The 141636-nt window shown below is 36.3% G+C and overlaps 15 protein-coding genes, 2 long non-coding RNA genes, 1 other non-coding gene and 1 pseudogene across 20 annotated transcripts; 8 read left to right on the top strand and 11 right to left on the bottom strand.

Moving 5' to 3' along the window:
- Positions 1–3385: 3385 nt before the first annotated feature.
- Positions 3386–6757, top strand: LOC130715846 (uncharacterized). Of its 2 annotated transcripts, none has more exons than XM_057565977.1 (7): positions 3386–3699; positions 3834–3959; positions 4384–4739; positions 5050–5794; positions 5974–6070; positions 6158–6212; positions 6352–6756. In XM_057565977.1, the coding sequence occupies exons 1-7, from the start codon at positions 3522–3524 to the stop codon at positions 6412–6414; spliced, it is 1620 nt and encodes a 539-aa protein (XP_057421960.1). In that variant the 5' UTR covers positions 3386–3521; the 3' UTR covers positions 6415–6756. The 2 variants fall into 2 exon arrangements, with proteins under 2 accessions (XP_057421960.1, XP_057421961.1); XM_057565978.1 differs by having other exon boundaries at positions 3565–3699; positions 3839–3959; positions 6352–6757.
- A 289-nt stretch (positions 6758–7046) lies between these two features.
- LOC130714162 (putative AC transposase) lies at positions 7047–10516 on the bottom strand. Its single transcript, XM_057564055.1, has 5 exons — positions 10250–10516; positions 10052–10140; positions 9714–9932; positions 8539–9410; positions 7047–8216 (listed from the first exon to the last, which is right to left on the bottom strand). Exons 2-5 carry the CDS (start codon positions 10113–10115, stop codon positions 7290–7292), a joined length of 2082 nt encoding a protein of 693 aa, XP_057420038.1. The 5' UTR covers positions 10116–10140; positions 10250–10516; the 3' UTR covers positions 7047–7289.
- A 4666-nt stretch (positions 10517–15182) lies between these two features.
- On the bottom strand, positions 15183–17770 carry LOC130709856 (uncharacterized). The gene is made up of 4 exons (XM_057558982.1): positions 17356–17770; positions 17090–17211; positions 15917–16078; positions 15183–15582 (listed from the first exon to the last, which is right to left on the bottom strand). The coding sequence occupies exons 1-4, from the start codon at positions 17575–17577 to the stop codon at positions 15489–15491; spliced, it is 600 nt and encodes a 199-aa protein (XP_057414965.1). The 5' UTR covers positions 17578–17770; the 3' UTR covers positions 15183–15488.
- A 1672-nt stretch (positions 17771–19442) lies between these two features.
- LOC130715589 (single-stranded DNA-binding protein, mitochondrial) lies at positions 19443–22616 on the bottom strand. The gene is made up of 4 exons (XM_057565708.1): positions 22331–22616; positions 22003–22229; positions 21790–21890; positions 19443–19814 (listed from the first exon to the last, which is right to left on the bottom strand). Exons 1-4 carry the CDS (start codon positions 22550–22552, stop codon positions 19732–19734), a joined length of 633 nt encoding a protein of 210 aa, XP_057421691.1. The 5' UTR covers positions 22553–22616; the 3' UTR covers positions 19443–19731.
- A 1173-nt stretch (positions 22617–23789) lies between these two features.
- Positions 23790–25272, top strand: LOC130711171 (peptidyl-prolyl cis-trans isomerase CYP26-2, chloroplastic). The gene is made up of 2 exons (XM_057560673.1): positions 23790–24849; positions 25138–25272. Exons 1-2 carry the CDS (start codon positions 23963–23965, stop codon positions 25238–25240), a joined length of 990 nt encoding a protein of 329 aa, XP_057416656.1. The 5' UTR covers positions 23790–23962; the 3' UTR covers positions 25241–25272.
- Positions 25273–25371: 99 nt separating this feature from the next.
- Positions 25372–29814, bottom strand: LOC130711170 (uncharacterized). The gene is made up of 8 exons (XM_057560672.1): positions 29538–29814; positions 29044–29260; positions 28284–28407; positions 27870–28198; positions 26878–27738; positions 26547–26682; positions 26153–26352; positions 25372–25691 (listed from the first exon to the last, which is right to left on the bottom strand). Exons 1-8 carry the CDS (start codon positions 29630–29632, stop codon positions 25590–25592), a joined length of 2064 nt encoding a protein of 687 aa, XP_057416655.1. The 5' UTR covers positions 29633–29814; the 3' UTR covers positions 25372–25589.
- Positions 29815–54151: 24337 nt separating this feature from the next.
- On the top strand, positions 54152–55163 carry LOC130714387 (early nodulin-like protein 6). Its single transcript, XM_057564289.1, has 2 exons — positions 54152–54350; positions 54817–55163. The coding sequence occupies exons 1-2, from the start codon at positions 54152–54154 to the stop codon at positions 55161–55163; spliced, it is 546 nt and encodes a 181-aa protein (XP_057420272.1).
- Positions 55164–56409: 1246 nt separating this feature from the next.
- Positions 56410–62454, bottom strand: LOC130713128 (DEAD-box ATP-dependent RNA helicase 27-like; annotated as a pseudogene).
- Positions 62455–69867: 7413 nt separating this feature from the next.
- LOC130714547 (kinesin-like protein KIN-8A) lies at positions 69868–74029 on the top strand. Its single transcript, XM_057564454.1, has 7 exons — positions 69868–70806; positions 71510–71783; positions 72002–72052; positions 72148–72240; positions 72344–72709; positions 72822–73487; positions 73636–74029. The coding sequence occupies exons 1-7, from the start codon at positions 70181–70183 to the stop codon at positions 73666–73668; spliced, it is 2109 nt and encodes a 702-aa protein (XP_057420437.1). The 5' UTR covers positions 69868–70180; the 3' UTR covers positions 73669–74029.
- A 1594-nt stretch (positions 74030–75623) lies between these two features.
- On the top strand, positions 75624–77641 carry LOC130710533 (uncharacterized). Its single transcript, XR_009010392.1, has 2 exons — positions 75624–75936; positions 76197–77641. It is a non-coding gene; the product is annotated as an uncharacterized LOC130710533 (long non-coding RNA).
- Positions 77642–78647: 1006 nt separating this feature from the next.
- On the bottom strand, positions 78648–80212 carry LOC130710531 (protein MIZU-KUSSEI 1). Its single transcript, XM_057559836.1, has 2 exons — positions 80062–80212; positions 78648–79969 (listed from the first exon to the last, which is right to left on the bottom strand). Exon 2 carries the CDS (start codon positions 79965–79967, stop codon positions 79128–79130), a length of 840 nt encoding a protein of 279 aa, XP_057415819.1. The 5' UTR covers positions 79968–79969; positions 80062–80212; the 3' UTR covers positions 78648–79127.
- An 805-nt stretch (positions 80213–81017) lies between these two features.
- LOC130710532 (protein Dr1 homolog) lies at positions 81018–85052 on the bottom strand. Of its 2 annotated transcripts, none has more exons than XM_057559837.1 (6): positions 84895–85052; positions 84726–84788; positions 83893–83982; positions 83239–83333; positions 82328–82396; positions 81018–81518 (listed from the first exon to the last, which is right to left on the bottom strand). In XM_057559837.1, the coding sequence occupies exons 2-6, from the start codon at positions 84778–84780 to the stop codon at positions 81357–81359; spliced, it is 471 nt and encodes a 156-aa protein (XP_057415820.1). In that variant the 5' UTR covers positions 84781–84788; positions 84895–85052; the 3' UTR covers positions 81018–81356. The 2 variants fall into 2 exon arrangements, with proteins under 2 accessions (XP_057415820.1, XP_057415821.1); XM_057559838.1 differs by having other exon boundaries at positions 81018–81515.
- Positions 85053–87676: 2624 nt separating this feature from the next.
- Positions 87677–88088, bottom strand: LOC130713127 (uncharacterized). The gene is made up of 2 exons (XM_057562926.1): positions 87962–88088; positions 87677–87855 (listed from the first exon to the last, which is right to left on the bottom strand). The coding sequence occupies exons 1-2, from the start codon at positions 88086–88088 to the stop codon at positions 87677–87679; spliced, it is 306 nt and encodes a 101-aa protein (XP_057418909.1).
- A 1236-nt stretch (positions 88089–89324) lies between these two features.
- On the bottom strand, positions 89325–90546 carry LOC130713126 (glutathione S-transferase T2-like). Its single transcript, XM_057562925.1, has 2 exons — positions 90527–90546; positions 89325–90222 (listed from the first exon to the last, which is right to left on the bottom strand). Exons 1-2 carry the CDS (start codon positions 90544–90546, stop codon positions 89325–89327), a joined length of 918 nt encoding a protein of 305 aa, XP_057418908.1.
- Positions 90547–96268: 5722 nt separating this feature from the next.
- On the top strand, positions 96269–107165 carry LOC130710927 (G patch domain-containing protein TGH). The gene is made up of 16 exons (XM_057560318.1): positions 96269–96592; positions 97137–97227; positions 97317–97411; positions 98229–98332; positions 99204–99265; positions 99337–99411; positions 99689–99840; positions 101657–101732; positions 101817–101903; positions 102017–102094; positions 102741–102885; positions 103078–103567; positions 104117–104401; positions 104483–104611; positions 104730–104948; positions 105883–107165. Exons 1-16 carry the CDS (start codon positions 96458–96460, stop codon positions 106681–106683), a joined length of 3024 nt encoding a protein of 1007 aa, XP_057416301.1. The 5' UTR covers positions 96269–96457; the 3' UTR covers positions 106684–107165.
- A 10824-nt stretch (positions 107166–117989) lies between these two features.
- On the top strand, positions 117990–124299 carry LOC130710354 (putative phospholipid-transporting ATPase 9). Its single transcript, XM_057559575.1, has 11 exons — positions 117990–118913; positions 119389–120725; positions 120835–120945; positions 121331–121607; positions 121755–121843; positions 121929–122037; positions 122117–122326; positions 122521–122646; positions 122772–122870; positions 122999–123190; positions 123314–124299. The coding sequence occupies exons 1-11, from the start codon at positions 118521–118523 to the stop codon at positions 123983–123985; spliced, it is 3615 nt and encodes a 1204-aa protein (XP_057415558.1). The 5' UTR covers positions 117990–118520; the 3' UTR covers positions 123986–124299.
- A 2214-nt stretch (positions 124300–126513) lies between these two features.
- Positions 126514–127746, top strand: LOC130715688 (uncharacterized). Its single transcript, XR_009011739.1, has 3 exons — positions 126514–126754; positions 126856–126948; positions 127030–127746. It is a non-coding gene; the product is annotated as an uncharacterized LOC130715688 (long non-coding RNA).
- Positions 127747–127880: 134 nt separating this feature from the next.
- Positions 127881–128789, bottom strand: LOC130715687 (probable calcium-binding protein CML15). Its single transcript, XM_057565806.1, has one exon. It carries the CDS (start codon positions 128768–128770, stop codon positions 128030–128032), a length of 741 nt encoding a protein of 246 aa, XP_057421789.1. The 5' UTR covers positions 128771–128789; the 3' UTR covers positions 127881–128029.
- Positions 128790–132664: 3875 nt separating this feature from the next.
- Positions 132665–132771, bottom strand: LOC130716313 (small nucleolar RNA R71). The gene has a single exon (XR_009011932.1). It is a non-coding gene; the product is annotated as a small nucleolar RNA R71 (small nucleolar RNA).
- Positions 132772–141636: the final 8865 nt, after the last annotated feature.

Genomic DNA, 141636 nt, shown 5'->3' with positions numbered 1-141636 from the left:
ATTTTTCTATTGATCTTAAGAGCAATGTTCAATCAAATTTTATTGAATCTTTTAAAAAAAATCATAATATCGTTTTTTTTTTACTTTAAACAACTCAATTCATGTTTTGCTTCAAATCATCGATTTAAAAAAAAATTCTTAGATGGTCATCCTTATCTTTTTTTCATTGATTTTTTTTTATAAAATGCAAATAAGCCCTAGAAAACTAAAAAAATCGAAAATCAAGTGAGTTGGTGTAGTGGTTCAGCACTTCATCCTTTAAGCAAATAGTTGGGAGTTCGAATCCCAACTCTTGTGAATAGAGAAATCTCCTTGACCAGCCCTCTACCGCTTAGTGCGCTGACCGCAGGACAAGAGATTAGTTTCACGGCTGTTGGCTGTGGGGATACCTTGGTGAAGACAAAAACAAAAACTGAGAGTTAGCGTCAAATCACAACGGAACATCTAATGTGGGGCTCAAGATGATGAAGCTCGACCAAGCCATAACCCCGAACCTGAATCTCAGAAAGCCAAAGACAAAGCGTTTGAGTACAAACCAGAAGCACTATGCTTCCACATCCAACATTCAGTAAATTGAGAATATGTTTTTGGGATGATAGCATCCAACTTCTCCTTAAATTGAAACAAGATATCTATATACAAAAATTGCAAGTTTCAAGTCCCTTGAAGTGCAACGTCCTTCAATTACAACTTATAGAGTCTGAGATGTTAATGCAGGGCACGATAGTTGCAAGGAGGCCAAGCCCACTCCAATCAGTATACCAGACTGAAGAAATACCATCTCCCAATTTATATAGAAACCTATTTAGTAATTTTTTGCCAAAGGAGTAAAGCGCCCACAACAGTTTAAACATGAAGAATGGAGTTGTGAGACAAAAGTTTATGTTGCAACACTTGAACCCAAAGCTTAGGAGAACTTTGGAGGAGCTCCCACAGCACCTCCCCTACTAGTATCGTATTTCATTTCACATCATCTTTAACACTGAGCCCTCCCTTGCTTTTAAGGAGAAACAAAGTATCCCAATGCATCAAATGTCAGCTTCTTCCCTCCGGCCTAGAAGATCAAATAAAATCACGAGTTATCCGATTAATAAAATGAGTTACATTCTTAGGAGCCACACTGCATGCATGCATGGTATACACCGAAATAGCTGAATTACTGATTTGGCTAGACAAACTCTACCAGCAATATTGAGTAAATTGGACTTCCAAGAAGATAAGTGGTGGACTGAGCGGGACCTGCCAATGATAGGACCCACCCATAGTTAGAGCTTGGCGTGACTATGAGATGGCTTGGCGAGGCTTTCCAAGGGAGACCATATGCATGTTTAGCTAGGATATGACAATTTACCTCTTGTTAGAACTCTTGGGCCGAGGATTTATGAGGCCCAAGAGCCCAATTAGGCTAGCATTATTGTTTAGCCCAATTGCAATTTAAGCTTTTCATGAATTGGAATCAAGAAATAAGGAGAATAAAACAAACCCTAAAAACCTTGAGGGAGAGAATAATGAATTGTGAAAGAAATATAAATAAACACATACGTGAGAACTACACGGAAAGCTCAGGGGAGACATGTTTGAGGGTGCGACAGGCACAAGTGTGACGAGAGCTTGAGCGGCGAGCACATGTGTGAGGAGGGCTTGAGCGGCGAGCACAGATCCAACGAGAGCTTGAGCAACAACGTCTAGGTTATGTTTGAGAGATTGAGAGGAAAATTGAGGCCAATGAAGCTGTGCAAATTGATTTGGGTGATGGGGTGCAAATTCGGGGAAGAGAAGTTGAGGGAAATGGGAAGAGATTTTTGAAAATGAGAAGTGAATTGGAGAGCGGTGAATACACCGCGTTGTGCGTTCTGTGAAACTTTTTATAAATAAAATTTAGCGGCGGTTATAACCGCTGACACGAAGAAAACAACCGCCGCTAAGTCACAATTTACAATCCTAGTTAATAACACTAGTGGCGGCTGCCCCAACCGCCGCAAATAAACCGCCGCTAAATCCCGAATTTCTGGTAGTGGTATACACCGAAATAGCTGCAATTACTGATTTGGCTAGACAAACTCTACCAGCAATATTGAGTAAATTGGACTTCCAAGAAGATAAGTGGTGGACTGAGCGGGACCTACCAATGATAGGACCCACCCATAGTTAGAGCTTGGTGTGACTATGGGATGGCTTGGCGAGGCTTTCCAAGGGAGACCATATGCATCTTTAGCTAGGATATGGCAATTTATCTCTTGTTAGAACTCTTGGGCCGAGGATTTATGAGGCCCAAGAGCCCAATTAGGCTAGCATTATTGTTTAGACCACCCCACTATAAAAAGGGAGGTCACTCATGGTAAAAGGGATTTATTTACTATTACACATTATTATTATTTCTCCTTTCTAGGTCTACTAGGATTTTGGATTAAGGTCTATATTCCATGTCCTTCCTAGATCTAGAACATGTGGCATAGAATTTGATCCATTAAGAACTGAAACCTCTCAGCGTGACCCTACCTCCATTAAGCAGAAATCCAAGATATTTCCCAAATCCCTCACAAAAGAAACGGGGCAAACACTGACAAGCTTCATATGATCAACAACTGAAACTTCCTTAGAGCACAAAGCCTTAGATCTAGAAATATTAACGACATGACCATAAGCATTCCCAAACTCAACAAAAATAATAACGATAAGGTCTCACTTTTGTAATAGTTTTAAAATACCACAAAGTGGAAAGCTAGAAAAACCATTAAACTAGAGAATTAGTAAAAAATGACTTATAAATAAGAAGATGTAATTTCTATGCATCAATAATGTAAAGAGTTTTACAATAGATATCCAATCAAATCTCTCAATTTTAATTTAAAATATTTTTAAACTCAAATTTGCTTTTGAATTCTAATTGGATGATTGTGTTAATTATCATTAAAATTTGATATTTTCAAAACAAAATCATTAAACTTTGATAAGAATACTAATTATTACTATTTTTAATTTCTTTATAAAAATATAAAACGACATTTTAATTACTTTTTAAGGGTTCCCCTAATATGCACCACTTTTAGAGTAATACAATTTTACACCACTTACTTTGAGCGGTTATAGCAGGTCAGCACATTATTATTTTTTTAAAAAAGTATCATTAAAAATTTGTTTAAAAAAAGATGTGTTAACCTATTATAGCGGGTTAAAAAAAGTGGTGTAAAATTACACCACTGTAAAAGTGTGCATATTAGGTGTCACCACCATTTGTATATAATTTTTTATTTATTTGCTTCATCGGAAAGTTGTATATAATTTTTTGAATGGGAAATAAATATATTCGATAATAAAAATCCTGATTCCCGCCTGAACGAGGAGAATATAACGGCCAGAAACAGAACGTTGTTACAACGCAACTCTTGAAACTGAAATTCTTTCCACACCCAGACCATATAAAACCGAAACCTCCCTATAATATCGAATCCCGTATCTTCCGGTAACTGAAAACACACGCTAACACGCGCACTGCGTGCAACTCGTTTTCCTCTCCGCTCATGATTCCACCGCCACTTCCGCTCTCCGATAAATTCTCCGCCGAACGCCACGTGTCACCTGGGAGCAACAATTTCTCCTCGGATTCTTCTCCATGCTTTCGTCACGGCAGTTCCAGTTCCCCTCGCCGAGGGTTTGGTTTGTCGCCGCCGCCGCCGATTCCTCTCCAGGCTCGCATTGGTAAGTAAGCATTGATTAATTCGTCGTTTATTTGTAGTAAATTGTAATCACGCGTGATTCATCATTCATGAATACATATATTCTAGATTCATGGATTAATTTTCACGCATCTTCAATTTCATTTCACATGTTAGAGAAGAGTGAAGAGGAAGAGGTTATGCAGTCATCAAGTTCAACGCCATTGAAAGCAAAAACTACCAAAGCTGAGAGACGAGCCTTGCAGGAAGCGCAACGAGCTGCTAAAACTGCTTCCAAAGGAGGTAATTGTTTCAGATTCCTGTATTTGTTCATTGATTAGATTTGTATTTGTTTAACTAATTATAAATTCTAGTGTTATAGTGGTTCTTTTATTCGAATCTCAAATTCTGTACATAGCATGGTAGAATTAGAATGATCATTGCATCATTTCAGTTAGTTTTATCAAGTTTAAGATTGAATCAACCTTGCATCTTTTTTTCTCCTTTTGTTTTGTTTTGCTTAAACTTGTTGATGGAATTCAATAAAATTGTTGTTTGCCTTATGCCCTAAATTTGGCCTTGAAAGAGACTATATGGAATTTGGGGTTTCTGTGAATGGTTCTTAATGTGTTCTATAATTCAGTTTCCGTATTCAGGACTCGGCTGCGCTTCATATAGCTCTTGTAGTTTGTAAATATGCTTTCTGATTTTTTTGTTCTGTATCCAGCTGGGGGAAGTAAAGAAATTGCTGAACCTGGGAATTCCCCAAGTAAAAGCACAAAGCAGTCTTCACAAAAGAAAGATGTTCCTCCCTCTCCATCTTCAGTGGCTGCTGACAAAAAGGCAGGAGAACGTCCTTTTGGGAAAGATAGGAAAAAGGATGCTGCTCCTCCTCCTCGGATGCAATTCGATGACAAAAATAGAGTGGAAAAGGCTAAAAGGAATGCACTAGTCAATCCAATCCAATCTAGAAACAGGGTTGAATTGTTTCTGCATTTGCCTCAATATGAACGCACCACTCAGCTTTTGAACCTTGAATCAAAGTTTTTCCACCTTGATTCAGTGCATCCTACTGTGTTCCAGGTACTATTATTTCATAGCTATGCATTTCTGTCTCTTAATATCCTCATTCCATACTGAATCTCCAATCCTTTTGACGTTAATCTTGGTGTTTCTCAATATTATCACACTATTTTGATGCCTGAATATACTGTCACTACTCAGTAGCATACATGAGTCAATGTTTACAGATTTGACATGGAATTGTTATTTGAACTTTGAACAGCATAGGGATTAGAGAGTTCTACTATTTAATTGGGAATTGTATGCATGAAAATAAACTAAGAAAAATAAGCAATTCAGATTTGGCACTCATTAGCATGTTTAATTTCAGGTTGGACTGCGTTATTTGACAGGAGATATAGTAGGGGGTAATGCTCGTTGTATTGCAATGCTAAGAGCATTTCAAGATGCCATTAAAGACTACAGCACACCGCAAGATAAAACCCTTATCAGGGATTTAACTTCAAAAATCAATAGTTACATATCATTTTTTACTGAATGTAGACCACTTTCTATGAGCATGGGAAATGCAATTAGGTTTCTTAAGAGCCGGATTATCAATTTGCCTTTAAATGGTTCTGAGTCTGAGGCAAAAGCAGCTCTGTGTTCTGATATAGACCGGTTCATTAATGAAAAAGTCATTTTTGCTGATAAGGTGATTGTTGGACATGCTTTGAAAAAGGTTATGGATGGGGATGTTATTCTCACATATGGATTTTCATGTGTTGTTGAGATGATTCTTTTACAAGCCTATGATCTTGGAAAACAGTTCCGCGTTGTGGTGGTAGACTCACGGCCAAAGCTTGAAGGTCAGGCCTTACTTCATAGGCTGGTGGCTAAGGGACTGAGTTGCACATACACTCACATAAATGCTGTTTCCTATATCATGCATGAGGTCACACGAGTTTTTCTTGGGGCTTCTGCAGTTTTGTCTAATGGAACTGTATATTCTCGGGTTGGGACTTCTTGTATTGCAATGGTGGCTCATGCATTTCATGTTCCTGTATTGATCTGTTGCGAAGCGTATAAATTTCATGAAAGGGTGCAACTAGATTCAATATGTTCGAATGAACTAGGTAATTTTGTTATATCAGCTTGTTAGTGTCACATTTTAAGTTTTTAACTTAATGTATCAAGAAGGGACACTGGGATGACATTTATCAGTAACAAAGTATCGTTCTGCCAAAAACGGAGCATCTTCCTTTCAGTTCTATTGGCTTCTAGCTCTTCTAAGCATGTTCTGAATTTCTTGCAGGTGACCCAGAAACTATTGCTAGGGTTCCAGGACGATTGGATGTCAATTATCTTGACCGTTGGACAAGTAAAGACAATTTGAGCATTTTGAATTTGATGTAAGGTTAACATATCTTTTGAGTCAACACCTTATCCTCCTATGAAAAGAAGAAAAGGTTAGCATTAATTTTAATTTTCACTGACAGGTATGATGCTACTCCTTCAGATTATATCTCTGCGATTGTTACGGATTATGGCATGGTAAGCTGATTATTGTACACTGAAACGTAGATTAATCATAAATTTTTTTTTTGTTGAAAAGTGTGTTCCTAGCTTTGCACTTTGCTTAACTATCAGTTTTGCTATCTTTTATTTACTCTTCCTGCGGGTGTTGTTGCAGCTTCCTCCTACAAGCGTGTCTGTAATAGTACATGAATATCGCCGAGAGCACTTGTTGATGTAGAAATTTTGTGTAGTCAGCCAGTGACACTAACATCCCTGCAATCTATTCAGATAAATGGAAGATCTATATATACTTGAATTATACTAGTTTGCAACACGAAGATTTTTTAGGCTTTCCTCCTAGTGATTTAGGAGATGTATTTACTTTCAGTAGTTCGAATGTAATTATTTATTATCTGTACACTTTAAGTCGTCTGCAAGTTTAGGGTTTATTCCATTAAGTTACCAGCACAGTACTAACATTTGCTGTAGAATAAGTGATTAAGTGAATAACAGGTATTGATTGGATCAATGTATTGGTATATATACGATTCTGTTTCATGATTAAGATTTTCAAAACCGCTTTTGGTCTCACTAAAAATACTCCTATTAATTTCTACTAGAGTCACATCGAACTTCTCTCCCAGAACTCACCATGAAAACAAACATACTGAGTTGAGATAATCAGCATTAGTTTTAATGAAAAAAGATAACACTTGCCTCTTCAATTGTCTGCATAAATAATAATAATAATAATATCTTTTGATGATAGAGCGCTCAATGATTTGGGTGCATTCATGAAAAAAGTACCATGTTTGTATACTGCTTGACCCTATTAATGCATACATTATATAACATGTAGAGAAGGGTAGAGAATGGGGATCTTTCTAATTTTTTTCATTTGATTTTTCTCTGGTTTAGTAATTTCCAGAATTGAGAACTGTACAATATTACATAATATTAATACAACAAAGTTTCTAGACAAAACACCAAGTTACCTTTTCTAAGTTTGAGATAAGTGGAGATTAGTCAACGTGAAGATATAATCTAACAATGTCAATAATGTTGCTTCCTAAATTAAGTACTTTAACCCTTTAGAGCTGCCATCTTCTACCATTATTTTTGCTTCTTCTCAACAGAACTCACAGGGCTATTATCTGTTGAAGCTGCAGCCGCTGCTAGTTCCATCAACCTCTCATAATCTATCTCAGTCGACTTAAACTTAAACTTGATGCCAACCTCAATCCATGACTTGATACAAAGAATAGCTTGCGTGGTATCAAGCGGCATACAGAACCGTTGCTTGTCAATTGCATCACCCTTGCCACAGAAAATTTCTTCAGGCACAACTGAAGTTGCCTGCACAGCCAAGAAATCTCTAGCCATCATAGATAGTCTAGGGTAGCGTGTGCTGTTAACCTTCCACCACTCTAGAACATCTGTTGGTATAGCCATAGGAGCCGGAGCCTCTGAGAGGTACTGTGTAAGCTCATCTGTGGTGGAGCTCATACTCGTTCTTCGTTTCTTCCGAGCTATTTCCTCAGCAAACGAAACGCTTCCTCCATCTTCAATTTCTTGAGCATTGTATCCAGAACTCATGGATGAGAAATGGCTGGTAGAATAATTTCTCATGAAATGAGTTCTTGCTTCGTCCAGAAAACTTTCAGAATTTAAACTATCAGGGATCAGTTCTGCCTTTAATCGAGGATCTAGAATTGCTGTCATGTACGTAAATATGTTGCAAACCTGATTAATATAATTCCTGGCCTTCTTAGCCATTTCTTCTGCAGCACTTTTTAGCCATTCCGGGCTATGACGTGATTCTCTGCAGGAAGCAATTGTTTCTGAGATGTGATCCATGAAGAAAAGGACAAGCCCAACTGTTGGGACCTTACTCGTGCAGATGTCGTTTGTGGTCTTGTGGAATGGTTCAAGAAACTGATGCATGATGTTACCTAAACTTTTGTCAGAAGAGCCCAGCAGCATCTTACTCCCCAGCGTATCCTCATATTTACGAATAACAGCATCCATTGATTTACCTGCCTGCATCATAAAAATATAGACCTTGTTTTACAATGTTCCATTGTTTCTAATTTTCAAATGTATGCATGATGCATCACAAGATGCGTTATTATAATGATTCAATTCACAAGCCGAATTCATTAGCAAACAAAGAAAATTCTTTCTTTTTGTAATTTGAGCAAATATGAAAATTTTCAGGCATGAAAAGCCATTTTCAAATCCAAGTTCTATCTCATAAAACATCGATCCTGCAGTGCGATTGTGTGTGTGTGACCAGGAATTTTTTTGGATGGTTCTTATGCTCACTGATTAAAGCAGTTGTTAAAAGTAATGATAATGATACCTTGCGAAAAAGATCAAGCATCTGGTAGTTTCCACTCCACCTTGGTGAAACATCAAGAGGAAATTTCCAGGTACCTTCCTGATAAGCTGTAGATAATTGAATGAAATCCTCAGAGATCACTGATGAGGAATTTAACTCTATTGCAAATTCACGGATCTTTGAAATTACTTGTTTAGTGGATCTTAACCCATCATCTATTATCTGGTCCAAAGTTCGGGCAGCGCAGGGAATATAACAGAATGGCCCAATTTTCTGATCATCCAAGTCCTCCTTCAACGTATGACAGGCAAGTATGGCACTTGAACTATTATCATGAGTACAGGACAGGACTCTGTTTTCAATATTGTAAAATTTAAGAACTTTTACAAGGCAACGATAGATCTCTGCACCGCCACATGGATAAGGTATGCGACAGATATCAAGAAGCAACTTTTGGAAGGACCAGTTTTCGTCGATCCACTGACATGTTATGCTCATATAGAAGATCTGTTCAAAGGAAGTCCAGAAATCAAGTGTGATGGAGAGCTTGGTAGAAACCTGTTCTAACAATGCTCTTACATCTTCTCTCATGCTTCTGAAAACTTCATCAAGTACAGTTCTGTATTTGTCACTTGGCCAGAGTTGTATAGATGGATTAAGAAACTTGTAGGAGTTCACAAGCCACTTCTCTTCCAGGGTTGAGGGAGGGAGAGAAGCTAAAACAAGCCACCTAACGATTAACCAATTTAGATGGTCATAATCCACCTGGTTTGGTTTTCCTTGAGGCTGAGACTTCTTGATTGTAACAGTGCTCCGGGATGCCGAATTGCTGACAGCATCCCCTGACTTATCATAGCCTGGATGGCGATTAGCAAGGTGCCTCCCCAAATTTCCTTCATGAAGGAACAAACTTTAGTGGATGTACAAGAAAATACAATTACTAGGGAAAAATCTTTATAACCAAACTTGTTATTACATACATTGTGAAATTGATCTTGCTTCAAATATATACTGAAACATGGTGAAATGCCAAAAGCTTGATATCATTAAATAACAAAGTCTCATAAGCATGTTTGAGGTTTCATAGCAATGGTTATGACTTATGATAAACACAAGTGACACCATGACACACAGTCAAACACAGCCTATTGAATAAGAAAGGCATCAACGGGTGATAATCGATAACAGAAAGTAACCTGTGGCGGTCGCAATCGAATAGCTCTGTCCACAAAACTTGCATCTCCTAGTCTTGCCATCAGCAGCAGTCTCAAAGAACTTCAAGTAAACTGATGTCATTGTCTTCTTCCTTGGCTTGAGTGAAGTGACAGGAACTTGCTTTTCTGAACAACCCAAACCAATATTGACAGGATCCATGTTTGAAATGAGTGCCAGGTCCATCATGGATTTATGATCATCTACTCAAAGTAGTGTGAAAAAAATATAATTCAGTGACATAAAAAAATTGCATGCTTCAAGCTAATCCAATTTAATGTGACAAACAAAATGGTGAAAACCAGGTCTATTCTATTCTAACCTTTGTAAGTTGTTCTGAAATTGTTATTGTTATTGTTGTTAATAACACCACCACCCCAGTCCATGTAATCTACAGCAACTGTGACCTGCCTGAACAGTGAGGGAAAGGAAAAACACAAGATGAGAATATGCATAGCATAGCATAGATAGGTGTTTGAATTATGATGAAGAGATTGAATTGAAAGTGAATTGTGCATACCAGAGGGAGAGGGAGAGTTCATGAAATCAAATTGAATTTTGGCGCAGAGAGAGAGAGAGCTGATGGGAGGATCGGCGTGGAGGAGTGGATCGGAGCCGAGAGAGAGAGAGAGAAGGGATTGAGTTTGTTAGAGCCGCGTCGCTCGCTCGCTGCAGATCTCTATGACTCTATCTGTCAGTTTCGCTGTTTAGCCAAACACGGCTTAGCGTGATAGAAAAGAGAAGAAAGGAACAATTGAGTTGAGTTGAGTTGAGTTGAGTACAGTGGCTCCTGTTATGTATGAGTTGAGTTTTAGCCACTCATTCATTGAATGGTATTGGTATGTAACTCACTCGCTCACTCAACACCAGCCAGCTAAGAGCAACTCCAACCCCAAAATTTTTATTTGGTTTCTTAACACGCTATTCACCATTATTCCTGTGGGTCTGTACTGTCACATCAGACTTAAGAAACTCCTAAGAAACTGAAGCAGATTTTGCTCCAACCCTGGTTTCTTAATTTACTATTTGAAGGGTCTCACCAGTGTCCCACCATACAACATAAATTAATAATATTTATTTTTATTCAATTTAGATTTAACATTTAATACTAAATCAATACTTCAACTTAAAAATAATTTAATTAAAATTAATACGAATTTAATTTTACTCAATATTTAAAACAATTAAATTTAAATATCGGCATGTTAACTTGAAAGTAAATTAAAAAGTACATTGTGTTCTTTATAGCAAAAACAATTTTATTGAATGATAGAAATAAAGATGAAAGAAAATACATGACAATGAAAAATAAACAACAATACATTTGAAATGAAATACATAATAACACTTGAAGGTTAATTTTCATTATTCTCATTTTCGGGAAGCTGCCAAATATGCTCCACCAAGTCTGCTTGAAGTTGGTGATGAATTGACCTATCAATTTGATGTGCTCTTATTTCCAAGATATTTCTAAAAGCGGGAATATGACCACTTACTACTTCAGCATCCAATATGTCATTATTGACCTGATCATAAACAAAATTACCTCGGTACGTGTTGCGCTCATCTTCAACAATCATGTTGTGCAATATGATGCAAGCATACATTATTGACTTCATCTCATTCGGATGCCAAAAGCGTGATGGACCATGAACTATTGCAAACCGAGATTGGAGAACGCCGAATGCACGTTCAACGTCCTTTCTTGGAGAACGCCGAATGCACGTTGAAAGATTTTTTTACCACTCTACGTTCGAATCTCTCAAGACTCAATTGTAGTATAGTAAAGGGTTTTGTCGTATCCACTGGGAGGTGTAATACTTATGTCGTTCAATAGCTAACAAACTCAAATGATGGTTAACAGAGATATTAGGGGTTTGTTTAAGAACATGAAAATATAAATAAAGCAGATAAAGTAGTTGGATTCACCAAGGTAGATAGTTTTGCTGGGATTAGAGTTTCGTTGTTTGACCTCTATGTATTCTATTGATTCACATACAAATATCGTTCTATGCAATTGATTCCTCCCACCATTTCTTATCTTACTACCCAGTCCCCCGGCGTAGAAGATTATCAACTCAACTATATTAACCTTCAATCCCTTGATCGATTAACAATAGTGAGTAGCATTAAGCATGGATGTTTGAATAGACTAATGATCTAACCCTATCCCTATACCTTAGAATCATTAGATGATTTTACCTATTTCAGATTTAAATAGTTAGTTCCCACCATCCTATTAAATCTAAATTCATGTTCTAGGTGATCAATCCAAAACAAGCATGAAACACAAGGTAAAAATCATTGAATCATGGAAAAGAAACATATGATTAACTCTAGTTCAGACTCAAGATCATGTGAGTTCCCTACACAAGTTTGAATCAATCAAAATACCCAAGGGGATCAACCTAAGATATAGCATGAAGCAAAAGAGAAAACCATTGATTCTTTAGCATAGAAACAAGAAATTTGCATGAAAGGAAATCAAATAGATTACATGAGCATCAAATGACTAGTTCTAATCCCAACAAATGAGAAATTAGCTATCCACTTCCATGGATAGCTTTACAATGATAAAAGAGAAGAAGAGCGATGAAAAACCGACTGACGGTTCATCGGCGATGAAATCAGCTCCAAAGCTTTCTCTCTAGTCTCCTAGGTCACCCTTGATGATCTCCTTTGAGTTCTCCCTTTCCCCAAGTGATGGGTTTGTGTATTTATCTCTGATTTTCGTGAACTCCCTATTTCTGTGCTGAACTTAGAGTTTTATAACATTGCATATCTGTTACAGGGTGCTTAGCACTCCACTTTTGGTGCTTAGCGCCCTGTTTCTTCATGCTAAAGGATTCTCCACCGCCAGATGATGCTTAGCATTCAATTTTAAACGCTTAGCACTATGTTACTTCATGCTGAAGGAGTCTCCATTGCCAGATGATGCTTAGCACCCTTTGGCTGATGCTTAGCACCTTTGGACCAAAAAACTTGAAAACCCTCATTACCTCACCAAATCTTGCATATTTCTTTGGATATTCATCCCTACAACAAAACCCAAAGATTCATCATGATTTAGACTATATTTAAAGCATAATACTAGTAAAATCTAAATATTTACAAACATATGAAAATGGGGATATTTGAATGATAATTCACATGTTTAGAATAAATAAGTGTCAATTATAATATGATAATTTAAGTAAATTTGGCACTTATCATACATCTGCGGATGTGGGTTTTGTTGTTGGAACATCGACATAGGTTGGCTTTGCGGGCGAATCATCTGCGAATGTTGGTTTTGTTGTTGGAACACCATCATAGGTTGGCTTTGCGGGTGAATCATCTGCGGAGGTTGATTTTGTGGCGGAAACATAGGCGAAGGTTGCAAACCTTCACTTGTAGGAGGTGTTTCATTGTCAAGCAGTGGATAATATTGCTCATAAGGATTAGACATTTTGAGAAATGGTCTACTGCACTATATATAACGTAAAGAAGCTGGGAATTGAAAAAACAGTCAGAAAACCGGTCAAACCGGTCAATTTAAAAAAATTCAAAAAAAAAGCCCAAACGGGCAGAAAACCGGCTCCAGCCGGTCTCGACCGGTCCATAATGGTGGGATGACCGGCTCAGCCGGTCACCCACTATAAATACATTTTTTCCTCCCATTCTTCACAAACCTTCTAACCCTAGCTGCACCTCACCCTTCTCCTTCCTCCTAACCCTCAAGCTCTCTCCTTCACCTTCTTCTTCCTCAAGCTCTCTCCCTTCCACGCCTCCAACCCTAGCCGCAACCCCCATTCCACGCCTCCAAAGCCCCAACAAACACCCACCACCGCAACAAACACCCACCACCGCAACAAACAACCTCCACCGCCAACAAACACCCACCATCGGCCACGATCCAGCATCCACCGCCACCAAAACCCACCTCACAGCCATCGAAACCCACCTCACCACCACCAAACACCCACCACCGCAACTAAAACCTACCCCAGCCGCCACCAAAGCTTCAATCAAGACCCAGATTGCCCCTCAAGCTTCTGGATCAGACATGCAAGGTGCTTGATCGGTGGTCCAAGCTATAATTTTTGCTGCTCACTTTGCTCCCTCTCCTTTATTTTTTTTTTTCATGTAAATATCAGGATCATGAGTGTAAAGTTTTAATATTTATTGTAAAGTAATAATTTTTATTTTAAAGTTTGAATTTTGTTCTAATCAAATTGTTGTTTTGGTGTTCTGTTGTTCATCTTCTTCCATCTTCCTTCAATCTGTTTTTTTCCCTCTGAAATCTGAAGCAATCTGTTGAAGCAAGTGAAATAAAATATCATTTTTTAATCTAAGAAACCAAAAAGCAGAGTTCCTTGTGGAAGGAACTCTGCACTGTTGCTAAGATATCAAAAGTGTCAACTAGGCATGCTCCAATGCTGCAAAAAATAAGATACGGTTTCTTAGCAACTCCAGCTGGGTTAAGAAACCAGCGTTGGAGTTGCTCTAAGCTTTCTTCACTTCATCTAAGCCCAAAGGCACATAATCAAACTCAACTTAAAAAAACAATCAAATTGCAAGTGCCATTGGGTTGGAGTAAACGACTCACGAATTTGCTTATCTCTTCAAATATCAATTATAAATTATGCAATGGATTGTAGTTTTTGGGGCTAAAGTAAAAAAAATGTTAAAATCTTAATACAATTAGGTTGGTTTGGATTCATCGGTTTTTCAATCCCTAAATCCGATATTCAAACCGAAGGTGATCAGATACATAAAAAAAATAATGAACCGAACTAATGATTCAATCCAACCCACCATAATGTATTCGGTTTGATCGGATTTGCGGATCGGACCGTACTCACTTACACCCCTAGTTTACCTATTAAGGTTCTCTTTGCTAATTGTAAGTTGCTTTCTTCTTCTATTTGTAAGACCATAATGGCTCCATCGAAGCTGGGATTGATCATTTACTCTCACATGACGGTCAATCATCAACATATTTAAAAGGCAAAAGATGTTAGAAATATAATATAGAAAATTATATATATATATATATATATATATATATATATATATATATATATATATCCTTAGTTTTGAGTTAGTTGCTTTTCCGTAAAAAAATGAGTTTTGTGTGAATGATCTAAAAGGCAAAAGATCTCTTATTGCTTTTTGGATTTTGAGTAAATGATCTATCAACTTATTTAAAAGGCAAAAGTTCCCTTATTGTCTTTTGGATTTTGAGGAAATGATCTAAAATTCAATCCTTATTTTCCTATTTTAATAAAAAGTTAAATTTAAGCACAAGACAAATGAACATTTGCATTGTCCTTACTTCATCCTGATGGACTTTTGTGTGAAAAAAACATGTTATAAATATTCATCTAACTTTAAACTTATAGGATACTTACTTGAAGAGAAAACATTAGTGAGTATCATCACGACATCAACAAAGACAAGGAAAATGACAATAGAGAAAACATAAAATGTTATCTTCACTATTCAAATATGTAAGCAGGTAAATGCCCGTTACCACGAGATCCTTAATTTATACAATCAGAACAAATGTACAAATTAACAGCAAAGTTATACCATGTAAACTGCACTCTTCCTTTGTATCTATCTATGGCAGGCGAGAATTAATAAACTATTGGGAGCAAAATAATGAGATCAAATCTCCAACTGTTTCTTGGGACCACTTTAATCAAAAGAAAAAGATTTCTAAACTATATGGACTTAGTCAGCTTCAAGAGGGGCTTGAGGTGTTGACCCTCCTTTCACCTTCTCCTTGACCTCCTTAATCTACAAATAATTGCAGCTGGATCAGGGCAAATTCGGTACTTCACTTTTTGTGGAAGGGTATCAGAAACTCTGCAATGCATCAACATTAAGAAACTTTAGATGGGTACCCTTTTGATGAAAAAAATAACCAAATGTACATGTGTGAACACTTAGTGCATGTTTGAAACTTCTTCTACAACAGGTTCTAAAAGTTAAAATCAATTTTTGGGAGAAGATTTTGTGAGTAGCTTCTGAGTGTTAGAATTGATTCAGAAGAAAAATAAGTTAATCCAATCATCCTATAAACTACACATGGAAATTACAGTGAGCAGGTGAATTGTAACATGTTTTTGGGTGGTGTTCAGGTAATTTACCTAACACATTGACAAGTAGTAATGTTCATATAGATTTTCAAGAAACTTACTGTAATCTACAAATGTGAATCTGTGAAAAGTCCATTTCTGTTGAACTATCTAGGACACCAACTCCAGAAACCATGGAGCTGACTGGGGACACTGGAGGCTGCTTGATGGCAAGAACTCTGCAGTTGAAGTAGCTAGCTATACTCTTATGCTCCATTGCCAACCTATGAAACATGAACAAAAACAATGCTTTGACTTGTGAGATTAAGTAGTAGTGTAACACTAGAACTACAAAGTAACAAAGGAAAAAAAATTCAAAGTGCATAAAATTCAATGCGTTAGGTATATGATTAAGACACAAAATTAGATGTGTTTGAGGTTGAATGGTTCTGTTACTGTTTGATTGACATCAAGTATCTTATCCACATGTACCTTATCATTGTTCTTGCTTTAAAAGACTCTGTTAAGGGTTTAAGCCTAACTTATGAGATGAATAATTCTACACAGCTATGCCTTCTTAATTATTTATCGTTATACGATTTGATTTCTGTTGAACTCAATGTTAATTCACGTTTGAGTCAACATGATAAAATTTTACTTTTTCAATGATGCGTTGAGATGTGTGTTTTTTCCTATGTGTTTCACACAAACGGAGAATTGAACACGCACTATGATTTTTGTGTTCAAAAAATCGAATCTCAAGTTTTCAATGTAATACTTCATTACTAAGTTTTAGATAAATATAGCATGGCTACAAGAAAATATTTTCAATTATGAACAAAGTCCATTGAAAAGTGGAGCCCAAACCCTTTGGCATTTTTCATCACCATTAAGTAAGCACGTGTAAGTGGCAAGGTTTGCAGTGACCAATTTCTGATTCTCACCGGCAACAGCATGCTCCTTTTTCATGATAAAGGAGCAGAATAAAAATCAGGTAATTAATTAAGGTCCCACAAACCCTTGTTGCAACATGTAGAGTGATTCTAGGAGAAATAAAAAAGCAGGGTGCCTCCACAACCAGAACCAGAATCAGAATCCTATTTTTCCCCTTTTGATCAGAACCCTATCTTTTTCCTTTCTCCAAAACCAAATCCAATTTACCTTCAATTTCAAGTTTCATTCAAACAACTTTCAATTGAATCACAATCCACCCCACTAAAAATTAACAAATAGTAAATCTAATTTCATGAAAATGAGTTCAAATTTGGTGAAAAAATTGGTATTGGACAACTTACTTGTAAATAAAACTATGATCATGGAGTCCAACTACAAGCATTGAAGGTTTAATCTCTTTAACCATAGCCACAACCTTCATTCCTTCTCTGTCCTCTTCAGCAACAACAATCTCAACCTTTGTCTGTAACACAATCCTATATAAGATTATAGCACATCCCCATTAATTTGAACAGGCATCATTCATAATTGAAACACAATAACAATAAGATATCAATTCAGAATTCAGAAAGAAAAAAGAAATTGAGACATGTATTTGTATATATACATTGGAGAAGTTGTTGCAGATTTCTTGGAAGGAAAGTGCTAATTGGAATCCTTTGAGGCGAAGAAGACGAGCTTTGTTTTTGGTTTTGGTTCTTGTTAAAGGGTAGACATGGATCAAGGTGATTATATCACCATAGCGAATGATATTGTGAAGTGCCCACAATAATGCAGTTCTAGCTGCATCAACATCTTCCACCACCACTGCTATGTTCCTAACATCCATTCTCTCTCTTACTCTCTCTTTCTCACTCTTCTCTGGCTTTGATTTATATCATCAACTCTGAGAACATGGTTTGTGTTGTTCTGCACAGCCTGTAGCCTTTTACTATTCAACTTTCTAGTTGACTCTGCATTAAATAGCCATAATAAATCACAAAGGCAAAAAGAAAAAATGTGGTTGCCAAATTAATTGGACTATGGTCAATTTCACAAGTTGGAAGTTTATGTCCATAAGATAAGATGGAAAGAACTTTAATTTGCTTGAATTTTATTCTTAGGATGGTCATTTAGTAGTAAGTGTCATTATGAAAAGGGTATAATTAGGGGTCCACCTTTTAGGATTGCTAATTAATGTTTTATTAAGTATAGAGAGACCATGAATAAATAGTATTGAAGAAGTAAATGAGATATTAAGGAGCCAAACAATGATTTTAATCTAAATAAGAACATGAATTATTTTTTAATCTATATGTAATAATCTTAAATGAGACTAAATAGGAAGAAGAGATGCCACTTTAAAAGACAAATAGTATTTAAGATAAAATGTTATGGTTATAAAGTATAATTTTTTTTGGGTACAGGTTATAAAGTATAATTATGATAAAAATATATGTGGATGATTAATTTTTAATAATTAAAATTAAATGTATATATGTTATTTTTTAAAGGAATAAATAATGAAATTAAATAACTTTAAATTACATCATATATTAATTACATTCATTACTTTTCTCTTAATTCACTTTTTTTTTCACTCTCAATATTACATCCATTAAGTGTTTACTGAATATTAATTTTAATTGGAGTGGAATGAGGTAGGTCTTACTAAATAATTAGTGCTCTTAATTAGTACTATGTCATATCAAGCATGCGCTGATCATGAAAATATAAAATACAAAGGATGATGTATGCGACTCGGCACATGTATTGAGAAAGCTTGTCTCATCTAGGTGTTTCATCCATCATCCATGAATCACCATTATTATTTTTATTACTAGTTTAGTTTGTGATGACATCTAAAATATTACTGTGTGGAGGTTAGAGATATGGGTGTACAGTAGAGAGTTGGCAAAACTATAATGTTATAAAAAAATTAAAATCAAATGTTAAATTTGCAACAAATCCTAAAACATTATTAAATTTACAGAAATGATACTTATTGATAATTTACGAATATTTTTTAGACGAAATACACGAAAACACTTATCATGATCTAATTTTTTGACAAATGTCATAATGAATGGTCACTAGTTACGAAGTTTTTCAATGGAATTGACATGTAAATTTTTCTTACTATTCGTCTAACAATCCTCCGGAATGAATTTGTAGCATTACTCTTAAATTTTAAAAATATTTATAAAAAATACACTTTAATAGACATGTTCAATGAAGGAATTGGCATTCCTACCACTCGTTCCTATTTATCCACAGTTCATCTAAGCAAAGAATAAAGATGAGACTTGAAGGTCTATCAAAATCAAGCATAGATTATCTTATACTCCAGTAATATCAAGCAAAGATGAGACTTGAAGGCTATCAAAATCAAGCATAGATTTGTTTATGTAGTTAATATCTACAAATGTATAGTGAAATTTATTATTTCAAAATTATTTTTTTCTGGATTGTAGTTAACTATTCTTAATATTTAATGAATATATTGTGATCACAGATGATGTTTTATCCAGAGATACACATCCTGCTCATTCCACAAGTTAAGGATGTGAAGTACTAACAAAGAAGTAGCTTGTATCGAGATGCCATAGCCTATAACTTTCAAGACTAGCGGGTATATACTTGGGGCAAAATGATAGCATAAAATATAGGTTTTGTCTACTGAAAACTAAGTTATCCGGTTTTTAACATGATCCATCAGAGAATTAGATCGTCACTTTGACTTAAAGAGCATAAAATAATTATTCCTCCAATTTAAAGCTGAACGGAAACACTCACTATCACCAAGTTTACATAATCAGGAAGGTGGAGTAATACATACCCTGAATAATTTCACAGAGCAAGACAATATCACTCCAACCTAGAGTTTCCATCATGACAAATGCCTATGTAAATGATTCCAACTCGAGCGTTAAAAAAAATAGATTATAATTACAAAATCGAAAAATTCTCCATTGCCAACTGAATCCCATTTGAAGAATCTATGCTAGTAATAGCCAACAGCTTTCAGGTCATTTTGTTGTGTATCAGCATCAGCATCACCACCTTGACCTAAAAATACAACGCGACCTGTGGAGCACATAAAGTCGTACTGCATTAAGTCTAATGGTAAAGAACTAAAAATAGCTTATTCTCAAGCAATCTTCTCTACTGTTGTATGCCAAATATTATGTTAATAGGCAACCATCTTTGGAAAGTGTGACATAAATCATACCAACATCTTCTGTTGGCTTCCCATACTAGAAGAAATCTATATTTCAATTGGAAACTAAGGGGGAAACAGAGATATAGAGAGCAAAATCAACCATGGCTAATTGAAACTAAGGTTTGGATCGGGAAAGGGGGGGGGGGGGGGAGGAATAGAGACTTTGAATAATAAGATATTATAGTGTGTGACGATGTTATGAAGTACTAACAAATAGATCAAGTACTATTGTAGATTTGTAGTACTGCATGATAGCTTCTTATTTACATATAACTTCCAAATAATTAATGGCTATTCTATACAACTTTAAATCAGTTTTTTTATGTCTAAATAAATGGGCTCTAAAGTAGACCAAATAGCAAGTAGATAATTAGTCCAAAAGTGGAAGTAATAGGTACAAAGTGATAGTTGATGCTCAGAATCAGTTTTGCATATAAGATAGGCATTCCTCAAGAACACCTATCTCCATCACAACTTCAATCCCATATTAATTAATTGTTCCATATCTTGGAAGAAATGCACCGACCAAAAACCTTTCATCATGGTACATATATATCAACTTCAAAAAACAAAAAAAATAGCAATATGAGTATGGATCATTGCGCAGAACATACGCAGATGGAGCATGTAGAAAGGAGAAGTGGAAAATCTAGAATGAATGTTATATTTGTTTGTAAAACAATAATGAAGAACTGTTGAAAGTCGAGTCTTACACTTCAAACCCACAGTTTTGAGGTTTTCCTTGCATAGCATGAAATTAAGTAAAGCTAATTTTCCATCCACTTTCTACACCCCACCCAGCACCAAGGGTTGAAAAATGAAATTTAAAACATTTCAATTCTGCACCTAATTTTCACCTTCCCTACCGAACATACCATGGTAGAAGCACCTCAATGCTTTATTCTAGCTAGGGCTGGCCAAAAAACAAGTCTATTCTGTGAAATTCTCTTAGTTTGATTTAACAACAAGATGAGCTGAATTCATTGAGACAGAGCCACATAGACAAACAAAGAATCCAAAATGTCAAAAGAATGACCATTGTTACCACAATTAACCAGTGATAGTTTTTACAACAACTCATAAGGTCTTTGGCCTCTAGCATATTTAAAGGAATTGCTCTGTAAGACTGTACTTTATGTTTCATTCCTTTTGAGTTTCAACTTTTGAGGGCTAAATTTTGAAGTCTTGTCAATATTAAATCTCCAATATCTTATAGCATACAATGAAGTTTGGGGGACTGTGTGTGTGTGTGTGTGTGTGAGAGAGAGAGAGAGAGAGACCACCATAATAGAGACAATAAGTGAAAAACTCGTGCACAGTCATGGGGTGGAAGTCTGAGTTCCCATTAGCAAGTTCAAATAAAATGAAAGAAACCGTAAGAAGCACTCAAAATTATTCCTAGATCGATTCTATTACTGATGTTCGAGAGCCACCACATAATAGTAACATGAGGAATTCCCTAACAGAATTCTAACCTTCTTATCCTTAAGGTCATGAAAGATGTTAAAATGGAATTCACCACACAAGAAAGAACCTACACACAAGACAACCACAACATTCTTGCACCCACAAATGATTTTGCTTTACAACTAAGCGATCACATGATTAGGCATCTAGGTCTCCCCACCCACATGTTAACAAGTTCAAACCAGCAATCCGATAAAATCAAACACAGAACACCCATTGTTCTAAAGAACAACGGTTCAACGAAAGGATTGGTTATTCAAATTTAAAGGCAAAGGGAAGCTATAAACATGAAACTAAAATATCTCTCATACATAGTACCAACCAAATTAATACTAGTATTGTAACAAGATTAAAAAGTAGCAGGGGGGTTACCATTTCTACGAACAGAAACTTCTCTGATTCGACGTACAAGACCAGTCGTCGGATCCGAGAAAACCTTACTCTCCAAGTTCCCCTCCACATACAAGGTCGAGCTACAATATCCAATACACAAAATAAATAAATGAAAACTTCACAATCAGAATACAAAAGCATTTGCAAATTGAAATGGCAGCTGAAAACTGAGAATAAGGAAGTGAGTCTCACCCAGGAGTAGCATGTTTCATGACAAGGGTTCCCAATCTCTCAGGATAAATGGTAACCCGATGCCACTGAACAGCACAGCGATTTGCATAGTCCCTCGGGCTCTCATTATCCAACGGCCTCCGATTGTTGCGAATGCCTCCGGTCCCGAGCGAGAGAAGAGTCACCACCGTTCCACTCTTCAGCTTCTTCTGCAATGGGGTCTGCCCAACCTTCCCAACCAGTATAGCCTGCACACACACACACACACATACCCAACAAATCAAACGAGATCAAAATCGTTGATTGATGAAGTGGGTAGTTGAAGAATCGAAAATTATGATCTGGGTACCCTGTAAATGCCGACGTCGAGGCCATTCTCGAGGGGTCGATCGAAGATGGTCCTTTCGGTTTGTGAGGGTGGAGGGGATGGTGAGTCGCCGCCGTGGGGGGAGTCTTCGGAGTCGGAGAGGAGGGTGGTGGAGAAGTGCCGTGGAAGGTGGTGGTTGGGATTGAGGGTGGATAGTAGAGAGCGATGAAGGGTCCTTGAAAGCGTGCCCATGGAGGTTCGCATTGTCTTAAACCCTACTCAGTTGGTAGCAATTAGCTAACTCACTCTTTTGTTCAAGTGGAAGGGTTTTGATTCATTTAGTTCTTGCATTCATCTCATTTCAACTCATTTTAGTCTTCTTATTTTTTCTCATTTGTTTTTTTTTTATTTCTCATTTCTCACTAGATGTGAGTGATTTCGATGTGTGGATAAAACTTACCCATTGAAAAAAGTTATGATTTATTCACACTTTCACTTCATTTACGTTGCAATTTTTGTATGTTTCTCCTTCTCTTTGGATCACATCATTCAAGGCTTTTTTAATTTTTCTTTCTTTTCTTCATACATTTCTTTTCTCTCTATTCCATTTACACTTAAAAATGAAATGTGAACAGAATATTATCCTAATATGAGAATGAAAGATGTAATTGATGGTGTGATAAGAAAATTAGAAAGTGATCGAAATAGAAAGTAAGGTCGGAAAAGTTAGGTATGAAGCTACCACGACCCAATAAAATACTAACATCAAAGTAAACAGAGTTGGTTGGAATAGAGGAGGGGCCTCCTAAACTTCACACTTTTGTTCGCTCTGTTGCTTTAGCCTCGATGCCGGCTTGATTAATATATTTAAATAACTTTCAAAAAAAAAAAATTGGGTACGAAAGTAAATAATTTTTTTTCTTCATATAAGTCAATTCTCTCTCTTCTATTCATATCTTTATTGACTGTCAATGAAATGAGTGAAGATATATTATATTTCCGGGTATAAAAACTAGTAGAATTGTCATTTAGATCATATGTGGTATTTTGGGCAAGAACACAACTCACATAAACAACTCACATTATAGATGTTGTTAGCAATTAAGTGTGTGTTTGAATTTTTGTTAAACTCAATGGGGCAAAATTTTACTTTTTCAATCTACATTAAACTTAACGTGACAAATTCTAATTACTTCATTAATACACCGAGATACATGAAATCACATTTACATTTTCTCTAATATTAAACCGAGATACATGAAATGAAATTCTAATTATTCACAAGTATTTTTTTATTATTTTGGTCAAAGCATTGTAAAATTTTGGTAAGTCCAATTAAACCCCGATGGGGCAAAGTGAAAGCCCGAAATAAGTGTGCATATTGCTATATGCGTATATCTTCCGCATTTCTTTTTATTTTTTCAAATAGTTAAAGACTTAAAGGGACCCATATGAAGTTGTGTGTATAATAAAATTCTGATATTCAACAAACAAATGGTTGCCACAGAACATAGCTATTTCCATGTTTCTTATCCACGAAATCTCTTCAGTATCTGTTACTCTATCTATTCTGCTCTATCGTTTCTTTTCTAAATCCCATAACCTCCCAAAGAAAAACCTAATGCAGACAGTAACATAAACCAATTCATAAGCAGAGCCAACAGAAGCAGAAAAATGCTACAAAACCCAAGAGTACTAGGATCTTCCCCTCAACCATTCAATCATCCACCAACTCGTACATCAGCACCACCTCCTTCATCATTACAACTATTACCCACTCTTCCAATCATCAAACAGCAATGCAGATTGTCACGTAGAGAGCTCACAATCCTCAGCAACTCTAGCTTGCTTCTTCTTTTGGGTGCTCAGGCAGTGGATGGAACCAAAGCAAGAGCAGAAGAAAATGTCGTCGAGCCAAGTAACAGTGATAAACCAGAAGAGAATTTAACTACCACAACCACTCCCAGCTGCACTGAAAGAAAACCTACTAAGAAAGTGTTTTTTGACATAGCCATTGATCGCGAACCTGTCGGTCGCATTACTATAGGGCTATATGGAGATGATGTCCCTGCAGGAGTTGATAGGTTTAGCAAGATTGTCAGTGGAGCTGCTGGTGTTAGCTACAGAAGAAAAGAGTTTGTCAAAATCCTGCCCAATTATGTCCAACACGGTGGACTTCGATCCTATGGCGTGGATGCAGAAATGGCCAGAGGGACAGGGGGTGATTTGGCAGCTGATAGTCTTGTTGAGGAATGGGAGAGAACTTATGAAGGGTGCCCTGGGACTAAAAATGTGGCTGGAAGTGTTGGCATTATTGTGAGAGACCCGTCTAAACCGCCTCCAAAGATGAAGCTGGTTGCAAGAATGGGGAAGCTGGAGATTGATCAAGAAGAAGTTGGAATTGATCCCAATGGGACAGAATTTGTCATTGCCACAAAGGATTCTCCAGAATTGGATGCATCATCTCTGGTAGTTGGAAGAGTATTAGAAGGGTTGGAGGTTGTGCAGAGGATTGGTCAGGTAAAAACCGTACAGGAGAATACGAGCTCTCCCTATTTTAGGTGAGTCTAACAGCCAAATATTGTAACAAGTTTTTGAATAAGCTTATGATTTCCTTATAAGCTGCTTTGAACTTATATCTCAAATTAGCTTATGAGTAAGGGTTTATCACAACTCATCAGTACATAGAAGAGATACTACTCATGTTCACCATGACAAGTTTGAAATGGTTAATGAGTTCTTGAGGGACTTTATCCCCTTTTTCCCACCCGTTGAATATCTGCAATTGAAGCTGTGTCTAACTGTCTATGATATAATAGTAATACTAATCAGTTATACTCATATTGCAGGGTGGCAAAGCTTATCGGAGACAAGAGGGCTGTTGTAGCAGAAAGGGGATTCAACCGCCCTTATTCGAAAGTTATTGTTACAAACTGTGGTATAATGGAGTAGCACAAAAATGTATTCACTCCCTTCTCTAGATGAATTTCTATGTATGAGAACTTTTACGTTCTATAACAATCTCCATTGTCATCCAACCCTTTGTAAAGTCTTCTACTTGTATTAAAAATGAGGGGGCGAAATGTCAAATCAAGGTGCAACAAACTATATTCTTTTCTTAGGAAGGGGATCGATCCAGGTATGTTATGTCATGAAAATCCAAATGAACTTTTGATACAACAATTACACCTTACAGAGATTTTAAATGGAATAACAAGTCAAGAAAAATGGCAGTATACAAAATAGTTTACGGTAAGGAGGGGGGCTTCTTGAATTAGGACCATCTCACCCAGGCCCTAAGCTACCTATGCTCTGCATTGTGGCCTGAAATGTGATTGAGCTTCACTCTTTTCTTTGATGGAGACATGAAAAGCTTTCTAACAGAACCGACAGGGTCATCTACCTGCATAAACACAGTATATGGTAAGACAGTGAAGCTCCGAAAGGAACAGTTGGACAAATGCAGATATTCAGAGACCATGAAAGGAATAACTTGTTGCTACTTCCACCAAAATGTGTCACATAAAGAAGTTGAGACAACATGAAATATTAAAATTATCACCCATTCTTTCCGTGTTTCTAACAGTATATAATTTATCCTCACTTGCATGATTATACAATGACTCTTTGAGCAACAGGATAACCTGGTTTCTTGTTAAAAAAATCTAGACCCATATATCCAGCTTTGAGGTTTTCGTTCAAGTACAAAACATAGGTTTGTCAAAGAATGGATTGCACTATGTTCTAATAAAAAATAAGGCAGAGTCATTCCAAGCACTCTTGTCCATAATGTAGCTATCTATCAATTAACATAAAAGCCCATCCATAGAATAAATAAGAGTTAGTAAGATCTGGAAGAAATACCTTTATAATGGACATAGATGTTGGAGAACTGTTTGGTGAATGAGGCAAATGTTTTTGCTGATGATACAGAGCAGATAATGTTTGTTTCCACCCAGGCTCGCCACCATCTATCGATGCGATCCAGGGGCAGAAGTGTCTATGCTGCCTGATTGGGTCGAATTCTATTGCTTTATCAGACCCTGTTGGACTCTTAAACTTACCTGGAAAACAAAGAGTATTATTCTTAAATCATGCATTCATATTGTAAATTAACTCATGGTGACAAGTGAACGGCATATTGTCATTGCAAAACAGACAATGATGCATGCCAATAAGAATATATGTTAGACTCTAATTTACATTCAAATATTCAATGGTAATGATCTATCAAGGAACTACTAAATCGTGTGCTTACCTAAGCTACTATGCACATTTTCACTGCTAATGGGATTCTCTACTCTGTCTTTGACCCCAGAAGCTTCAACTATACTTACTTCCTTATCCAAAGACTTATGTGGAACAGGAAGTGCTTCATCTTCTGTCAAGTCTTTCTGCACAGCAATATTATAGTTAACATGGACTTCCAAACAAGAAAATTAATTTCTGACCTTTACCATATTTATTCCTCTTTTTGATAGTATTAGAATTTTTTATGTTAGTGATTACTAGATGCAATAATCACATAGCAGTAGTTTTGTCTACTATTATCACAACATGCCATCTATTTAACAAATAAAAAATCTAACCTTAAAGCTACTAGGGTGTCCAGCTGAAGAACACTTCAACCCATCTGTCTCTGTGTGTGCAGGCATCTTATCCTTAGAACCGGAAGGTTGTCCTGCATAGTCAATGCCCTCCATAACATTGTCTACAACTGAATCATGAATGTTTGCTTGAGAACCAGTTTCATAACCTGGAATTTTCCTGATTTCAGATGTCACAGGAACAAGTTGTCCAGTAGGATCTGTGTTATCATTTGTCTCCTGAATTCTGATCCCTTCCTGTGAATCGGACTGAATATCACCTCCAACGACAAAAACATGATCTCTAAAATCAGAATCATAAGAAAGACGGGTCCTTAAATTCTGACCAATAATAGGCAGAGATATTATTGCTTTAAAGTTCTGCTTTGTTGGGGGAGGACCCCCTGCAATTGTCATATTTAGACTCGAAGGTGTACCCTTTGATGAATTTGCAATGTCAGGCATGTTGTTATTTACACCCTGCCTATTTTCAAGATCATTTCTAATGAATGAATTGGGGGTCACAGAATCCTTTTCACCATTCACCTCTGCATATCCCACTAATCTGATTGATTCCACGGGCCGTGGAAGTGTACTAAATGCCCACAATCCAACAGTTGCTCCACATAAGGTGCAATCTAAAACTGCAGAATGGGGATCTATCTGTTCCCAATTAAAATCCTTGGAATTTTCATCCGTCCCAGCAGAATAGACAATCAGATTATTATTTTTCCCATCAGCAACTACTTGGGAACATTCTTGGATAGTTTTCTTTTTAAGAGATTGATCTGATAAATCCTTGCAATCAACTACATAAGGTAGACAACGAAGTTTCCAACCGGATAAACTTATAAGCTTTTGAGCCTGAAAATTTTAATAACACACTAATTATCAACTAAAAGATAGGAAAGAAAATTAAAAGGAGCCCACAAAATTTAGTAATGCACTAACCATCATTTACAAGAATTTGGACTTTCTAAAAAACTTGTTCTTACCTGACAATACGATTTCAGTTCCGCTTGACTACTAACTTCTATCTCAGAACTATTGGCAGATCCATCTCCACACTCAAGCATCAAAGATTGTCCAAGAAAGTCCTCCAGAAATGGGCTTTGCATGTAGTCTATTGCTGAAGATGAAACACGAGGAAGAGCTGACAGTTGCAAGAGAGCAGAGCATCGTTCTCTGAAATTGTCAACTAATACAGGAGGAGCTGTAGGAGGAAATCTTGCGAGTGTTTCATTGCAGGCATTGTCAATCCATGGACAAAGTAATTTATGTCCACTATCCAACTTTAAGCTAAAGACCAAGGCTGCCTTCTCCACTGAATAAATTGCATTCTGGTTAGAACTTAGAATATGGATACCATTGAATGTTTTCTTATATAATAATTTGGAAAAATGGCTTACCCTGCTGCTGATTCCAAGATGCTGATGTAGAAAAAAGAAGACGTGCACCACATGCTTCACATGCTATGGTGTCAACGTCCACATTGATCCAACCTCTTCTAGCACAATTTACTGCACTCACTATCTGTAAATATCAGAAGTCAATAGATGAGCTGTGAAATTTGAAGGAAATAGAATGGAAGAGGAGGATAAGAAAAGAAAGTTGGTTGTTGATAAATGTTATTGTCAGAAATAGAATGTAAAATCATTCACGTGTCTTCAACCAATTGCTTGCTTTAAGGATAGTTAGTTCCTGACATGGTATCTAAAATTCTATGACTAAGTGGTTTAGAGTTTGATCCTTATTATCCTCATTATTTCTACTGAAGTTGAATTTCAGTATAAGATAGGAGGCCATGTCGCACATTATCCACGTGAGAGAGCGTGTTCGAATATAATATACAACCACTCACATGTCTTTACCCTATTATTTAAACTTTTTGCTAAACTCGTGAACTCAGAAGTAAATTCATGAGTTTAACCGAGTTTATCAAAATTAGAGTTTACATACAATGTAACTCGTTTCGGTTACCTCGAATTGTAAAATTGTACGATTTCTCAAGATTGTCGAGTATTTGCCTCTTATGTTTCCTCACTAACAAACACTTATGACCCTTAAATGCACGTATACATAAGGAGATAAAATTACAAGAATTCATTTGCTAAACAGGTAACAATAAAAAATAAAAAAAAGGAAAGAAGCTGGGCAGCTAGAAAGAACCTTGGGTTTAGCAAACCATGATATAGATTTGAATGTGGCCAATCTCCTCAATAAATCACCACGATCCCACGGCCGACAGAGCTGCCCTTGGGAGTCAGCTGAGGACGACTGATGCCCCTCAGCAACATCCCCTCTACGATTCAGCTCCATCACCCCTGTAGCAATTGACTGGTAAGGCCGTTTCTTACCCCCTGATAGTTGTACCCCAGATGATGAACTGCAAACAGAAACACACATTACTAATCCCTAATTTTTCAACTAAAATCAGGAAAAACAATACAAACAAAATCAAAACAAATAGTTGGAACTATCAAGATGCAATGCTAATAAAATAGCAAACTACAGCTACATTTGATAGTGTCTAAACCGTTACACAGAATCAGACAAACACACATGAATGTAAAGAGGATAGATATATACTATACTATGTTCATGTTTCCTGTCCTGTAATTATCAAATTTTCATGGATAACAAACGGAAAACAGCATCGGAACCTGGGGGTGGAAGGGGAAGGATTGGATGGTGAATTGGGAGGGTGGAAGAGCTTGCTCATGATGGAGCGGAACCTCTTCTCTGAATCATGAGCCATGGAATGTTGATTGTGTGAGTTCGATTCAGATTTCGGAGCAAGGTGGTGACGTAGAAGCAAAGGAGGTGGTGGTGGTGGTGAATGGCAACGGCAGTTTCAGCTTCTGTTGCAGTGGCCACCGTGATTTCCACGTTTAAAAGCACCGTTTGGATTGTGCTCTTCTCTGTTATTAAAAAAAATCAAAAAAAAAAAGATGGATTGTTGTCACATAAATAGTGCTCTCGGCCTAGATTGAATTGGGTTGGGCTCACAAAGCCACGCCAACGTTTCTTTTGAAGTATTTTCTTATAAATCATAGAAAGTTTAATATATCTTATAAATATTTTTAACATATTAAATTTAAGTATTAAATAAAAAAATTATTTATTTAATTTTTTATCTACTTTAAGATCCAAATATTTGTAAGGTAAGAAGATAATATTATTTAATTAGATGATAATTTTTTATGACATTTATTGTTTTTTATATTTAGAATGAAAATATATTATGTTTTTTTTTGAAATTATGAAAATATATTATGTTATTATAATTTGGATGGTGTTAGAGGCCGGGACGAAAGTGAAGTATAGATTAAAAAAGAAGAAGAATGAATTAGATGTTATTCTAAAATTGTAATTGAGTAAAGGGTTGAATTTAGATAAGAATATTAAAAAATGAAGCTAAAAGTCAAATATATAAAAAAATAAAGTCTTATTAATGATTTTAAATTTAAATTTAATAAATATTTGGATAAGTTTAATGAATATGCAATGTTAGTGTATAACTATTTTACACTCACATCCAATCACTTTGCGTTTCATAGGATTAATCGAAAGGTAAATTATACAATCTAGGGTTTGATCCACGGATCTTCTCTTTCTCAATTCATATGTCTCATAGAATTATCATTTGTGAAAAAATCCTATTTTAATTTAAAATAATATCTTTTATGATTTAATATTATTTTCTACAAATATTGTAATTTTTTTTGAAACGCAAATATTGTAAAATAAAAATAAAATTATTGTAAATTAAAAAAAAAAATTATCGTAGGGTCAGTTTTTCTACAAATATTATAATAACTTTTTCTTCTGAAACGCAAATATTATGGTGAAATCTATGGTGTCACCCTTAAAAGGGGATGCACCGGTGTCCCCCATAATTTATAAGTCAGATTACCAATTTATCCCTCAGCCCTTGAACCACCGCCATCACATACACGAGTGTAACAGAACCCCACCGCGTAAGCCACAACCTCACCGCCCAAGCCACAACCCCCTCCGGCACCCAACCACCACTGCCCCCACCTCCACCACCAAGATCAATCGAAATGGATTTGAGAGAGGGAGGGATCAAGAGGAACAAGGAGAGATCCTCGACCTCAATTGGGAAAACGTCACCAAATCTGGATCCACCGTCCAAGCCATCGGTGAGGTTTGAGGGTTCTGAGAGCGTTGATGATGACGGCAACGAACCCAGATCGAGGTTTGTTGCTTCCTCTTCTCGTCGATCTGGGTTGCAGGCGGCAGCTATAACCAACGTGTGGGGGTGGTGAAGCAAGTACCAGTAAGCGTACCGAGATCGAGAAGCAAGTCCTCACGGTGGTGCAAGTCGTCGAGGACAAGATCGACGATGAGATCTCCGCCCTCGACCGCCTCAGCGTCTGCAACTCCTTCCTCTTCCTCCACTCCTCCTCTATCTCTGCCGGAAGGAAGAGGAAGTCGTTCCCTATCACAGTCTCTCACGGTGAGTTCTTTTTCTTTCCGATTCAGTTTCTAGATCTGCTGTTTCGATTCGTTTGCGCATTTTCGTTTTCCTGTTTTTGGTTTGGATTTGCGTGTGGCCGTTACGCAGTTGTGATGACTGAATGAATCTTCGGTGGTGGATCTGGCAGGTTAGCGAGATCGGAGAGGGGAAGGAGCGATGGAGCGGCACAGAGGTGGTTGTGGGCATTGGGAGGAAGAAAGAAGTTTTTTTTTTTTTTGAATTGAAGAAAATTAGGGTTTGAAAAGGGTATTTTGGTTAATTTGTTAGTTCAATCTCATTCATTCAATTTTTTAAATATTATATCTATGGTCTAAAATTCGTATACATACCATGACTCCCTTTTTATGAAAGTTTTTTTATTGGGGACATGGGTGCACCCCCTTTTATGGGTGACACCATAGATTTCACCAAATATTATGGCGTTAAAAAAAACAATTTACTTTCAAAAAAAAAAGACAATATTGTAGGGTCAGTTTATATTTTTGTTTTATTCAAAAAAAAAAGTTTTCCTTGGTAAAATCAGGTTGGACCAAAAGTGTTGGAGAAGGTTGAGCCATGAGGTAAAAACCCTAACTATCATCCTATAAATACATGTTGAAGCACATGGTAAACTATCAACTGCATTTGGTCCCTTGAATTTTTCTAATCAAGGTAATCACACTTGAGAGTCATGGTGAAGTACTGAAGTTTCCCTTATCACATTTTTCTAGTGTGTTTCCTTGATTAGAGAGATACACTGGATCATCACTTTTCAACCGGGTAAACTATGAGTAGCATTTGATCCTTTGAATTTTTCTAATAAAAGAAATCACAGTTGAGAATCATGGTGAAACTTCCCTTATTTCCTTCTCTGCTGTGTTTCCTTGATTAGAGAGATACACTGGATCATCACTTTTCAATCCTACTTCAGCAAACGCCAAAACCTCTGGTTGTTGCTTTCTTGTGTATACCCTTTTTTTCTTGGCTGACTCAGTTTGTTTTGCCTGGTTGTGTATGGATCCAGTGAAATCGTGTTCGGTAAAAACCTAATATGAATTCCAGATTTGAAACCTCTGCATGGTTATACAATCAGATTCAGACAAAAATAAGGGTACACATAACTCGCCAAAACCTCTGCATGTTTTTTATATATCTTTGATCCGAGCACAATCCCTTCCCCCTTAATTTTTTATTTTTAAAAAAAACATGAAGCAATTTCTTATAATAATATACTTTTAAAATGAGATTTCTTGCTCTACTAACATATAGTAGTATAGTACCCTCTTATGAAACGCGCTCCAATGAATGCTGGAGCAGTGCAGAGTGCAGGGGCGTCCCATCCGTGTGCAGCCTTTGACGAATTCGACAAATGACGGAGCTAGCGTGTATCTATCTGTTGCAACCGCAGAGTGAAGACGTCATTAACAGAGGAGGAGCTTTTTGAACGCATGCACTTGTCAACTCTAACAGCGCAACACTATTTTGAATTTAACTTTTCCTTATTCATTCTGAATTTCTGATCCACTGTCCTTATCTGATAAAAAAATATATAACAAAACAACATTGCATAGTTTGCATTCAAGGCTTTTTGTCTTAAATGCCACAATGGTATTTCCTCATTGAGTGGTGCTATATGGTACGAGCAATATAAGGCACGAGAGTGACGATAGTGATATATTTCCTTAGGTCGATGTGCAACTCCAAAAATATCCCCCTCATTATTATATTATTCCAGAAATAACCCCACCCATCATCTCCTCTCACCTCACCACACAGGTCCATCACCAACATGTCTGCTTCACGCCCAACTGAGTGACACAGGCACAGGTACCCCGACACCACCATGCCTTCAAATATTCCTCTTCCCCAACCCCTCAATCGATCGAGTGAGATTTCAATTCTTCTACTTACAGTTACAACTTCTGAAATCATTTGTTGAATGAATGAAGAATGGAACTCAATTATGCAGTGGATCTATATGGGTTCTTCCTCTACGTCACCCTCCTTCTCTCCACTTTCTTACCGCAAAGCCGGAAAACACCGCCGCATACACCTTCCCTTACAGATCTGGAGGCTTGCGCCGCAGCCTCCCCAGCTACCATGCCTGTAGCGCATATGGTGGCTTCTCCAAGGCTTCCTCTGTTATTTTTCAGAACCTTGGAAGATGATTAATGGCGGTGCGCCAGAGGGTTTGGCGGAATTGATGTCGGACGCACTAACGCAGAGGGACGTGAGGTTTGCCACGCACGACGGAGACAAGTGCTGGCTCGCACATCCACAGGAAACATGGAGATGCCGCAGTGTAGAAGGCAGATTGTAGATGTAGCAGAAAACATGGAGTTTCTAGCGATATGTAGCACCAAATCAATGTTTTATTTTTATTTTGAAATTGATTTTTTGAAATAAAAAATACTCGTGCCTGGTCGTGCTTCTAAATCTCGTGCACTTTAGCATTTTCCTAATAATACGTTTGGTTGAAAAAAAGTAGAGATCAGATAATATGAATCACAAGTCAAGAGTAATGGTAGGTGAAAGAGTAATTGTAGGTGAAAAATTAAGTTTTGAATTATAGAGAGATAATAATTTATTAATAACTGATATTTGATATGAAAAAAATATATGAATAGAGAGAAAGAAATGTGAAATAGGATAATTTTTGTACATCGTTTAATTTGATTGAGGTAGAAGAAAAAGGGAAGAATAAAATGCTTGAATATTCTTTTTTCATTTTGTTTGGTAAATAAGGAGTAACTAGTATTCTTTTTACCCCGAACGCACGGGGAATATGTTTATTGTATTTTATACATCGATTATATTTTAAATTATAAAAAAATTTAAGATACTAAAAATGTAAGAAAAATCTTAATGAAGCAGATGATAAACACATATTAATCATGGGAAAAAAAGAATGTGTCTATTGTATTTGATACATCGATCATATTTTAAATTATAAAAAATTTAACATACGAAGAATGTAAGAACAATTATAATAAAGCAGATGATAAACACAAATTAATCATGGGAAAAAAAGAATGTGATAGTAGCACAAATTAGGGTTGTGAAAGATAAATCATAAAAATATGACATCATTTTATTTATTTGAAGTCATAAAATAGCAATATATCAGATTTTGTACAAAATTTACGAACCTTAAACCGACAAAAATAATTTTGCATAGATTTCAAATTAGCCAACATAGATTTGTTTTGACAATAAATTTTAGGTGCAGAAATTTCTCCTCTCCATTTATAACTGAATGCATTCAGTTGGTATCCCATTTGATTTTATTTGAAATTTAACATAATATCAATCAATTAGTTTAGAATATAATGATTGTTTAAAAAAATATAATGATACTTTTTATATAAAATAAAATCTCACGTTACATATACATAAAGAAATCTCTAAAGTTGAAAAGAAGATTTTAATATTTTATGAAAAAGTTTCTCATATTTAAAATTTTTAAATTATCCAACATAGATTTGTTTTGGTAATAAATTTTTGGTGCAGAAATTTCCCCTCTCCATTTATAACTGAATGCATTCGGTTGGTATCTCATTTGATTTTATTTATAATTTAACACAATATCAATCAATTAGTTTAGAGTATAATGATTGTTTAAAAAAATATAATGATACTTTTTATATAAAACAATATGTCACGTTACATATGCATAAAAAAATCTCTAAAGTTAAAAAGAAGATTTTAAAATTTTCAGTGTAACACATGTCAAAATAGGAGAAGGATTTACTTATACATAGGTGACAACACCTTGAAACATCATTACAACAAACATTGATCTTTGCATGCTCTTTTTTGCCACCATTTATCAAGAAGTGTGATCCTTTAGAGCTGTATAGTAGCCACCAACTGTATTTAGAATAACACATTTTATATTATTCTTGGTGTAGAACTCATGCTCCATTTCTTGCAAATCCATCACATATCATCAATCATCGTCATGCTTCTTTGGTAGTTGGGAGCATCAATGTCTTTCTTTTACTCTACAACATTGGGAATGATCTTAAATTGTGCAAGATGATGCATCTGTTATAGAAAAAAATACAAAACCAAATTGCAAACCAAGCAAGAGCATACATTGCACATGTGAGATGGACAAAACAGATTGAGAGGAACAATGAAATAATGTTTAGGTAGTGGAAAACAATTGAATTACCAAAAAAAAATGTGAGCAGCAGACATGCAAGTCCATAAAACCCGGATAAGAGTTAATAATCTTTTATACTAAGCAATCAGAATGTGTGAAGGCTATAATAAATTTCTTCCCTTACCTAAAATTGGGATGAGAAGTGATGTCCATAGAGCTCAGCAAAGTCTCTATCCCCATTATATGAACCAAGAACTGTGTAGGCCATAAATTGGTGAATGAAAATAAGGAAATTCTATATGATTCATTCTCCTTATCCACATTCCCTTTCCATTCAGCTCATTAACTGTGTTAAGGCTTGCTTCCCACTAAGCAAAAGTTCAAGTATCAGTTATGAAGTCAAACTAAATGTAACTTATGAGTTATAAAGATGCAGCTATGAGTACAACTAATACCCATGGATGTGACAGGTATAAAGATGCAGTTCTCGGACCATAACCCCAAACATTCTTGAGCCAAATAGGAAACTGCCTGAAAATCAAATAGAATCAAACCTTTAGTTAAGCAAATTTAGAATTTTAACCCATGTACTAATTTAAAAAAAGCTTCCACTATTAAGATAGTAAAGCAAAATAAAAGAGACTATAGCTATGTCTAAAAGCGATTTACAATTGACAACAAAAAAAGCTATTAATTAATAAGAAAAATAGCAAAATCTGGAATTGAAAGCAATCATATGAATAAGTATCTTACCTAAATCTCATTTCTTTAACTGGGATCTTGGGTCAAATTTGTTGGACGTCCCTTCTTCTGAAAGAGTTTCTCTGCCTTCATGATGCTGACATTGTAGATAAAGTTTTGACAGCCAAAACTGGAAGACAATGATGCAATTAAATAAACTTGCAATGGGAATGATAAAAGCATGTAAGTCTGCTATCAATTGGCCGATTAAGAACATTCAGAATAAGGGTTGCATAAGAGAAAGCATCACAACATTAGTTTATTTAAGAGATATGGAAGCATCACATAGACCACCAACAAATACTAAAGCATATATGAAATTAAACAAAACAATCACAAAATAGGGAACAATGAACAAATTAAGAGAAAATTAAAGGACATGGCTTTTAGGAATTGAATCAACACTACCAAATATAGTGCTCACTAATTAGGTCAATCAAATTCAACAACAAAAAAACCTTTAGGAAGCGAAGCATAAACATTTATGTCAAACACTTACACAATTATCAACTTACACAATTATCAACACCACATTAAGCAAGTTGCATACTCGAGTAATCTTCCTCATTTTTCCTCCATGTCAACCGGTTCACAGTAGAGACATGTAGGGGAGGAGATGACTGATGCAGTATTAGTAAGGAGCAATTTAGGTAAATCTTAGATAATTAAGGCAAATCTTTTAATATTTTAATATTTTATGAAAAAGTTTCTCAAATTTGAAATTAAATTTAAAAAATTGGTTTCAAGATTTGTTATAAAAATAAATTTTAGGTAGGTAAAAAAGGTTTATTTTTAGAGTATTAATTAAATTTTATTTTATTTTTATTGAATTTTTGGATTTTTATTTAATTAAGGATTTTATGAGTTTTTATTGTGATTTGGTAGTTTTTATTAATTAATTTTTAAGGTATTTTTATTGAATTTTTAGTTTTGTAATCTTTTAAAATTTTAAAATTTTATGAAAAAAAATTTCAGATATTAATAATCTATTTAAATCATGATGAAATAAATTTAGTAAGGAGTAATCTAGGTAAATCTTAGATAATTAGGACAAATCTTTTAAATTAAATCTAAAATTTAAAAAGCTACTAAATAAAGATGGATAAAAACTACAAAAATCTAGAAATCACAATAAAAACTCATAAAATCTTGAATTAATTAAAAATCCGAAAATTCAATAAAAATACCATAAAAATTAACTAATACTCTAAAAATAAATAATAAGATAAATTAAGATAAAATCCTGAAATAAACAACCTAAATCCTAATCAAATCTAAAATTTAAAAAGGTACTAAATAAATATAGATAAAAACTATCAAAATTTAGCAAATCACAATAAAAACTCATAAAATCTTGAATTAATTAAAAATTCGAAAATTCAATAAAAATACCATAAAAATTAATTAATACTCTAAAAATAAATCAAAAATAAATTAAGTTAAAATCAAGAAATAAACAACCTAAATTCTAATCAAATCTAAAATTTATAAATGTATTTTTTTATGCAAATTAACCTGAAAATGACACGTGTAATTTTTTTCTGAGAATTAACGTGAAAATGACACGTCACTAAGAATTAACGTGAGAATGACACGTCACTAAATCTGCCTGATCGAAGTTCTTCTTTTCTAATATATATTGATATTGATATTGATTGATATTGATATAAAATTTAAAAATGTACTAAATAAATATAGATAAAAACTATCAAAATCTAGCAAATCACAATAAAAACTCATAAAATCCGGAATTAATTAAAAATCCGAAAATTCAATAAAAATACCATAAAAAATAATTAATACTCTAAAAATAAATAACAATATAAATTAAGATAAAATACAGAAATAAAAAACATAAATCCTAATCAAATCTTAAATTTAAAAATGTACTAAATAAAAATAGATAAAAACTATCAAAATCTAGCAAATCACAATAAAAACTCATAAAATCCGAAATTAATTAAAAATCCGAAAATTCAATAAAAATACCATAAAAATTAATTAATACTCTAAAAATAAATCAAAATTAAATTAAGATAAAATCAATAAATAAAAAACCTAAATCCTAATCAAATCTAAAATTTAAAAATGTATTTTTTTACTAAGGAGAAATAAGGTAAGGAAAAATCAGGGCACATGTGGCAAGTGGGGCCAAGGAGAAAAAGCTTACATGTAAAATATTAGGTGAGAATTAATCTGGGAGCGACACGTCACTAACTTGGCCTGTGAGAGCGACACGTCATGCTAGAAGTTGTTCTTTTCTAATATATATTGATTGATTATTCTTTCACATCTCAAAAATGTGGTGGAAAGAGGTGGAAGAGGAGAAAGATAGGAAGAAGAAAAAAAGTATGAAAGAGAAAATATAAGATGTGATAGATAATAAAAGAAGATAGATAGAAATAAAAATAGATAGAAATGAAGTAAAGAAAAAATAAGGTGTGAGTATATCTTTGTTGGTAAATAAGGGAAAGAAACAAAATGACTTTTGTATAAAATGACATTTCTATCCTAAGTATATAAATATTAACACAAGTCACTACTGTTATGAAATATATGGATGTCCATCAGAGTTAAGAGTCTATGGGTCAGACCCACATGTACACTTGTTTAACACTCTAAACCTAATATTATAAATACAAGAGAGTCTGCACCTAGCAGAGCATCCCCATCACACTATTTCTCTATCTCTTGTTCCTCTATTCTTCTCTCTTATTTACTTGCTTACTCTTTATTCATAACACGTTATCAGCACGATAGTCTCTCCATAAAATTCCTAATTCCTAAGTGAGAGAGTAAGAGTAAGTACCATTTTCAGAGTAAGTAACACATCCATGTGGAAGTTATAATTTTACAATTTTTTCTTATTCTTCTTTCTTTTCATTCGAATCCAGAAGTACCATAGAAATAAATATGAATCCTAAAGATTCATATCCTTACAGTCCAAAAGTACTGTAATTGAATTATTTTGAATGAATCCTGAAGATTCATTGGAAAAAATATATGAATCCTGAAGATTCATAACCTACAAGTCTGGAAGTACCGTAGTTGATTATTTAAAATATGAATCCTGAAGATTCATTGGAAAAATATATGAATCCTGAAGATTCATAACCTACGAGTCTGGAAGTACCGTAGTTGATTATCTAAAATATGAATCTTGTTGAAAAAATATATGAATCCTGAAGATTCATAACCTACGAGTCTGGAAGTACCGTAGTTGATTATCTAAAATATGAATCCTGAAGATTTATAACCTATTGAGATATATTCTCTTTGAGCTATAAGAAGTACCATAGCATGAATAAACAAAGAAAATTTCTAGAAGAACTAGAAATCTATATGAGATATATTGACGTGAATGGAATATTATGAAATATTGATCATTCTTCAATCCTTTCTTGACGTGAATGGAATACTATTGAATCTTTCCAACAGATGTGGAAGAGATAAAGAAAGATAATGAGATATATCATAACGGGGAGAGATCAAGAAAAGAGTCATAAAATAGAGTATATTTAAATTATTTAAATTGAATTGATATTTTTATTGAATTGACTACTTTTTTTTTTATAGTTTTTTACATAAATCTTTTTATGATAATTGATTAAGTTAAATTCTGATATCTTATATTTTAATTTAAATAGATCACGTTTTTTTTTCTTGTTTAGTGTCAATGTCAATATTTTTTTTTCTATCTTCACAATAACCAAATAAAATGTTATACTTATATGATCATCATGTTTCTTTTTTGTTATTGCTAATCTGTAAATTCAAATTGTAGATATATAGAGATGATCATTATTGGATATTGTTTTGGTTTGTAAAACAAAATATTGGGCCGTGTTATTTCAATATATTACCTTTTTTTTCAATTCTTTTTCATTATAATAATCACTTGAATACACGTACGGTAAAAAAATGTGTCTGTGGATTATGCATATTTTTAATTAGTACATAAATCTTTATTAAATTTTAAAGGATTTTTTTTTAATTCGTGTAAATATTCATGAGATCATGAAGAAAATATATTTAGGAATAATTCTATGAGTTTGTCATAAAATTCTTTTAGTCATTTATGATAAATAAATTTATCTACATGTATTTGGACTTCCTCCTCGTATCATAAAGGAATATTTAAACAAACTTAGCTATTTGAAATAAGCAAAAGAAGAAGATCCTATAGTCATTTGTCAATATCTACATTATAGTTCCTGAAGAACTATATCGTTATCATTATAAATGATCAAGTTGATTTAAAGACATGTGTTTATCATGTAAGCTACAGAAGTAGCTATATCAAGGAAGGATTGAGATATTCCCTGAAGTGAATATTTCAACAAACATGACAAAAGTTGTGATCATTTAGCTCAACGCATGGTTAAATGTCCCTGAAAGACATCCAATGGCATATATGGTATTGTTTAATGAAATGATTTTTTGTGGTGGCTCTCTAGAAGAAGCCTATGAAATTTTAAAGCAATATCTTAAAAGGGGTCATTGACACTTTTGAAAAGATCCATTGATCAATAATCTTATATTGTTTTTGAAGAAACAACCCCAGATGCAGTTGCTATCCTAAATATGGTATTTGAATCAATGGTTGATGTGACCATGATAATGACTCCTCATATCGAAAGTCTTATTGACACAATGTAGTGGTCAAGCGACGTGTCCTATTGACACGGTGATGAAGCAAATTGCAGTGCAATTGTTAATAGCTTGTTGAGGGGGAGCATAATAATATTGCTGTGACTCACATTTAGGGGGAAAATGTTGTGAATTGAAGTGTGAGTTATAGTCTCACATTGGCGCATGATGTCATGCTTTCTGCTTCCTTTATCTTCCCCTAAATTGGTATCAAAGTATAGAAACATAGTGAGCAATATAAACATTGTTGTTAGATATTGCTTGGATCAGTAGTAATTTAGACATGTGAAGATGTCAAACTCATTAAGCTTTTCCATGCGATAAATATGAGTTAAAGGAAAGTATTTGATGCAATGTTCATCTTATGACACAACTGTCATGTGTACATATTCTTTATTAATTTGAAAATCTTTGAAGACTTTATTTACAGTCAATTGATGTAATGATAAATATGAGTCAGAAATATCAAAATCCTTGAAGGATTTAAAGTGTCGTAAAATATTAATTGATTGAAGTATTATTTTGAATGAGAAAGTTCTATATATAGAACAAAGTGAATGTGATTGGCATGACCGGTTAGACCATCCCGAGTCTTATGATGCGAAAGTATATGAACTCATATAAGCACCCATCGAAGAACCTGAAGATTCTTCAATATAATGAGTTCTTATATCTTGTTCTCATTACAAATTAATAATTGGTAAAATATATGGGTTTGAATCCCGCATACTATTGAGTATATTAGATGCGATACATGTGCACGTATTCACTCTTGTTATGGGTCATTTAAGTATTTCATAAATTTATCGATCCATCGACTAAATGACCAAATATATGTCATCAACTCTCAATATTGATAGAGTGAAAATTCCAACCTTGATCAAGTTGGTAAATGACATGATTTTGAATATCTAGTTGCACATGTTCGTATTCAAATGATCTAGCTGATTTGTTTAATTAAACGCCTCATATTTATAGCTAGACAATTACATATGAGAACAAATATCCTTATTTATGGACATGTGATTTTGTAATTAGCAGCATTGACACGCATCAAGCCAACAATTCATAAGAATTCTCCCCATTGCAATCTGTTCATGGTCAGGAACCTACTACATCCCATCTAAGAATTTTCAATGTGCGTTATATATTTTGAATTGCTCCACCACAACGCACTAAGGTGAGACCACAAGGAAAACTGAGATTATGTAACCAATTTGAGCCATTACCGATAGATATTTCATATCTTACTTGTTGTTTCTCAGCATTAGGGGGAGAGGAAATTAAGCAGCTTTGAAAATTTGTAAAGAATGCATATGTACACTCGCCCTATGAACAAGAAGTTCAAAAGATGCATTCTCTGACCCAAAAGGAATTATTAAATTCCTTATATGCTGCAAATACCCTTCTCTAACTTAATATTCAAGTTGGAAAATTTATCATTATTATTAGGCTAAGGTACGCCTAAAACTTGGTTCAAAAAGATATATCCTAGAGAAAGAAGATGGTCTTGTTGAAGAGGCAAACTATCTTGAAAAGTGTAGAGACTACAAAAATGTTTATTCCTCCTGAAGAGGTTCAGGTACCTGTAATTATTCATTTAAGAGATCTCCTATGATTATGTCTCTACAAGTTAAAACAAGGAACCAAGAGCTTGAAGAATTGTCGACATGATGAAGTAGCGCTCAATATTAGAAATAAGTGTGAGAATCTTGAACCCGAAAATGAATGGGTGTGATTGGCCATAAATAAAAAGAAGCAATTCATTTGCTGAATTTAAGGGTCTTGGGACCTCATGTCTATACCCTATAGGTATAAAGAGAATAAGGTATAAAAAGTCTTTATAGTAAAGTGAAATAATGTTGTCATATTTAAGACACACATTACTATTGTGGTTGATACTTGGAGTTACAACATATTTGTATGGCTCACTTGAGAATCATATGAAACTCATTGAATGTTATAAGATGCCTAAAGCACGCAACTCATGTTCTCAACAATAAACAAATTACTAGATTAAAGCAATCTAGATGATTATTTGCTTAAGGACAGTCACAAAATGACTCAACAAACTCATGCATATTTATGATGAGATATGAGATTGTTTATGTCATAATTAATGTTTATGACAATGATTTATTGGGACTCTAGAAGAGCTTCCAAAAGCTGTAGATTTGCTAAAATGAGAAATGAAGATAAAAGAGTTGGTTATGAAACTTTTGTCTAGCCTTACCAATTGAGTATCCAAAGGATGAGGTATTTATGTTCCAAGATACTCATGCAAGACAGGTATGAAGAGGATGAATTCTTACTTGGTAATGAATTATCAATCAGAGCATTAATGTATATTTCTATTCATACATAAAATAGTCTTTCATTATCTTAAAGGCACAATTGATATGAGTTTACTTTTTCCCTATATGTCCAAGCTTAACCTAATTGGCTATGCAGATGTTGGATATTTTTCTGACCCATATAATGAGAGATCTCAAACAGGTTACTTGTTTACAAGTGGAGGAACAACCATTTCGTGGAGATCTATGAAACAAACTATACACATAATCTAATAATGCAAGAATATTAGCATTACATGAGCAAGACAAGAATACATTTGGCTGAGATCCGTGATTCAATGCGTACTCGATGTTTGTGGTATGTCCTCTGAAAAGATGCCGCCAACAACTATATATGAAGATAATACTACATGCACTGCTCAATCAAAAGAAGGATACATCAAGGGAGATAAGACAATGCACATATCACCGAAGCTCTTCTTCACTCATGATCTACCAAAGAATTGTGACATATACATCCAACAAATTCGTTCAAGTGATAATTTGGCAGACTTATTTACGAAGACTCTTCCAACAACAACATTTGAAAAGCTTGTGCGGAATATGAGAGTTTGTCGGCTCAAAGATCTCAATTAAAATGCATTGTACTCTTTTTTCCTTAACCATGTTTTTTCCCATTGGGTTTTTCATTGTAGGGTTTTTAATGAGGCAATGTACAAAGACGAACTATAGAATGATTGTAACACCCCGATTTCGGTGGCGTCACTTTAGTAACCAAAAAGAAACTTAAGCGGAAAAACGTGAATATTTTTTTTCGATAATAGAATTAGAAACTGAAAGAAATGAAACTCAACAATAAATGATAATCAGAACTAATATACAATATAAATTACAGCCCCCGCTGTAAGTAGCAACCTCGTCACGAGTAACCTCCGGTGACGGAAAGTAGAAAAGTGTGACGCCCGTAGGCAATATGTACAGACCAACAGGAAAGGTTAAGTGTCCGCAACACAAACCTCCAAAAATGAGAATGAGTTGGCCCATCGGCCTAAAACAAACCTCCTAGCCCAACCAACTCTCTGTGATTCCTGTAAAGAACCACACAAAAAGCTATAGGCGGGAAACTACCCTGTCCCCAAAGAAACAAATGACAGTCAGAGCTAAGACTCTACTCCTACACTAATCCTATCTCGAGGAGCTCACACCAGCACTCAAAACTATGTGCTAGCATGATCGTCTTCTGAATCTGGATCCAGAACGACCAAGTCTAGGTACACTACCCGTCCTCCCCTCGCAACCGCGATACGCTCCGGTGCTGGCCTCACGGGCTTAGGGCCCGAACCATGATCATCAATGACAGCAACGATGGGTGAACTGGACTCTGCAGAAGTCCCTCCCACAGGCTCCTCCTCTGAGGGGTCCTCATCATCCGAAGATAACGGTGGTGGTGGTGGTCCTCCTACTCCTGGTCCGCAATGCACGCCGGGCGGCAAGTTGAAACTGACAGTGTACCTCCTCAGCACTCCTTCCATCAAGTGTCCTCCACTATCCACACGATCCTCCATGATCCTCCCCGTGTACGTCGCACGATGGCTAGCGGGGTCAACCACCCACGAACCGGGGTCATCTTGGTCTATCATCTCGTATCTAATCCCCCCGAAGGGTGGACCATTGTGAACCAGTCCGCTATGGACATCTCACAAAGGGCGTTGTCCGCCAAAACACACACAGAAGACGCGAGGGTCAACTCCAAAGAATTATGTAAGTAATATCACCAATAGATACAGATAAGAGAATAGCCACTTAGGCTTATAGCTAGAGGTAGCATCCTAGGGTTGTATGTTCCACAATGAATATAAACGACAGTAATAACAATTAGCATGTTCCACGTAGGATTAACAAGTAACAATCCCACTCAGCAACTAAGTTAGTATGCATGTTGCATGATATGCTATGCAGGTCAACCCAGTTAACCAAATGCATTCCGGAACGGATGGACATCAACAGATCAGCCCTAGCACCAGCCGCGGTGGGACCATTTCGGCCCGCGTGCCTCTTACTCCAACAACAACGGTAGTCAGATCAGCATAAAACCCGAAGGCCTGCCATTTCGGTCTGCTACTAAGAGTCACCTAACAACGCTCTTACGCGGAAATCCGGGTCTTATGACCATTTTGGAATCCGCCGTGGTCCGGCATCTCACCGTGTTTAAACCACTTAATGAGTGCATGCAATGCAGTGATTAGCCAAACAACGTCTCCGACCTCACTCGACACGTCGCCACGTGTTCTAGCTAAATTAATGTTTCTAAAAGCTTACCCTAAGGTAAAGTCGATTCTGCGACAAAAGACACTTCTTTACAACAACACATTCTCTCATGATGATCTCCAAATCATTCGACTCATCTCCATCCGATGGTCAAAACTGCTCAACGAGCAAAGAGTATCAACATACTCGGAAACTACCTGTTTCCCGGCTTATCTCTCAGATAGCCTAACAACACAACTGCTCCCAGAGCACAAGAGGACTAACATACTCCAAACTTATAATTTTTCTCAACACTTGGATCCGACGACACTTCTCATTTTCCAAAACTAAGATTTGCACCCTAAGCTTTCCTTCGAGATTATTATCATTACCTAAAGACTTAGAGGTTGTTTAATGTCTTATGAGTTTTCCTTACAAAATAGATTTCCATTTAGTCTTATTGCAAAACTTATGAGTTTTCAAGATCTCCTAATCCCAAATAACTTCTAGAGAATGTCTCGATCCCTTAAAACAAATCTAGGCCCGAATCCTCGTTCGTCCTGTCAATCTTCCTCAAAACTCTCAAAATAAAATCGGCATGACCTGCCCGTTATTCTCACTCTTCAGTACCACAGTATATATGAAAAGGCATAGTTAAATCAGCACAGTCAACAAACATATCATATATCAACACATCCTAGAATAACCACATAGCACTTAGCATATAGGCAATTATCACACATCCTAGATTAACCATTTAGCACGTACCATGTAATTCAATCTCAAAAACAGTCAGTAGATGAATCATCTACATTGTCAGCCGAAGCCTCAGAAAACATTTTTCCAGTCAAACACAAACAAGTGCATAAACAGTAAATCAAGTCGAAAGCATCGACACCTAAGCATTAACTAAGGATTCAGTGAGTAGCCCTCACCTGTAGATTCTCCAGGATTCTCTTCGAATGCTCCTACACAATCAGCTCCTTGCTCTTCAGGAAATTCTTCAAAAGAACCTTTAGAGTAAAACCACAGAATTCCATCAGAATCTATTAGAAACTCAGCAATCAATACTCACTAAGGTTACACGAAGTAGTATATACTCCGAGGTACGATAATCTAGCGCGAAAGGACAAGTTTTCGAAAAAGAATTTTCTTCCTCCTCCTAGGGTAGTCTCGGCCACTTTTGGTAATTAGGTGGGTCGATGTTTCTTCGATCAAACTTGGTTCCTAGGTTATCATTAGTTGTAACTAAGGGTATTCTAAACTCGGAAAAATTATCGGATCGAAAACTGTCGCAGGGGTATTTTGGTCAATATTTTTAGCTCAGAATTTCAAAACTGAAATTTCGAAAAGCAAATTGGATGGGGACGTCACCAACGACGTTTATGACGACTAATCCTACTAACACTAAGCTAAGGCGATAGTTTTCAGTCCAAAGGACGAAGCTTTGCCCCAAAATGAGTATTTTAAGCAGAATTGAAACTCGACGGTAGTTTTTCGAGAATCGGCGCAGTATTATTAGCTAAACATACTCTTGGGCACGTAGGGAAGATGTTTAGATAGAAAAATGAAGTTATCAGGATAGTTTTGCAAAAACCTCAAAACTATGAGCACAGAAAGACATAGTGAAAAGTTACGGAAACGACGATCAGAGGTAAGGATTAGCGACTATACCTCGATACCTTGAAGTAGCAACTGTTGAATCAGCGATCAAGCAAGAAATGAAGAAAATCTCTTCTCCTCCTCCCCTTGTGAAACTCGCGGCCTTCTTGGATGAAAATGGGTAAGTTTTGTGATTTTTTCTCATTTTCATGCTATATATAGAGGTTGGAAAAACGCGGGAAAATGAAAGTTTCGCGATTCTGATTTTTCCGGCTTCATTCTCCGTGAATTCTAAGATAGGTTTTGGCGACATAAATCCAAAACTCAAAAGAGGTTCCCTTGTATTTTAGGTGACTAATACAAAGTCGGTGTAAAACTATTTTACCCGATAAGTTACTTTTTGCAGTGGATGTCGGAATAGAAAACTTCCTTCTGAAGAAAGATTGAAATCATTAAGAAAAATGGGTTTACGCGTGTGGAATCTTCATTAGAAGTTCCGAATAGAAAAAGTCCTCATCGTCGGTTGATTATAGGGTTCTTGAACTATCAGGGGTTTAGTTTCGGCAAACTTCCGAGGATTGAAATCGGACGTTCGTAGATTCTAGGGTTTCGCCTTGAAACGATTGTGATATATGGATTAAGGGAAATTCTAACATTTCTCTGAAGATTTTTGGAATTAGTTTCCATCGTGACTTTAAGCGTAAACTAGCTATTTACTAGGGTTTCTGCCCTAGGTTTAAGCGTATAACGATCGTGCTATAACTTTTATCGATTTCGATACAATCCTCAGACTTTTCCTGAACTTTCTCCTTCATAAATTTATTTCATTTAGCAAACTCTTGTTCAGGTTTCCCTTCACGATACATCAACCCTAATCGTGAATAGGATTTTACTCACTGAGCATAAACTCAAAAACTTGGGTCTTACAATGATGTACTCTTTTTCCTTAACTAGGTTTTTATCCCACACTAGGTTTTTCCTAGTAAGGTTTTAATGAGACACATTCTTAAGGGATGTTCATCAAAGGGGGAGTGTTATGAAATATATGGATGCCCATCAGAGTTAAGAGTCCATTGGTCAGACCCACATGTACACTTGTTTAACACTCCAAACCTAATATTATAAATACAAGAGAGTCTGCACCTAGCAGAGCATCCCCATCACACTATTTCTCTATCTCTTGTTCCTCTATTCTTCTCTCTTATTTACTTGCTTACTCTTTATTCATAACAACTACAACATTTATTGTTTTTTTTTATCCTTTTGGGGATAGGTTTTGTGTTCTCTAGTAACACGATGAAAAATGTAACCTATTATAGAGAAAAGGCAACAATTATCACATAATAATTGTTCCATATTGTATAGAGAACTCTTATTTAGTGTTTAGGCCTCCTAATATGGTATCAGAGCCAATGGTTGTTTGACCATGAGCCTGAGCCTCTATCCTAGATCCATTTGTTGTGGAGGCCTCCCATATAGGGGTGTACAAGGGACGGGTTGGGATGAGTTTTGGTTAACCCTAACCCGACCCTAAATATTGATCGGGCCAATTCATAGACCCTAACCCGTCCCTAGACCCAAAGCAACCCGACATTGTGCGGGTCCAATTTAGGACGGGTCTATGTAGGACGGGACCGGGTTGGCCCGAGGGACAATAAGTTTAAGACTATCTGATACTAATTGTAAAATTTAAAGATAATAACATACTAAAAGAGTTATAAGTTGGAACTATTTTTTGGAAGAAATAACTTGAAAGGATCCAATTCTTTCATAATCTATTGCACTTGAGGTTTACATTTTGTTTGATAATTTCTTCACCTGTCTCACATATGCATAATACACACACATGATTTTCTCTTGTTAGAACATGAAAGTGTGCATAGTTTGACAAACGTTTATTTAATTCATAAGGTAGATGTTAGACATTTTAATCTCATCTACATGGTAAGATAAATTTGAGCACCATTTATCACATTTTAATCATTATAACAAACTAAAATTTTATAAAATATATATGTGGGACGGGCCGGGTGACCCGAGTGCCAACCCAAACCCGACCCTACCCGAAGTCGGGTAACTCAAAGATCAACCCGAACCCGGTCTCTTTTAATGATCGGGCCGGGTTCAACCCGGCCCTAAAGGCTTGGGCCGGGACAGGTTGGCGGGTAGGGTCGGGTCTTGTACACCCCTACTCCCATATTTGGGCCACCCGTTTCATTTCACACTCCAGATGTTCAACACTGAGCGTGAGGGGGTGTGTTAGAGTCTCACATTGGCTAGAGATGTGGCTAAGCAAGTGCTTATATATGGTTGTGCAAACCTTAACTCTTGAACTAGCTTTTGAGTTGAGTGTTATAAAATGTGTTTCCTAAAACGAACCATTTATTACAGCATGCACAAACTAATTCCTGAGACTCTTTTTGCTTGTTGCATATACCCTTGTTGCTAAAAGCAAAAAATGGTGTGCTTGGATTAAATCACAAGCTTCTAATTTAATAAAATTACTTGAAGTGTATTGTTGACTTTTAAATCTGAGTCATTAAATATTTGATCAAACGGTAGAACCTCTGATTGCACAAAATGAAGAGACTCAATACTGCAGGGAATCAGGGTCCCTCCTCAAACAAACTCATGGTTATTGCATTTCCCTTCTCACGTTAAACAAGTTTGGTGGTTCCTCCAATAAGTTGTGCACAATATGAGGCCTCCATGAACAACCCTTTTTGTGAATCAATGTGCTCCAACTTATGGAATCCACCATACCATGCCCGTAGCCATCTTTAATACACCCTCTAAACTTCCTCTATTCCATTTTAATTTGTAGCTTCCATCAGTATTTAATATCACAAAATTCTCTCTTCTATTTAACCATAACATTTGTGTCACCAATTTTTTGGAGATCCCAAACTTCTTTTAACCTCTCCACTTACATAGAGTTGTGATTTGTCTTGCTAGTCGGTCAAAATAACGTTGTGCTTCATGATCATAAGCACATGAATGGTGACTCCTAAGCTGGAAGATAAAAATAAGGTTTAAAGGGTCCAAAAGCCCCTAAGATTATAAAGAGAATCAAATTCAGGACCTAGAAAATTATTTCATTAAATTGGGTCCCTAAAAAAAAATTTTTAATTCAATTAAGGTCAAATGTTGCCACAACTCAATTTTGTCCTAGTCACCTTTACCACGTGGCTTTTTTATTTTTTTTTAATTGAAAAATTCCAAAACTTAAGTTTTTTAATTCCAAGTCAAAATTTTAAATAAAATCTTAATAGAAAACCTAAATTAATAACTAATACTCCCTAATCTTAATAAAACCCTAATCTAATCTATTCAACCCCAAAAGACACTGTTTCTTTAGCATCGTTGTCTTAGCCATCTTCCTCCTCTCAAACGGCGGCCCAGTCCTGCAACGACATACTGCTCACCTGCGCCTACACCGCCGGCAAGCTGCTGCCGCCGAACGTCATCGACCCAGCGAACAAGTTCGAGTCCACCCTGACCGTGCTCAACAATGACCTCGATGAGCTCAAGTCCTGGAAGGTCTTCGTTGGGTTCAGCACGATGAGCTCCTTGTCTCCGCCTCCAATGATGTTCTCTCTGACGGCACCACCCTCCCCGCCGCCGTCGGAAACAGTACCATCTTCATCTCTTTCTTCTGATGTTTGGTTTGCTGAGGGTGGGGTGGGTTTATGTGTTCGGTGGTGGCTTTGTTGAAGGCTACCACCTCTTCTCCTTCCTCTCCTTCCAGATCCAGATCCAAATCCCTAATTTCGTGTTCAACCTGCGAGCTCTTTGGAAGCAGCAACCCATGTTTCTGATCTGAGGGTTTGCTATTGTTCAACTTTGGAGTGGGTATCTGGGGTTTTTGGTGGATCTTTCTTCTGGGATTGTTCTCTTGCTTTCTGGTATCATTCATCATTTTTCTTCTTCTGGGTTTTTTAGTTAATTGTTCTTCTTCTGGGTTTTTTGGTTGACACTACAGTTTGGTGTCAGTGATTTGAAGATAAATGAGGATGAAGAGGAGGATAAATTTCTGAGTTTTCAATTTGGGGCAGAAGAGGGATGGGGATGAAGAGGGTTGAATTTGGGGCTGGAGGGGAATTAGATTATGTATTTGATATTATTAGATTAGGGATTTGATTTTGTTTAGTTTAGGTTATTGTTTAGATTAGGGATTTTATTTAGATTATGATTTTATTAAGTTTTTTTTTCTGCTTATATAAACTGACTTGGAATTAAAATTAAAATTTTAATTAATTTTTCTAATTAAAAATAAATAAAAAAGTCACGTGGAAACGGTGACTATGACAAAATTGAGCTGTGACAACATTTGGCCTTAATTGAATTAAAAAAAAAATTAGGGACCTAATTTGATGAAAAATATTTCTAGGTCCTGAAACTGATTCCCTTTGTAATCTCAGGGGCCTTTAGACCCTTTAAGCCTAAAAATAAAGATGCATTACTCAAAATTCATAGCTAAACAGCAGAGAAGATGACAAGGAAAAAAATTAGAAACATATAAATTTTTATATGGTAGTGGTAGTTGCAACTTCCTTATTGAGAAAATTATGTTTCGCAATACATTCCATACACCCATGACGAAAAAACACAAAAGCCTTATGTGACAATGAAACAGTAAACCAATATATAGAACAAGAGCCATATAAGAGAACTTAGACATTATAAGCAGACAACTTAATGCCCAACTGCACCTACTCTCCTATGCAGCGCCAAACCTCATCAACAAAGACAACAATTGAGATCCAAAGATTCCATACAAACACCAAATGACCCCATGGAGTCATTATAGGGAAACGTTAAATATACCAAGTATAGACCACAACACATTGAAAAACCCCTTCTACTACATAGGAGACAAAAACTACTTCAACTTAGATTTTGAACATTAGAATCCTCAAACCTGTTCTGGGAGTCGAACAGACCGGTCTACATCTCCCCATCCCTTCTCTCCAAGAAACGATCAACCTACCTGACCACGACTGGTTATAACTAAGGACCACTCTAGTCCAAGCTCCACAATCCTTCTGGACCAGAACTAGGAGACTACTGTTATGGGAATCGGTTAGGACGACTGATCTCCATGACTAATCGTTCATACCTGTCGAGCATCTAATCGTCCGACTACCCCTAGGGCAAGCAATGCCAGCTGGATGAGTGATTCGATCCACCTCAACCATCACACCACTGACCTTAGACCCCTGCCACGATAGACTAGGGGTATAGCCCCGGAGCTGCCAGATACTAGGAACCCCTGACCCTCAGATCTCTAAACACAGCAGAGACTGCAGGGAGATCCAATGGTGAGGAGACCCCTAGCAACTTAGGTCCTCATGACCCCTCCCCAGGGGCTACCTAGCCCCCAAGGGGAGTATAAAAGGCTCTCTCTCTCAAAGAGCAGGTACTTTTACTATCTCTCACTCTCAGTATATTTGCTAAGGTCCCTAAACTAACTTTGGCATCGAAGTCCTTGCAGGCCCCCTCCTGGGCTCTTTACCGGCGATCGGTCCTCACTCACTCCCCTTTGGCAAACTTCACACGCTCTCCTACTACCTGCATCAACTCCATCATCCAGTCCTTCACGCCATCCCCTTTCGTCCTTCTTCTCAGCACCTACCCCTTCCCGGGTAGTTTTGGTTGGTTAATCCCGATCAAAACCAACAAAACATACTTAACCCTTTTTATACTCTATTTTTAACTCACTTTAATTACGTAAAATCTCATTGCCTCCATTAATAAAGAGTGAGTCTATTGAATTTGGTGTGATTAATTACGAGAATCACATAATATATTGCTAACTTCTTTGCCTAGCAACACAACGATCGATGTCACTAGGACTTTTAGGTATCTTCTAATTTTCTAGTTGTTTCCTTTCTCCTAAGCCAAAATCCTGTTAAGCTCTCCACTTCAAGCTCTCACATAGTTTGGAGTCTTTGACACTTAGATCAAATCGTGGTCTTGTTGTGACCATTCCATCCACAATTGGCAGCTTTAGGAAGCTTGAAACTCTGGCGGAGCTAGAAAATGGTGAACTAGCATCGAGTACTGGTAATTTGGTCAGGTTGAGGAAACTAGTCCTTGCAGGAAATGATTTGGTGGGTGAGGTCTCTGTCAATTGTGGAAGGTTTTCTGCACTTTTTATATTTGATTCAAGAGTGTTGCCATCAAGGCATCAACAATTGGATTTTTGGATTCATTTCTAAAGAATCTTACATTACTAAGTCTAATATCAGTAAACTAATTTATGATTTTCAATCCATGCATTCTGATGGCCTAAAATATGTTCATGCAATTGCTAATTACTAAGTCTGGCTCTCCTTTCCGTCAAAAAAAAAAAGTCTGGCACTCCTAAAGTCCCAAAAATTAAGGTTAACTGGTTAAGTAAAGAACAAAATACAAGTATACCAAGTTACCAACTAATCTTTATGCTTTACTGTGCACTTAAGCTTGTAACTTTGACGTACAAATACATGATGATTTAACATTAACTTAATAGCTTGTTAGGATCAGCTTATTTGTTTGCAGAATTCCTTTTGCCACCTAAGAGCTACTCACATAAGCTTCTTGCCATAATTGATTTTGACATTTGAATCAATTGTACAAAGATTTTTACTTTGTGATGTGTGTATGCTTCAACATATTTCTTTTCCCACGTAAGTACCTCTTTACTTGGAGCTATTATTTTTGTACACCTTAATATTTTCCATCTCCTTGTCCACCCTATCTCTCTCTCTCTATCTCTCTTCATTTCTAATCACATTATGGGTCAAATTTTTACAAGCCTCTTCCATTTGTTCAAAGTTGTGTATATATTCAATCAAAGGGTGTAACTATAAGCTATTAAGCCACTTTCAAAAGAAAAGCTATAAGCCACATCAAATGAACCAGCTTTTAGGGACACGTGGTAGTTTCAAGTGACATCTTCAACTTCATCAGCTATTTTCACTCAACAGAAATAGACCACGACTGCAAAACGTGCTCCTGAATGCTCTCCCTCTTCCTCGTTAACAAACTCCCATCTTCAACTTCAAGTCCCTTTTTAAGTCCAACGTGAACAACCCTATCTTCTCAAAACACACACTTTCACTCCTTAGCAGCAATCACCCTTTAGAGCTCCCTTCCACAAATCCAAAAATGGCTCGTTTCTTCAAAGCCTCACACCCCATTTTCCTATGCTTCATTCTTCTCTGTTGCTTCCATGTTTCCCTCATCAATTGCTCTGAGTTTGAAGTTGGTGGACATGATGGTTGGGTTGTCCCCAAATCAAAGGACAATGAAGACATCTACAACCAATGGGCATCACAGAACAGATTCAAAGTTAATGATACTGTTCGTAAGTACCACTTTTTAACAACTCAAATGATACTTATGTATATATGTGTATAACCATTTCATTTTAACACATTCCAAAATTCTGTGCATGTTTTAAAAATCTTCTATTGATTAATTCTGAACCAAGATTCAATTATGGAGAGAAGCAGTGCTTGTTTGGATACACGGTGAACCAAAATCACTAGAAGCAACTTTCATTAGCTTTTGTGGCTCTTCGTGATTTTAGATTCATTGCGGTACCAAACATGCACTAAACATCATGGACCAGTTTTTGGGTTCCCAGAGTCTTTTCCCGTGAAAGAGAAGCAATCCAAACATGCTATTAGTACATGTCTGGAAATCCATTCTAAAACTGATTGTAAAGTCAAAATCATGGTGAATTAATTCTTGGAAAAAAAGGTTAATCCAAACATATTAGAAATGTACATTTTTTAACTTTTGGGATTGTTTATACCTTTTACATGTAGGTTTCAAGTATGAGAAAGACTCTGTTTTGGTGGTGAGTGAAGAAGAGTATGAAAGGTGCAAATCCTCTCGTCCACTGTTTTTCTCCAACAATGGTGACACTGTCTTCAAATTTGACCGGCCAGGCACCTTCTTCTTCATTAGTGGGGTTAGTGGTCACTGCACCAGAGGGCAGAAGCTGATAATCAAGGTTTTGAATGTGGAGGAGCCAGCAGCACCATCACCCCAATCTGCAGATGACACTGCCCAAACACCAAGGGCTAAAAGTGGAGTTGCTGAAATGAGTCCTCCGAGTTTCACAACATGGACATTTTTTGTTGTGTCACTCTTTGGCCTGGTATATGCTTGAAGCTTGGTTGATTCTTTTGTGATCAGAGTCTTAGGTTTATGAGTGTCCTAGCTAGGTTTTTGGTTTCTTAATTTTTAAGAGTTATTAGTGTCAGTTTCTTTGTTGCTTTGGTGACAGGGTTGGACGGATTGGATTGGAGTATCATGATGATGATACTTTTTCCTTCCTGAGTTTGTATTGACTTTTATTATGACCCTAGTATTAGTTTGATTGTCCTAGGTTTTTGGAGTTTTTAGTACCAGTTTATTATGACCCTAGTATTAGTTTGAGTGTCCTATGTTTCTTTCTGATAATGGATGGATTTTATCATGAACTAGCTACCCTATTGATCCTGATTTCATGAAAGAAACCAATATGAGGATATCATTGATTAAATATGTATAGATTTTAATATAATCCAATCAAAATATATTTAAAATTATCTTAGCTTAATTAGAACAAACTAAAATTTCAATTTTTTGTTGATTTTCTGCAGCTAATTAGAGTTTAGAACATGCTATAAACTTCAAATTTATAACTAGAGAAGAAGGAGAAAAATCAGGTCTACCTGACTTTTCCTCCTCCCAGTATTATTTTGCACCTCATCATCATGGTCATATTTGCCTTTATTTCACAACTCCTTATTGGAGGTAATTAACTATGATGATAATTCATTATATAACAGTGGTTTTTTTTTTTTTCAGTACAATTCTATCGAAATATTTTATATGGAAACAAAAATTTATTGGATCAATAAATTTCAAAATGCACTCCCCAAATTTATGACTACAGAAGAAAAAATTAGTCCAGTTAAAACTTTCCCCCTTCAAATATTATTTTACAGATCATGATGATAATCAAATTTACCTCAACTTTACAATTCTTAGTGAGAAGAGGGAAAGGTTATTTAAGCTGTTCTGCATCTTGCTGGTTTCAATTCAGCGAATTTTCTGTCAAACAACTATTAAATGAGTCTTATCTAGAAAACTAATCCTATTTCAAACATATCTCAAATCTAATCTTATTCTTATCATAACAAAACATATCTAATATCTCAACATCATTGCTTTTCAAAAGAAACACTGCATATCAATGCTTCAAAAGCTACTTATGAAGGTTTATGATTGAACTTACAAGAACCAAATAATAACCTAAAGTTACAAAATCTGACTAAAAATTGGGGGTACTACCAAAACTTTTTGTGGATGCAGGAGAGATGTTATGAAATAACACCCATTGTGTATTTGTATAACTGGCATGTCCACTGCTAATGCCTCACAAATTGCCGCTTATCATCTACATTTCCCCTGCTTCCATAAGGATTGTTGTGGCTGAATCCATGTTTACTTCCATCAACTTGACGCATTTTCTTCCTTTTCTTACTGCCGTTTATGTTCAGACTCACCTTCGGTGGGTTTGAAAAACAGAATGAAGCAGCCACGGCCTGCACAAGTACGGAAAATGGTTTTATCATATTGTATACATGCTTTACTATTCAAATCAAACATAAAATTCCTTCTTTAATCAATATGTTGCCAGTTTGATTATCTTTGTTCCATCTTCCATGTTTATTCATTTGCCCCTATCATAAAGCTTATGATCAAAGATTCAAAATGAAAAGAAAATATAAGAATTAGGAATTCCCATAGGAGATGATTTTAAGTCCCAGATATGATATCAGGGCACAAGAGCATAAGATCAATTTAAATAATGTTTTGTTTTCGTTGGCATATATATTCAGGTGGTTCTAGAAAACTAGTTAAAATAGTTATAAAACATGACATGCTCTGAAAGCTGTACCTGCAATTACAGTGGCGGAACCAGGATTTTTGTGGAGCCTGGGCAAGTTTAAGCCTAAGTCTAACTGCGCACATCTGACTCTGACCTAGGGTTTTAAATTACGGTTGCGGTTGCGGGCATTGCGATGTTACGGCATGAATAGCCTATTACAATGACAAATATGTCACATTCTCAATTAATCACACAACTCCAACATATAAGTACAGCCATAAAGATAATGTAGCAGAGGGATGTTAGAGAGAGTCTTATCACATTGAAAAATTACATACTTGGGAATAATTGAAGCCAATATCACCTTTTATCAATATGAAATATATTAAATCTGATCAAAACTTAAAAATGTGATAAGAATGGGGCAAGTTAGAAAAAGACTAACAGAGAAGGCATATAGCCATCAATCCATCATCACGTTCTAGCAAGGGGCGCTCTTCTATTTCATTAGCATCTTCTTCTCATACAAACAATGGCTTGAGCCAAAATATTAAGGAGCCATAAACATAAAGAGAATGGTTTGTGCAAAATTCCCTTCTATCATTTTACTTATAATATTCTTACCCCACACAAAGAATTTAAACATTCATTCTCATAAAATTTTCCACCTCTCTCAACCTAAAATTCTAATTTATTGATTGAACCCAGCTATAGCTGATCAAGATTACTTTTCTAATTTGCTAGTTGTTCACTAGATCATAGATATAGTTGTTTCCTCAAGAAGGAAATTAGACCAACTCATATAGGTCTAAACCCACTAAAAAAAATCTGATATGAAAACTCACCCATTAAAAAGAGGAAAAATAAAAAAAGTATATATGTATCATATAAAATTTAGATAATATTTCTAATATCATATTTTTAAGAGCACACACTCACCCAATGCATTTTTTTTACTGTGCATACATATGTTTTTTCAATATTTTACCATATATGGTGGGTATATGCTTAAAAATATGTATAAGTATAATATCAATTGTTTGTTACTTTCAAAAGAAAAAATATCATATGTTTGTTAGCATCCAGCCCATAGAGTACGCCTACTGGGCCGTAAAAAAGGCAAAAGCTTTAATTTTTTTTCTCTAAAAAATTTCAAAACCCTAAATTTTCTATCTCATCCTTCCTCCACTCTCTTCTAGCGTCGTGTGTTTCTTCTTGCCTTCTTCTTGAGGCTGTTTCTTCTCCACAGCACCGCCTCTTACAGTTTTCTAGCTTTCTAAATAATCACCCACACCACAAATCATCTCATCATGACCCTTCTTCCTCGCGCTCTCTCCCCCACAAATCATCTGCCTCACGTCCTCACTCACTCTGTATCTCAAGTCTCAGTTCTCACTTTCTCACAGTCTCACAACTCCTTCACTCTCTCTGTCCCTCAAGTCTCACTCCTTCACTGAGTTCACTCTCTCACTGTCTCATAGCTCCTTCACTCTCTTTTATTTTTTTTATTTTAGTCCCTCAATTTTGTCCTAACCTTAAAATTTTTCCCTTTCTCTCTTTTTTTTTAAGTCCAAAAGCATAGCTGGGCCAAAGAAAAAAATTTAATTTCCCCCCCTGAGCCAGGGGGTAAATCCGCCCCTGCCTGCAAATCAAGCTTGTGAACGTTGAATATATCCTTCATGGAATGTGAATCGTATGCTAATATGTATGATCTATAAGCTTCTTTGGCCATCTTGTTCAAATAAAAATTTTTGGCTACCAATTTCTCCTGCACAATCCAGAAAGTCCTTTGTGAGATAAGCTGCTGTTGGTTATGATATTAAATAAAATTTTAATTAAAACTATGAGAAAAAAGGACTGTACCATGTGAGACTGTATATTCGCCACCTTCTTTTTATCATATACATATTCTTTCACCGGAACCTTAGCTGCCTGATAAGCATAAATATAATATTAATGATTTGAGATAACCCAAGAATAAGTTCTTACAAGATTGGGGTTAGACATCCTGCTTCAAGTGTATTCCAGGCATGATACTCAAAAGGTTTCCACCAGTATTCAAGTAGGGAGCTCTACTTGACTAGGTAAAGTAAATGCATAAGCAAGAAATGCTAAATAAATTATAATTCAGTACGTATCAGCTAGCTTACTATCCCCCCCCCAGGTAAATGAGTGGAACAAACCTTCAGGTAGTGAAGAAAATTCAATTCTTCCTCAATCAGGAAAAGCAAGGCATTTCCTTTTCCACCTTCCCCACGAGCTGTTCTGCCAACCCTGTGGATATATTCCTGGTAGCAATATAAAACATACATATCTTATCTTATACTGTACATAGAAGTATAAGACTGCTAAGAAATAAATAGAAAAAGGATATTGATTGACCAATAGAACAACAGATCGAATGTACCTTTGGTTCATCCGGTGGGTCATATTGCACAATACAGTCCTGTGACATAAATAAGGAGGATCAAGATAAAATCTTCTATATTTAATGGTTTTCAATTAACAGAATAGATTGCTGTACAAGTAGTCATATACAGTGGCTCATTCAAAATTTGTTTACGTATTTGTTAGATTGACTGATTGCATGTTGAATAGTTGGGATAAAGATTAAAAGTCTCATTCAAATACCCTTATGGAAGTATATTAAGTTGATACGAAAAATAAATATACCACGGCAGGTATGTCAAGTCCACGAGCGGCAACATCAGTACAGAGCAAGATCCCCGTTTCTGCTTTGCAGAAGTCAAAGAAGGTAGTAGTCCGGGTCTGCTGCTTTTGTTTTCCATGGATACTTGAGCAATTAATATGAATGAGATTAAGAAGGTCCGCATGGAATTTCACTGAGTTGCATGATGATAAAAAGACCATCACTTTTTTGGATTGATTCCTCTTCAAAAAAGAATAGAGAACAGTAAATCGCTTGTCACAGGGAACACGAACATAGCCCTGCTGCAATCCTTCATTTGTGACCTGCATTGATGACAATCCTCTCAAGATTGAATATGATGATAATGCTGATGAATAGGGTTCATATAAATATGATAATGTCAACAGACATCACCTTGGTTCTCCCATCATCTACATCAATATAGATAGGAGTTGTTTGAAATTACAAGCGGGCAAGATCTTCAACCTACATTATAAGGAAAAATATTATTCAAAACCAAAAACTATAAGCAAGCAATATCCCTTCATGTCCCCTATTCTTACTTTCAAGTAAACAGTTCATCATCAAATATAAAAGCCTAGAACAATAGTCATAGATATATAAGAAGAAATTAAAACTTGAAAGGAGAATCAGACTCTCACTTTCAAGTTTCAAGTAATGCTTCTCTAGTGGACAAAAGGTATTTATAAGAAAAAAATATAAAAAAATTGAAAAGAAGTTAAAAAAAAATCAGGAAAGAAGTTGATGAAGGACGGAAAATGAAGAGCTTACCTTCTTTGTTTGTGTAGCCGAAAATAAAGCGGTTTGCCTGTTCTGTTGAACGAGAAGCAGATCAATTAGCCAAGCCCATCGATAGTTAAAAAGACATACTACATATATCTTATATGTTAAATAAGCATAAGTGCATAAAAGCACACTTCAATAGGAAATATAGCAACCACATCAGCCTAAAACCCCCTAACATTCGAATATAACCTACATGACCAAATATATTTACATCCTGTAAAAGAGGAGTTGGCAATCAACCCACATATGACTAATAAAAATTACAATTTATTTTTTAAGGACCTAAGGCAGAAAAATGCCAGTATCACTAGGTATATATAAGCTAACTGCAATCAGCTGCTGACATTCAAAGTCAATAGACACTTGGGCAGAATTCATGATTGTACTTCACCTCTAGCTAGGAAATAGATAATAGTTTCAAATTTAAGATCACTGAAGTCCTTTTTTTCCAGTATTTTCCAGTTCAGTGATCCAACCACATATGGCAAATGGACTGGACAAAAAGCAATTTCAAGACACTATTAGGCTCATGCATGACTGGAAGGGAGGGGAGAGAAAAAAGAAACAAATTATAGATACCTTTGGGAGGATCTTAATAATCTGCCTCATTTCATCCTCAAAGTTTGCTTCCAATATCCTGTCAGCTTCATCAATGATGAGGCACTGCCAAATCGAACAGGAATTCAGAGTAAGAGAACAGCTTGAATCTACACTTACATATGCATGCATGCATCTATGATACCCCAGATATCTGAAAAGACCCTAAGTTCAAGAGCCTTCACTCCAAAATGGAAAAAACAGAAAGGAAAAAAAACACTCTAAACAACAGAATTTATTTATGATGTTCCACATGTAAGTAGTGATTCATGCACTCAAAATCTGCTGGCTTTCTTTCCCTTTTGGTTTTCTTGTTTCACTCAAACCAAGCAGACAACAAGAGCAATTAGCAAATATAGGGATAATTAAATAATGATATAAGATATACACATGATGTTAATTCGAACTAATATCAAAAGGTTATTTCGTAGCCAAACTGACCATAGTGAGCATCAAACACTAAAAGTTAATATTATACAAGAAATGCTCAGATTACTCATAAGCATATAAAAACTCAGAAACCATTATGATAACCAAAAGACATTATCAATAAATACTCGCAATGAAGCAAAAAAGAGAAAGAGTTGTATGAACAAAATCCATATTCACCTTCAAGTTATTATATATGAACCTCTTTGTATTTTGAAGTTGATCTAGAAGCCGACCAGGAGTTGCTATCAAAAGGTTTACCCCTTTAGCAATGCTCTCAGCTTCAGCTCTTCTAGCTGAACCTCCCATGACCAATCCAATAGTTTGTGAATGATACTTAAGAAGCTCCTTCGCCACAGCATGTGTCTAAAACAAATGGCCAATTAGATAACAAAACCAGCAAGAATCAAAAAACTACAAGACATGATAATAACTACATACCTGCATTGCAAGCTCTCTAGTTGGGCATATTACAACAACACCAGCCCCATCACGCGGTGTGAATTTAACATTGTGCAGCAGCTCCACAGCAGGAACTAAAAAGGCAAGAGTTTTTCCAGAACCAGTCCTTGCAGCACCAAGAACATCTTTACCAGTAAGAAGTGGTGGAATTGCTCTAGCTTGAATCTGCATTGGTCATACATACTCATATATAAGTTAAATTCTAAACATAATATGTTGCATGTAAAAGCCACTCTGCATGTGTTGCCTCTTGAATCAATCAACGAATGGATGAACAAAAGTTCTTTATAATATAACTTGTTTTTTTAGCATTACCTGAGTCATGCATTGAAATCCCATGTCCATGATGGCTTTACAAGTAGGTTGAGAGAGTTCGAGAGAAGCAAAAGACTCAGTGGTCATAATTCCAGACCCGGTGTTGTTCTTCTCATTTATCTCTTCCGCTTCCACCTTATTCTTCTTCTTCTTCGAGGATTCTGCATCCATATCACTGTGATTATCACTCTCTTCTTCTTCTTGTTCTACATGATCATCGTTAGCAATATCTCGGGGTCTTTTTTTGTCGTGCTTGTTATTCTTTTTGGTCTCTGTTTCAGCCATTGGTGAGGTTTGAAGGTTGTTTTCTGGTTCAGCCATGATTAGGATTTGCAGTTTGCAAAACCTCAACTGCTATCTTCTTCTTCTTCTTTCTATTTCGTTAAACCCTGGTTCGTGTGCACGTGCACGTGCGTGGTGACGGGGGTCACGTGAGTTATGAATTGGACCGGGTCAAGAGAGAAACGGGTAAGGGCCCATTTTGGTTAATCTGACCCAAATTGATGAACTGGATTACGAGACAATCGGGCTAGTGGATTTGAAGAAGAAATAAAATAAATTGACCAAAAAATTAAAAAGAAATAAAAACGATATGTAAAAGGCAAAATTTGATGATTAAAAAATTCACAAAGGCATTGAATAATAAAAAGTACATGGAGTAATAATGTTCTCTTTTTTTTTTTGCTACTTGGGAAGGCTAAATCCCAAATAATGTTCTCTTACATTTTATTCCATCATGTCTAGACATCACATCAGGTAGCAAATTGGAAACATATTTTCAGAGAAGCTAACTCAACAGTGGACAGCTTTGCAAAGAATGGCATTAACATGCCAATGGACTACAGACTATTTGAGGCCTCCCCTCCCTTTTGTCTTGTGCCTTTTATGTTTGATTTCTGTAACACGTTGTACCTGAGATCCTAGGTTCTCTTCTGTTTGGGCTTTAGCCCCATTTTCTAATAAAAAAAAAGGTAGCAAATTGGAATGAGAAAACAATAAAAATGAAACAAAGTGATTAAGCTGAATTTAGTACTTTCTTAGACGCATTCATAATCTAATCGCCTAGTTCTTGTCATTGCTTGAAAGATATTAAGCTGAATTTAGTTCACAAATTAACTTCATCATAAACACTATATACTAGGTCCATTCTCTTTGCATTTGAAACCCTAAATGTTATAAAATAAAAAATACACTACAAAAAAAGTATTTTTTAGTGGCGGTCTTTTTTGCTGTTTGTGGCGGTTTATGACCGCCACTAAACGCTTACGTGGCGGTCAACGTGCCCGCCACCTTCTCGGATGCCACAACCGTATTTGTGGCGGTTTCTACCCGACCGCTGGTTTTTCATGCCACAACAATTCCTGGCGGTTTAAGACCGCCACAAAAGTCGCCACAAACTGTTTTAACAAGGCTTTGGTCCCTCACTTATCACGATTTTGCACTTTTTGTCCCCAATAATAAAATTAGCACTTTTAGTCCTCCACATTGCTTAATGTTTTGCAAAAATGATCCTTTTTGGGACTAAAACGGCAAAAGTGTGTAAATGTAAGGACTAGTTTTGCTAATTTTTTTCTGGAGGGACCAAAATTGTGATAAGTGAGGGACCAAAAGAGCTATTAAGCCTTTTAACAAAACGCATACTATGGGCTGAAATTCTTGTTCTTGTTTGCTTCAACAATTAAATTCTCTCTAAATCATATTACGATCAAAGGAATGCAGGGATATGACAATTAAGTTCTCTACTAAATCACAACATTATTAATTTCAGACACTATCTCTTCTATTTCTTTCCTTCAATTCTCTTTCTCTAGGACCAAATTTTCTAAGTACTAGTTGCATACCCATAACAAAGACCCTGTACCACAGCTAAGGCAAATAGGTCCTACTTTCTATATCTCATTTCCTCAATCACTTTCTTTGAGGTATACATCAACAGGAAATTACTATATATCTTACTATACCCCCTCTTTTTAGTCTTTCTTCTGGTTTTCTCAAGTACTTTCCTTTTCATCCTATATTCTCTTTGACTATAACTAGTTATAAACAGTGCATTTATCTTCGAGGCAGCACCTTACACTCTCTCCAACCATAATCTACCCCCAGCAACCAACCAAAAATCTAGTAGTTTTCATACAAACTATGCAAAATAATTGTAATTACAATTTTTCTCAATCAATATCTCAGATATAACTAGCTGACACACCATTCAAAATATCTTTCTACAATGGGGTATAATGCACTGCAATTTTCTAAAAGCAACCTGCATTACCTGAGAATGGTATCAAACAAATTAGTTGCTTTCTGTTATTCAGCTGCTGCCACTTCTGCTTCATTTAGGTAGCTGCTGAAACTGAGTTAACTGGTTCCCTTGATGGTCAACAGGGTAGCTCCTGTCCAATATAACATCTAATAGAAGTCTTAAATCACTAGAACAACTAGGAAAAAAAAGCAGTTCTGTTAAAAAGGTTAACTAAGAGTATAAACAGAATCTGCATATCATTGAACCAAATAGTACCAAAAGAGGATATCCGGGAGTTTAATTCAGATCTAAGCCACAAATATGAAAACACAATATATAGATATTATAGACACAAACACACACCTATGAATAAGAACTTGAATCAGAGGCAGAGACTACAGAAAAAAAAAAAAAAGATAAAATCATAAAATGACAATAGGTATCAGAGTAGTGTTATCTTGGCTAGAGGAAAGGCTTTGAACCTCATTCCACATCCCTTGTAGTTTTATCAATCATCCTTGTTTTAATAAAGATTCATTATACTAACTGGATCACAAACTCAATATTGCTGATGGCTGGCCACAAAGCTTTCACCTTTATAAGAAAGTTATGATCAGTTAATATTGATTAAAATGAAAGGCAAAATCATTGAGTTAAAAACTGAAATAGGAAGAAAAACAGGTTCAAATTACCAGGATTTTCTAGAATGAGGTCAGGACAAGGAGACACCTACACAGGAAAAGCACCTTGAAAGTATCAAGCTGTAGAGTACTTTATGTTCCAGTAGGAAGCAATTGCCAATCACTTTCAATTCATCTTTAATTACAAATATAAAATAAAATAAAAATTTTAATTGAACTTGAAATGCTCAAAAAGTCAAAATAAATAACTAAGTTGTCCTCCACACATATTCAGGAAACTTCCAAGATGTTACACTATCACAAACCAGAGTATGCATCATATGGAAAGTATATTGTAAGGCATAGTAGTTATTTAAGCTCACCATGAAATAAAGGAATTGAAAGAGAGATTGTGCAGGTAGTGCTGCACAGGACAAAATAAAGAGACATAAGAGAAGGATAAAGTAGATTCAACTGGCAGAGAAAGATATGAGAATTCATAACTAGTTATTACATAGAAAGATAGAATCAAACAAGCACTATTATGCCAGTCTGTGAAAGCAACTATTGTTGTCTGATGCAGAAGCACATAGGACATGGAAAAAAATGTTGAATGATCCTCACATAGCAATATTGGTTAGAACTTACAGGTAGCATTGCAGACTTGGCACTCACAAGTCACAACAAGTACTCAAAAGTCCCAAAGGATAGAATACAACATTCAATTTGTCCAGAAGTGAAATTAGAGTTCAATGCTTACTTGCACATAACACCACCATCCATACTTGGTATATTTTATTAGCATCTTGTAAATCATAGCTCAGTTCCACAATGGATTTCATGATTATCACATACTTAATTATGGCAGGAATTTCTACTTACCTTTATGAGAAGCATGTCAAGCATACTGTTTAATGAAGATTGATCCATGCTGGGTAGAAATTGTTCTTCACTTAGAATAGATAAAATCCTTAAAGCAAGTTCTGAGGTAATCAACTCCCTTCCATGCTGCCCAAAACTCTGAAAGACAAGAAATCATCTATCAAAAACACCAGAATAACCAATTTGAGATAACTATCCACTACAAGCTTAATTATAGTTTTCTCTAAAAGAACACCCCACTGCAAATTTCCTATTATATTATAACAATTTCTTCCCTTGTTGGCATTCAACTCTTGAAGCAGAATCTAGTAGATAATATACAAATATTTGCATTATTAAGGATCTTCTCACATGAAAGTTTGCCACCAAAACCAATTGATATATACTAAACTTACAAGAAGGATCCAGAGCTTTGATCTTCCATCAAATTGTCACTGCAGAATTCCACAAAAATGCTTCAACTAAAATAATCATGTTATACAAAAAGAATTAACCTGCCAAATAGCTTAAAAATCATGGCTTCATCAAGTTCAGTGCTTCATCAAGTTCAGTGCTTCATCAACTCACAATTCAAACATTGCATAGACCGTGACAATTGATAAATTCAGTCAGTAGCAGAGGCAAAATAAGGAACAAATCAATTCCTACACAATTCAAGGAAAACTATCGATTAAGAAAGTGTTCTTCAGATTGATTCAACTAAATAGTAACCGAAATTTAACAGTGATATGAAACGTGGTAACATGTTAATCTAGAAACAACAACAAAACCCTAATATGTTAATTAGCATAGCAAACAAAGAAACAGAGAGTGAAGAAACAAAATACGAACGACGATTGAACTAGGGTATCTGATTTTGAGAAAACCCTAACTTCCTCTTCGAACTCCTTGCACCGCCGTCGCCGCCGCCGCCGCCGCCACCGCCTCGCTCGATGGAACTGAGAGGGAAGCCATCGATGGATGAAGGGACCACAGGTGGAGATTCAGAGAAGGAGAAGAATCGCGAATGGTGAAGATGAAAATCGCGTGGTAGCAGCATTGAAAACATTTCTCATTCAAAAGCCTAATAAATTTAAATTTAAATTATTCAAAAACAATTGGAAATAGTGGCGGTCTAAGTAAGACCGCCACAAACTGCATGCCACTAAAATTAATTTTTTTTGTAGTGATAAAAAACATAATTAAGGAGGTAAAGAGAGAGAGACATTGTTGGTAGGCATGGCAATTACAACATAGGATGGAGTGAGGCGAGTTTAAGAAAGACAGGATAAAAATGTGGTCCTCAATTTCGGTTTTTGGAAAACCAGTGAGGAAACCAAACCTTCATTTATTTTTTTAAAAATTAATTTAACCTTATCCATTTGTATACTTTTTTAAGCAAATCATGTAGTAGTAAATACATTTTAATTCAAAGAATTTACAAAATATATACGTAAAAGATCTTATAACATAAAAATTAAGAGTGAGTTTAATTTTATATTTTTCTTAAATTTTTATTGAAGAAATATTTTTTTAATTTTTGGATGTTTAGTTTCTTTAAACTTTAAAAAAACATTATTTTAAAAAGGTGAAAGATTATTTGAAAAATTTGTTTTTTTATACACCTAAAAAATATCTTTTTAATCTGAAACAAACACGCTTTAAATTATATTTCTAGTCCAATATAAGAGCTAAATATTATTATATGTTAAAATGAGAAAAATAAGTACGGTGAAAGATCTTACCTTCCTGATTAAACAAATGAACTTAATTTTCAATATTTAGTAGTTTGAGTTTTGTGTGTTTTGCCAAATGCCAAATGTCTACTCAATCTTAAAAACTATTTTAAATATAAAGGTGTGATGATGATGGGGTTTGTTCTACGGCTAGCTGCTTTGATCTTTGTTGTGGCAGGTCATATATTTTTTCGAGTGTGTTTCTAGCCACTGTAATTTCTAGCCATATGTTAAGTAGTGCGGTTAGTATCCTCTATTGTTTATTGATCAGCAGCTTTTGGTGGGTGTTAGTCATCAAGTGATAGTGATCATAATTAAGGAGGGGCACTCTGCATTTGGGGAGTTTGGGAGTTTAATCAAATATTTATTGGTGGTGTTGATATTTTCTTTCCTGAAGACGCCTATCATGACAGTAGGACAATTTGTTGGAGATAAAATAACACATTTAAGCCCTTAATTATTAATGGATCAAGTGTCCATACATATTCTATTCCACATATAATAATGCACACGAACTGAAATTTTCTAGTCGGGTGTCCACGGTCCAATACTTATGGAGGATACTAATGGTTTAAACCAAATATATTAATTAAATAGTTGAAGGCATAGATGTTAATACATCAGGCATTATCGGAACAACCTCAGTCGACACTTCCTCAATCCAGACAAACCCTGGAAAAAAATATGCATATCAGGGCAGGAAATATGCAACCATGTTACCCGAACGACGCACAATATATATTGGTAAAATCTAAACTAATGTGGTATTCAACTATTCATAGTTCATACCTATTTTAATTATTATTATTTTTTTGGTACATCGAAATTTAAATTACACCTGCTAGGAATTGAACCCTAGACCTTCCCCTCACAACTCATATGTCCCAAGCTCTTACTACTTGAGCTATCATTTGGGGACACCTATTTTAATTAATTTGAATGCGGTTTTCTTTGATGTATTACTTGATAAATTAGTAAAACATGAATATTATTAAACTACCACTAATACAAACGATGAAAATTCAATTAGAAAGGCAAATCAATTAAAAGCGTAGATTTTTTTAGAATAAAGTATTTATCGCCGATAATAGTGACTATCTTATCGTTGCGAGTGTTCGCCCTAAAAGCTGACAACGAAATATACTCTAATCAAACAATGTGAGCTAACCACCACATCACACCTCATGGTTCAAAAGTGTAGCATATAACTCAATTGAAAACATATTCACATATTAACTTGTAATTAATTATTATTATTTCTCTTCTTGAAAAACTAACAAGAAAAGGAGAAAACTAAGGATAGAAAACGAATCACTCAAAATGAGGTTCTCTAACTCCATGTAAGGATTACAATCTATTTTTCTAACACGACTTAGAGTCACATTCCAAACCTTCCCAAACAGATATTTAATCTCAGTAAGAACCGATAAAAACCTCTCACTCTCCACATCTTTCATAGAAGTCAGAAGATCAGCATAATCCACCTCATAAATGACTTCTCTATGGGCTTGACTTCAAGCAACCGAGAGGCTATCCCTCAAAGCATTTGCTTCTTCCACCAAGGGAACAACATCCTCATTGTAAGAAAAGAAGCTATATGGTTAGTTACCGCGCAACAAATCACCATCCCATCCAATTCTCCATTTCTCGAAGCTACCATCAACATTCAATTTCACCACACTCACTAAAGGGGGCCACCGCTTGCCTCTCATCCACAAATTCTCAGTAACCCTACTTTGCAGGCTCATAAACATTAAGAACTTATCATGATCATGGCAAATCTAACGTCAAACCTCTTGCAACGTCCATGGGTTTACTTCAAACATTAATACATTTAACTTAATTCAAAAATTATTCAAAAATCTTTCAAATGAACACATTTATTATTGAATGATTTGTTTTTGTTTCAACTTTTTAAGTTATCTCACATCTAGCAACCATAAGACTAATTCCTCGTTAATATGAAATCACGTTAAGTGAGTAGAGTTCTTCTGACAAATGTTTATCATACGCACCACTTAGAAATCAAAATCCGGACCGGATGAAACTTTATCTTAAGTAAAACTAATCTAGAAAATAAACACAAAATTTATACACTTCAAACTTAAACATTTATTTTCCAATGTAAAAAAAAAAAAACTTAAGCATTTAATGTCAAATTTCATTTATGACAAAGAGGAGATTCTCGTGCACCATTAAAAATTCAAGAAGGAGGACCCCACACCTCATTGGTTTCTGTTTAAATGCTGACATTTGACCGTTACATCATGATACAATACAATACTAGTACTACCATTTCAAATTTTCACCATACTTCCACACTCCAACCTTCATTCACATACATACAAAGTCAACCAATTCAACCACAAAACCAGGTGTATTCTTGAATTAGCAACATTCAAAACCTAACTTAACTCAAATCCCCAAATCACACTCTCACACTCTGTTCACCAATCAACCCCATCTAGCCATCTACCTTCTCCCTGCAAAAGCTTCCAACTTTCTGAATCACCGAGCCATTTCTGCATCTGGGTCGAGTTCAAATTTTTCCGGGCATGTTTCTGTAGAGAGAAAAAGCTATACATCGGAAAATGCCGGTTTCAACTCGGTCTCAGCTCAGAAACCCGCACCATGGCCTCAAGGAGAAGCTGAAAACGCTCACCCTCTTGTACGAGCAGCAGAAGCAAGCCTCTGCGGCTCTCAAGAACGCGCCTCTGAGGGCTCCCTCAGAGAAGGCTGTGATGCGGGAGAATGCGATGCCGAATACGACCGTTACGAGAACGTTCGTGCTCCCTCAGCCGCCTTCGGCGGCGGACGACGACGCGAAGGAGAATCAGAACAGCCTTGTTCTCGGGCCTGATCGAATTGTCGGGTTTTCGTGCCCCAGGAAGGTCACGACGACGGCGCCGCAGGTTTCTATTTCGAGCTCGGCTACTGTTGCTAGGAAACTTTCGATGGGGAGAGGGATCGCGGAGGAGGCGGGGAAGAAAGATGGGAGCAGGATTATGGTGTTTGTGAGGGTGAGGCCGATGAACAAGAAGGAGAAGGAAGCGGGTTCACGGTGCAGTGTGAGAATTGTGAATCGCCGTGATGTTTATCTCACTGAATTTGCCAATGAGAATGATTATCTCAGGCTCAATAGGATTCGGGGACGCTGCTTCACCTTTGATGCTGCATTTCCAGATTCTGCAACTCAGCTTGAAGTTTATTCTACCTCGTGAGTTAACTGATGCTGTTTTTAGTTCTTCAAATTGTGGATTTGTGGTTCAGTTGTTGTTGTCATTTTCATAAATTGGATCTTCCCTTATCCTGAAGTTGAATTGTTTTGAATTATTAGCAGTTTCTATTCATATGTTCTATGATATATTTGGATTTTCTGCTGTAAGCTTCTCTTCATCCTCTTTCCATATGAGATTTGAGCCCTTTATGTTATATCTATTAGTTTAAAATAACTCGAACTCAAACTTTGAACTTGGACCATGAGGTGAAGCTTCGACTTTAAGCTTTTTTAAAATTTTAAAAATGGCAAACCTGATGCTATAGACCGCTATGCGCGAGGTCTAGGAAGGGGTCAAATATAAGCAATCTTACATTGCATTTGAGCTTATTTAGAATTAGAATATTAGATTCAAAATCATGTGTTCACATCTCTAATGGAAAGAATGTCCGATAAGTTGGCTAGAGAGAGGCCTTGCTTATTTATCAATTTGGTATGGTCTGGCGTGGGCCGCTGATGTATGCTAGACGATAGGCCCCTACGATCGGGCATGTCCTATTCCCACCACTAGATACAGATTTGTGGCCATGACATTGTTGACAATGCTAAATGTTCAGCGTTTATTCAGAAAATCTTATTGCTGTTAAAGTCATTTTGTGTTTGGTGGAGAGGTGCTAAGTATGTTGTGACTTAATTTTTTCAGAACCTCGGAACTTTTGGAAGCAGTTCTGCAGGGGAGGAATGGGTCAGTTTTCTGTTATGGCGCCACGGGAGCTGGAAAGACCTATACCATGCTTGGCACGATGGAGAATCCAGGGGTGATGGTTTTGGCGATTAAGGATCTTTTCAGTAAAATCAGGGAGAGGAGTTTTGATGGAAGCCATGTGGTTCAACTGTCCTATCTCGAGGTTTACAATGAAACTGTCAGGGATTTACTTTGCCCTGGAAGGCCTCTGGTTCTTAGAGAAGATAAACAGGTCTACTTTCTTATCTTTGTTAATAAAATAAATAGTATTCACAAGTATTCTGAAACTGCATCTAAAGATCATGTAAATTGTATGTATTCAGTTTAATCTACTAATATCTAGTAAACTTTTGATAAGCAATCATAGGAATTTCAAGATCATGTTTCTCTTATATTTGAACTTTCACACTTGAAAGATGTATGATGATGCTTTGCCTGATTATGTTACAGGGGATTGTGGCTGCAGGTCTTACCCAATATAGAGCTTATTCTACAGATGAAGTAATGTTCTGATCCTTCTTAGAAGAATATACCCTTAGACAACTGTTCCAAGTTTGAACCTTGATTTACGTTTCATTTTCCTCTGGCTGCTTCAGGTGATGGCATTGCTTCAACAAGGAAATCTGAACCGAACCACAGAACCAACTCGTGCAAATGAAACATCTTCCCGTTCTCATGCAATTTTGCAGGTAACTAATTCTATGTTTTTAATGAAAACAAAGGATCTATTTGATGTTGTGATTGTCACATGTTTTTGTACTAACCAAATGAACATTATGTTGTTACATTTAGGTTGTGGTTGAATACCGAGTTAGAGATGCTGCGATGAACATTATTAACCGAGTGGGCAAGCTCTCTCTAATTGATCTTGCAGGTTCAGAGAGAGCTCTAGCCACAGATCAAAGAACACTCAGATCTCTTGAGGGTGCCAATATAAACCGGTCACTTCTCGCACTAAGCAGCTGCATTAATGCTCTTGTTGAAGGCAAGAAACACATACCGTATCGAAATTCAAAACTCACCCAGCTTCTCAAGGATTCACTTGGAGGAACTTGTAATACGGTCATGATTGCAAACATTAGTCCAAGTAACCTCTCTTTTGGTGAAACTCAAAACACTGTTCATTGGGCCGATAGAGCTAAGGAGATTCGAGCAAAGGTTCGATAATCTTCATACAATTTCAAGCTAGTATCTCGAAATGTTGAGGCATAACATAAACCTGACATTTTATGATGAAGTATAAAGATATAATTTTGTTGTGTCAATACAGGTAAGCGATGCCAATGAGGAAATATTACCGGTGCCTGAGACAGAAACTGATCAAGCCAAGCTGCTACTTGAGTTGCAAAAGGAGAATCGTGAATTGAGAATGCAGCTAGTGAGGCAACATCAGAAGCTGATGACTCTAGAAGCACAGTCCTTAGCTTCACATTCCTCTCCGACACCGCCTTCAGCCACATCTCTTTCCACTCCTCCAACTTCTGCCCAGCCAAGTGAGAAACGAAGGACTAGATCCTCTTTCTTGGCCGGAACTTGCTTCACTCCAGAAAACAAGAAGAAGGGAGCTGAGCTAGCTGTCAGGACACTTGAACGAACTGTGAAAGCACTAGAAGCGGAAATAGATAGAATGAAGAAAGAACATACCTTGCAGCTAAAGCAAAAAGATAATCTCATTCAACAGCTTTCACAAAAGGGTGGAAAACAAGAATCAACAACTGGGGGAGTGGGAAAGAGAGCTAGTCTACAGGCAAAAGAGACACCATTGAAGAGTCCAATTCACCGCTTTCGATCTCCGCCAGCCCCAACTGCCAAGAAACGAAGCTTTTGGGACATAACCACGACAAATAGCCCCTCAGTTACTACATTAAATGGGAGAAAAACTAGAAGTCATGTCCTTTCTGAACCTACTGCACCTCCTCCATCCATGCTTCTTCAGGTATAGTGATTCTTCTTACCTGTTTAGCTTAACCTTTTCAACTTCTTCTGCAACTGATGCCGCTAAACTTCTACAAGTTTCTTGTTTTTGTTGATGCATGTGCTCGTGCCTCATATTATCACTGACTACATTACATTACATTATGCAGCCGGGTTTTGCTCGTCAAAAAGCCAATAATTAAAGGGATGTACAAAGTAGCTCAGAATTATATATAGAGAGATATATTGCACCTCCTTTGTGGCCATCTTTTTTTATGTCTCTGCTCAAAGGATGATAGTTTAGTCAGCTGCAAATCTGAGTGTCCTTTGCATGCTTCTTCATTCGCCCTTGCCTTACCACTTACATTATGCCAGAGAGTTGTGTATATGCACCAAAATATTTATTGTACATGTACTATATTTATTCTAACTGAGTTCTAAAAACAGGATGCCATGGATATGTCTATGATGCTCCTGGAATGAATTTGTGATTGAGTTTATATTACCATGTACTTCTGATTTGGACCTTTTGCTACAATCTCTATCAAAAAAAATATTGGACAATCATGTAGTTTCCCTTTTCATAATGGAACATCAATGACTAGTTCATGCAATCAGGAATTTATTCAGAGTCCAACAAACTAACTCCAAGTAATCATAAAATCCTAAAGCCATATCCAAAAATCTTAAGATATTGATACTCAAAGCTAATGTACGATAGAAATTCATTCCTCAAAATTTTCGGTTTGGGTACTACCTCAGCACAAATTCGCAGCCTCTAAGGACTGAGTACTATTCTCCTTTCGCAAAGCATCAATAGTGACTTCAAAATTTTCACTCAGAGCTTTTACACTTGAAAGATTAAATTTTTACTATCAAGTAGGGTTGGCAATGGGCCCCGTGTGTGCGGGTTTGACCATTCCCACACCCAAACTTAACACCCAAACTCAAATCCAAACTCAAATTCAATATGGGTGCAAAAGTTAAACCCAAACCCAAACCCTTGGATTTCGGGTTACCCGAACCCAAACCCAAAACCCAATGTGAGCACTGATTCGGTAAAAAACCAAAAATATCGACCTGGAAGCAACATGTACATAAGAGAACAACATGAACATAAGCTGATTAAACCTCATCATCATTTCAATACAAAGGGAAAAATATAGTTCATGAACATAAGCCTACTTAGTAACTTTAAAGAAGACTCTACTTAATAACTTTAATAATATATATAAGGGTTGGTAATTACATGCATAAGACTTCGGGTTTGGGTTTGGGTGCGGGTTTAATCAATCTCACACCCAAACTCAAACATGTTTTAAAATTTGAGTGAAACCCAAACCCGAATCCAAACCCAAAGAAATCGGGTTTCGTCCGAAATTTCGGGTCGGGTTTGAATTGGGCCCCGCGGGTCTGGGTTTTTCTGCCATCTCTACTATCAAGACTTGGCAGACTTGTACATTAGCAATCCAAACTTTGCTAAAGTAGTTCTTCGGCACATGCATTTTAATAAGCGACTCAGTGCATGTTTGGAAACACACTAAAAAACTATGATAAGACTAAAATCATGGTTGACATATGCAAAAGTTAGGCTTACCTAATTTAATTTTAATTTTTTATTATTTTTTACTTCTATACATTCATATTATTGATTTGGAATCAACAAGATTTAGCACAACTAGTAGATAGTTAGACTCCTTAAGCATCTAGTCTAAGGTTAGATCCTGTGCGGTGCGTATGGAGAAACATTTGTTGGGAGAAGCCTACCTACTAAATGTAATTTCAGAGTCTCGGAAGATTAGTCTCACGGTTACCGGTTGTAGAGATACCTTGGAAAAAAAATTGATTTGGATACAATTCATAAAGCTGAGGTGACTCTTCAATTATAATTTAGTCTATAAGTGATATATAGCCACAGGCCCACAACCAACTCTAACACACCAGGGCGGATCACACATGCTTCCATTTGTCAGGATTTTTGGGAATAAATTACTTAGTCATAGCCATTAAGCTTATAGTTGGCTGACAAATAAGGATCACACAACCCAACAATTAAAAATGTAGACAATGAAACTGGTTGGACTTTGTAGTGACGTATGGATAACAGGATAAGTACCACAGACAACCTTAATAATCCACTCTTCTAGTTTCTTCTACTGTTTCGTTTCTCAATGGTGGTTAAGGGAGGCTCGGGTGCACTAATTAGAGAAATAATGATACAAAGAAGTGGCCCAACTTTATGTTGGTGAAGCAAATAGCTTTTGCATCTTCGGAATGATGAAAGGATGATTAAAAAAACACAGTTTTGGTGTCCATGAAAGACACCTTAACAATTTGATTTTAAGCCATGAGTTATCCTCACCTTCATCGCTTCTCTCACACGTTGCAAGGAATAGTAGGAAATTTTAAAAGCCTGGAAACTAGGAAGCAAAAGGTTTAAAGGGAATCCCAATCATGATCACATTGTCCAGGTAAGGGAATTTCTTTTTGAGCTAGATATATGTGTGTTCGGATCGCAGTGAGTCCGACATAAATGATTTTCAATCGAACCCACAAGTGTTAATATTTATCTCGAAGTGGGTGCTAACATCAGTTTGCACTAGTGAGAACGGGACTGGTCATATATATGTCGACGGTGGTGGGATATAGTCTACACTTGGCTACTCTAGCAGCACAGATTACTATGAGTCACAGAGTGGTGAGAATGTTACAGATTTGATTTTTGAATCAGGCCAACAAAGAAAAGCAGTCAACAAGAGGAAAAGCAAAGGGTGGAGTGTATAAACAAAGGAAAAGTGAGGAGAAGATGGGGTCTGCTGTCAGATTGTAGGTAACTGGATGTGGATTTTCTTTTGCTTTTGTTATATCACTTTTGATGGCTTCTATGATTAGGCAGTAACAAATATTCTTGGGATCATTTCACAAACAAAACTGTGCATAAAAAGCAATGATTGGAACAAACAATCTTAACTTTTAGACCGAATACTGAAATTTTGTTAAATTGATGAATCATGTTGATAAAGGATCCTAACTAAACAGGGAAAGAAAGAGCATCAGAAGAAAACAAATGGCTTAATCCAGTTTTTGGTCCCTATCCTTTGTCATAAATATGGCTTTAGTCCTTCACCGGAGCAAAGGTGGGGATTGGTCCCCAATTTTTTGTAAAATAGATGGCTTTGGTCCTTCCGACCGGTTTGGTCAACACCAGAGCTCCGGAAAGCTCATGTGGCATTGCCACGTCATTTAATGAGCTTAGGTGGAATTTTTATTTATTTTTTATTGAAATTATTAAAAAAAATTAATTAACCCCAGTAATTAATGTCCCTAATTAACCTCATATATTATTTAAATAAAATCATTGAAAAGGGGAAATTCAACAAAATCCTTTTGCAATACCCAGAACTCCAATGCCACAACATCATAACTCTAACCCATGAACTCCCCAAATCTAATAAACTACCCAAAGACACGATATTCATCAAGAACCACCAACCTTCTATTTCCCCTTCCTTCATGAAATCCTTTTGCAATACTCAGAACTCCAAACCCTCCACCTCCTCCACGCGGGTATGGGTAAAGGCTGGATATTTACATCAAAAGGAACACGAATCTTCTATCAGCCATCACCATCTTGACGTTGTGTTGAAAGAACATCAGGCTTGCAGAGAACGGTGGTGATAGTGGACGAGATCGAGGACCTGAAGCGCGGATCTGAACCTCGCGCGATGAAGGCGTCAGTTTGGTGGTGACAGATCTGAGCTTTTGAAGCGCTGGATCTTTGGTTGGTGTCTATGGATTCTGTTCTTGAGTATCTGTTGGTGCTGTGATTCTCCTAGCTGGGCGTGGTTGTTGCTTGTGAGAGTGCGGCAGGTTTTGTTGGACGAAGACATAAGCTACCTCTTCTTGGATATTATGTGGAAGAAAAAAAAATTTATGTGGAGGCCCTCACGCTGTGCTCCATTTTCTTTTTCTTGTGTTATGCTTCCTCTGTTTTACCCCTGTAACTATGCTTCTATTTTTCTTCCTGTTTTTTAATCTTGGTCACTGACCTTGATTTTTTCTTGTATTTGCTTGATGGGAGGCACCCTTTTAGTTTCGATTCTAGTTTTGATTTTGATGTGTAGTTTCACCGTTCTTTTCGATTTTGATTTGAAGAATGGATATGAAAATATTTTATTTTTGGTCTCCTTCATTTCAACGTAAGAAAGTCTTTTCAGAGGGAGCATTTCAATTTTCACTGGTTTGACTCAGGAAGATGGTGAAATGATGATGATGAAGATCAATTTAATTTAATTAGGGCAAGTTTCAGATTGGGTTTCTGGGTTTCTAAAAGAAAGAAAAGATGAAGTTGAGGATGATGAAGATTAAGATTGAATGATGGTAATTAATCTGGGTTTTTTAAAATTTTTTTAAATAAAAAATAAATAAAAATTCCACATAAGCTCATTAATTGACGTGGCAAAGGCCACATCAGCTGGCGGAGCTCCGGCGTTGACCCAACCGGCCGGAAGGACCAAAGCCAACTATTTTACAAAAAACTGGGGACCAATCCCCACCTTTACTCCGGCGAGGGACTAAACCCATATTTATGACAAAGGATAGGGACCAAAAACTGGATTAAGCCAAAACAAATTAAAGGGTACTCAAGCCAAAGAATAATGAAGTTATCATCCAGCATACACACAAAAGGAGGGGAGGGTTAGACAATCACAATCTCATAGTGTGTTTTGATTGGTGCTGCACGCACACACACTACAAAACACTATAACCTCATAAGCCACACTTTGTTACTTCTCTAAAGAAGTGATTATGAGGCTCCAACCGCAGAATCAAACACAATATCAAATAACAATCTTACCAACCTTAGTGCATAATACCATTTGTGGAATCTGTAAGAGTAGAACCGACATAGTAGAATCCAAATGAAAGGAAGTACATGATATGATGAAAAAATTTAGTCTATAATGTGCTAAACTATAACTATGATGATCTGTGAATGAGGTGGAATTACCAATATAATAGGAGCATACTCTTTAAACACTTTAATCATTGGAAATGAGTTGAATCATCAAGCAAATAAACACATAGCGAGCAATGAATAAAGAAAGCGTGGGGAAGCACAGTGCAAAGAAGGCAATTCATCATTTGCAATCAAATAAGATGGCATAATGAAATTGCTAAATGCGAAGACAATCATGATTTGCATTAATCTCCTTCTCATAACACTAATTAAAAGGATTCCAAAGAAAACTATACATATACACCTTTCATCCCCCACCATAATACTGTAAAGTATTGATTGCCCACAATTCCCCCTTCTCTGCCTCCTATTCTAACAAAAAAAATACAGAAACCCAACTTCTTCTACCTCCAGGAAGAAGAGGGATGAGAAAAGAAAAAAACATGGACAGAACTAGGTCTCCATTTTCATGATTGAAGAGCTAAACATGTAATAAAGGAACAACCTAGTTAACCAAATCCACAAAGAACAAAAACTAAAAATGAAAAAGGGAGGTAAGTATAACTAAACACTAAACAGAGCTTCCATTCAGGCAAAAGGTTCCAAATCGCAGTCTGCAACCGCAATTGTGGCCATTTCAACCCGCATTTGTCTGCAATTCCGCCGCAACTTAAAACCCTGCATCGAAGAGCTTGAGTTGAGCTAGACTCTAAGCAAATAAACACTGAGCTCAGGTGTACCATTGCTGTCAGGATTCATCATGTAGAAAGCCTCAGAGTCTCTAGACCCAACAATTCTCTCAAACCTTGCCCTCATGTACATGATTTCACCATCAGACCCTGCAGCTTCACCTTCACCACCACCTCCATTCTTAGTATTACTCCCTGGCAAAACACCAGCACCCATTGAAATTGGCTCCACCGCTTTCAGAATCTCCCAGTCCTTCTCACCGCATTCTCTCCTGGTAGCAAACCCACACTTCTTCCCATTACAGTAAGTCCTCCACAGAGGCTCCTGCAGCAACCTCACACCCTTCTTCTCTGCTTCCTTCTCTTTCTCCTTCCCCTTCTCCTTATCACACTCCAGAGCAATTCGAACCAACCCAGAAGCCATTTCTCGAACCAAACCGCTTATCGGCGTCGCCAGCTCGATGAGAAACGCCGGTGGCGAAGTGGGGTCCTTCTGAAACGCGAAATGCACATGCCCCCGACGGTACCCGAAGAGCGTACCGACAACCCGAGAACCGAGTCCAAAGGGTAGGCCGGAGCGATTCTTCCCGAACATGGTGAGAACAGAGCGTAGCCTGGAAACCGCCACCGCCTGAAGCTTCTTCCTGGTTGCGTGCGAGGTGGTTGCTGAAATTCCTGAAGCTGAAACAACCTTGTCATCATCCTCTTTTGTTGTGTGATCCTTTAAGGTTTTGGTCACTGTTTCTGAGGTGGGTGGTTGTGGTTCAGCTTCTTCGTTTCCAACCTTGTTGCTGGTCCAGTGGAAGTGCCTCTTGGAGGATAAGTCTTGAGGGATTGTTGTTGGTGTGTCCATGACTAGTGTTTTCATGAGAGAAACGATAAAAATGCAAGGTTTAAGTTTAAGAACAAATGGTAGAGACAGACAAAGAGACAGAGAGAGATTGAACCTGGTTTGGTCTTTTAACTATTGAGGATAGAATGAATGAATGAATGTGTTGTTGTTGTTGTTGTTGGGCTTTTTGGTTTTGGTTTTGGTTTTGGTTTTGGTTTGTTTAATTAATTGATTGATTCATTTCTTTGATATAGTGAGTGTAAGAGAATCCTGACAAAAGAAACATTGCCAGACCCACCTGCTGATATAGGAAATCAGAAAAGAGAGAGACAGGGTTAGAGTGCGTTTATCAGAAAAGAAAGGAATCTAAGGAGACAATGTGTTTGTAATTTCACTTTCTTGTGGGGCAGAGTGAGTAAGACAGAGAGAGAGAGAGAGAGTGAGAGAGAGAGGACTAGAACTCTTTAATCTTGATGCCTAAAACGGTAAAGAAAGATTAAGAAAATGCTAAAGCAAAACCTACCAAAACACAAAGATGTCACTGTTGAAACTCGATGAGCAGTTAGCACTTAGCACACTCATCTGATGAGTCCATGTCTTGTAGTGCTATGGCGCACCAATGGTCAAATCAGATTAAGGATTACTGAATTCTCATGGCTCATGTTGGCTACAGAGACTACATTACAAGTATCTACAGAGACTGACACATCATTGTAGGTCAGCCCCACAAGTGATCTATCATATTACAATGTTAAGAAAATTGATGTCTCAGTCTAACCCAAGACATTCTTTCATAGTTTATTTAGATATTTAGGTTACAAGAGCCGGGGTTTTGGGGAAAACAGACAACAACTACACGATAGCATAAACAGGATGTAGGTGAATTCAATCAATCCATTATCTACAGAAGTGGTTTCATTAAAAAAGTAAAAGCAGAGGAGACAAGGTTACAATCAGAGCTTAAGCTATCCTTCATTTGTGCAAGCAAGGATGTGATATGCATTAGTTTTTACTGCATCTCGAGCTGTTTTAAGTTTAACATGATTATCAATGTAACAGAAAGAAAAAAAGAAAAAAAAAAACACAATTGCTTCTACATATTGAATGATTTGTTACAATCTAATAAAGCTGGCTACTGTCAGTACTCAGTAGAATCAAGCTAGAAGCTGTTGATGTATAGTAGATACAAAAAAGTAATTACAAGTAATAATTCTAAATTGAAGAGGTTTTTTCATGAACTCTCACTAATTACATTGACTTACAAATATGGATTGATTGACAGAATACAAAAGGAGGGCACATCCATATTGGCCAGCAAACTAGTGAATGATTTTTGTACACAATCAGAATCACTGATTGGAGCCATAGGTGCTTGCCTATGCATCAATATACTAATAAAAGGTCCTAAAGTTAGCTATCTAAACTTTGGTCAGCATCTGGCTGCTTGGAAGGAACGGCGCCACCATTCATCCTAGCACGCGCCTCTGCAAACATCCTTTGCTGTTCTGCTAATGCTTCTTCCTCAGTCATCTCAGCTACATTGCTCCATTTACCACCTTTTAAAGAGTCCTGCTGGAAAATGACAAAATCAATCAGAAAATAGTTTCTTTTTTCAAAATACATTCATACTCAACAGTAACTGATTGATTGAGGATACACTCTAAATGATCACTATTCACTAATTCAGGCCCCCCAGTCTCTCAATAGCCACGATGAGGCGATGAGCATTGATGCGATGATATGCAGAATAATCATGAACTCAAGATAGCACACATGGATTATCTCTTCCAAGGGCAAAATATCATCAATTGTGTGTCTCAACCGCAAAAACAACCAAATCATCAAATTTTAATGGTCCATCTAAAAATTACTCGAGCATAGGACAAAACTACCACAAGAATGATGATTTTGATTTCAAGTTTTTACAGCCAAAAACAGCACATGCCACGCTCTCAAATAGCATGCTGAATATACCAGCCCATTAAGAACTTTACTGGCTATTTAACTATAGGATACTATTTCTACAGGTTTCTTAAGTAGGGGGGTTAGATTAGATAGAAACCAGGAGAGGTTTAGGAGCTTCTTAAGAGGACCGTCAATCAGCCCTGCAAGTGCTCCCTCAATACAATCCACCATTTATCTGATCCCATTTTGAAAATAATAGTTCAGCTTCCATTAGGATTGCTCGAGATGGTTAGATAAACAACTAAAATTGGTTCATCTGAGGGAGCACTAAACATTATTATCGGTTTTCTTTAGGGCAAACATTCATTCAAAGGAAAGTGTGGAAAGGGGGCAAAAGGGAGAGATTATGCTATCTAATATAATACCACTCAAGCACGCACCAACCATGCATACAAGACATTAATATTAAAAATTACCATGGTCTCCAGCTTGTGTTGTTCATATGCTGCATAAACTTCTTCAATGTAATCACCGAATCCAAGAACCTGGGGAAAATGTGCTAATTAATCAGTATACAAAGGTCATACCAGACAGACATGTTTAAAAAAAAAACCAATGAACCCATTAATGAAAATGTCATACAGGTCTGTTAAAATTAAATCTACGATATGATTGTAATGCTTTATCTTTGTAATGGAATTGAATTAATATTAAATAAAATGATTTTTTAAATAAGAGATTCCTACAAAACAAAATATGCACAGACAATATAAATGAAAAAGATACATATTGATATGACGAATGATCAACTATCACTGGTTTGCAGGAAACAATTAGAATCTCAATTTAAAAAATTAAAAGACTACTACTGCTTTGGCTTCAAGATGAGGAAATATCTAATGAGTACACACATTTATTATCCACGAAGCAGGCAATGACATTTGGTAAGGTTATCGAGACAGGTAATAAATGATAAATCTTAAATAAACAAAGGGCAGCCTATTCAGATGCTAAGTATTTCAACTTCAGGTGTTGGTAAGTTCAGCTCAAGTCTCATTACAAATAAGAATGAGATGAATTGAGTGTGGTTTCAGTTTTGACTACAAATACATAAATACCTTCATGCACATTATTTTCTGTAAAGAGAGGAAAGAAGAAATTGTTACCATTAATTAATAAACAACTATAAGCTGAATGCCTGAATCCTTTCAGTGTAGATTGCTTAAATAGCATCATTAAGAATATTTGTGAAATGAAATATTACACAAATAAACATAACACCTCCTAAGATAATTGTATGGTTCCATATGAACATTCAAACATAATTGGTGACAAGATCCACAATTCCACATGCATAACTTCAAAGATACAAAGAGTGTACAGATACCTCTAGAGCCTTTAATACGTGCTCAGGTGCAATCGTTCGTTTATCCTCTCTGTTACAGACTTCATTGGACTCCGATGAGACGAGGTTTATAAACTCTACAATAAAAAAACCATCCCAATATATCCCAGCCAGTGAGAAGAGTAAACTAAAAATATAAGAGGACAGAGTCATCATAATCTAAGCCAAAACTGTCTCAAGACAATACAAAGCAATGGAGCAAATTTTGCATGTCCATGGAATAGAGCTACATAAGCAAATGACTTATGACATGCACAGATATTAAAAAGTAGACGGCAAGTTCAAATGTGTTTATCACAAAAGATATTATTAAACTACAGACTCAAGTTATTTATGACCCATATGGTATATCACAGCCGGGTCAATGGTCCTCACATTTGAATCTAAAGTCTAAACTAGCCCTAAGAAAGAGACTGGAACTGGAACCATGTGCCCTTAACAAATTATGCAGATAAGGAGAAATTATAAACAAAAATAATGATGGCCATTTTATTTATGAATAAATGGCAAAAGCTTGGCAGTTAACAGTTAACACTGACATAAATAAGGAATAGCAATGGCATGTTCATCAATTTTGTGCAACTGCGATGCGTGTTACAACGCAAATAAAACTGTCATGGGTTGTAAGATTCTGACCTACACAACACTCGATCAATAGATCTTGAGCATCTCTCGCTACGCGAACATCCGGAGGTAACATCTCTTTAATAATTTTGGTCATTGTTGCTGCCAAGAAATCAGAGCTTCGGTAAGCGACAAAACCAACGATGCATAAACAACAAAAACAAAACATTGAGTACAAAGTTCCGTCAAAATAAAAGGAATCAGATATCTCTATTCATTACCGTTTTGCTACATTTTATCAATTAAACTTATCCACAAAAACATTGACTATCATGATACACTTTAAAGTTTGTACATTCCATAACAAAAAAAAAGTGTGTAAATTAATTATAACTGAAAAACCAGAATTCTTTGGCTAATAGTTCAAAGTTCATGAAGCTAATAAAGACATCAATAACGCATGTTCGGTTAAGGATTGGTTTTCGGGTTCACACGTACAAACAGGGGTGCCCACACACACACAGTCTCTGAAGCTAAGTACTAGTGTGTGTGTGTGTGTGCGCCACATATGAAATGCTATGCTGGATTATTGATGAATGTTAGACATGAACAAGAAACATAATTTCTCACTCGGAGTGCAGTTTAAAAAATGGTTGTTTTATCAGGCTATTTTCTGAGAACTCGTTTGAAGAAAGAAAGAAAAAACTTGCATTGCGATGTCAGGAAACCTAGAAATATTTCAGAAATTTTCTTTTCATTCTCCTTCTCCTATTGGCCTAAGCAATTTCCAGATAGAAACAATATTTACCTACAAATTGATTCCAACAAGAATGAAACGAATAAAACGCTCGCTAATTATTCAATCAAATTCAGCAAAAAAAAAATTCATAATAATGGTTAAAAACCTTTGGGAAGCGAAGCATCTTCCTTTGATTTGCCAACGATGTCCATGGGTTCCATGGTTGAACCTAAAATCGAACGAAAGAAAGGGAAATTGAGTCATATATGAACAGAAAGAAAGAAGGTCAAGATCTGAAGGAAAAGCGAATATGAGGGAAGGAAAAGCGAACTCACCGGAAGGAAGATGAAAGAGGAGGCTGTGAAGGGGGAGGAATCAGCCGATTGAAGATCGGAGTTGGAGGTGGTGGAGGAGCGAAGACATGGTTGATATATGATGATGGGTGGTTTCACAGGGTAAGAGAACCAGTTCTCGCTCGTATGCGATTAGGGCAACCCGCGTGTTTCCGCACGCGCTCTCGTCAAACGGGTATTGGGCTCTGCTTGTTGGATACAAGACCGACCCAGTCCACTCTTCTACTTTTGGGTTTTTTTTTTAACATCGGAAAACCTACTTTTGGGTTTTTCATTTGTTTTTTTACTTTTTTTTTTCTTTTTGAAAAGGTTTTTTTAACCAAAGTATTGAATAAATAATATTATATTTTTGCTAGGTTTTTCATATGGAACTATACTCATAGGCGATGGGTATTTTTATTTGAGTGTAATTTTGATGCACCAACGGTGTAAAGTTTTTTTACACCGTCAACCAATCAGATTTCAAGGATGTGACATGTTAATTAAAGAAATTAAATGAAAAGAGAGATTTTCTCACATCCTTGAAATCTGATTGGTTGACTGTGTAAAAAAACTTTACACCGTCGATGCATCAAACTTTTTCTCTTTTTATTTTGAGATGAATACATTTGGTCATCTTAGACTCAATTGTGGTGAATAGTGTGAAAATGATGACATTATATAAAATGAGGCTCTCACCTAATTAAAGCAAATTTATGTTCAGTGATTAAGTTTAACATTCTTTGTTGGCACATTCTAGTTGTTCTAAGCTGCTTAAGGGGGCTTGCTATGTTAACCGTTAATGTGTTAATTATACAACAATTTCAGTTTTGAGATAATTGTTCTTGACATGACATTATAGCTTGTTTGATTAAGCGGTATATAGTGCGATCATAGCCGCCCCTAATTCTCCTAACAAAAAACTTGAATTTCAACACATGGTATGTGAATTTGTGCATATTCATTGGTTGTTGTTAGGGTTTGAAGTAGGCTTGATGCTTTGGCCAAGGTTTTGTATGGTGTCAGGTGATGAGAGGTGTATCTCTTTAGTCTCTTAGAGGGTTGTTACGTTCTCTAAAGCTAGAGGTGACGTCGGTGTTCGTGATATCAAAGCAAGAACACAACTCTTTTTGGGAAACAAGATTGGCACAGATCATGGGTTCAATGCTTATCTTTCCTCTATGTTCATGATGGTGATGTTTTGTCTTCACATTTTAGGGGCAATTTTGTGCTTTGGAGGTAAGGCCAAAGATACTATCATCCTTGGCCTTTACGTTCAGGATTTGGCATGGTCGGGTGTCTTTTTGGTTTTATAATTGGAGTGTTTATGTAAGCTCTACGATTCTAGAATTTGGTGCCTTCGAGTTCGTGAGCGTATTTGATTGTTTGTTTCGTTGGCTTATCATTATGCAATTTCTTCTACTGCATTTCTGCATCAGTGTCATGTTTTTTCGAATTTGATTTATAGTTGTGGTCGTTATCAATATGCATTGTCTTAGGGCAATTTGGCAAGGAACTACTTATCGTATCCTTCATTTTGACAGGTCCCTTGTTTTAAGTTGCCTTAGAGCATCTTCCATGCATGGTTGCTAGTTGGGTTGCTTAAATGCTGTTTTGGTGGGCCCAGATTGCCACATAGGATTTAAGCAACTTATAAGCAACTCATGCAGAATTCACTCCTGTGCTTGATTGCTTATTTTAATTTTAGTTGAACCACATTGTACTTCATATGTTTATATTTTTTATTTCCACTTAAGCATGACTTAAATTTAAATATTAATTAATATTTATAATAATATAAATATATTTAAAATTGAAAATGGTATGTAAGAAAAAAATCAAACGAAATGAATTACATTATACTATATAATTAAAGTTGAAATAAGATACAATTCAATGCAAAATAAATAACAATGCATTTTAAATGAAAACTCTCTCAAAAATTAAATTTCATTATTCCTACTTTTGGAGAGCTCCCAAATATGCTCCACCAAGTCTGCTTGAAGTTGGCGGTGAATTTCTCTTTGACTTATAATGCCTCTTATTTCCAAGAATGTTGCAAATGAAGGGATATGACCATTACATAATTCAGTGGTTATGATGTCATTGTCTACTTGGTCGTAATCAAAACTACTGTTATACCCCTCACGCTCATCTTCAACAATCATGTTATGCAATATAATGCATGCATGCATTATTTGTTTCATGGTATTCGCATGCCAAAAGCGAGATGGGCCACAGATAATCGCAAATTGAGATTGGAGAACTCCAAATGCGCGCTCAACATCCTTTCTTGCTCCTTCTTGTGCTTTGGCAAACAATTGTCTTTTTTCTCTTGTGGCATTGGGATGGTCTTGATAAATGTAGCCCACTCGGGAAAGATACCATTTGCTAGATAGTATCTCATATGATATTGTGTTTTGTTCACCTCGTAGTGCACTTCGGGAGCTGTGACGTTCAACACATTGATAAACACATCAGATTGGTTTAGCACATTGATATCATTGTTAGAACCTGCAATGCCAAAAAAAGCATGTCAAATCCACAAGTCTTGTGATGCCACTGCTCCAAGCATGATTGTGGGTTTGTCATAATCACCTAGACAATACTGACATTTCCATGCAATTAGATAATTTTTTCATTCCCAATGCATACAGTCAATGTAACCCAACATACCTGGAAATCCACGAGACTCCTCCATGTGTAGTAGGCGTGTAGTGTCCTCTTTGTTCGGTCTCCTCAAGTACTGAACACCAAATATTTTATTCACACCCGTTACAAATCTCTATAAGCACTCAATTGCAGTACTTTCACCAATTCTTACATACTCATCCAGATTGTCAGCAGGTGATCCGTATGTCAACATACGAATAGCGACAGTGCAATTTTGTAATGGTGAAAGACCTTTTTTACGTATTACATCAACCCTCATTTGAAAATAATTGTCAAGATTGCCAAGTGCTTCTACAATTCTAAGAAACAACTCACTTCACATTCGAAACCTTCGTCGGAATTGGGTTTTTGTGTATACAGGTTTCAAAAAAGTAGTCGTTGAACAATCTATTGTGACCTTCTTCACGATATCGCTCTATCACGTTTCTTCTTCGCCTAACAATGTCATCAAATTGTTGTTGGCTCTCTTGTACCATCCTAAAGTAATATTCTGCACTGGTGTCATTCATATAATCATCTACCATTTCTTTGTAAAAAGCATCAAAGTCGAGTATATCGTTCGGATCCATCAAAACAATGAGAGAATATATGTGTAAAGGAATTGGTTCTAATGAAGGCTTTTGAGAAAGAAATATGAATGTGTATTATGGAGAGAAAATGTTGTTGGGTTGAAGACGGTGCAGAATATTTATGGATGATGGACTTTATAATATGATGTCATGGGCATGTGTTATGGGGAGGTCATGACATGAGATCTTCTCCTCTCATTTCCTCTACGGAGTTGCAATCATCCATTCTTGTGTTTACATTTAAGTCACTTTTGCTCCATCTTTTCTATATTTCCTATTAGATGTAAGTTGGAGGAACTGCTATCAATTACTACTATCAACCAGCAATCATTGAATTAACTTGCATTGAATAATATGATGTCCAATTGCTTCACCAAATTATTGCAGATGTAGCATTGAAATTAGCTTGCATGTGGCATACCACTATTATGACATGATATTGAATGCTTGCATGTGTCATACCATGAAGATTAGCATGATATTGGAGGAGCATGATATTGAATGCTTGCATGCCTCATTATCAGAACATCATTCTTGTTGCAATTACTAGTATCAACCGTTCCTTGGAGAAACATCATAAATTTAGTACATGTGTCATTCCTTTGTTTTGATTGTTACAAAAATTTATTATAGGATCACATCATTCCCATTTATTACATGGGTTCATGTATCTAGAACTTTGATGCTTTGAAGCTATGAAGCTTTGAAGCCTAGCTCTTTTCGTTTTTCCCCTGTTTACCTTGTTTTGGTTGTAACAAAAATTTATTATATGATCATATCATCCCCATTTATTACATGTTTTCATGTATCTAGGACTTGATGCTTTGAAGCCATTAAGCTTTGAAGCCTAGCTCTTTTTTCTTTGTTGTATTGTGATAAAAATAAATAAATATAGGGACCAGCTATATATGACCACCATTTGCCAACTTTTTTTTCCATATAGCATTTGACCACCATTTGCCAGCTATATATGACCATCATTCAAACATTTTTCGTAATAATACTAATTAAAGAATAAAAAACATACATTATAATATTGGCTAAAATACAATAAGAATTAAAAATATGACATTATAGTATTGACTAAAACAAAACAATAAATAGGACTATAACAATTATTCCTTAAACAAGTCCTCTAATTGGCGCCTAGTGTACACACATATGTTCTAAAATCTGCTAATTGTTCATCTTTCATGTTGATGTATCTTGGAGAAGAATATCATTTATCATCTTCAGCTGGTCATTCTTCTTTAAACGCTCAAGTCTTGCCATCCTTTCCGTTTTTTCCTTGACAAGAGATTTTGCCTCTGTCATCCTTTCTTCATTGTTGGAAGTCGTTGTAGCCGCCTTGACCTTTCGTTTTGTATCTTTATGCCCCAGTGGGTGGGAAAATATTTGTACTGCCTCATGTTCTGAACCATCGATTGATGTGTGCACCCCATCAGTAGAATGTCGAGACTGCTTAGAATAGATTGACATTGTTTCTCCATTCCACTTGGGTTCATCTTTCAACACCCGCCATGCATGCTCAAACTTGAATGTTTTAGTCTCAACCATTTCACTATACAATGAACACGCATTCGCCATGATATCTCTCTCTGAGTAGCCGCTCTTCGGAGGGTTAGTAACTTTCTTGTAGCAACCGACAAAAGTTGAGACTGCTTTACTCAATGTATGAAAGTGAGCCTTCAATTGAGCCCATTTCTTCTCAGAAGAACCTATTTTGCGGTACTTGTTGTATTGATGTTCAATCCTCCGCCAAAAAGTTTCTTCCTTTTGATCAGTTCCCGTTACTGAATCATTTGAAATGTTGAGCCATGTCTGGAGAAGAATTATATCGTCGTTCTCGCACCATTTCAAGCGTTGTTTTTTGGGGGAATGGTTATCTCCTTCAGCGGGGAATGTAGGCTCATCAGACTCATCAAGCTCATCAGGCACATATTCAAATTGTGTTTCAGGTACTTTTTCACCATTGCTACTAATTTGAGGACTATAATAGTTTGGTGGTGGTGGTGGATGAATAAAATGATTTGGATTTTGGGAACTATCTTTGGCAGGTGGTTGGTGAATGAATGGTTGTTGTTGATACCTTACAAATTGTGGATTTGGAGAAAATAAGATGTGTTCTTATTTTTTGGAACCATTGGAGCTGGCTTAGCTGTCATTGCTTATTCTATTTTTTTAAAAGTAGATGATATATTAAAATCAAATGCTATATGGGAAAAAAAAGTTGGCAAATGGTGGTCATATATAGCTGGTCCCTATTTTTATTTTTTTTTATTACAATACAACAAAGAAAAAAGAGTTAGGCTTCAAAGCATCATAGCCCTAGATACATCAACACGTGTAATAAATGAGGATGATGTGACCATAGAATAAATTTTTGTAACAACCAAAACAAGGGATGACACATGTACTGAATTTCTGATGTTTCTCCAAGGAACGATTGATACTAGTAATTGCAACAAAAATGATGTTCTGATAATGAGGCATGCAAGCATTCACTATCATGCTCCTCCAATATCATGCTAATCTTCATGGTATGGCACATGCAAGCATTCAATATCATGTCATAATAATGGTCCACATGCAAGCAGAACCCCCTGGAAAAAAAATTCCTACCTACCCCCCTATAGTAATTTTTTTGAACCCCCTGAAATTAAATAATTGCACCCAGGACCCACACTCCTCTCTCTCACGCACTCGACACTCATTCTCACTCAGTCTCTCTCTCACCATGCTCACGCACACCTCTTTTCCTTCCAGGCTTCCACGATTCTCCTCACGACTCACGCACACCTCTCCTCTCTGACCACCACCGATCCATCCAGTCCACCACCAAGCACACCTCTTCTCCTTCCAGGCTTCCACGATTCTCTCTCTCTCTCTCACGCTGTCACTCAAGCACAACGCCACCACCCACTCTCTCTCTCAAGCACAAGCTGCAGCCTGCACAACACCACCACCGGCGGCCGGCCACACACTGCACAACGCCACCACCCACTCAGCCACTCTCTCTCTCTCTCTGTTGAAGCTTGATTGCTTGAAGGTTGGTTGGAATTGAAAACCCCCAAATTGAAAACCTAAACCTCAAATTGAAAACCCTAACTGCTATTATTTTGATTTGCTTTCCCTTTTGCTGAGTTTGAAAGTAGTTAAGTAGTTAACTACTATGTTCTCTTCTAATCTGCCATTGAGTATTGATGAGATTGTTTCAGATGTTGAAGAGTTCAATGCTTACCAGTCCATGTCTGAGATCAAAATTGGCTGAAGTTCTTGAACTTACATTCATTTCATTCCTTAGTGTTTTCCCCAAGGGGATTTGTTGTAATGTGAATATTATAGGAAAAGTGACATGAATTCAAAGAAGAAATCCATTGAATTCCTTAGTGTTTTCCTGTGTTTCTCAGTTTCCCTCTCTCTCTCTCTAATCTCCCAAAGGCTTGTTTCTTCTCCTCAGTTGTTACTGACTTACTTTTGATTCCTCTCCTCTGTTACAATAAGCAAATTTTGCAATAAGCAAATTTTCTGTACTATGTAGTGTGAAATGATGCATTTTTATAACAGGAAATGCTTGATTCTCAAATATTGTAGTTGCATGAGCTTTTGCTTCATCATTGTGATCTATTACTTAAACATTCATCTTGCATTTCCTTTTTTTTTTTCCTTTTCTAGTCAAATAACAGATTGCTTGAAGTATCCACTGCATAGCATAGTGAGAAAATCATATGTACGCACATGTTAATTTATATTAAAAATATTTATTTGCAGGTCATAGATTTTTCATGTCTTGGACACTATGTGATGGTGTTTTATCACCACATTCACTCTTAAAATTGTCAGAGAAATTAATTTTCCTGGTGGAGAAGCAAGCCTTCTCATTCAATTGGCATTTATGAATATTAAAGGCAGATTCTTTACAGACCCTTATGACTTTTTGAAACACTAGCAATTGGGATGGGGTTCCTTTAAAGTTGTTTAAATTTCACTCATAACTCAGTTTTTTTTATAACAGTGAATTCCTGCTTTAAAGAACACATTCAATTTCCAGTTTTCACTCTATTTTGCTTTTCACAACTTGTGCTGGTGAATTAATTTTGAGTGAAATTTGCATCTCTTAATTTAATGTATGTAAAAGGAAGCACCATGCATTAGTGATACAGTTTAGTGGTTACAACTTGAAGCACTTCTTCTGTTGAGCATTTTTTTCCCAAGTAGACACATCTTCTGCTGTTTGATAGAAATATTTCCATCACTATAGCATTGAGAAGTGTTTCCTGTTTTATTGATCTTTGTCCTTCTAATGGAAGATGTTATATTTGCATTTAATTATATTTTTATCGATGTGTTCATTTGAAAAATTTGAACCCCCTGACCCCGGGTCCTGGATCCGCCACTGCATGCAAGCTAATTTAACGCTACGTATGCAATAATTTGGTGAAGCAATTGGACATCATATTATTCAATGCAAGCTAATTTAATGATTCTTGCTTGATAGTAGTAATTGATAGTAGTTCATCCAACTTACATCTAATAAGAAATATAGAAAAGAGGGAGCAAAAGTGACTTAAATATAAACACAAGAATGGATGATTGAAGCTCCGTAGAGGAAATGAGAGGAGGAGATATCATGTCATGACCTCCCCATAACACATGCCCATGACATCATATTATAAAGTCCATCATCCATAAACACTTCTCCACCCTCCTTCAACCCAACAACATTTTCTCTCCATAATACACATTCATATTTCTCTCTCAAAAGCCTTCATTAGAACCAATCTCTTTACACATATATTCTCTCATTGCTTTGACGGATTCGAACGATATACTCGACTTTGATTCTTTTTACGAAGAAATGGTAGAGGATTATATGAATGACACCAGTGTAGAAGATTACTTGAGGATGATATAGGAGAGCCAACAACAATTTGATGACACCGTTAGGCGAAGAAGAAACGTGATAGAGCGATCTCGTGAAGAACGTCACAATCGATTGTTCAACGACTACTTTTATGAAACCCCTGTTTTCATAAAAACCAAATTCCGACGAAGGTTTCGAATGCGGAGGGAGTTGTTTCTTAGAATTGTAGAAGCACTCGGTAATCATGACAATTATTTTCAAATGAGGGTTGATGTCATATGTAAAAAAAGTCTTTCACCATTACAAAAGTGCACTGCCGCTATTCGTATGTTGGCATACGGATCACTTGCTGACAATCTGGATGAGTATGTAAGAATTGGTGAAAGTACTGCAATTGAGTGCTTAGAGAGATTTGTAACGGGTGTGAATGAAATATTTAGTGATCAGTACTTGAGGAGACCGAACAAAGAGGACACTACACGCCTACTACAAATGGGGGAGTCTCGTGGATTTCCATATATGTTGGGTTCCATTGACTGTATGCATTGGGAATGAAAAAATTGCCCAATTGCATGGAAATGTCAGTATTGTCGAGGTGATCATGGCAAACCCACAATAATGCTTAAAGTAGTAGCTTCACAAGACTTGTGGATTTGACATGTTTTTTTTGGCATTGCAGGTTCTAACAATGATATCAATGTGCTAAACCAATATGATGTGTTTACCAATGTGTTGAACGACACAGCTCTCGAAGTGCACTACGAGGTGAACATAACACAATATCATATGATATACTATCTAGCGATATGATGGTATCTATGCCGAGTGGGCTACATTTGTCAAGACCATCGAATGCCACACGGAGAAAAAAGACAATTGTTTGCCAAAGCACAAGAAGGAGCAAGAAAGGATGTTGAGCACACATTTGGAGTACTCCAATCTCGATTTGCGATTATTGGTGACCCATCACGCTTTTGGCATGTGAATACCATGAAACAAATAATGCATGTGTGCATTATATTGCATAACATGATTGTTGAAGATGAGTGTGAGGGGTATAATGGTAATTTTGATTACGACCAGGTAGACTATGACATCATAACCGTTGAAGTATCTAATGGTCATATCCCTTCATTTGCAACACTCTTGGAAAGAAGAGGCCATATGAGTCAAAGAAAAATTATCGCCAACTTCAAGCAGACTTGGTGGAGCATATTTAGGAGCTCTCCGAAAGTAGGAATAATGAAATTTAATCTTTGAGAGAGTTTTCATTTAAAATGCATTGTTATTGATTTTGCATTGAATTGTATCTTATTTCAACTTTAATTATATAGTATAATGTAATCCATTTTGTTTGATTTTTTTCTTACATACCATTTTCAATTTTAAATAAATTTATATTGTTATAAAAATTAGGCTTAAATAACCTTTTGGTCCTTGAAATTGTCAAGGAAATCAAATCTGGTCCTTGTAAAATTTTCGCATCAAATTGGGTCCCTAAAATTGTTTTTTTAATCTAATTAACTTCTTTTGCTCAATTTTGACCGGTCAACAGTCCAGTGGGAAACCTAGTCAGCTAAGGACGGCCACGTGTTTTTTTTCACATCAATTTTAGTCCCTTAAAAAGTATTTTAATCAATTTTAGTTTCTGTTCTTCCACCTTCATGTTCTTCCACTTTCACTTTCTTCCTCTTCCTCCATAATTCAAATCACATAAATTCAAAAGGAAGACCAAGGTGAATGTGATAAACATATAGTTTTTTTTAGGGTTTTGAATTTCTAGGTTTAAGGATTTGAGTTATGGAGAAAGAGGAAGAAGGTGGAAGAGGAAGGTGGAAGAACAAGGACTAAAATTGATTAAAATATTTTTTAAGAGACTAAAATTGATGTGAAAAAAGTGCATGTGGCTATCCTTAGCTGACTAGGCTTTCCACTGGACCGTTGACTAGTCAAAATTAAGCAAAATGACTTAATTAGATTAAAAAAACAATTTCAGGGACCCAATTTGATGCGAAAATTTTACAGGGATCAGATTTGATTCCCTTTAAAATTTCAAGGACCAAAAGAGTATTTAAGCCTAAAAATTAATTAATATTTAAATTTAAGTCATGCTTAGGTTGAAATAAAAAATATAAACATATGAAGTACAATAGGGTCCAACTAAAAGTAAAATAAGCAACCATGCACTGGAGTGAATTCTGCATAAACTGCTTATGTGTTGCTTAAATCGTATGTGGCAGTCTGAGCCCATCAGAATAGCATTTAAGCAACCCAGCTAGCAACCATGCATTGGAGATGCTCTTAGATCTACCCCTGCCACCCTTAACCTTTGACCAACCCATCACTCCACTTTCACCCCATGCTCTTGAGACGCTAAACATAAAAGGGAATTGATTTTTATGTCACCATTATTTATTTTTTCGCTACCCAATTTTACCGCACTTATATGTGCGGGAACCAATTAGACATCATTCTTATGAGTGCGAAACACAAATTATACATTTCGCACATTGAAAATGCTAAAGAGAATGACGTGGGGTTACATGAATATCTATAAGAATGTATTAATATCAATTTCCAACATTGCTACATGCTTGATTCTTCTTAAGCAAGGTTTTATGTTTGGGTATTGTGGATGGAAAAAATCCCTCGCCGGAAGAGTTAGCCCCACCATAATGTAGATGTTTACGGCTCGAACATGATTATCTTCAAAAGATGACACCTGTCTTATGAAGAAAAACCTACCACTTTGATATAGTGTTTTAAAACTATTTTTTGGTAAATAGTTTTTTTACATTATTAAAAAAAACCAACTTTTTTGAAAGATTTTTCACACAAACTAGAAAGAGTTGTTTTTTTTAAAAAGAGTTTAATAACAATTCACTAATAACATAATTATTTTATACAAAAATCCTATAAAAAAATTCACATCACTAAAAAATCAAAACAAAAAAATGACAAAATATGAAAAATTATTTTTACTATTATTATTATTATTTTCAAACATAAAACAAAAGAGACATTGTTTATTTTATTTACTAATTTAGAGGTAACTATCCTGTAATTTCTGAAAAAAAAAAACTATCATGTAAAAATCAGGGTTGTTAATGGCGGATAGCGTAATGTAGCGGCAAGCCAAAAAAACGCTATTTCGAGCGCTATTGCGGCGCTATAGCGCAAATAGCGGTGAATAGTGGAGTAGCGGTGAACCCCAGGGCGCTACGCTATAGGCTATTGCGCCACTATAGCGTGCTATTAACAAGCCTGGTAAAAATGTAATATCAGAATTCCACACTTCTCCTCAGCCATTGTCACTCTCGCTCTGCAAATCATTGCATTCTGGACCCAGAAGACCAGCTTCTGAAAAACCCTAATCTATTCTTCACTATTCAATATCAATCCACGCGTTTGGATTGGGCATAATATCAATCTTCCAGTTTCAGTAATCAGCGGGATAAAAATGGATTCGGACGAAGACGATTTCGTCTTCTTCGGAACGCCGATAGAGCGCGAGGAAGATCAAACCAGCCGCAAGAAGAAAGCCCTTGCTGAATCCGCCGGTCAACTCCGTACCCTCCCCGCTTGGAAACAAGAGGTAACCGTTTTCTAGTTCCACTGTTTAGGAGAAATTTTCCAAATCAATTGATTAGTTGCCAAGGTTTCCAGAAAAAAAAAAATATGTGACTGCATTTGGAGAATTACATTTGGTGTTTTTGTTTCTAGTTGTAATGCAATATCGTAATCGAATAGTAAAATTGAATTGTATTAAGGATCAACCAGATTGAATTGAGTGGGTATTTAGCATTTAGTATTAGTTACTCATAAGAAAAATTGTAAGGAAGCTAATGGGGTGCTATTTTGAACATCAAAGTGTAGTGTGGTTCTTTCGTCGATGGTAGTTTCGGTTTGTGGTGCATTTCTTTTAAATTAAAATTTCAACTTCTGCTTTGTGTTCAAATCCTGTTGAAGGAAGTGTCCGTCGGCACTTCTGTATATGAGTGGTGTGATATATGTGGTTTGTAGTCAATATTGGTCCTTGGTCGTAATGTTTGAACTTAAAATAAAGAATATCCTGGCATACCTTAATGAATGGCGCCTTTCTCCTGACTTCACTACAATTTTTTCATCGCTGTATCCAGGTTAGAGATGATGAAGGGAGGAGAAGGTTCCATGGCGCATTTACAGGTGGTTATTCTGCTGGTTACTACAATACAGTGGGCTCAAAGGAAGGTATAAGTTCATCAGAGAATTATAATGCTCCTGCTATGGATTTTAGTTTTTGCAAGTGGTGAGTGTTAACTTTATGAATGAATGTGCAGGTTGGGCACCGCAGTCTTTTGTATCATCCAGGAAGAGCAGAGCTGAAGTCAAAGAGCAGAACATATTGAATTTTCTAGATGAAGATGAGAAATCTGTATGTTGAATAATACTATGCATTTGTAATTATGTATGTGGATGATTTTCAGCATAAATATATTTATTTGTTTCAAAGTCGTCCTATTATAAGCTCATTTTTAAGGAATTACTGATGTAGCCATGTAGCTTGATAAGTCATACCTAGCAGATCCATCTTTTAACTCTAGAATTAGCTGTCCCTTGTTAAACAATTTTTATTTATTTATTGGCATCTCTACATGCTTCTTCATTGTATGCCATTTTCAATGTCTTTTGATTTGAAACCTATTTGACTGAGAGATGCTATACCTTTTTTAGATTTTGAGGCATTTTAAATACCCTCTTAAAATGACAAAAGTTAGTAGAAGCACATAATTTGCAAAGAACATAAAGGATTTTTTTTGTTATATTGAAATTCTCAATTAAGGGAAGTTTGTTCTATTAGAATTCAAACTAGGAATCTTGTAAAAAGCATTTGTAATGTTGAAATTCTCAATTAAGGGAAGTTTGTTCTATTGGAATTCAAACTAGGGTGGGGAAGATGGGTGGCATTTGTAATATTTCAAAATTTCAGGGGAGGGTTATGTATTTCACATATAGTATTACCGTGCTTTATGGATAGGGCTGTACTCTTCCATGCTTGCATAAAGGAATCTTACGAGAAACTATATTGTAAAAAGATTGGTGATACTATCATCAACCCAACCATAGCATGTCAGTAATGTTGGGGAAGTCAAGTAGATAGGTTGCCCATTTGGTGGGTGGGGCTTCAATATTTGTTAATAGATCAAGTTTTTCCCCCTTGTGTTCTAACATACCATTTACATGTGTTTAAGGAACTGGAAGGTCGGCTTTTGGGGACGTCTTCACAGTTTGATACATTTGGCTTCACAGCTGCTGAAATTGCGCACAAACAAGCTGAGAAAGAACAGATGCAAAGGTGTACTTTTTTCTTCTGCAATTGTTGTTATGATCCTATGACCTGAATATGTCAATTAACTTCTTTGTTTTTAAAAAATCATTTGGTCATGCTTCTTTTTTGAAAGTTATTTACATACAAATAATGAGTTAAATTTAAAATGTTCCTGCGCCTTTTGGAACTTCAGTGTATTCATTATAATGCGAGGATACATTTTATCTAATTATAAAATGCCAATAGTTATCCACTCACTAAGTCACGCCCAACATCTCCAGGAAAATCAAATGACAGTATCTACTGCAAATCTGAGCACTGACAAATATTTTGTCAAGGTTTATCAATTTATTTACGGCTAAACTAACAATAGGTAATTCGAAAGCTAAATAAAACCCCTAAGTTTACACTTAATGCTCTAAAACTATTCCTACACAAATTGAATGTATGCTAAAAGATCTAGGAAACTTCTTGGTGTTTGGCCCATGGCAATTTCTTTATGGGGGAGTAGGCGAATTCCTCTCGTATATATTCAAGGAATTGGTGAGCTTTGCTTTATTCAGTTCTGATATCCTCTAGTAATTTTTTATGCTTTCCCTTCCTGAGTAGAATTACTCTCTTTTCATGGTCTTTCTTCTCAATTTTTATCAATCTGAAAATGTTAACATGACATGGATAATTATAATAATAACCATGCTATCATTCAACGCTATCTGTAGTTAGTTACTGATCTTATTCATGTGAGTCAAATTTTGCGATGGTTATTTTTTTCTTTCACAAAGCAAGATCCCACTTCTAATCTTTTACTTTATTCTTCATATTTTGCCATTGTTTCTTTGTTGTTGTAACTATTCTGAAGGGGATTTTGACTTATTTGTGTTTTTCTTTCTTGTTGCAGGCCATCCATAATTCCTGGACCTGCCCCTGATGAAATAGTTATTCCAGCCTCAGAGTCTGTTGGTATGTTCCTTTTAATTTGAAGATACCGTTCGTAAAAATACCGTATTTCTTAAGTCCTCAATTTTTTTCAGGGGTAAAACTGCTGTTGAAGATGGGATGGAGTCGTGGTCGCTCAATTAAGGATTCACATGCTGATGCACTCTATAGTATGGTCTCATTGCTATCTTGTGATTTATCTTCTTGAATTCCATTTTATACCTAGTTAGCCCTGTGATATATATTTACCAAATATAAATTGGATTTTGAGGAATTTTTTCTTAAGTTTAACCACTTTTTTAATGGTCAATTAGGATTGAGTAATCAGGTTGCTTTTCTTCTTCCGAGTAAAACTATAGGAACATGTGCTAGTTATTGTCAGATTGCTGTCTAAATAACTAGGACTCCGTGCAATGATACCCAGTTCATATTATACTGTCTGTGTAGATGCCAGAAGACAGGCCCGAAGAGCTTTCTTAGCATTTTCTTCAGATGATTCAAAAGTGGAAGTTACTAAGTCTGAGCCTGTCAAGCGTGATAGTGAAAATTTACCTGAGCAGCTCGTGAATGATGATTTTCAGTCTTGTAAGAGCACACCGGTGAGAAATTTCCCTCAGTGTCTCCTGTATAAATGTTACAGATTCCATATATGATAATCTTCTTATTGGATGTTGAACGTTTCTATGCCTTTTCCAGTGTTATTCTTGGGGATTGTGGTGTGATTTTGATCTGTCGAGAAAAACACCAAAACATTTGCTTAGTTCTTTGACTGAACTCTGATGAATGGTTATATTCAATTCTAAGAGTAAGGCTGGGATGTGTATTCATTGTATTGTTGACTTTCAACATGTATTTCAGTATAAGTGTTTTTCCTTAGTTGCACTGAAACTGGTGTCAATTGCAACATGGTGGGTATCAGTTGATGCTTCATCATTTAATAATGATAAGCACATGTCATACTGACCTGCCAAATTTTGGGAAACTCGAGCAAGAACTGAGGAGAAGCTTGTGAACTTCACTGAAGAGTGGTGGACAAGGTAGTCAGAAGCGGGATTTAGCAATAAAGCGTGGAGGGTCCAAAAGCGTAAAGCGCTAAAGCGTTAGCTAAAGCGTAGGCTTTAGCCGCTTTTGCCAGTTATATATATATTATATATATTTACACCTATAAATATTTATATGCATATAAATGGTGTAATTGATAAAAAGTCTTAAGAATATCATACCTAAAACATAAAATATCATAACTCATAATTGATTATTCTTTTGCCAGAGATTTATAGCCATTTTACATAACCCATTACATAACTCATTACATAACTCATTATTTTGCATAATATATAAATGCTGTAGCCTGTAAGCATCATTATTTTGCCTATAAAAAAATGAAAGAAAACAACGAATAGAATATATCATTCGAAGTTTGAACAGTGAGAGAAGTGAGAGTGAGAGAGAGGGTCGAGCATGATTCATACACCATGAAGTTCGAACAGTGAGTGAAGTGAGAGAGAGGGTCGAAGAGTAACGAGAGAGAGAGAGAGAGTGGGTCGAACATGCAAATTGTGAGTCGCCGGCGACGGCGAGAGGCGGAGCAATCAACCCAGAATCGCGAGAGACAGAGACGCAGCAGGACTCGCAGGAGCTTCAACAGGTGAGATAGAGGAGGAAGGCTTGAAAATTAGGTTTAAAATCCCTGATTTTAACAAACCGGGTCGAAAACGGGTCAAAAAACCCGGAAAGGACGAATTTGGCAGAAGCGGCAGAAGCTTCAAAATCGCGCTTCTGCCATGCTTCTGGGCTTTCGCCACGCTTCTGCCACGCTTCCGCCAAATTCCGCTTTAGTCGCGCTTTGAAGCGCAGCTTCAACTCAAGCGCGCTTTAGCACGCTTTAGCGCTTCAAAGCGCGCTTCTGACTACACTGGTGGTGGAGCATAGTTCGGTAGCGGTGACTGAGCCACCAGAGATGGTGGTGGAGCTGATTAAAGGATTTTGAGGTTCAGGAGTCATGATTATGCAATCTGAACTGAGTACACTATGTATCATCTTATTTATATTATTTTTCAATCTATGGGAAGCTTCTACCCTAAGCTATATGCAAACTAACTGATCCTAACAAACTGAAACTAACTAACAGAGATACAATAAGAGAAAGCTAACAAACCACATATGAACAGTTAATAGTAGGGAAGAGTGGGGAGGGAGAGGCACATATCTCTAACATCATTATACAAACATTCAATCCACAGCGGATATTGTGACATGTGAGCATATCTATATCTTGTATTCCTCATTTGATTTATGTTTTATTCATTTTAATTCAATTTAGCAATTGTCTGAAATTTTGTCATGGTTGTAACTTGTAAGAATATATTTATTAATAGCAGGCATATGTCTTTATGTATATCTTCTTTTCTTCAGGTTTACGTACTCAACCCAAAGCAAGACCTGTATGGATTAGGTTTTGATCCTTATAAGCATGCTCCTGAGTTCAGAGGTATGCTTTTTCTTGATCTATATGTGGCATCTACTGACGTTGTTGCTTAAAATTGGCATTTATGTTCTCTTCGTTTTTTCCCAGAGAAAAAAAGATCACGCTTATCCAGCAAAAAGGGACCTGGGGATAACAAAAACTTTTCCACACGAGATAGTATTTTTGGTTTGAAGTGTAAGATAAATATATGATAACCCATGATCTCATTTTCTATTTGCTGATTTCTGTGATTTGTTGTTGCAATATCTTGTCCTATGTTGATTTGACTCTCAGCTTCAATTCATCAGCAGGAAAGGCTGCCCCTGGTTTTGGCATTGGAGCACTTGAGGAACTTGATGCGGAGGATGAGGATGTCTATGCCGCTGGTTCGTAGTACTACTCTTTTATGTTAATGATAAGAATGTTTAATACTTAACAGAAATCCTATTTTGTACACATGATAGGATAGGACATGATGTAAAGCTTGGTAAAATTTTAAAACTATGCAGTGTGTAGTTTTGACATTGTATGGGATATTGTATTGTTTAAGATAATTCTATATTATGTTTGGTGATTACTATTTAGGAATTTTTTTGACACCTTATGAAAAAATACCCTTTACTTGAAAACATTTACTTTATTCATCTAAATTTATGTTTACTAATTTTTGAAGAAAATCCCCCATGGCTCAGGATAAAAAGAGGAGTTTGATGGATAAGTTTATACAATATCGTAATTCACAAACAACTAATAAATTTCATTAGATTATTATATCATGCTTGATAAGGCGTGTCAAACAGAACCTTATTGATGACACTTTTGTCTATAAAACGTTTGCTTCCTTCCAAGAACTCTTATCAAATGCACTGATGGCTTTTCATGTTTTTCATAATGATTTTCTTCTATGCATGGGTGTCTTAATTGTTTTTTAAAAGAGAGTAAGTTTATCTCACTAATGTTTGAGGTGTGTAAAATTTCCTCGTGAGAATTTGGAAGAAACAAAACCTTTTATAATTCATGGTTTTTTTTTAGGTTATGAATTTGAAGATGCTTATGTTCAAGAGGTCGAGGAACCTTCAACGTTGACCTTGGAAAATAAGAAAAGGAAAGATCAGAAGGACCAGGATAATCTACCTGGTTTTAGAGTTGCATCCAATCCTGACTATAAAACAGAAAGGTTATTGAAGCAGTTTATTTCCAAATCATTTTACATTTATAATAGTAATGCTTGGGGTTTAGGGTCTAATATCAGGATAATATTTCACCACATTTTGGGATGTGAGGCCTATATATGCCTATCTTTATTATTCCTTTGCCTATTTTGCACGTGATTCCACTTTTGACCATAGTTGTATGGATTGCTTTTCAGATTTGAGGCTCCTCTGATACCCAAGGATTTTGTGCCCTGCCATGTGTTTTCTGGACCTCTTGAGATTAACCACCAGAGCTATGAGGCCCCTCCATCAGATGCTCCTCCTCCGGAGGATAGCAATTTAAAACTACTAATTGAAGGGGTCGCAAATCTGGTAGCTAAATGTGGTAAACTATATGAGGATCTATCTAGAGAAAAGAATCGATCAAATGCATTGTTTAATTTTCTTTCTGGAGGAACTGGCCATGATTATTACGCAAGGAAACTGTGGGAGGCACAACAGAAATGCAATGATCAAACTAAGCAACAGTTGGAGAGAAAAGTGCCTCCTGGTGGGCAGAGGCTGACAGCCGAGAGCCGAGGCCAGATCTTAGGGGAAAAACCACTAGAAAGAAGCTCCCAAGATTCATCCTCATCTGCTGTTTCTACAGATATTCATCTCCAATTTAATCTTACAGATACATTTACTAACTCTGCATCATCATTTGTAAGTTGCATAATCTTCCTGCTTTAAACTCCTAATTAGATTATTAGAGAACATCTTTATTTTGCTTCTAGTAGTTTGGTTGATAGACCAAGCTGTGACTTCAACTCAAATTCCTTTGATGTAAGTTTTAGTTTCCTTTCCATGGAATCTTGACAATTAGGGTACAGCTGAACCTTTATTAGCCAGGCTTTTAACACCATGGTCATTGTCCATACCATTAGACTTGCTTATGCTTGTTTATGTATGAAACCCACGAACCTACTATGTGATTGTCCTCGGATTTGGCTCCCACTCACTTTATATGGTAAAGTAAGCATCACAACCATTAATAGTGATTAACTACTTTGAATAAGTAAATAACTCAAACAACTGTTGTGATGCTTACTTTACCGTGTAAACTGAGTCCACTCACTTTAGAGGAGCCGGACCCATTGTCCTCCTACTTCGGGAGAGACCCCTATTCCTTCCCCAGATTGTAAACCTTCTATTCTAACCCTAAAAAAAACCTTGGATCTTTACAAATTTTTATTTCCTTTTTTTGTACTGCAGAGTGAGTTATCAGATGCTCAAAAGCCTTTCAAAGATGATCCTGCAAAGCAGGCAAGATTTGAGCAGTTTCTCAAGGACAAGTATAAAGGGGGATTGCGCTCTTTGAGTTCTAGTTTAGCTGGTGATATGTCAGAAGCTGCTCGTGCTCATGAGAGACTATCTTTTGAGGCTGCAGCTGAGGCAATAGAAAAAGGAAAACAGGGAAGGGGAAGCAAACTTTCTATTCCATCTTCCATGGATTTCATCACAGGTGGTGTTATGCAGTTTACTTCTGGTGGAGTAGAGGTATGTCTTGGGTGACATTCCTTTTGTTTTTTTTTATCTGTAGCTTTGGCTTAAGTTATTTCATGTGACCTGTACAAACAGCTAAAGAAAGACCAACAAACTGAAGATTTCATGGAGAAGAAAATGTACCCAAAGAGGGAAGAGTTTCAATGGCGTCCTTCACCTCTTCTCTGCAAACGATTTGATCTCATTGATCCTTATATGGGGAAGGTATGGTTATTGATTTTCTTGTTTGATTTGGTTTCACTCTTTTATTCTCGGTATTTAAATTATTTTCTGAACTTTCAGCGAACATTTCATGATTAAACATATTCTTTGCTCTTTGTAGCCTGCGCCTGCCCCACGGATTAGGGGCAAGATAGATTCATTGATCTTTACATCAGATTCTGTCAAAGGTACCAGAGTGGAAGAGCCTGTTATTTTCAAGAAAGATGTATCCCACTTGCAACAATCTGCTAACAAAGACAGAGACAAGATTGTTGCTGAGAATAAAATTGAAGAGGATGTGGAAGTTGAAAATATTGAAAGGCCGGTTGACTTGTACAAGGTAGCATCTTACTTCTAATCCTCTATGATCATCCTTCTTATGATTAATACTTTCATGTGAAACCATTCTTTTGTCCTTGCCAAAGCTTAGCTTATCCATATTTCTGATGGCTTTTTGTCTGACCACAAAAATTCGGGTAGCTTTTGATGATACTAAAATATTTATTTTGGTTTGAGTCTCAGAAAAAGGTCTTTCCTTTATTTACTAAATGTACTGGATGAGTACCCCTGATCTGATATTCCCCCTATTTATCCAACGAATCTCTTCTCTTCCCCTTCCAATTAACCAACTAATCAGACTAACTAACACATCTACTGTCCTTATAATGTCCTAATTATACATCCTCGCAATACCTCTCCTGAAAATCCACCTTGCCCTCAAGGTGGGAATTCCTGTTGATCATTTCTGCATTATGCTTCAACCTCTTAAAACTGAATAATCTCTGCATCCTCCGTCTTTTGTTCATCTTCCTCCAAGATTATCACCCTCAGCTTCTTTTCTGGACATTTACGCACGGGGACCAAATGGTTGGCCACAGTGAAAAGTGAAAACATCTCCCTTGTTGAGAAGTCAGAGCATTGACTAGAAGTTATGACCAAATAGTTGAGAAGTCACGCATTGACTACAGATATGGCCAAGATAACCGTAGTATATTTGAAGGCAATCCTCACCTCTAAGCAAGCTTTTGGTGTAGAGTTAGGCCTCCCAAATTCTAATATGGTACTATAGATATGACCAAGATAACCCTTATGGGAAGAAAATCCTCACCTCTGAGCTAGCTTTTGAGGTAGAGTTAGGTCTCCCAAGTTCTAATATGGTATCAGACCATATCCTAGATTGGAAATCTGTTTTAATGAATTTGATTTTCACATGCATATCTTATATGATGTTTACTGCCAACTCACGTGTGCTTGTGACACATTCTTCATTACAGGCTATTTTCTCTGATGATTCTGATGACGAAGGGGATGACTTTAATATCATGAGAGTGGATAATCAAGGAAAGAAAGCTGAAGTAGCCAATACAGCATTAAGTCGTTTGATTGCAGGTGACTTTCTCGAATCTTTGGGCAAGGAACTAGGGCTTGAGGTTCCCCCTGATACACCTCTCCCCACGCAAAAGTCGAGGAATGATGCTCGTCAGAAAGAAAATGTTAATGAATATACAAAAACCAATAATCCTAATGATGAAAACAACAGCGTCATATCATTAAATCATCAATTGCCACATGATCAGAACATTGCTCATGAGGGTGAACCCTCAAAAGGTACCATTTATGGAAATATGCTTGAGAATAGCAGTGTTAAAACCAAGGGAACTAGTATCTCTGACAGTAAATTGAGCAAGTCTAATGGGGAGAAGCATGAAGATGACAGGAAAAATAAATCACCTCTAATCCATAGACAAGACTATAGCAGCAATTCAGAGGAGGAAAGGAGCAGAAAGCGCTCTGGTAAGCTTAATAGGGAAGAAGAGTACAGGAAAATTAAAAATGCAACACATCGCCATAGGAGGCATGATGCAGGAAGTTATTCATGCAGTGATGATGAAAGAGATCGATCGAGTTCAAAGTCGAAAAAGAGGAAGGGTGGTTCTTCCCGAGAAAAAAGCAGAAGTAAAAGACGCTCAAAACATCACAAACACAGAAAGCATGAATCTCCAAGTAGATCCTCTCATTATAGCATGGAGAAGGATACTGCACATTCCAGAAAAGAGAAAGGGCGAAGGGAATAAGCGACAGACTTGTCTCTTTTATTTTCAATTTCATACTGGAGTCTGTTTGAGGATCATTGCTGTATTAAAGGATGTTCTAGGTTTTGGGGTTGTGACGCTGAGGGGCAGCCTATGGATTTCATTTGCGCTGAGCTATACTCAAGCCTTCTGTTATATTGGGTTGCTATCTTCACTTCTTTGAAGGAATGCTGGTTAGTTTAAACTCCCCACCCCATCCTTTCAATGTAAGTAAATGGAATTGTTATTCATACTGCAACTTTAATGTACCCACAAAAAAGCTTTATTAGAGAGTTGACATGGTCCTTAATAGTTACTACTAAAGGTTAAAGTAATGCAAGTGACACTGCAGAATCCAAGAGGTTACACCTTGCTAGAGGATTGTGAATTGGTGTACCCTCACTGTGAATCACAAGTTTCATTTGTTATTTCATTTACATTAACGATTTAGCGAGATAAGCAACATTAGTGAATTGAGAAGGTAATCTTATGGCGGGAGAAATGCACGTTACCAATTTACACTTGTTGGGAAAAATCCTGGCCGCTACAGTACCTTATCATGTTACATGGCTCTGTTTTCTATTACCGTCTTCACTTTTCAGGTTGAAACATCTAATTTAAGAACTTGACGTTACATTGTGCATTATAATTATATGGATATTCTTTAAAAACATGCATAGTTGGATGATCTTTTTAAATCTATTTCATCGTCAATAATGCACTTGTGCATTGTTCTTACAACGGTACAAGAAATAAATGTATTTAAAATGTAAGATACGGATGTATCAAATATCAAGTTTTCTAGGTAACGTAGGTTACAGGTAGAATTTAGAGGAAAGCTTTCATTGGGAGGCAATAGCTGCCAAGCTGTGGTTTCGGGGAAATACACTTGTTAGGATGTATCATTAGGAAAGAATATGGACAAATGTGGCATTGGCTACCGAGCTGTGGTTCTCCAATAAGTTTGCCAATGTAAAGCTTTATGGTAAGCCCAGGTATCTACCGCAATGACTAATCCCCACCATGAGTGCTGTCGTTGCCAAAGTAAGCTTTAGTTATACAATGAGCAAGCAAAATTATATTTATTACAGTATTTATTAAATATAAAGTCAACCATATCACAATCTATAAAAATCCAATAGTAGATAAACTAGCTGACTTTAATGTTGAAAGCTATTTTAAGAATGCATTTTTTATTTCGATAATACAAATTAGTCCATGTAATTTATATATAAAATTATTCATGTAATCATTTTGTACTAAAGTCAGCTAATTTATATTATTTGAAAATTAACAAAATTAATCTCTTTACTTTCAAAAAAAGAATTAATCTCTTTCAAAAAAATTAATCAAAATTAGTTAGTATAGTCTCAAATTTATCAAAAAATATTTTAATTTTTCAAAGTTTTCCCTATTGAAAGCTGATAGGCGATAGCATTTATTGTTGAGTGTTACAGTAGATAATTAAATATGGGAATAAATTAAAAAAATTAATATTTTAACTGAAGTGACTAATATTAAAATATATAAAAAAAATTAGACTTATAAATAAAAATATTCAGTCATAGTGCAAATTTTTCATGCCCTGCATAATTTTTAGTAATTATTAAATGGTCAGCCAGGCATCATTAAAAACAACAACACCTCATTCTCTGTATTTATGTGATCTTCAAATACACCGGAACCGCATGACTTTGAGTGCGGAAGATTAATGTCATCTCATCTAGAAGGTTCATTAAGTCTAGTCATGGTATAAAGTCAGCATTACGTCTATCCGTGGAATATTTGCTTAACACTGATTTATTTAGCCAACTTGGGTTGGTATAGTATAACCGGTTGCAGGTTCAAACCATTCCATAAGTTAAGAGTTCGAATCTGAAATTTTGAATCTAGTAAAATTTTAATTAGTGGATATGACATTTCTTAAGGAGAGCCCTAGAACTACTGCGGTTATATATGTTGGCATAATGCGAACCTGTTTACGGTAATAGCCGGTCATACATACCTAGGAGTGGACTTTGATCTCCCATTTGAGTCTGTGAGCACAGCACCCACTCGCATGAATGCAACCCCATGGAATTTCTAAATGGCAGACACCCAGATTTTCCCAGTCAGTAACTAACAAATTATTTTTTCTTCAGTTATTATATTACTCAGCAAATCCTTCAACTAAAAAAAATAAGATATAAAGAATTTACAATGTTTTCTTTTTGTAAATAAAATGGAAAAAACTACCTCATATTCTTCTATTTTTTAAAACTAAGCTTATTTCTGCAAAGAAATTATACACATTTAAAACGTTAGTTTTTTCTAAAAATATATTGTTACAGCTTAATCAACAATACCTTAAGCTTACATAAGATTTTTTTTTTCCGTCATCAAGCTTGGTCAAAAGTGTAGTGGGAAAATACCATGCTTTAAAAAAATGTTTTTTTTTGTGTAATTTACGACAAAAAAGTGACAAGTTGTGATTTCGAGTAGTTGATTATATATGTGTATTGGTTTGCAGTTCAAGCAGCAATACTCTTTTTTTAATCAGCCTCCAAGTAATCAGCATCTTATCAATTTTGACCCGCTGCTTAATTGGAAGGGTTTTTTTTATTTATATAAATTCAAATAATGGTGTTGTCTTTAGAATTACTTAAAACGTTAATTTAGGAACAATATTAGTTTATTAAAAATTTAGAACCGATGTGATCTTCCTGAGTTCGAACGAGATGATTCTCCGAATAAGTATGGTGATGGTGGTGTATAGCTGAGAGCACAATGATACAAAGAGTGTCCACGGTGGGTGGACAGTACTAGTAAAAGGTACTCTAGCGCTTAAATCAGCTCAATAATCTTGATTAAAGTCAAGAAAAACAATAAAAGATTCAATCAGTTGTTTAAATCTCTTAAAATGCAATCAAATTTATTTATGATCATGTTATCAACGGTTATCCTTTCAAAAAATTCTTATCGCTTGTGAACCTATCAATTAACTGACATTGAAGTCTTAAGCCTAAGCAAATTAGCTTAACCAAGTTTCCAAATAACTTAATTTTATGGTTAGTCAGTTGATTAGAAGAATACAAGTCGTGCTCAATTATCTTGATTGATGCTTGTATTTAGTCGTTTGCTGGCCAACTTTACGAACATTGATTGTGTTGTCATTTAGGCCGATTGGACTATATGGTTATATGAGCCGATCAAAACAAAATGTTTATTAACTGACAATTTCTCTCATACCCATATAAAAGTTAATGAATTCTATATCTTTTATGTTGATTTGGCATGTTTTTTGTGTGATAAACTGTTGTAATATCAATTTAGATATTTGTATTCTAAAAAAACTAGTAAATGGTTATTATATCGGAACTACACCATTTTTTTTTACATCAGAAAGATAAATTGTACTTTTATTAACTAATCAAATTAATTTTGGATGCAACAAATTTTCACGTAATATTATTACCTCTCCTTTGGGTGATCGAACCAATTGATTTTGTTATTTGTCTATTGAAATTCATCATAATAATTTTCTTAAGGTGAAAAAACAGTTAGATTGATTAATCATCACTATTCGGTTTACGCTACAATGTCATGTGATAGTCATAAATTAAGTTTTTAAATAGATTATTTATTCCCAAATGGTGGCGTGCGTGACTAGGTTATCTTTCATCCCTTCATCATTTAAAAATACATCAACAATTATTGATTGTTATTGGTTGATCAAGTCTAAAATGATTTATCTAAAGTGATTCAAGCGTATTGTAATATGAAATGTTATTATCTCTATATAATGCTTATAACATTGTAACATGTAGTTAACCCAATCAATAAGATTGAGCTACAAGTAGTTGCAAATGTAGACACATTTTGGCGAACTGCGTGAACAAACTTCATGTATTTTTCTATTGTTTACTATTGTGTGTTTCTTTATTCCTCTTACACTGGTTGTTGTGCTAACAATAAGAATGTATAATTATGTATCTGGATTACATTGTACATTTCGTCTTTATAATAAAGGCGAGCATAGGTGGTTCTAGGTTGGGTCAACATCGATCGCTTGCATTCCTAGTTAGGTATACGACGAGAATTGATGGGAGTTGTCGAATCATCTAAGATGGTCGTCCCTGGCTCCATGGATGGTTGATCTTCTCTCCATACTCTTGTCTGGTCAGACCCTAGAGTGTTTGGCATGGAGTTCCTTAAGCCAAACATATATGACTCAATTGATAAGGTCCCTCTCGGATCTCAACTCCGTGAGTGTAAGCCTGGCCCAATGCTATAACAAATAACATGACTAAAATTTAAGCAAAAGCGTCCCTAGCTAGTTCATTCATTTGCAATTAAATTTGAATCATGAACTCATCCCTTCATCACTTAAAATTAGAAAAAAATTATTGGTTACTATTAGTTGATCAAGTCTAAAATGATTTGTCTAGACTATGAGTAATTTTCATAGGATGGCAAAATGAATCAAATCATTCCACCCGACCCGCAAAAAAGAGCCAATTGCCAGATCTTGCATTTGAGAAGTGAAGACAAATGCACATGGTCTTGTTTTACGGTGAATTGGCATGCCAAAAAATTAACATATGAGTTATAAGTAATTAATTACACTCAATGAGTCAAATTAGCAGGTTAATCACCTGAAATAGCTTTAAAATAATAAAAAATAATATCAATATATGTAAAAATATTAAACTTAAGAAAAAAATCAATATGACTGGCTAACCCACCCAACATTAACTATTTTCTTGGAGGGTTAGGCAGGGCTATGTGGCTATGTCAAAATGGGTTAGCAAGCTCGAATACCTGCTCATCCCATTTTAACAGGTTGATGGATTGATCATATGAGTCCAACGCACTTTATTATCCCAATTTTTTTTGGAGTTAGATATAACTATTATTAATAGTATAATATATATATATATATATATATTATGCAATTTTATTTGACATTTTCTTTTAAAATTACTTTTACCTAGCACGCCCCCTGTATATAAATATATTTATCTCAATAAATAAATAGATTAGCAACAATTATTGCAGAGCTGAAATGGGAGTCACAGCTGACATCAGCCAACCCAGTATTTGATATTTCTATATATTATCATCATCCAATCAAATAGTTTCCAGATTTTTTATTGAATAAGTCTTACATAATGCCATGCCATCGTATTCAAAACTACGTACACCGCGCGTGGTCCCTGCTCTCTCTTTCTATCTTGTGTTCTTTTCCTTTTTCCTAAATATATCCCAAACTTCGCATGGACCACGTGTAATGTGTCCATTTCAATTTTATTTTTTTCTCCAATTTACAAGCTAATAGCCAAAACCACACCAACACTAGGGTTGACAATGACCCCGTGGGTGCGGGTTTAACCATTCTCACACCCAAATCTCAAACTTAACACCCAAACCCAAATCCAAACCCAAATTTAATATGGGTGCAAAAGTTAAATCCAAGCCCCTGGGTTTCGGGTTACCCGAACCCAAACCCAAACCCAAAATCTAATGTGAGCACTGAACCGACAAAAAATAAAAAATATTAACCCGGAAACAACATGTACATAAGAGAACAACATGAACATAAGCTGATTAAACCTCATTATCATTCCAATACAAAGAAAAAAATATAGTTCATGAACATAAGCCTACTTAGTAACTTAAAAAAAAACTCTACTTAGTAGCTTTAATAGTATATATATAAGGGTTGGTAATTACATGCATAAGACTTCGAGTTTGAGTTTGGGTTTGGGTTTGGGTGCGGGTTTAATCAATCCCACACCCAAACCCAAACATGTTTTAAAATTTGGGTGAAACCCAAACCCGAACCTAAAGAAATCGGGTTTCGCCCACAATTTTGGGTCGGGTTCGGGTTGGGCCCCGTGGATTTGAGTTTTTCTGCCATCTCTAACCAACACACTGCAAAAAAAATGAACAGCTAGCAATAAAATTTGCATATGGTGTGTGGAGGAGCATCAAACTCGACCACTTGGCCCATCAATAGTATTTTTAGGCAAATTGCACGGAAAGTTTATATTCATTTCACTAATTTTTTCTCTATTTTATAAAATGCATTATAATGATATGAATCTTATGGAACATAGGTACAAAAATAATAAATTTAGGAGAACTTGTTGCTATGTTCCAAATAAAATAAATATAGTTAATGTCTAGTTAAATAATGGACGTCTTGTGATAAAAAATGAAAGAAATGTTTGTATGATAATAATGACTTGAAAGGAGATCAGTGTAATTTACCCTATTACTTTAATTAGAACCTCAAATGTGGGATGTATTGCCTTTAATTTAGCTTGTTAGAGGATTTTTTAAATGACATTTATGTAGAAAGAGCTATGGACTGCTTTTTTATATTTTAAGATCAATTTAATTATATTTAAAATCTGTGAATTCTGAAATGAAAATTTCGGGGTATGAGCTTTATGTCGCTTGCCTTGCATTGAAAGAAGCCACCCAGGATTCCATTCATTAAAGACGATCTTTATTTTTTAGTGTCATAAGATAAAAGTCCATCTTTATTAAAAGAAATTTGAAAGAAATATCCACCAAATATTAATGGCATGTTGAATAGAATAGTAATAAGAGCATGTGATTTGACCCTTTTCCCACGCATACTTAGCCTTCGTCATATCTTAAGACTTTCTATATCTTTGGATGTACACCTTCCTTTTACTCTTTCAGCAATCTGCGGCTTACCAACTAACTGCATTCATTTCTTTTATTATTTTTTCAGCAGCACCAGCAGCACCAGCAGCCGCCGTGAAATCATTTGAATTTTAAAACTTGATCCCTCCAAATAGAAAAAAAAAACGTTTGGTCCATAGCTTAAATAATAAATATAATTGTTTGGTTAAATAATGGAGCGATAGATTATTTTCACGTTAACCGGTATGAGAATACTTTTGGTTAGCATCAAATTTTCTGTCACCATTCTATAGTTCGATCTACAATGTAATACACATTTCAAAATAACTATATAAAAATAGATAAAACATATAAAATGTAATTAAAAAACAATACTTATTTGTTTTCTTATTTTATCATTTAGAATGTATTTTTACATTTCCTCATTCATTCTTCTCATAAAAACATTATATGAAAAAACATTAATTAATACTTAATTGGTATTCTGAGTGGATAATTATTATGAAAAAAAATCCTCCAAGTAGAAAGTTATTTTTTTTTTACATCGAAAAACATTTAAATTTCCCTTCTAAGAATTGATCCTTAGATCTTTCCCTCCCCAACTTATATGTCCACGACTCCAACTCTTGAACTATCATTTTTTTTTGGTACATCGGAAAATCTACTATCATTTGAGAATGTAAAAAGTTATTTTAAAACTTTTTTTTTGAAATGTATTTTAAAACTAAAAGGAGTATAATATATTTTTGATTAATGATGGCATACAATTTTAAACACTGTATTCTTTTAGAAGCGATTTTGATGTTGTCCACCATATAGTCAAATATCCTAAATTTAATCTATTTTTTTTTTTGTTACAAGGAGGGGAGCTAAGCCCCAAGCACAAAGCTAAGCAGAGGCAACGAAAGGCCTAGCAACAGGACCACGATCTCTCTCCAAGAGGGAGTGGCACTCTCCAAACGGGCAATCGAAATAATGAATTCCATACTGGAAGGTGAGACCAACCTTTGCTAGGTAATCAACTAACCGTTTAGCTTCACGTGGAGTTTACTGGAAAACCACCGCGCCATGAGCAGACTTCATCTGGAGAATATCAGATGCCACACGAGCATATTGGTGTCCCTGGATGGACTGAGAGTTGAGCAGCTGCACCACCTGTTCCGAATCAGATTCAATAATCACTTGAGCCAAGTCTAACCCCATAACAAGCTCCAGCGCCGTGGCCACAGCCACGAGCTCCGTAAGGGAAGCGTTTGCTACAGACAAGGTTCCGAGGTTTCGACAGAAGCATTTAATCCACTGACCTGCTGCATCTCTAATAACACCACCACAACTGGAGTTTAACGCTGTGTTAACCGCTCCATCACAATTAACTTTAACCTAGCCAACATCAGGGCTAGTCCAAGCAGAATCCACCCGGGTAGAAGGGGAATAGTCAAAGACGCCACGATACTGGCCTTGGATATCCAACAGCGCCACGCTCTGAGGAGAAGAGGATCGCTGATCCAAACCCAGGGATTTCAGCAGGGACCAGATACGGGCGGAGCTATGAGGCGAATGGTTGAAGACCCAATCGTTACGCATGCGCCAGATCGCCGAGAGCGCAGAAGAAAAAAAGCGAGGCCAATCGATACCTCCAGTTCCGGAGAACTTCCCTGTAATATTGTCAATCACCCACTCATCCCATCCTGCAGTGAAGAAAGTTGAAGGGATCCCACCCATCCAAGCACTTTACCAGAAAGAAGAAACAACGCTGCAGTCTCGAAACAAATGAAGGTAATCCTCTGCGTAAGAGAGACAGAGCGGGCAAACATCACTCTCCCCCATATGCTTGCGGACCCTAACCACATTAGTAAGGATGCCATGGTTACATAATTTCCACATGAAAACTCTAACCCGTTGGGGGTCCTTTTATGCCCCAAATCTTCTTCCAGAATTGTTCTGTAGGACGGTGGGTCTGGGAACTAGAGATCAATTCGTACGCGGTCTTGGTTGAAAAAGTGCCAGAAGGTGTACCAGACCAAAAAGTCTCATCTTTGCCAGCGGTATTACTAATGGAGTGGAAGGAGGTGATTTCCTGCACAAAATTAAAGGGTAACAGGTTAGCAAAAAGCTCGGTACCCTCTTCGTAGAAAGAAGCCAAGGGGAGCTCTAGGGAATCTTGGGGAATGGGATTTACAGCCACGTTGAGGAGAATGTGGCCTGACAAAACCCAAGAATCTTGCCAAAACCGAACTGTACAACCATCCCCCGCTTGCCAACGACACCCTGACATCAGGCTATCCCAGGTGGAGCGAATGCCACGCCAAACCAAAGACTCCCTATTGCATTTCCGGACTCTTGGTAGGGTATCCGTGCCACATCCATACTTGCCACGGAGGGCTCGCACCCAAAGAGAATTGGGTTGATGGATCAACCCCCATCCTAGCTTCATAATCAAAGCTGCGTTAAAATCAGAAGTTCGGCGAAAGTCTAGCCCCCCTTGCTTCTTGGGGTTGCAAATTACATCCCAACTGACTTGGCTAACCCGCCTAGAGCCATTTTCTGAACCCCAAACAAATTTTCTTTGAAGCTGATCTAATTTGTCACAGACCCCTCTAGGAATTAACATCGTTTGCATGCAATAAGCTGGTAAGGCAGCAACCACAGATTGAGCCAAAGTAACTCTCCCCGCAAGACTGAGAGTAGAAGCCTTCCAAGAGGATAGGCGTTTCTGGGCCTTATCTAGGAGGTTTGCGGAGTTCCTTTCTTTTCTCCTTCGAGATCTTGATCACTGGACAAAGAGGGTTGCCGGTAATCTCTGGTGGCACACTGTCTTCTTCCTCGCTAGCCTCTGACTCATAAGAGAAGCCTTCCATTGGGATATCATCATCCTCAGACTCCTCGCCACCATTAACACCAAGACAGACGTCCTTGTAGGAAACCACCCTACGAGTTGGCATCATGATTGTCTCCGTCTCCGGGAGCATGATATTCACAGCCCCAGGCCCCGGGGTACCGCCGCCCTTGTCCTGAACACCCTCCGGCCGAGCACCGGAGTCCTCCATAGCACACAGCCTTCGCAGAGAGAATTCTAGAGAACTTTTATTTTTCAAACACACTGAATTATAGATCATAGATTTTGAGTTTTTCTAAATTTAATCTTTAAATATCTGTGTAAATATCTGTGCATGTATATATCGATTCAGGCATATCCGTGATTAAATTCACTCTCATTGATTGAAAATTCTCATCGTGCATGGTGTGCTAGTGGCTTCGTGCCATATAGCAATGCTGTTATAATAAATTTAGCATTCTTATAAAATATATCTTCTATTAAAATAAATACATAATTAAAATGAAATAAAAAGAAGAGATTTTTTTTATACATCCGAAAAAGAGAAAAAGTCTTAAATGTTCTATTGGAATATTCAAAAACTAAAATTAATTTAATTTGAAATAATTAAGTTAGTCAACTTAATTCAAAAAATAACTCTCTAGAACTTAAAAAATTCACATAAGCAATTCTTACTTTTCTTGAGCGGTATATTCGTAATGAATAGAAGATCTTTTTTTTTTTATAGGCAAATGTTAGTTGTTAGTAAATTAGTTATACTCAGGGTTTAAACTCTGAACCCTTCACCCTTCATCCCACAAACTCTTATGTCTCTAACTCTTACAATTTAAACTATCATTCGAGAACAATAGAAGAGCTCTTATAAAAATAATAATAGCATAAATATAATAATATCAATTCGAAAATTATGGGGATTAACTACATAGATAGCAAACATAAAAAAATTTAAAATCAAATTAATTTTGTCAAATAAAGTTTTTTTTTACATTAATTTTGTCAAATAAAGTTACACCCAAATAAAGAATTAAAGAAAAATAAAGGGTTGTCTAATGTTAGTGTAAAACTTGTTTACTCAAATTCAAAAAAAAAATTGTTTAGACAAACATTCAATTAATTTTCGACAAATTAAATATAATTTCTTTAAATTATAATTAAAAAATAATAATTGTTCATCATATGTGACAGAGTAAGATTAGACTCTTACGTTCAAAAAAGATTGGACTCTTCAAATGAAATATAGAAATTTGTTTCATGTTTTTCCTTTCTAGATCCAGACTTTCTAGAAGACTTGACCCTCACGTGTTTTTACAGTTGGCAGCTCCAGCTTAGGCTTCATTGTTTAGTAACAGATTAATTTTACTGCATGTTTGCCAACAATTATCATTTTCTTAAAATGTTATTATTTTCTAATTTCTTAACAAAATTTCCAATTAAGTTTTAGATCTAGAAGAACTAGTCTTATCATAATAAAAATCATTAAAATTTAGCATGATTGCTAGTACAGTGTGTTGGAGAACAAGTCTAAGTCTTACTATAATTAAAAATTTATAATATGAATAATTTATTAACTTTATTGAAAATTTTCTACAATTAATTTTTATCAGAATCAATTATGTGAAGAAGCTTCGCGTGTATTCGATGAAAAAGGTAAAAAAAGTTGCCTGCATAAATCTTAAAAAACATGAATTGGCAACAATTATGAGTGCTACATATATGTCATGAGGAAATGAAATTGTCTCTCTTACATTTTTTTTCCTCATGATTTTGTCTTGTTTTCAGACTTGTTGTTCTTCCTTCCAGAAGACAAGAAAAATGGAATCAAATAGTTAAACAATAATATTAGTTTGGTTGAATGAGAGGTGGCTTGGAAAGTGAAGGGAAATAGAGAAAGAGAGAAAAGATCCACCATGTGCTTGTTGAAAAGTCCATTCTTGTGAGCCAAGACGAGTCAAACTGGGATGGCAGACTCAGTTTTCAGCTTCTTACTCAATCAACAATTCAAAACAATTCTTAGGAGGTTGCCCTCTTGCTTCTTCTTCTTCTTCTTCTGAGTCCCATTTAAAAGTTATACCTTTCACCTCTCAACAAGAGAAGTTAACCATTTTTTTCAGTTTTTCATCATCATCATCATTCTTGTATAGAAAAACCAGAACTTGATCTGGTTGGTCATCTGTGTTTGTTCTTTACTTCCATTTCATTCATTCTTTCATTCTTTGGTTGTTGTTCAATATCATCATCTCTTTCTCTCTGAGATTTGGTTTTGGTTTGAGTCTGAGTTTTCAAAGTTGGATCTTGTTCATCATTGGAGCTGAGTTGAGACTTGAAAGAGCTTGAATCTTTGTGAGATATGGCTGGGGGAAGGAGAAGGAAGCATCACTTTAGTAGAATCCATGCATTCTCATGTGGGAAAGCTTCAATGAAAGATGAGCATTCACTCATTGGAGGACCTGGTTTCTCAAGGAAAGTGTATTGCAATGACCCTGATCGTGCTTATTCAAGTCTTCAGTATTATGGTGACAATTATGTGAGTACTACTAAGTATACGTTGGCCACGTTTCTTCCCAAGTCCTTGTTTGAGCAGTTCAGGAGGGTTGCAAACTTTTACTTCCTTGTCTGTGCTATTTTGTCTTTCCTCCCTGTCTCTCCTTACTCTGCCTTCAGCAATGTTTTCCCTCTTGTGGTTGTGGTTGCTGCTACAATGATTAAGGAGTTTATTGAGGATTTCCAGAGGAAAAAACAGGTAATGTTCTGTAATCATTATATCAGCTTCTGGTACTAAGTTCTGGTTGATTTGATATGCTGTTCTCTGAACTTATGCAAATTGGTTATCTGTTTTAAAAAGTGATGAAAGATAAACACGTTGGCTTGAAATTTTAGTATGCTCATTGTATTGTCACTTTCACTAGATTAGAACGTTGGATATTTATTGCTTCATAGATGTATTATTGAATATAGCTTTATTAATTGGTTGGTAACTGTCTGATGAAGGTTAAGGAAACAGAGAATCAAAGTGGTTTCTGCACTAAATGCATGCCTTTAGTTATGTTAGGAGTGTGAACATTTCTGTGATACATCGTTTTCTTCCTAGGGTGTACAGAAAATAATTTGACAAATAGGTATTGATGTTGCATTTGTGTTAAGTTCCTTGCATGGTTACTTTTTCTGCTACTCTTGAATATTCCTTGGTCAATGATTTTGTTTTATAATTTCATCAGGATATAGAAATGAATAACAGAAAAGTTAAATTACATCAAGGAGGTGGTGTTTTTGACTATTCTAAATGGAGGGATTTGAAAGCTGGAGACATAGTGAAGGTGGAAAAAGATGAGTTCTTCCCAGCTGATCTCATCTTGCTTTCATCAAACTATGATGATGCAATTTGCTATGTTGAGACAATGAATCTTGATGGAGAAACGAATCTTAAACTGAAACAAGCACTGGAAGGAACTTCGAAGTTGCAAGAAGACTCAAGTTTTCAACATTTCAAGGCTGTCATCACATGTGAAGATCCTAATGCAAATCTGTACACATTTATAGGCAGTTTGGAGCTCGAGGATCAACAGTTTCCCCTTGCACCTCAGCAGCTACTTCTTAGGGACTCTAAGCTGAGAAACACAGATTTCGTTTATGGTGTGGTGATATTTACTGGTCATGATACAAAGGTTATGCAGAATTCAACAGATCCTCCGTCCAAGAGAAGCAAAATTGAGAAACGAATGGACAAGGTTATCTACTGCTTGTTCTTCGTCCTATTTTTGGTTTCTCTCATCGGGTCCATATTCTTTGGGATATGGACAAAGAAGGACCTTAAAAATGGAAGAATGAAGAGATGGTACCTTAGGCCAGATGATTCCACAGTTTACTATGATCCAACTCAAGCAGAAGCCGCAGCAATTTTGCATTTCTTGACAGCACTTATGTTGTATGGCTACTTCATTCCAATTTCCTTGTACGTCTCCATTGAAATTGTGAAAGTTCTCCAAAGCATTTTCATCAACCAGGATGTGCACATGTATTATGCGGAAACTGACAAGCCAGCACATGCTCGGACATCAAATTTGAATGAAGAACTTGGACAAGTTGATACCATACTTTCAGATAAAACAGGAACTTTGACTTGCAATTCTATGGAATTTATCAAGTGTTCTATTGCTGGGACTGCTTATGGAAGAGGAGTAACAGAAGTTGAGAGAGCTTTCTCTAAGAGGAGAGGACCTTATGGTCATCAGTTGAATAATGACAACAATATTGTTGAATCAAAGTCATCTATTAAAGGGTTTAACTTTATGGATGAAAGGATCATGAATGGAAATTGGGTAAAGGAGTCCAATGCTAAGGCAATCCAGAACTTCCTACGGTTGTTGGCTGTATGCCATACTGCAATACCTGACATTGATGAAGAAACTGGCAAGGTTTCATATGAAGCTGAATCACCTGATGAGGCATCTTTCGTGATTGCAGCCAGAGAACTTGGTTTTGAATTCTATGAAAGGACCCATACAGCTATTTCACTGCGTGAATTAGACCCCAAGTCTGGCAATAAAACTGAAAGGTGAGGTTATTGTTCTTGTAGAGAAAGGCATAATTTTCTAATGTCTTATTGTATCTGCAAATGTAACTTGAGTTGTGTGCTAAAAACTAACATAATGTAACTTTTGCAGGTCTTACAAACTTCTAAATATATTGGAGTTTAGTAGTGCAAGAAAGAGGATGTCTGTCATTGTAAGAGATGAGGATGGGAAACTACTACTACTCAGCAAAGGCGCTGACAGGTAAACTTGTGCTTTATTTTTAAGTCTGATTCATTGAGGATTTAATGTGGAGTGGTGTGAACTAATAGAATAATGAAAAAGCTTCCTTGCTTACTACATCCTTGCCCACATCCTGGCCACATTTGATTTGGGCAATACTAGTTTCTTTTGTGAAGTAAAGAACCAGTGTTTTTCACATTGTCTCTTGAGATGCCTTTCCAATCATAACTGAGGATTGGTAGTGCATCTCAATTTCTGGTTCTGTTCTACAAAGCCCCTTAAACCTGTAATCTCACGTGAATTGAATATGGTGCTTGCCTATCCCAAATACACTGTGACTTGCATTCTATTCGTTTTGAAAAGTTCAACACATTAACTTGCTTTTCTTTCTGGTTTTCACATTCAGTGTCATGTTTGATCTACTTGCAAAGAATGGAAGGGAGTTTGAAGAGAAGACTAAGCAGCATATTAGTGAGTATGCTGATTCTGGTTTGAGGACCTTGATACTCGCATATCGTGAACTTCATGAGGATGAGTACAATCAATTTAATAAAGAGTTAACAGAGGCCAAGAACTTAGTGAGTGCAGATCAGGAGCAGATTGTAGAGAATATATTACAACATATGGAGAAGGATTTAATTCTTCTTGGTGCTACTGCAGTTGAAGACAAACTACAAGACGGGGTACGTTATACTTTTTTCTTTCTGAAAGTAAAAAAAAAAGGGTGTGATTCAGTGTTCATAGGACTTTTTCACTTTTTTCAAGCAAGTATGAACTTGTGATTATAGTTATATACATTGTTTTCTTATGAATCAGTTTGTGTTTTGCAGGTTCCTGAATGTATTGACAAACTAGCGCAGGCTGGGATTAAGCTATGGGTTTTGACTGGTGATAAAATGGAGACAGCAATTAATATTGGGTAAGTTTCAAGATTGTCTATAAATTTTGAAATCTTATGTGAAAATCATAAGATGTCACTGATTTGGTGATTTCTGTGACTGCAGATTCGCTTGTAGTTTACTCAGACAAGGAATGAGGCAAATTATAATTAGCTCAGATACTCCTGAACACAAATCACTGGAGAAAATGGAGGACAAGTCTGCTGCTGAAGCGGTAAGCCTTAACTTCGACCCTTAATTTCTGCCTTGCTTCCCATTAACATGATTTTGATGGAAATTTGCCAATTCTTCAGGCAATTAAGGCAAGTGTAGTTCAACAATTAAGGGAGGCAAAGACATTAATTTCTACCTCAGATGAAAACCCTGAGGCGTTAGCTCTGATCATTGATGGGAAGTCTCTTACTTATGCACTTGAAGATGATGTGAAGGACTTGTTTCTTGAACTTGCAATTGGCTGTGCATCTGTTATATGCTGTCGTTCATCTCCCAAGCAAAAAGCACTTGTAAGTTTTCCTTGATACAGTGTAATCCATATATGTATTAACCCTTTATATATGAATTATGAAAAATCATTGATGGCCGATTTGACAAAGAGACATTTGCTGCAAAATAATGTACTAATAATGGTAAATCAGTGCCCTCCTTTGATGATTTCCACAGCTCAGTCTCTAAAGGAACTTCTATTATAATAATGCAGGTTACAAGACTGGTGAAGAGCAGAACTGGTAGTACAACTCTAGCTATTGGAGATGGGGCAAATGATGTTGGAATGCTCCAAGAAGCAGACATTGGGATTGGTATCAGTGGTGTTGAAGGAATGCAGGTAAATCAGAAATATCCTGCACACAGTTTTCTTTTCTTTTTTCTTACCTTTATGTAAACCATAATCCTGATTTTGCATTATTAGATTTTTGTGTCCTGAATTCTTTGTTTCATTATAACTTTCAGGCTGTTATGTCAAGTGATATTGCAATTGCCCAATTTCGGTTTCTGGAGCGCTTACTTCTCGTGCATGGACATTGGTGTTACAGAAGAATCTCATCAATGGTAAATATCTTGTCTTTTCTTCATTTTTTTAATAATATTATTTATAGTTTACTTATTGCAAAGGTTTATTTGAACTAAGATTAGTAAAACTTTCTAGTTTTTGACAAACTTAACTTCTTGTTTGGCAGATCTGCTACTTCTTTTACAAGAATATCACCTTTGGCTTCACTCTCTTCTTCTTTGAGATGTATGCCTCATTCTCAGGGCAATCTGCATACAATGACTGGTTCATGTCACTATATAATGTATTCTTCACCTCACTTCCAGTAATTGCTTTGGGAGTGTTTGACCAGGATGTCTCTTCTAAATTATGTTTCAAGGTAGATCTTCAAACTCAGTAGCTTTGTGATGACAATCAGTTTGCAATTTAGTTTCCTCATAGGCATAGACTACATGGTTTTATTTCTTTATCTCATGAAATATTTCATGCGTTTATTTTTCAGTTTCCATTATTATATCAAGAAGGAGTGCAAAACATCCTCTTTAGCTGGAAACGAATCTTTGGTTGGGCAATCAACGGGGTCTCAAGTTCTGCCATCATATTCTTCTTTTGCATTCGCGCTTTCAAGCACCAAGCATTCCGCGAAGGTGGTGAAGTTGTTGGACTGGAAATTCTTGGTGCCACCTTGTACACTTGTGTTGTGTGGGTGGTGAATTGCCAAATGGCCTTATCTATCAGTTACTTCACTTATATACAACATTTTGTCATCTGGGGAAGCATTCTGTTATGGTATGTGTTCCTCATGGCATATGGAGCCATAGACCCCACCCTCTCCACCACTGCCTATAAGGTCTTCACTGAAGCTCTTGCACCATCTCCATCTTATTGGGTTGTCACTTTGCTTGTTGTTGTTGCTGCCCTCCTTCCATATTTCGCTTATTCTTCCATCCAAATGCGGTTCTTCCCCATGTATCATCAAATGATTCAGTGGATAAGAAAGGATGGCCAGACAAGTGATCCGGAATATTGTGATATGGTGCGACAGAGATCAATACGACACACAACAGTTGGATTCACAGCGCGTTTGGAAGCATCTAGACGTTTTGAAGCATCCAAACGTCATGAACCATACATAGCACCTTTTCAAATTCATGGGAGGTCTGCGAGTCAATAACCTGATATTTTTTCATTTTCTTTTTTTCTTTTCACTTTGTTGGATGTCTTATTCATTGGTAAAAACATAGGTGTACATTAAATTTCTTTCATAGGTTACAACCTTCTTTCATTTGTACATATTTGAGGGAAAGGGGTATCTTCCTGATGACATTAGTTATTTAAGGAAGTTTCTGTACCTTAGATTTTGTTCAGAAGTTTATAATAAAATTTGGCTGCTTAAAGATCAGAGATAAGGTTTAGGTCAACATTGTATCATCATCATTGTATAAGATTTATTGTAGGATAGAAGAATAATATGTTTACTTTGACTCATTCTTTCATGCTACAAGTCTAGTGGCATTCAAGCTTTTATCTGTTAGCCTTGCTATCATTGACTAAGAACAAAAATCTTGTAAGTTGTTCAGGCATAAAAAGATCTTCTGGCTTTATAATGGGCAAATCTGAGGTAAGAACTTTGGACTTGGTTAACTGTGTCATATTAAGGACATGGCATGATAAGAATAATAATAAACAGTAGATTTACTCCAAGCTGATGTGGTGCAGCAGCACATTCTACTTATGATACATAAGCCTCCATGCTGCTAGAATGGGACTGCATGAAAAATCGTAATCAGTAATGACACTTAAACATCTAAACATTACCGACACCTCACATAACACTCAATTTTTCTTTGTATCACTTTCTTCTAATCACATCAATCATACATCACAACCATATTACTTCTCTCTCTTCTCTTCATTTCTCAATTACGGTGTCTACACTGGGCAAATGTTCACGAATCATTACTCAATCCTGATTGAGATTTAAAAAAGGCTTAATCCAGTTTTTGGTCCCTATCCTTTGTCATAAATATGACTTTAGTCCCTCGCCGGAGCAAAGGTGGGGATTGGTCCCCAGTTTTTTGCAAAATAGTTGGCTTTGGTCCTTCCGGCCGGTTGGGTCAACGCCGGAGCTCCGCCGGCTGATGTGGCCCTTGCCACGTCAATTAATGAGCCTCGTTGGATTTTTTTTTTCCGTTTTCATTTAAAAAAAATTAAGAAATTCAGATTAATCACCATCATTCAATCTTCATCTTCATCTTCCTCAACTTCATCTTTTCTTTCTTTCAGGAACCCAGAACAACATTAATTCTCAATCCCTAATTAACAAAATCTAATCCCTATTAACAATTCCCTAATTACTAAATCTGAACCTGACAAAATCCCTGAGAACTCTTAGCATCCCGTTTTCCTGAAGCATCCGATTATAGAACTTTTGCAGACCATTGAAATCATTCCACATCTTTGCGCTCTTAAAACCAGCTAAAATAGGCTGATAAGTCTCTCCATCAAGATAAAACCCTTATGTCTTCATCATCCTCATAGTAACCCAAAATTGCTTCATCGTCTCCTTATTCACCAAGATCCTAGCAATTAGACTATACATAGTAGAACTTGGCCTGAACCATTTTTGTTTTCATCATTCTCATCTTGTTCATATGTATTTTCTCACAACAAACTGACAAAGAAATGAAAAAATCCAGAAAACCTCCGTTTCTAGATCCAGGACACGCCAAAATACAGATCCAGGACCAAGAAATGCAAAAAAACCCAAAATCAACAACCCAGAAAACTCACCACCACCCCCAAAATGCAGATCTGAGGAAGAAGCCACCACCTCTCAATCACCAACAATCCCCATAGAACCCCAAAACCCTATCCCAGATCTGGTCTACAGTGGCATATAGAACCTCCATCGCTCCACCACGAGACCACCCAGGAGGAGAGAAAGGGATCGACTGTGTGGGGGTTGGAAGGTTGAGGGTGGTGAGTGATGACGGCGGTTCGGTTGGTGTGGTGGTGGCAGAGAAAAGATCGAAGGGGTGGGGGGGGGGGGGGTTGGGTTTGGAGAGACCCAAGCTGTAATCTGATTTGCCATATCCCATATGAGTATTTTTTTTCCCCGATTCAACAAGCTAGACAAACTCCTTGGATTCTCTATCTTCCTTTCCAGATTAAGTTAAATTCCTCCTTTCCAGATTTTTTGGTTTTTATTTTTAAGAATTTTAAATAATTTCATTTTTTAAATTAATTATATTTTTAAAAAAAATCCACCAAAGCTAATTAAATGATGTGGCAATGCCACGTGAGCTTCCCGGAGCTCCGGCGTTGACCCAACCTGCCGGAAGGACCAAAGCCAACTATTTTGCAAAAAACTGAGGACCAATCCCCACCTTTGCTCCGGCGAGGGACTAAAGTCATATTTATGACAAAGGATAGGGACCAAAAACTGGATTAAGCCTTTAAAAAATAGCAGTACAGCTCATGTCCATTGCTGTATATGCTAAGTGGGCTTTTTTAATGCATTGACTATATTATTTTGAACAATTATAATTGAACTACTTGGCTGGAATATGCAGGTTAATAATTGATGAAACACTCATCTCCATCACCTCAAATAGTTTTACTTACATAAAGTGGGTCCATTAGTTTTAAATTTCTTATGGGTTAACATCAACAATTGATCATTCAGATATGTGCATCAAGTTTTATATTGAAAAGAAAAATACAGGAACCAGATGATCTAAAACTGTAACTCAGCAAGATATACTTTCAATGGTTAATTTACTCTCCTGACAAATCAAAGAGGGAACCATAAAATCTTCTTAAAACCATATAAACAAAATTCAGATTCCAGAGAGGAAAAGAGGTGATACAAGTTGTTCCTCAGAATATTGTCCTCCATCAACCACAGGTCTATTAACAAAGGAAAAAGAGAGCTCTAAAGGTTAGCTAAAATAAAGAATATCTCTCATTAGTCTATTAGTGGTGATTTTTGGCTATGTTCTCAATGAGCTCAAAACTCTAATCTAGGTTCTTGTGCATTAGGGTTCAACCAGCAGCAACATTGAGTTGGACTTTGGAAGAGTAAGCCAGCCCATTATAGATAGCATGAACGATGAGCCACCACTCAAAACCATGGTGGGGGTACATCTGAAAGATTTCTTTACACCGATCTTATGAATCAAATAATGATTCACTGACTTTTTTTAATGGAATCAGGTGATTTGACTCCTTAATTTTGCCGTCTTGCTTGAACGAAAATATTTGTCTAGGGAAGCCTGCAGCAATTGATTCCAGCTGGTGATGGATCCGGCTGATAGTGAGCGAAGTCAAAGCTTGGTTTTGTCCTTCAATGAGGAGAGAAATTGGGAAAATTCTTGATTGGGATTTAACTGCTAACATAAGCAGTTCAGCTCATGTTCATTGCTGGATATGCTAACTGGCTTTCTTGATGCATTGACTATTATTTTGAACAATAAAATAATAAACTGCTTTGTTGGAATATGCTTGTAAATAATTTGACTTTCAGAAAGTTGGTACATTGGTTCTAAATTTCTTATCAGGAAGGGTTAACATCAACAAATGATCATCTAGATATGTGCCATCATGCTTCATATTGAAAAGAAAAAAATACAGGAACCAGATGATCTAAAATACTAAAACTGTAACTCAGTAAGATATGCTCTCAATTGTTTATATACTCTTCTGATATATCAAAGAGGTACTCATAAATAAACTCTTCTTAAAACCATAAAAACAAAATGAGTTTTGATACATTCCTACTAATTTTCTCTTCCTATCTGTTCTCATTTTCCTAAAACATCACTAATCATATCTCATATTTCTTTCTCTTCCATTCTTATCTCTCTACATGTTGGTGGAACTGAGTTGTAAACAAAAAACATCCAAACAAAATTCAGATTCAAGGGAGGAAAGGGGATGGCAGAAGTGATTCCTCAGAATATTATCCTGAACCAACCCCAGATCTATCAACAAAAAGGGAAAAAGAGAGCTCTTCAATTTAGCTGAAATAAAGAATATCAAGAGTACTACTACTAATGTACATAATGTAAGGCAAACCGGATATCCTTATTTCATTCCATTCCATGGTTCTAATTGAAACCACACCACAAAAATCATTACATCACAAGCTACACATCCAACAAGAAAAAAAAAATCAAGAATCTATAATTAGTTAGTGAAATAAACATGTTCAATTTCATTGCTGAAGCTCAGTTTTCCAATTGCTGAGGCCTAAGAAATCAGAGGCAGAGCGAGCCATGATGGTTTTAAACTCATTGAAGCTAATCACACCATCACCATCCGTGTCAGCCTCTCTGATCATCTCCGTGAGCTCTTTGTACGTGAGGGGCTGGCCCATTTTGGCCATTGCCCCCGCCAATTCTGCAGCTGAAATGAAGCCATTGCTGTCGCGATCGAAGCACTTAAACACATCAAGAAGCTGTTCTTGATTCAGCAATACCTCTGCATTATTCTTCAAGTCAGGCAAAATGGTCCTCACCAATTCATCAAACTCCACAGAACCATTGCCATTTGAGTCCATGTTGGATAACAGATCATGGAGTTGGTCCCCTGAGGGCTTGAGCCCCAGTGACCGGAGAAGCGCCGCGAGCTCTAACATGGTTAAACTGCCATCTGAGTCCATGTCGAATCGCGCGAAAATCTCCCTTAACTGGTTGAGTTGTTGAACTTGGAGCTTTGACATGTTCAATATCAATAGAGGGAGCAAAATAAGAATCACAATATTATGTCCCCCAAATGGAAAGTTGATGTTAGTCTCTAACTGCAAAAGAATGATATAGCAAATTGGCAATGCAGAGAAAAGAACTATAGATATGTTGAAGAGAATAGAAGGACTGATATAAATTTTCTTCTCTATTCTTTTGAAGGGAAGTGTGTGAATGGAAAACGCGTCGGTGGAAGTGTGGAACCTTTTCATTGACTTCTAGGAAACTCAGAGGAATTGTCGTGTCCAAGATTCTTAGCACTAATTTAATCATAGGTGCTTTGTATGATTGTATCTTTGATAATTTGGGATCATTTTTTACAATTTGAGAAGTGTGATGATTAATAAGTCAAATAAAAGAACATTATTCATTTGATCCATTGTGATTTCCGCCAAAGCTTTCATTGGTTAAAAGTATTTCGTCTTTTCTTCTTACTCGAATTATTCGCACTATATAGTTGTCGTCTTATATTAATACTCATTTTTAAACTATATTGTTTAATATTTATAAATATTTTCCTATTTTTGTCCTCGAATTATAACTCAAGTGGTAAGAGCTTCATTTACCTTTACGATGTAATTTTTTTCTATAGTTTATTTTTTAATCATATTAATTAACTTTGTAATTTTAGTTATCAAGTATTTTTTCACAAAGGAAGATCAAGTATTTTTAACTATATTGGGAAAGCACCCCTTGTGTTGAATACAATTTTTGCCTTATCAAAAAAAATCCAATGATAATATTATTATATTTTCGACTAACGTAAAATTATAATGATTAAATTAATATATAAATTTATCAAAGAACAAGTAGCCTTCACTTCAAAAAAGAAAAAGAAAAAAGAACAAGTAGCCTTTTCTACTTGTAATGACGTAAAATTTAAATTTTAAGACTTAAATGATGGTAATTAAAATATGTGAGTTCAAATGTAAAATATAATTGATAAGTGTCAATTTTACCTAATTTTAATGAGAAATATAGACACTTATCCTTGTAAATTCATGAGAAACCTTGACCAAATCTAACTTCTTTTGTTTAGAACTTATTGTTAGATGTACTTTAGGATAGAATGTGCTTAAACTTGATTATGATCTTGATTTGTGTTTAAGGAATGAAGATTCAATGAAGAAGGCACACTTTGGCAAGATAATAGGAATTTGAAGATGCCCAGGGCGCCCAGCGGTATGCAGAGGCCGCTCAGCGCCCAAGGCGGTGGCAATTACCTTCCTCTGAAGTAACTAGCCGCTCAACGGCAAAAAATGGGTGCTCAGCGGCCAGGCACGTGACAACACATTATAAAAGGCCCATTTCAGATCAAAACAGGATATAACTTGGTTTTTGGAGAGAGAATTCGACAGAGAACATAAAGGGAAGTAACTTAGAGCTTGGGTAAGCTTCCATCAAGCTGGAGCTACGTCGAAGTCGGTATGGATCGTCACTTCCATCCTATTTCTCTTGTAAGCTTGTCTAGCTTCCATGTCTATGGATAGCTAAGCTTTTCTTTGTTGGGATTTGGTATAGTACCTTGACTCTATTAGGCCTGTCCATCGGTCGGGTTTGGTCGGTTTCGGGCCCAAAAAGCCCAAACCGGCCTAACCCGCACACACAAAACTGGGCCCGCAACCGACCGTGGGAAGTTTCGGTTTGGGTCGGTTGCGGGTTGCTCGGGTACCCGGCGGGTCGGGCGGGTTCTGTCGGGTTGGTTTTAAATTCGTTTGTGTCCTTTACTCCCAAATCTATTCCATTTTTTATTTTATTCAAACATTTTTACCAAATCAAAACCAACCGAATTTTCTGGGCCAAAATATTAAAACCAGTCAGATATATTTCTTTGAAGTCACACAGTACATTGATTTTTTCAAATTTCTCATTTCTACATTGATTTTTCCAATTTTCAGTGTTTATTCAGAGTTCAAACTGTAGATCTACTCCTCAACTTCACAAAGTTTGAAACTTTTTGTGCTTCCAGTTCTAGATTTGCAAAAAGAACTAATCAGAAAGGAAACCATAAAAGTGAAATCAAGAGAGAGGGAGAAAGAAGTTACGAAGCCTGTCTTTCTGCATGCTCTCGAACTAGTTGAGTCCGGTGGCTGTTGAAGGGGAAGGAAACCGAAAAAGCTTTCATTCTTGCGATTTCAGATCAGATCCAGAGAAGATGAACAAAGTTTCCATTCTTTTCCTCATCTGAAAGAGATTCCTCGTTTCATCCTTGCGATTTCAAACCAGAATCGATGGTTGGCTTGTTCTGGAGCAAAATGAAAACGAACAAGCTCTGTCGGGTGAGAGAAGCATGGAGAATGAAGCGGCTAAGGTTTGAGATGTGTGAGGGAAGAAGGAGAAGAGAGAAGGACAGTTGCGGCGGCTAGGGTAAGATGTTGAGAAGAAGGAGGTTGTGGTGCTGCTAGGGTTAGAAGCTTCTGGAGAATGAAGAGGGGAGGGAGAAGAACGGCTGAAGAATGAAGATTGAATTAGGGTTAAGGAGTTAAGGAGTATTTATATTATGAAATTGGGTTTTTTTGTTTTTTTTTTTCTGAAGGGTGGCTTTGGGCTGGGCTTGTATTAGGTCTCTAGGTTTTTTTTTTTATTAGAGTGGGTTCGGTCGGTTCGGTCGGCTCAGAGGTCAAACCGAACTCGACCGAACCAAACCGACCTAACCCGGTTTTTTTCCGACCGCCAACCCGCCAACCGACCCGTCCGAACCGAGATGGCCTTTTTTGGTAACGGGCCGGTCGGTTTCGGACGGGCCCAAAATTTCTGGACAGGCCTAGACTCTATATATCTAACTTAGTTCTTATGCATATGAATCTATTTATCTCTTGATTTCAATGGTATAATCTGGTTCTTAAAGCTTGTTTTAACTTGATCAATTAGACTTGATTAGAGATTTGATGTGTGAGTGAAAACTACGTATTTGAATTGGATTTAGGTTATGTCATCTAAGAATCCTAATTGCTAGACATAGAGTTAGGTTTGTTAGTCGTTAAACACCCGAATTAATCACGCTTCGCTTTGTTAGTTATGCGAGACATCGATAATTAGGAGAGCGGACCAGAATAGAACGAGTTAATTAATGAGTTAGATAAGAACTGGTGTGAGGGAATCAAGAATAGAACGATTTATATGTGTTGAATTAAAGGATTCATAACGGTTAAGGTGCGAAACCCAATCCCAACAATTTTCTCAATCTGTTTAAACCCGTTGTTATTATCGCTTTACTTTATATCTACAACGTATTTCGAAACAATCGATCAAAAACTTTGGTGAAATCATTGCTTAAGTGGTTTTACTAAAGAACGACGTTGTATTTCCAATTCCCTGAGGACGATAAAAACCCTTTGCTATACTACGAATGAATCTTGAAGGATTCGAAAGTGGTTCAGTAAAAATCTTTCAACAAAATGGCGCTGTTGCCGGGGAATTGCGTCAATACAAAAGTATTGCATTAGTTTTCTTATCTTGAGCAATTGTGAATATAGTATATAGTTTTATTTTATCTTTTATTATCTTGTTGACTGACTTTCTTGGCTAGGTTGTATTTTCACTTTGTGTATGCGAGGTAAAACTCCAGCTGATCAACTATTGTTCAATCCCGAGATCGAAGCTACAGCTAGAAGGAACAATAGCAAGACAAAGAGGAGAAAACAATTAGCTAGGCAAAGAAAGGAACAAGAAGCATCATCTTCTTTAATCTCTTCAAGCAATCAAGAACAAAACATCATGGCAGCTGCTCCAGGTCGTGACAATGGAGATAATCATGCAGGTTTTGTGAACTTCTCACCGAGGAACATGACAAGACTCGGAAGACCTGCAGGGAATGAGAGGCCACGTGAGATGAAGTACGGATTGGTGCAACTGATGTATGCCAATCCATTTGCTGGTTTGGACCATGAGAATCCGCACACGCATTTGACAAAGTTCTATGAACTTTGTGGCACTGCTGGTCTTACACAAGCTGAGGAAGAAGCTGTGTTTCTGAGGCTTTTTCCCTTGACTCTACTTGGGCAAGCAAATGATTGGTTTTAGATCAACCACAAAGTAGCCTTACCGATTGGAATGAACTTGAACAGAAATTCTTGGTAAGGATTTTTTCTGATTCCAAATTTATGGATTGTAAAACTGCGATTTCTACTTTCTCTCAGCTTGCAGGTGAAAGCTTATGTGAAACTTGTGAGAGGTTTAAATCTTTGTTGTGGAAATGCCCGAACCATGAGTTTGATGCAAGGTCCCAAATCCATATCTTTAGAAAGGGCTTGCAGCAAGCAACTAGGTTGATTCTGGACGCAACATCCGGTGGTTCTTTAATGGCTAAATCGCCCACTGAAGCCACTCAAATCATTGAAGCGATGACCTTAAATGATCAACAAGATCAACATCACCGAGGTCCACCTAGGAGAGGAGGAATGATTGAGCTTGGAGCAACTAATGCTGTGTTAGCTTAAAACAAGCAGCTTCAGCAACAACTAGATGATGTGAAACAAAAGCTCGTAGATCTTCCAAAGCAACTAAAAGAGATGCATGATTCCTCTTCTAGGAAACATGTATATAGATGTGATGTTTGTGTAGGTGATCATTATACTAGTAGTTGTGATCAGAATCAGGAAGAAGTGAACTATGCGGGAAATCAGCAGAGGCAAGGTCAGTACCAGAACAACTACCCTAGGGGAGGTAACAAGTACAATAACCAACCTTGGAGGCAAGACACAAGACCATCTTCCAGCAGGGCACCACCATTACCTTATCAGAATCAACAATACCAACAACCACCAGTGGATAGGACTGCAAAGCTAGAAGACACACTAAATCAATTCATGCAGATGTCCATAGCCAACCAGAAGAATACAGATGCTTCCATTAAAAATTTGGAGATCCAAATGGGCCAAATGACTAAGCAGATGGCAGATAATCAGAAAGGAAAATTCATCGCAAATACTGAGCCTAATCCAAATCAGAAGTGTAATGCAATTTTCACAAGTAGCGGAAAGGATGTTGGTAGAGATGTTGGTGAAGTAGTGAGTGAAAAAGAGGATAATAGTGAAGAAAAGGAGAAAATGAGTGATAATGAGGAGATTGAGAGGGAGGTGTTGAAAAAGAAGAGTGATAGTGTAAATAGACAAGAAAAGAGTGATGAAAAGAAAACCAAAGAAAAATGTGAGGAAAAAGTAGGTGATAGTGGAGAGAAAATAAAGGTGGGAGGAAAAGAGAATGTGTTGAAAGACAAAGACAAAGTTATCCAAAAACCCCCCACTTGAGAAAGAGACTTCCCTATCCACATGCTCCTACCAAGGAGGACAAGGAAAGGCAATTCACTAGGTTCATGGATATCTTTAAAAGGCTTCAAATCAACATTCCATTTGCAGAGGCTTTGGAACAAATGCCACCATATGCAAAATTCATGAAAGAGTTGCTGACAAAGAAGAGAAAGTTTCAGGATGAAGAAGTGGATCACTTGGGAGCTCATTGCAGTTCCTTTATTCAGCATTTCATACCTGAGAAGATGGATGATCCTGGAAATGTAACAATTCCAGTGACTATTGGTACTTTAGCAGTGGGAAAAGCTCTGATTGATTTGGGAGCCAGTATAAGTCTTATGCCACTTTCCATAATGAAGAGAGCAGGTGGTATGGAGCTTAGACCAACCAGGATGTCTTTACAGCTTGCAGATAGATCAATCAAATATCCAGTTGGCATAGCAGATGATGTACTGGTAAGAGTTGATAAAATTTTAATTCCCGCTGACTTTGCTATTATTGATATTCCAGAGGATGAAGAAGTTCCAATCATTCTGGGGAGACCCTTCATGAGGACAACAAGAATGGCGATAGACATGGACATTGGGAAGCTGAAAGTGAGAGTCCAAGATGATGAAGTTCAATTTGATCTCTATGAGGCCATACAACATCCAAAGGACAATGGACAATGTTTCAAAATTAATGCAATCGATGAAGTTTGTAGAGAAGCTGATAGAAAGCCTTGTGTGTTTGATCCTTTGGAGGTAGCTCTCATCAACATGTGTTGTTGCTCACAATTCAATGAACTGGAGGAAAAATAAATCGAGAAGTGTGTGCAAGAACTTAATCTTCTCAAAGAAATACCCTATGAGAAAGTGGTAGTGGAGAATATCAAGAAATATGAACTAGTGGAAGCTGATACAAAGAAAGATGATCAGAAGACGGAGCTGAAACTCTTACCTGCTCATTTAAAATATGTGTTTTTGCAGGGTGAAATAGGTAAGCCAGTGATTATTAACAGTTCTCTATCACCAGAGGAGGAGGAGAAGCTGATAGAAGTTATCAAAGCAAATCAAGAAGCTATAGGTTGGACCTTATCTGATCTTAAAGGCATTAGTCCTTCTTACTGCATGCACAAGATCATGATGGAGGATGATTTCAAGCATGTAGCACAGCCACAGAGAAGATTGAATCCAACCATGAAAGAAATAGTCAGAAAGGAAGTGGTGAAACTGCTAGATGCAGGTATGATTTATCCTATTTCTGACAGTTCTTGGGTAAGTCCAGTGCAAGTAGTTCCAAAGAAAGGAGGCATGACTGTGATCACCAATGACAAGAATGAGTTGATTCTGACCAGAACAGTTACAGGTTGGAGAATGTGTATAGATTACAGGAAGTTGAACAAGGCCACCAGAAAGGACCATTTCCCATTGCCATTCATGGATCAGATGTTGGAGAGGTTATCTGGCCAAGCATTCTATTGTTTTCTTGATGGATACTCAGGCTATAATCAGATAACAGTCAATCCAGAAGATCAGGAGAAAACAACTTTCACATGTCCCTTTGGTGTTTTTGCTTATAGGAGAATGTCATTTGGGTTATGTAATGCACCAGCAACATTTCATAGGTGCATGTTTGCAATTTTCTCAGATTTGGTGGAGAAGAGCATTGAGGTTTTCATGGACGACTTCTCTGTATTTGGCTCTTCTTTTGATCTATGCTTGAACAACTTGGACACCGTACTGAAGCGGTGTGTGGAAACAAATCTGGTTCTAAATTGGGAGAAGTGTCACTTTATGGTGACTGAAGGAATTGTTCTTGGGCATAAAATCTCATCAAAAGGAATTGAAGTGGACAAAGCAAAGGTGGAAGTTATTGAGAAGCTACCAGCACCAACAAATGTCAAAGGCATCATGAGTTTTCTTGGGCATGCTGGGTTTTATAGACGCTTCATCAAGGACTTCTCCAAAATTGCCAAGCCATTGAGTAATCTGTTGAGTAAGGATACTTCTTTTCTCTTTGATATTGCTTGTTTAGAAGCTTTTGAAAAATTGAAACAAAGTTTGATATCTGCTCCTATTATTATTGCAACTAATGGGAATCTTGATTTTGAACTAATGTGTGATGCTAGTGATTATGCAGTTGGAGCAGTTTTAGGTCAGAGAAAGGATAAGGTTTTTCATGCAATTCACTATGCTAGCAAGGTTTTAAATGAGGCTCAGATAAACTATGCTACTACTGAGAAAGAATTGCTAGTTATAGTGTATGCACTTGAGAAATTTAGAAGTTACTTGATAGGTTCAAAAGTTATCATTTTCACGGACCATGCAGCCATCAAGTATCTTCTGACAAAACCTGATTCCAAACCTAGATTGCTTCGATGGATTCTCTTATTGCAGGAATTTGATTTGGTAATCAAGGACAAGAGGGGCAAGGAGAATCAGGTAGTTGATCACTTATCAAGGCTGGTGAATGATGAGGTGACCACAAAAGAAAATGAGATAGCAGATGCATTTCCTGATGAAAATTTGTTTCTAGTTCAGGAGAGGCCATGGTTTGCTGATATGGCCAATTTCAAAGTTGCAGGTGTGATTCCAGAGTTCAATTTTCATCAGAAAAAGAAGTTTCTCAAAGATGCAACTCAATTTGTGTGGGATGATCCTTATTTCTTCAAGATGGGAGCTGACAGTTTGTCATATACATCACATTTTTCTCTCTATACCTCTTTCCATCATATCATATCATACGTCACAAATCAAAATATTATATTCCTTACATGTATCTCATTTCTTTGTCTCCCCAATGAAATGAAGCCATATCAATTTAGTACCTACTACCTATGTCAGTTTATAATTGTCTAATCCATGCACATCAATTATATTATATATATGAATTGACATGCAATATTTAATTGGTGTGACGAGTGACACAAACGTATTATTTATATTCATCACTTCCTCTCTTCTCTTGTTTTTTCTATCATTTAATTTTGGTGAAGTTGGGTGTCTACTAAATATTTTTCATTTAGGTAATAAGCACCACAGACAAGCAAGCCTACAATATTTACAAACCCTTCAGCCATTTGCAAAACACCTCAATTGTAGGGTCCTCAAAAGGGTGGTTAATCCTCAGATCCGATCAAGATCTCTTCATCCTCAACCTTTTTTCGAAGCTTCGCCTTAACCTCCCTCCAATTAGAACGATGCCGTGTTTTCTCTGTTCAAAGGGTGATGAGTGCTTTGGCATGCACACACCCTTAGCTTTCACAATTTCCATGTGTCCCCATATGAACCCCACCTTGGTCGCAGTGGTCACTTACAAGGGAGACCTTGGGTGCTGCAAGGTGGGAGACACTACATGGAAAGGTTATCACACAAGTGACAAGTTCTACTCCAACTTGGCTTTTCATGATAACAAACTTTATGCTGTGGAGCGAGGTGGTTTGAAGGTGAACATGTTCAAGTATGATGCGGGAGTGCTTGTTCAGGTTAGTTGAGAATTTTTCATATTTCATTTAAATATAGTATTAAGTAATAATATATGTGTGTTAAAAAGAAGTATCAGATTGAAATTATTGTATTTAAGAATAGTATCTTTAGCAATACCTTTCAATTAGGTATTAGTAATAAATTTATTTGATTAGAATTAAAATGTTTGATAAACAAGTTTATAGTTGGTAGCTTATAGCTTATCATATTTTATAATACTTTTAACGTTAAATAACTTAATACATCTTTTTCTACCCATTTTTTCTGAACAACATATATTATATTTTACTATTGTATAATTTATGTTAACTATTACACTATTTATAATGATTTATTTTAAATTTAAAGAATTAACTCAAATAAGAAATTAGTAATCATTTAAAAACAAATAAGTCATTTTATTTACAGTTATATCAAAGGTATATGTAAATATTGTATTCACCTTTTTTTTAATACATCTCCAATGACCTTTCTAGACTTCTTTAACGTATGATAATTGTTCACTCCCCTTACTAGTTTTGTTGGTTCCTTCTTTGCAGGTTGGTAGTGTGGAATCCACTAACCCAATTGAACATATTCCTCATATGTCAAGACCCATTAGGTCCTATTGCATGACCATTTACTTGGTGGAGTGCGAAGGGAAGGTTTTTGTTGTGAAGAGATTCTCCGATGACACCAAATTTCATACACCAACTATAAACTTTCTTATTTTTGCGGTGGAAGAAAACTGCACCATCCCTCAGTTGGTGAAGGTGGATAATTTGAATGATCATGTTTTGTTTGTGGCTAACCTCAACATAGAATGTCTTGATGCGAAGTATTGTCCAAAGTTCCAGCGTGGCAGCGTGTACTTCACTTGCAACTCTGAAAATTCCTTCACTACTGAAGTAGGAGTGTTTTCAATTTCAGATAGAACTATAGATAAGATTCCTCTCACTAATCCTCCGATGCAATCTCCAACTTCAATTTGGATGATGCCCAGGTTTTCATTTGAATGTGATTGTGAAGTGTGCATCTCTGCACCGTGGTTTAGGCCTAGGGTGTTGAGGAAAAAACATATAAGTAAAACTAGTGTTGCATGAGTAGTGTTTGGATCTTCTGGTAGAGTGATCTTCACAAAGTTATAATACATTTTTACTTGCATGTTCTATTTTACTAGCAAATAATCTTACAATATTTTGTTCACTTATAAATTAGTTGAGTTCATTACATGGTTAAAAATACGAACGTGAATTCGTGATGGGAGTGAACAATTAGTAGTTCAAGATGCGAATAAAAGGTATAAAACTAGTCTTAGATACATTATAAGTAAGGATGTCAAATGGATCAATTAACTCAATATCCATCCAATCTATCCACAATGAATTACATCCAACTATAAAATGAAAATTAAATGGATAGATAATAATGACCCATCCACTTAGGTTATTGGATAGATAATGACTCGTCCATAATTTTTTGAAATTTATTTGACTCGTTAACGTAAACAAATGGATTGTTGATCATAAATTATGGGTTAAACAAATTAAATAGGTAATAAAATTTTAAAATAATTCCTCGTGAGTTTGTGCAATTTTTTTTAAAGTGTCTCTCTCCTCTATTTCTCCTCTATCCTACAGTTGCATCTAGCAAAGTGATTGCACGGAATATTTTGTTAGTCCGTAGAAGGAAAAATATCATGATCATTGGTTGGAAAAAAATTATAAAACATATTCAATCATTAATGAAATTGGAGTGTATTTTATATTTGTTATTATACGCAATGAAAAAAATTATTCTTATATCCTAAAAATAATATTTTTATTCTTATTATTAATCTCCTTTCAAATGTAATGGAATTGAAAAATCTGCACATTCCTTTCATTACTAAAATTTATACTATTTTTCAAGCACATACATATTCTTACTAAAGTCTACCAGAAAGCCATTTTCTTTAAAAAAATTCTACGTCGATTGAATGTACTTCCGTGAGTAAATTATTGTACATATATATATTCAATGGTATATTTTCCTGTGGATTTTGCGTTAACTTTTTACGTACCTAATCTTTGTAAATTTTCTTACAGGAAAATTTATAAGAAATTTTTGCACAAAAAACTCGTAGGAAAATCCGTAGGAAATAAGTATATACTTAGTACTGTTTGTCTTGTCCAGCTCTTAACCGCACTTTCCTTTTTGGAGAACTTAGTTCTAGTTTTGATCTTTGAGTATAGAATTTTTTTAATACCTTATGCTACCTAGTTTTTTTAAAGCAATTTAATTTTATGCCTCAAATTTAAAATGTTAAGTAATTAATCTTTTGTTTTTTTGAATAAGAAAAAAAACTAACAAATAGAGAATACACGCCTAACACATCGCTATAAAGTAAATACCCAACCCTATCAAAAGGGTTATCAAGGATGGTAAGTGGGATTGAAGACTAGTTCTCATTCCAGCAAGACAATTCACATGCTCATTAGCATATCTCGGGATATAATGAAGACGAACATCCTATCATGTGACATAAGAGAAAGAATATCCGTAGCTTACTCAAATACACATGGTGTCTAAACCTGCCATCCTGGAGGGACTCAAAAATTTCCAAACAGCTTGTTTCACATAAAGCCTTATTAATGATCATGGTCTACAGAAATTGGAGACCATGATGGAGAGCTTGAAATACCGCACTGAGAGAATCCTCCAAATGAGTCCTTACATCGAATCCACAATGCCAATTACTAGCGGAGTTCCGTATTAGTCCACTTATCCCCACAAAGTGAAGAGTGTTTATGAAAGAACCATCAACATTGAGGGAGAAGAAGCCAAGGGAGGAGGTGGCCATCAAACATTTTGAAGAAATCCAAACATATGTGCAGTTTTCTTGGACACCACTAAACATGTTCTATATGCTCTTGTTTGGTCTAGATGCAGACATAATCAACAGTCCAATTCTTATTCCCCAATACCATCTCATTCGTCCATCTCCATGAACCCCATAACGCAGCTACATAGAGGGAGGAATGAGTGCCCATGACTTGAGAACCAATCCAAGTATGCATATCATCAACTATAAACTGAGGCCAGTCAGCACATTAAGCCTTTGCCAAACCTCATAAGAATGAGGTCAATCTTAGAGATAGAAGAGACTATATTCCAAAGGATGCAAGCACCATAGACACCGTGACGAAATTGCAAGATGGCAACAGTAGGGGTGACTATTCACCTAAATTGTATCATGCATTAACAACCAAATAAAAACTCGAATCTTCTTCGGTGCTCGAATTTTTCAGACCCACTTCCACTCATATGAGGTCACCGTAGGGTACCAAGCATTAATTAACCATTTATACGCCGACGATGCTAAATAAATTACCAAGCTGCATGGTTTCCAAACACACAAATTCAGAAATTTTTCCTATATATAATAGGGGATATATTAAGCAAAACGTTCATTACTTGGTAGAGTATTAGAATATAAAGAGAATAAATCCCAACACACACAAATCCAAAAATTTCCCATCTATAGCAGGGGATATTTTGAGTAAAACTTCTTTATTACTTGGTAGAATATTAGAATATAAAGACGATAAATCTCAGGTACCTGCAATCGCAATATCATTTAATTGAACGTCGGAATCCGAGCTATGAACATACATAATAATTGGTAGCTAAGAATCCGTTCCAACTCCAATCAACAAACCAAAGAGAAGTACGCGCGCCTATTTCCTAACCTGAGCCAAGACATTAACCCACATCTTCTACGAGTTTTGAAGAATTTGTCACACTAGTTTACCCAAAAGCATATAGTTGACCACAATCATGTCTTGAATACCAACTCCTCCATTATGCTTGGGTTTGGTTATAGTTTCCCAATTCAAATGGTGTCAGCCTGTCCTCCTCGGGGCGTGTCGACCAAATAAAATCTCGGGTGACACGGTTAATGTGATTTGTGACCTTCTAAGGCAGTCAAACATACTTCACAGTATACGTAGGGAAGAATGATATAACTGATTTTGCAAGACAGATACGCCCTATAATATTCAACAAGAGAGACTTGGAGAAATCCGATGAACTTCTACCAATCTGATTTAGTGAGTGTTGGCACCTCCCATAAGTAACCATGCAACTCTTGAGAGGAAATCCCATGAACTTTCCTATGTCTCGAACTATAGAAATAAGGCATACCTTGGAGAGATTTACACAATCCAACCTTTATCAATCCCTTTTAGCAAAGAGCCTTTGACTTTCCTATATTAACCACAAGCCTTGAGTGCTTTCCAAAATAAGCAAGGATTTTGTAGACAACGTCAAGTTGCGAGCACCTACCCTTACAAAAGAGGAGAACTTCATCTGCGAAAAGAATATGGGATAAAGAACTGGATG

The sequence above is a fragment of the Lotus japonicus genome, chromosome 4 (assembly GCF_012489685.1).
Source record: "Lotus japonicus ecotype B-129 chromosome 4, LjGifu_v1.2".
In the NCBI taxonomy this organism is placed as follows: Eukaryota; Viridiplantae; Streptophyta; class Magnoliopsida; order Fabales; family Fabaceae; genus Lotus; species Lotus japonicus.
The sequence above is the reverse complement of the archived record's forward strand: the minus strand, read 5'-3'. Positions and strand labels throughout refer to the sequence as shown.

Excerpts from the sequence above, each read along its gene's own strand:
- LOC130714387 (XM_057564289.1), top strand. The coding sequence starts at position 54,152 with ATGGCTCGTTTCTTCAAAGCCTCACACCCCATTTTCCTATGCTTCATT. Across the intron at positions 54,351-54,816 it reads CAAAGTTAATGATACTGTTC|GTTTCAAGTATGAGAAAGAC; the intron begins GTAAGTACCACT and ends TTTTACATGTAG.
- LOC130711170 (XM_057560672.1), bottom strand. The coding sequence starts at position 29,632 with ATGGCTCATGATTCAGAGAAGAGGTTCCGCTCCATCATGAGCAAGCTC. Across the intron at positions 29,261-29,537 it reads CCTTCCCCTTCCACCCCCAG|TTCATCATCTGGGGTACAAC; the intron begins GTTCCGATGCTG and ends TTCTGTTTGCAG. Across the intron at positions 28,408-29,043 it reads CATGGTTTGCTAAACCCAAG|ATAGTGAGTGCAGTAAATTG; the intron begins GTTCTTTCTAGC and ends TGATATTTACAG.
- LOC130713126 (XM_057562925.1), bottom strand. The coding sequence starts at position 90,546 with ATGTGTCATCCCTTGTTTTG. Across the intron at positions 90,223-90,526 it reads ATGTGTCATCCCTTGTTTTG|GTATCAACAACAACCATTCA; the intron begins GTTGTTACAAAA and ends ACAATTTGTAAG.
- LOC130710927 (XM_057560318.1), top strand. The coding sequence starts at position 96,458 with ATGGATTCGGACGAAGACGATTTCGTCTTCTTCGGAACGCCGATAGAG. Across the intron at positions 99,266-99,336 it reads TCCAGCCTCAGAGTCTGTTG|GGGTAAAACTGCTGTTGAAG; the intron begins GTATGTTCCTTT and ends AATTTTTTTCAG. Across the intron at positions 101,733-101,816 it reads GCATGCTCCTGAGTTCAGAG|AGAAAAAAAGATCACGCTTA; the intron begins GTATGCTTTTTC and ends GTTTTTTCCCAG.
- LOC130710354 (XM_057559575.1), top strand. The coding sequence starts at position 118,521 with ATGGCTGGGGGAAGGAGAAGGAAGCATCACTTTAGTAGAATCCATGCA. Across the intron at positions 122,038-122,116 it reads ACAAGTCTGCTGCTGAAGCG|GCAATTAAGGCAAGTGTAGT; the intron begins GTAAGCCTTAAC and ends CCAATTCTTCAG. Across the intron at positions 122,327-122,520 it reads CTCCCAAGCAAAAAGCACTT|GTTACAAGACTGGTGAAGAG; the intron begins GTAAGTTTTCCT and ends ATAATAATGCAG.
- LOC130713127 (XM_057562926.1), bottom strand. The coding sequence starts at position 88,088 with ATGGTAGATGATTATATGAATGACACCAGTGCAGAATATTACTTTAGG. Across the intron at positions 87,856-87,961 it reads AGAGCGATATCGTGAAGAAG|AAGCACTTGGCAATCTTGAC; the intron begins GTCACAATAGAT and ends TTAGAATTGTAG.
- LOC130710532 (XM_057559837.1), bottom strand. The coding sequence starts at position 84,780 with ATGGAACCCATGGACATCGTTGGCAAATCAAAGGAAGATGCTTCGCTT. Across the intron at positions 82,397-83,238 it reads ACGTATTAAAGGCTCTAGAG|GTTCTTGGATTCGGTGATTA; the intron begins GTATCTGTACAC and ends CATTTTCCCCAG. Across the intron at positions 81,519-82,327 it reads AACACAAGCTGGAGACCATG|CAGGACTCTTTAAAAGGTGG; the intron begins GTAATTTTTAAT and ends GTCATTTTCCAG.
- LOC130715846 (XM_057565977.1), top strand. The coding sequence starts at position 3,522 with ATGATTCCACCGCCACTTCCGCTCTCCGATAAATTCTCCGCCGAACGC. Across the intron at positions 3,700-3,833 it reads TCCTCTCCAGGCTCGCATTG|AGAAGAGTGAAGAGGAAGAG; the intron begins GTAAGTAAGCAT and ends TTCACATGTTAG. Across the intron at positions 5,795-5,973 it reads AATATGTTCGAATGAACTAG|GTGACCCAGAAACTATTGCT; the intron begins GTAATTTTGTTA and ends AATTTCTTGCAG.
- LOC130715687 (XM_057565806.1), bottom strand. The coding sequence starts at position 128,770 with ATGAAAAGGTTCCACACTTCCACCGACGCGTTTTCCATTCACACACTT.
- LOC130711171 (XM_057560673.1), top strand. The coding sequence starts at position 23,963 with ATGCTACAAAACCCAAGAGTACTAGGATCTTCCCCTCAACCATTCAAT. Across the intron at positions 24,850-25,137 it reads ACGAGCTCTCCCTATTTTAG|GGTGGCAAAGCTTATCGGAG; the intron begins GTGAGTCTAACA and ends CTCATATTGCAG.
- LOC130714547 (XM_057564454.1), top strand. The coding sequence starts at position 70,181 with ATGCCGGTTTCAACTCGGTCTCAGCTCAGAAACCCGCACCATGGCCTC. Across the intron at positions 71,784-72,001 it reads TTCTTAGAGAAGATAAACAG|GGGATTGTGGCTGCAGGTCT; the intron begins GTCTACTTTCTT and ends ATTATGTTACAG. Across the intron at positions 72,710-72,821 it reads CTAAGGAGATTCGAGCAAAG|GTAAGCGATGCCAATGAGGA; the intron begins GTTCGATAATCT and ends GTGTCAATACAG.
- LOC130715589 (XM_057565708.1), bottom strand. The coding sequence starts at position 22,552 with ATGCGAACCTCCATGGGCACGCTTTCAAGGACCCTTCATCGCTCTCTA. Across the intron at positions 22,230-22,330 it reads TCGACGTCGGCATTTACAGG|GCTATACTGGTTGGGAAGGT; the intron begins GTACCCAGATCA and ends GTGTGTGTGCAG. Across the intron at positions 19,815-21,789 it reads AGTTTCTGTTCGTAGAAATG|GTCGCGTTGTATTTTTAGGT; the intron begins GTAACCCCCCTG and ends TGTGCTCCACAG.
- LOC130709856 (XM_057558982.1), bottom strand. The coding sequence starts at position 17,577 with ATGGATGTTAGGAACATAGCAGTGGTGGTGGAAGATGTTGATGCAGCT. Across the intron at positions 17,212-17,355 it reads TCTGCAACAACTTCTCCAAT|ACAAAGGTTGAGATTGTTGT; the intron begins GTATATATACAA and ends ATTGTGTTACAG. Across the intron at positions 15,583-15,916 it reads ATTCACATTTGTAGATTACA|AGTTTCTGATACCCTTCCAC; the intron begins GTAAGTTTCTTG and ends GATGCATTGCAG.
- LOC130714162 (XM_057564055.1), bottom strand. The coding sequence starts at position 10,115 with ATGGACTGGGGTGGTGGTGTTATTAACAACAATAACAATAACAATTTC. Across the intron at positions 9,411-9,713 it reads TTCGATTGCGACCGCCACAG|GAAATTTGGGGAGGCACCTT; the intron begins GTTACTTTCTGT and ends TCCTTCATGAAG. Across the intron at positions 8,217-8,538 it reads TGCTTGATCTTTTTCGCAAG|GCAGGTAAATCAATGGATGC; the intron begins GTATCATTATCA and ends TTTATGATGCAG.
- LOC130710531 (XM_057559836.1), bottom strand. The coding sequence starts at position 79,967 with ATGGACACACCAACAACAATCCCTCAAGACTTATCCTCCAAGAGGCAC.